Here is a 144,179-nt window from a genome sequence, read left to right as displayed (position 1 = left end):
TACATCTGTTCTTGTTTTTAAGTGATTTCCTGTCTCTTGCTTGGTTCAAATTTATCCCCTTAGCTGTGGCTGAATAATTAGTAACAATGTGGTAACAGACATCTCCTAACACAATAGGGCTGGGCCTTGGATGGCAGGCACAGAAAGAAGCCTGAACCCTTTCCCACGTGATAGGATATGTCAGGGCTTAAGCTCATTTGGCACAGTATTTGGTAGCCTAGGGATACTTCCATCAATTTTATGAGGAAGAACTGGAATGTCATATGCTAACTGTTTAGGTAAAAAGTTAAAAACACATCAAAAAATTATAGAATTTAAGAAGGAGAATGGTCCTCATCCACAATCTAGTCCAACTCATAAACCAAAGGCACCCTCTGAACTACCCAACAAGAAGTCAGTCAGCCTCTGCTCAAAAACCTCCAAGGTGGAAGATCATATAATACCAATGACAACCACAAGGCCTTTTGCTAAAAATCCCAGGGTCAGGTCACACATTGCTTTTGGACAGGAGAGTCAAAGAATGGTGGGACAGTAGCAACGGGGACTAAGGACTCTACCATTGCCTCCTGGAATGGAAATAGGGGTACCTACCAGAGAGGGTGGTGGGAATGTGAAATTTTCAGGGGAAACCCAGGCTTTAGTTAAAGGGAGGAGTTAAAGAGGAATATTGGTTGAAAAGTTGGTAGATTCAGGGGAGATTGTTGAGAATATAAGGACAATGACTCAACGGTTGAAGTGGAATGGACATGACAATGAATGTCTTTGGCTCTGATGGACCTTGGCGAGGGCTGGAGAGGTTCAGATTAAGGAGAGGAGAGTTTTGGACAAGTAACATTTATTTAGAGTAGTAAACTTATTTGGGGAAGCCATAGTGCTTAGATTACTAGGCCTGCTGTCAGGAAGAGTCATCTTCCTGAGTTCAAATCTGGCCTCAGACACTCACTAACTGTGTGACTCTTGAAAAGTCACTTAACTCTGTTTGCCTCAGTTTCCTTAGCTGTAAAAATGAGCTGGAGAAGGAAATGTCAAACCACTCCAGTATCTTTGCTACAAAAACCTGAAATATGGTCACAAAGAGTTGGACATGACTGAAAAATGAACAGAACTGAACAATGGCAGAAACCTGAATAGGGAACCAGCAGAGGAAGCTTCATGGAAAATCTGACACCTGAGAAGAAACTTAAAGGAAGATAGTTTTGAGTGGCCAAGTTCACAGAGCTTTCACAGTGGTGAGAGGTAGAGTGTAGCATTTGGGGAGTGGATGATAGTTTAGTTTGACTGTAATGTAGGATATACAAATGGATTAATGGGACATGAGCCTGGAAAAGTAGGTTAGATCCTCTCAGGGAGCAGGTTGAGCAGCCTAGGGGCAGTAGGGGAGTCACTGAAAATTGGGAGAGCCAGGAGCTGACATGGTCAGAAATATGCCTTAAGGAGATACTTTGGAGTAGCTGTGTGCAAAGTGAATTTAAGAGGAAGGAAGGCTCTTAGAGATTCTAAGAGGTTCAGGGCAGATGTGATAAGGGCATGTATTAAAGTGACAGCAGTATTAGTAGAGAGAGGGAATGGATGTTTGTGATCTTGAGAAGGCTGAATCCTTGGCACTTGATGTGATGGGCGTGCTGAGGAAGAGGGAGAAGAATCACCAATGACTTCTGGAGTTTGCTGCAGCCTTGGGCTATTATCAGATCCCATTTACTTATGGGTGACCATTATGCTCCATCCCCCTTGTCCTGACTCTCCTTCTTGCTCCTCAGCTCTCTGCTTTGGCATGCTCTGGGCCCTCTCTCCATGCTTTTTGTCTATTTTTTCCATTTATTATTTAGATACTTCATATTGCTTATTCTGCTCAGAAACTCAGGGAATGAAACATGGTGTCATGGAAAGAATACTGGCTCTCAAGAGAGAGACCCCGGGTTCAAATGCTGCTTTGGACAATTATTACTAGCTTGACCTTGGCCAAATCACTTAACCCTACTGTGCCTCCGTTTCTCCATCTATAAATTGAAGGGGTTTCATGTGACAACCTCTAAGTTCTTTTCTACTTCTGAATCTATGATGCTGTGATCTTCACTAATGCCTTCTTAAATCTTCCAGGAAGCCCTTGTGAAATGATATAAAGTGACATAAATGATCATAGGGTCATATTTTGAGCTGGAAGGGACATTGGGGGTCATATAGTCTAACCTCCTCATTCTATTGTTTTGGGAGTTGAAGCCCACAGAGGTTGTAACTTGAACAAAGGGATTCAGGTAGTAAAATGTCATAGGGGATTGGAACCCAGGTTCTGTGCCTCCAAATCTTGCTCTCTCCACCGTCATAAATCACCTCAAAGGGTAATGGTTTTCTCCCTTGACATTGGAGGTGGTATGGGGAATATCAGTCTGGCCATCTGAACATGGCTTTCATTGGCTGTTATAGCTATTCCAGTCCTTAGCCCCATATCCCTTTGGCTCTCCACCCTTATCCCTTTCTGCCTCAGACTTATATTTACTTCTTGCTCACTCAGCCCTGAGCTGCACTTGTAATGGGTCCAGGATATGCTCCTGCCTTTCTCCCTCTGGCTGACAGGTAAAGAGGAAACATCATCTCCTGACCAAGCTTGGTTGGGACTCCAGTAGAGAAAGCTTTCTCTACCTTCTGTCATGTATGTGTATATATGTGTGTGTGTGTGTACATACACATACACGTATGTAGTATATGTATATATAGTGTACATATACATATAAATATGTATGTAGATATGTATGTGTATATATGTATATACACACATACAACACATATATACATATGTGAGAAACAGATACATATATGTGTATATGTCTATATCTATACATTTGTATATGTGTATGTATATATATATACATATACACATGCATACACATACGTGACTACACACATGTACATTCAGGACTGAGAGTAGAGGGGGTAACTTAGAGAGGAGGAAAGAAGCTAGGGTAAGTCTCCCTGGAACAGCAGGTTGTGAGATGATCCAGATATCAGTTTGGTTTGAATCTCAACAAAACCATTATCAGGCAGCCATTTTCTTCAGCTATATTACTTTTCTCTTAAGTTCTCTTTTAAGAAGGAGTGTAGAATAGTGTTGAGTTGGGTCAGGAAGACCTAGGTTCAAACCTTGTCTCAGACAAGTGATGGCTATGCCACCTTGGACTGGTCACTTAATCTCTCTCAGTCTCAGCTTCCTCGTCTCTCAAAAGAACAGATGGGATTCCATGGCCTCTAAGTTCCTAGTTTCTTTATTTTTAAAAGGGGCTTGAACAAAATGTTAGCCACTCTTTTATCTCTGGATGTCTATGATTTCATTGCATGCCATGGGTGTACAACAGCCTCAACTTACAATGCACTTAGAAATCCTTTTGAAGCAAATAGGTGCTTTCCTTGTCTCAGCTGGTCCTCAGAATTCTGCACCTGTTTCCTTTGCTGTTTATAGAGGAGGTTTACATGTTGGGTGATGAGCCTGTGCAGGTTACTTGTTACTTCCTTTAATCTCAATCATTAAGATAACTAGCCCCTCCTTCTCTAAGTTTGTCTAGACAACACCATATATTTCAGTGAGAACAGACTATATATTTCTCTCTGGATATTCTGCAGTGGTTAAAAATAGAGAGGAATATAGTGTCTGTCTAGCTTCCTTATCCTGTGAAAGATGACTGCTCTGGGAGTAAAGAAAGAATGAAATCTGAGGTTCTTTGTTTCTGATACTGGTTGTCCTTGGGGTATCTTTTGTAGCTCATCTCCCCAGTTTCCTCCCCCTCCTTGCCCCCATCCCCCATCCCTCAGACTCAGCAGACAAAGGAACAGTGACCAGCAGCTATCTTTCTTGAACTGAAGATGTTTCTTAAAGGAGATGCGTAGAAATAACATGACTCATATTTAAGATATAATTTAAAGTTTGCCTTTCTCCCTCTTGTGAAAGAGGGAGTACAAGTGATGTTTATCCCCCTTTTACAGACAAAGAAACTGAGGTTTTGGGGCTTTAAGTAACTTGCTAATGGCCACCTAGATTGAGAGTGTCAGAGATGAAATTCAAATTCTTTTGAATCTATATCTGGGCCTTTTAGCACTAACCCCAAAGATGTATGTAAACATTATCACTTTCATTCCTGGGAATGAAGAGTCTTCATTTATTCCTAATGTGAATTTAGTTTTTTTATCCCACTTTAGAGCCAGAAGAGACCTGATGAGGGCCAGATAAAGTAAGTGATTTATTAAGCTATCAACTCCAGGAGGTTCAGAGGCTAAGTTCTACTCATCTTTGTATAGCACTCAGTTTCTGGCACATAGTAGGCACTCACTTCAATGATTAGGAAATTGAATTGATGGTTCACTTCTCAGTTACATAATCACAAACCCAGGGCTATTCTCAGGGTCTTTTGACTCTCCGAGAGCTCTTCATTACATCATACCATCATACTCTACACAGTTAAATAACCATCATTTTCTTTACAATCAACTACTTGAAGGAAGAACAAGTTACCATTTCCTGATTCTAGCTTTTAATCCATGCAGCAGAAGTATAAAGAGAGAATTCATGTAATTGGATTGCCACACCAAATGTAAAACAATAGTATTATTTTTCTCCCATAGTAGTTTACCTTTTGGGTGAGTCTTACACTCCTTTCCCTGGCTTTCTAACTTTGCATTTAGGGAATGCTATAGTATTTTATTGCCTTCCCCCTCTCTTGGGTGAGCTTGATAAAGGATGGGCATTATAAGGAGAAGAGGGGAGGAAAGGGAGACAAGATGAAAGAGCTGCAAATAATCTTCATTGATTCAATATAACTACAACTACAAAATTATTTTTGTAGAAATAAAGGAAGACAAATAATTGGAGAGAAATTAATTGTTCATGGTTGGGCCATGTCAGTATAATTTAAAAATGATGATATTACCTAATTTAATTGCCAATTCAGTGCCATGCCAATCAAATTACCAAGGAAATACTTTTTAAGACTAGATAAAAAAATAGCATTAGGATTAATCAACAACTCCTTATTCTCAGGAATAAAAGTGACTTAATGTTTACATAAAGGCAGCTGGGTGGTACAGTGGATAGAGTCCCAGCCCTGGAGTCAGGCAGACTCATGTTCCTCAGTCCATATCTGACTTCAGACAGTAGCTAGCTGTGTGACCTTGGGCAAGTCACTTAACCATGTTTGCCTCAGTTTACTCATCTGTAAAATGAGCTGGAGAAGGAAATGGTAAACTACAGCATATTTGCCAAGAAAACCCTAAATGAGGTCACCAAGAGTCAAACAGAACTGCAACAACAACAACAAATGTTTACATACATTTTGGGGATTTCAGTTTTGTTTTCCTGTTTCAATCATTTTTGTAATGTTGTAAACAGTGTGCTTGTAAATGGAAAGGGGTTCAGTCCGTGTCTTTGTGGGTGAGAGTAGACCATGCCTAAATTATCCCATGCTTCTAAGGTGAGTGATATGAAAGATGAGAGTGAGGAAATCTCCCCAACTATATCTGAGCCTTCATGCCAATAATTTCCTCAGCAGTCTCAAAGGTTTATAATTTGACTCCATAAGATACACCATCAGCAACTGATTTCTGAAAACCTTTTTTTCCCACATAGAACATTGTGTTTTGACCAGACATTGAGACAGAATACTTGAGGTTGTTGACAGAGATTTAAAGTGGTTCCTGGCACTTATTAAAGATAGATTCTGTTTCATAACTTGTACAATCTCCTGTTACATATAGGATCTATGTTCATAATTTATTACTTCCTAGGCTTTGACAAGGGCCATGTGATACAGACCCTTTAATGAAGCCTTGGTCATGCATCTTCTGTTCCTAGATCTTCTTTCATTGGCTTTTTATTTACTTATTTCTCTATTTTGTTCCTGGATGAATATCAATGCAAAAAAATCACACATGAACACAAGCTATGTTGTATTATATTTTAATTTATTTTGTTAAATATTTCCCAATTACATTTCAATTTAGTTGACAGCACTGGGGAGTTTTGCAGGCTTCAAAGAACCAAGAATTTTACATGTCTGGTATAGTGGATAGAGAACCAGCCTTGAATCCAGTTCAAATCCTGCCTCTGGTGTATACTGCCTATGTGACCCTGGGCAAGTGACTTAAACTTTCAGTCATCTGGAGAATGGAGACTAGATGTTGCAGAGAGTATCATTTGGGAGTATCCATAAAATCTTAAGTCCACTTCTTTTTTCAATATTCATGTTTGCTCAAATCCTCCAGTGAATCTTTTACAACACTAATATGAGTCCTCTTTCCAAAGATGCGGATCATGACCCACCCCTTCCTGTCCATTCTGGGCAACTCTTTTCCATGTACTCCTTTGACATGGAGTATGAAGATGATAATTTGTAGTTATTTTCATAATTTGATGCCTCCTCTGTAGTGTCAATATGGTGCCTTGATACAATGTGGAGTTGGCCTTATGTTTTTGGAAGCTGTGTCAATGGGGAATAAACTCTTGTCAGATTCTACCAAGATGAGCCCAGTGACTGATAACTCGTTCTAAGATGAGCCCAGCTTGCAGCATGTTTCTTTGATAAAGGTTGCTCGCTCTCTCACTCTCTCGCTGTCTCGCTCTCTCGCTCTCTCGCCTCTCTTGCCTCTCTTGCCTCTCTCGCTCTCTCGCCTCTCTCGCTCTCTCGCCTCTCTCTCTGTCTCTCTGTCTCTCTCTCTGTCTCTGTCAAATATGTATATAATTTAAATATGCCATATAAGGTATATTACATATTTATAGCATATATAATAGTTACATATATAATCATGTTTTAATATATTATTCTAATTTATAGGAATAAGGGTCACTCCACCAATTGGTAGATGATCTAAGGATATGCGTAGGCAGTTTAAGAGAAGTAAACCAAGCTATCTTTAGCCACATTAAAAATTATTCATATCACCACTTATTATAGAAATCTCAATGAAAGCAATGCTGAGATTATACCTCACACCCACAAGACTGGCCAAGATGAACATAAAAAGTAAAATGATAAATATTGAAGGGACTATGGGGGGCACATTGTTGGAACTATTCTTTGATAAGCCATTCCAGAAAAAAATGTAATTACATATGCAAAGTTACACAGTGGTACATACCCTCTGACCCAGATATAATGCTTTTAGGACTATATTGAAAAGTAATCAGCCCATATGTGCAAAAATATTTATAGCATCTCTTTTGTAGTGGCAAAACTGTAAACTAAAGGGATATCCATCAATTAGGAAGTGAGTGAACAAAATATTGTGTATTAATGGTGGAATATCGTGCTTTAGGAAAAGAGGAAATAGTTGATTTCAAGGAGACATGGAAATACTTGTATGAACTGATGCAGAGTGAAGTGGGTAACATCAGAACAATTAATGCTACAAAATTAAAATATAAAATGAACAAATTTAAAGACTTTTACAAACTGATGAAGAATGAAATAAGTAGAACAAGGAGAATATTTTATGTAATAATAGTAACATTGTGGAGACAAACCACTTTGATAACTGCAAGAACTGTGATCAATCCAATGATCATTCATGATTCCAGAGGACCAATGATGAGCAATGCTATCTGTCTCCTGACGGAGACATGGTAATAGATTTGGGGTATGAAATGAAACATGTATGTCCATGTATCTATGTATCTATCGATCCATCTATGTATCTGTCTGTATCTATGTATGTATCTATGTATCTATCCATCTGTGTATCTATCTGTATGTATCCGTCTATCTGTATCTATGTATGTATCTATGTATCTGTATCTATGTGTCTATCCATCTATGTATCTATATGTATCTATGTATCTGTCTATCTGTATCTATGTATCTAAATATCTATGTAGCTATCTACCTACTTGTCTTCATTTATTCATCTATCTTTCCATTAGTTCCCTTATTTTTTCTGGAAAATGAGAGAATTTGCTTTGCTTGACCATCCATATTTGTTACCTTTAATTATCTACCCCCTAACCCAATGGACTAAGGTTAGAGTTTGAAAAAATATATTCCTGTTAATTAAAAAATAAAACCTTATTTTTAAAGGGGACAAAAAAGAATGAATCTTACTCATGTGGGAGAGGTTCATCACCAGCCTGGTCACAGGAAAATGCCTTTTTTTGCCACAGAAATTCTTAAGTTAGAGAGGTTTAATGCCAGCTTAGCTATATGCTGCCTGGGTGATCTTGAGCATATTATATAAGCTATCTTGGCCTTATTTTCTACAGTTATAGAATTAAGGGGTGGGGCTGGATGACTACTAGCATTCCTTCTAGTTCAAAAGCTGTGATCTCTTTTAATATAAAATAATGGGGATAACTGGGATAAGTTTACAGAGGTAAAAATCTATCACTTTGAACATCCCTTACTACCTACATAGTCTTGGGTCAGTCAATCAAACCTCACTGGGTCTTAATTGTCTCATCCGTAAAATGAAGAAATCAACACAGATGGCCCTGAATTGAACTCCAAGTCTGTGTTCCGTTTGTTTCTGAGTATTAACAACTTTTTGAGGGGGTGACTTGTTTTGGAGGAAAAGGGTCCCACATTAAGGAAGTCTAAGATCCTTGAATTCTTGATATTTAGGCACATTTTGAGATAAAGCCTGGAGGAGGCAGGATCAGGAAGATGTGGAAAAGAGAAAGAGGAATGATTTCTATCTTAGACATCCATCTTAATTCTTACAAATCAATTAAACCTATGGGGATCATTGGCAAGAAAATATCCTTTCAATCCATACTGTTCCAACTCTTTCAATGCTGAGTCACTCTGAGGATGCAAAATATTAAGCAAACACTAAATTAATAATTAAAATATGATGATATATAAGAACACTTTGAATACTGGAATCCAAGAGAAATCATTTATTTAAAAATTTTTTGAATCCTTTGACATCATTCATATTCTCTATAATCATCAGCTGGATCTAATGAGATGGCAATATTCATATTATTTGGCTGCATGAATCTTGCAAATGTTTTTAGTTCATGTCCATATCTTTCAGATGTGATGTCTAAAGAGCAGTGCAGGGTATCAGGAAAAAAAAATCTTTAGGGATCATCTAGTCCAATCTATTAATTGTATATTTGAGGAAACAGAGGCCGGAGATATGAAGTTATTTATCCCGGGTTACAAAAACAGATTATGTTTTGAAACACCAGGATTGACAAAGATCTCTTCTCCTCTCAGCAGGTCATCCACTGGTTTTGCGTCCACATCCTGGACTACTTTGTCATGAAATGACATTTGTTTCTAGCCATGAAGATTTTGGGGACCAAAGGCCTGATTTAAGTCCATTTGAATTATTTTTCCAATGATAACATTTCTGGGGGGGGGTCACATGGAGTTGAGCCACAAGATTAACTTCCAAGAGTGTTTTTGTCTTTTGAAATTTGGATGGCGACTGATTCAAATGGAGATTCAAACTAGGTCATTTATAGGGGGGTAAACTGAGGGAGGCTGGGACTTCCGGAGTTACCAGGGTCAAACTGAGGAGCCAATGCTCTGATGGCCTTGTTCAGGGTCAGCAGAGGTTACTGAGCACTGCAAAGCCAGAATGTATACCTTTGATGGCCCTTTTGACTTTGACCCAGCAGTTACCTTCCCCCACCCTTTTCTTCTGTCTGTGCATTGAAGTGACTAATTTTTGATAATACTTAACATGTATATAGCACTTTAAGGTTTCCAAAGCATTTTGCACGTATACCCTTTGGTTTTTATAACAGCCCTTTGAAGTGGATGCGATTTTTAGCCTCATTTGACAGATGAGAAAACTGAGTTTGAGAGAGGAAACTGATTTGCTCAGGGTCACACCCTAGAGAAATGTCTGAGGAACGAAATCTTCCTCACCCCAAGCCTGCAATTGCTCAGGAATAAAAAGAAGGCATAGTCAAAACAAACAGAAACAGATTTTATAATTTTATTAATAAAGCATGATGTTTATATTTATGTCTTTTTTTACTTTGCAAATGGGGCAGGCACAGGTTCTCATAATCACTTCCAGTCAATTTTCATTTATTGAAGTATCTATATGGTTCATTTGATAGTGCTCTGGACTCAGAGTCAAGGAAACCTAAGTTCAAATGCAGCCTAAGATTGTTCCTAACTGGCTGAACTTAGGCAGGTCGCTTAAACTTTGCCTCAGTTTCCCCTAGTGTAAAATGGCACTAATAATATTACATGCCTCCTCACAGGGCTGTTGTGAGCAGGAAATGGGGTGATATTTATCTTGTGTTTAGTACAGTGCTTGGCAGTAGGCTCTATATGAGGTTTTCTTAAATGTAATGAGCAACGCAAAAAAAAATAGAAAAAAAACAATAGAATGGACAAGACAAGAGATCGCTTCAAGAAAATTAGAGATATCAAGAGAATGTTTCACGCAAAAGTTAGCATAATAGAAGATAAAAATGGTAGGGACTTCACAGGAATAAAAGAGATTAAGAAGTGGCAAGAATACACAAAAGAACTGTCCAAGAAAAATCTTAATATCACTGATAACCATGGCAGTGTAGTAACTGATCTAGAGTCAGACATCCTGGAGGATGAAGTCAAATGAGCCTTAGGAGTCATTGCTAACCATAAGTCTAGTGGAGATAATGGGATTCAAGTTGTGGTATTTAAAATTCTAAAATACAATGCTGTTAAAGTACTGTACTCAATATGCCAGCAAATTTAGAAAAGTTAACAGGGGCCAGTGGATTAGAAAAGATCAGTTTACATCCCAATCCTAAAGAAGGGCAGGGGTCAGAAATGTTTAAATGACTGAACAATTAATTGCATTTATTTCACATATCAGCAAGTTTATGCTTAAGATTCTGCAAGCTAGGCTTCAACAACCTGGGAAACAAGAATTGCCAGAAGCATAGGCTGGCTTTTGAAGAGTCACAGGAACTAGAAACCAAATTGCCAACATCTGTTGGATTATGGAGAAAGCAAATTCCAGTTGACCTTGCTAAAGTCTTTGTGTGGATCATGACAAAATATAGCACGTCCTCAAAGAGATGGGAGTGCTGGATCATCTTACTTGTCTCCCTAAGAATCTGTATGTGGGCAAAGAAGGAATAGTTAGAACCAAATATGGAACAACTGATTAGCTTAATATTGGAAAAGGAGTATGACAAGGCTGTATATTGTCACCTTATTTATTTAATTTATATACAAAGTACATAATGTGAGATGCTAGGCTGGATGAATCAAAAGGCAGAATTCAGGTTGCATGGAGAAATATCAGCAATCTCAGGTATGCGGATGATACCACTATGGTTGCACAAAGTGAAAAGGAATTAAGAAGCCTATTAATGAAGGTGAAAGAGGAGATTGTAAACGTATTTGAAACCTACTATTAAAACAACCAAACAAACAAACAAGTTCTTGGCAACTGGTCCTATCACTTCTTGGCAAACAGAGGGAGAAGAAATGGAAGCAGTGTCAGATTTTATATTCTTGTTCTCTAAGATCACTGTAGACAGTAACTGTAGCCATGAAATTAAAAGACATTTCTTCTTTGGAAAGAAAACTATGGCAAATCTGGACAGTATATTAAAAAGCAGAGACATCACCTTGCTGACAAAGGTCTGTATAGCCAACAATATTTTTTTTCAGTAGCAATGTATGGTTGTGAGGGTAGGTCTATAAGGAAAGCTGAGTGCCACGGAATTGACACTTTGGAATTGTGGTGCTGGAAAAGACTTTTGAGAGTCCCTTGGACAGCAAGGAGATCAAATTAGTCAATACTTAAAGAAATTAATTCAGCTTATTCACCGGAAGGTCAAATACCATATAATGAGAAGATGAGATTCATTGGAAAAGACCCTGATGTTGGCAAAGAATGAAGGCAAAAGGAAAAGGGGAGGGCAGAGGATGAGGTGGAGAGATGATATCATTTAAACAATAAACATGAACTTGGACAGACTTGTAGAGATAGTGGAGGATAAAATGGTGTGGCATACTTGGCATGCTATGGTCCACAGGGTCATACAGATTTGTACGTGACTGGAAACTGAACCACAACAATAAATGTAAATGCTATCTCCAATTACAGCAGCCCTAACAACAATAAGCTGGTTATCAGATGAACTTAGAGAACTTGCCATCCCATTTTAGAGAACAGAATGAAAATAAATTGCACTCTTTACAATGTATCAAAACATTTCAGCTCTATCTGAATAGAGGCTGTTTAATACATTTTAGGAAGAAACTATGTTGCTCAGTGGATAGAACAGTGGTCCTGGAGTCAGGAAAACCTGAGTTCCAATCTAGCCTCAGACCCTTACTAGCTGTGTGACCCTGGCCAAGTCACTTAACCCCTGTTTGCCTTAATCCACCGGAGAAGGAAATGGCAAACCATTCTATTATCTTTGCTAAGAAAATACTGTGTACAATATGGTCCACAGGGTCAAGAAAAGGTGGACATGACTGACGAACACCAAAGTAATCACTAACACAGACCCTGAAAAGATCTAGGAAGGCCTTTGGAAGTCAACTGATCAAACTCCATTTTTTTTTAAATTTCAAGTGAGGTAACTGAGATGCCAACAGGTGGGGTGACACCCAAAGAGAACCAGGTAGTAATGGCTGTGCTAGGATTCCAACCCAGAACTCTTGGCTCTTAATTTGCTGTTCAGTCCATTACCTTCAGTGTTAGGAGCAGAAGCCTTGGACAAAAGAGCATATTTCAATGTCATTGTAGATAACATAGACTGGCCGAACATCCACATGAAAGAATTGGCTCTGGCCAGTTCTATGTCTGACCAGTTCTGCTACATTCCCAATGATTGTCCTGGAAACATCTACCACAATATTAAATTTGTCTTAAGAGGTTAACACACCCCTTCCTGCCTACGTTTATACACTCACACATGCACTTTTCTACCCATCCCTAGAAGAGATGTGATAGTAGCAATGTGTAAAACTTTCCAACCTCTGAAACAAAAGTTCGCCTTAACATTAATTCCACGAAGTCCTCCCTGGGACTTCATTGTTCATTTATTTTTATTTAAGAACCATTTATTTTCTCTTCCTCTTATTCCTTCCCCACCCTGTTTCCACTACTCTCCTCCAGAAATAAAAGAGGGAAAGAACTATTATAACAAACATTGAGAGTAAAAACAAATTGCCATTGATCATGTCAAAAAATCTTTGTCTCATCCTGTTTAATGAGCCATCACTTCTCTGTCACGAAGCGGGCGATGACCTTTTTTATTATGGCAAAGATCTACATACTGAGGGGGAGGTCATCACCTGGGGAATGGCTAAACAAATGATGGCACATGAATATGATAGAATACCATGGTGTCATAAGGAATGATAAAAAGGATGCTTTCCAAGAAACCTGGGAAGACTTGTATGAACTGATAAAGGGTGAAGTGAACAGATTCTGGAGGACAATTTATATAATACAACATTGTAAAGTCAGACAGCTTTGACAGACTTAAGACCTTTGATCGTGGACCAATTGTGGAGTAGTTTTTCTACATGGTAGCCAATTCAGGATCATGTCTCCTCCCTCTTTCATTGGCTGCCTTCTAGTTTAGGTGTACTTCCAAGAGAAAAAAGGAAAGGAAAAATGTTAGAACTTTTTTTTTCAAAGACACATAGCCCGCTTCTGTATAGGCACCCAATAAAGTCTAACATATCTTAGAGGGCTTGTCTCCCTCAGAAGGAGGCAACACGAGGCCCTTCCACATGGATGCAGTTGATGTCCAAAGATGTCATCTACAAAACTGAAGGTGAGGTTATGATAATGTTTTGATAGTAGCTTGTGCCTGCCCCACCCACTTCAATATCCTTCGCTCTTAGACACAGATGGCAAAATTGATTCCAAGCAGATTTAATTTAAAAGTGTGTTGTAGGTACATCACTACCCTCACTTCCCATGGAAGTTTTTGATCAGCTGGTGAACATCCAGAGGACAGCCAGGATGTGGAATAGGCTTGAGAGGGCTTAGCTGCATTAAGTTCTTACATTAATTTCTCATAATTTTTAATGTTTGATTTAACAAATCAAATAATAGACAGTTATTAAGAAGCTATTGTATATTATACACCAGGGAGGTAGACAAAAATGAAACAGTCTCTTCCCCCCAGAGCTGAAATTCCTATTGAGTCTTTTACCTCCTTTAATTCAGCATGTCTGCTATCCACCTGAGGGACTCTTGGGATGCCTTGATTTCTTTCTGATATAACTTCTTGTGTGATTTCAGGATGCTTTGCTCCTGGTGTTTCAACCCCTGGCCTCTCAGACTTCTTTTTTTTATGGTTGATCAGGGTAGAGAGGAATGCTTTCCTTAGCTTTGCTCAACTTCATGCTCAGCCCCACACTGTGACTGACAAGTGAGATATAGCCTTCCATATTTCATCTGGTATGTGCTTTTTGCCCAGCAAATGTTAATGCATTTCTAAAAATGCCACACCAGACAGTTTTGACTTCACAGCTACTGAGCTTTAAGTTTTATTTTCTCTCAGGGAGGACACAATATGGAAATTGTTCACCTAAGTGTCTTAATCGCAGACAGATGAACCTAGCCTTGTGGGTGTTGAGGGAATGCTTATTGGCAGATTTCAGGTTTTTTTTTTTATTTTCCGGGGAATATCAAGAACCTGGCAGTTCATTTCCCTCCAACAACAGTAAGATAATAGTCTTCTCAGTGAGGAAAGCCTAGAGCTTACTGTTCTTGCTACAGTGATGAGCAAAGCCCTGTGGAAAGAACCCCAGGCCGCTGGATGGGGGGAGGGAGGGTCAGATGACCCTCTTGGCTTGTTTTAATTTGCATTGCTCTTTGAATGAGTGATTTGCAACATGTTTTCATAGAGTTATTTGTATTTTATATTTCTTTTGCAAAATGTTTCTATCTTTTGATGGATTATTATTTGAAGAATGAATCTAATAATTTGCGAATGCTAGCTTTTTACTATAGGTGTTTGATACATGTCTCTTTTTATTCTAGATATATTATTTTTATTCATGTAATCATTTTAATATTTTATAAACAAAATAATCTGTCTTTTATAATAATTTCTTTTACCACTTTTCTGATTATTAATTTTTCCCCTAAGCACAGTTGTGAATGAATGAATCAGTGAATGAAAAAGCATCTATTAGGCACTCATGAATACCAAACACTGTGTTGAATTAGTGATATAAATAAAAAAATTGACAGATGGATGCTTTCGGGAAATTTCAAATATCCTTTAATTATTCCCAAAGTTCTCCTAGGAACAAAGGCCATCTTTTTTCCATGCCAATATTCAATTCACATCATTGTCTGACTGTGGATCACAAAACACAGGAATCTCAGAAGAAGTAAAAATTGATATCATATATAGGGCAATGGAGAGGTACAGATATATATATATAATAACATATGAGAAACATAGCACTATATGCAGATTAATTTAGTTAGTAATAGTGCATGCCACAAACATGAATATTAGTTATTCTCCAGTCATTTAGATCTTCTTTTTTTTTTCTCTTTTAAATGTTGTATCATAGTTGTATTTATACAACAATGATTTATTTGGATTTAGATTATGTCTTGCAAATTCGCTGAAACTATTAACTGTCTTCATTTGTTTTCTTTGCTTACTCTCTAGAGTTTTCTAAGGAAATCCTATCATCTGCAAATGTGAATTATCTTCTTTACCTCTTTGCCCTTATTTTAATTTCTGCTTGTTTTCTTAGCACTGTTAAATATCCTTTCTAGGCTTTTTGAAAGAACAGAAGGGTCATCCTTGCTCCATGAAATGGTGTCAGGAAAGCTTACAGTGTTTCCCTGTTAGAATTAAGACTGGCTTTAGTTTTAGTAAATGATTATTATATTTTTGAAGAAAAACCATCCCATTTCTATGATTTAAAAATATATATAAATTAGTGCAATATTCTGTAAAAGACTTTTTGTATATAACCATAATCATGTTGGGTTTTTGTCCTTGTTATTTAAATAATTATCTGTATTTTGCAAGTTCAGAAGCTTTTTTATTTTACAATACTAGTATAATCAAACTTTGTCCTAATAAATATTTTCAGATGTATTGATATAGACTTATCTCTAAATTCATTTTGCATTTGTTTTGCAACATCCATTCAGATGAGGAAGCAGCATAGTATCATGGGTAATAGGCTAGTTTTTGACTCTTGCAGAGCTAGGTTCAGTCTCTGTCCATACCATTTACTAGCTCAGTGACCCGGGCGAGTTACTTAATCTCTATGTGCCTTGGACAATTTCCTAGAATTTGACTCGTCACGGAGGCTTCCTCTATGCAATTTGAATAGATGGAGGGAATTTCTAAATTGGTATTTCCTTGCTCTGATGAAATTGTAAATCCATTCATCAAATAAAATCACTGGGTCATAGATTTCCAGCTGCAAGACTCTTTGGAGGTCATGTAATTCTACCCCCTCATTTCATACAAGAGGCAAAAGAGGCTCAAGTGAATAAGTGATTTGCCTGGGGTCACACAGGTAGCAAAAAGCAAATTCAGGGTTTGAACTCAGGTCTCTTGACACTAGATCCAAAACTGTTTAGTGATAGTGGTCCTTCTCTTCTTAATCCTACCCAGGCTGGTATATCTATCAGAATCTTATATATCTCATGGAGAGAAATGGGCCTAGTAGAACACCTTCTTTGTCTGTATTTGAAAACAATTTGCATAGCATAGGAATTAATTAGGCTTTAAATGTTTCATAGAATTTACTCATAAATTCATCTGACCCAGAACTACTTCTCTCCCCCCTCCCCTGAAAGTTCATTTATGGTTTGTTTGCTTCTCTTTATGATATAGAGTTCTTTTGGATTTCCTTGTTATTTTTGTTGGCCTGAATATTTTATAATTTTTGATGTATTTCAAAGATCCATTTACTTTACAATCTATTTCCTAGAAGCTAATTGAGAACAGTCATTGATCTATATTTTTAGAGGCAGTTTCCTCATTGGGAGTTTGCCACACTAGTGACATCACAGGTCTCAACACAATTATGTACTCTGGTTTCTGATGATTGTGAATTAACCATTATCAGTACTGATTCTGCCAACTTTGTCTTTCTCTTTCATTTTGAATCAAATCAGCTAATGGGTTATCGATCTATTTTTCAGTATAGCTGTGGCTCCTTCCTCTTATAATTATGATGTTGATATCCTAAAAACTAAAATGGGGGACTTTACATTCATTCCTTTGGAACTTCATATTATCAGCTTTGGCCAATCATTCTATTCTCTTCTGATCATTTTGGATTCTTCTGCTGTTTAAATTAATACCATCTATAATTTCCCAAGAAGGCCATTTCTATGTGGTAATTAACATCATCAGCAACAGCAATAAACATTCTAGTACGGTAGACAGAAAAATGGCCTCCAGTTCTTGAACCCAGGTCCTGCCTCTGACACATCCTGGCCATGTGACCCTGGACAAATTATTTAATCTCTCTGTGTCCCTGAGAGTTCACTAAGCCTTTGTTGGAAAGAAGGTGCCAAACCACATTGGTGGAGGTATTTTCCTTACCTGGAAATTCTCTATACCAATGAAATCTCAGGTTTGATCCCTTTTACCCCTCCTAATGATGCTAACCAACATTTGTGTAACACTTGAGGTGTTATCCTAACTAAAACTGAAAAGTATGCAGTACAACTATCACTATCTCTATCTTGTAAGTAAGAACTTTGAGTTCTAGAAGTGTGACATTTCCTGACGTAGGATCACAAGCTAATCTATGTCTGAGGTGATGTTCCAAGTATAATGAATGTGACAAGCCATGCAGAACTCATACATGCATGAAAATGCAGGAATATTAAATGTTCTTTGCCTACAATAAAAGTATGGTACAGTGGTTAAAGTGTATTAGCCCTGGAATCAGAGGACCTAAGTTCAAATCTTGCCTCTGATGCATATTACCTGTGTGACCTTAGGTAAGTGAACTTCCTAGTCCCGGGTTTTTCTCCTATAAATTGAGGATTTGGACTAGAATATCTCTGAAGTTCCTTCCAACTCTAGATTTATGATTCAATAATATGAAAAAAATGAACCAAAGGCACTTAAGTGGAAAATAATGATATTCCAATAAGAATTACATCAAACAGCATAGCACAGAGACAATAAATAACTATTGAAGAAGGTAGCAGCATGGAGAAAGCAAGCCGAATTATCCAAATCATTGATAAAATATTGAATAGTACATGGTTAAAAGCAGAGTCTTGGGGGAATTCTCCTAAGGACCTTCCAATACATTGATCACTACTTTCTGAGTCCAGTTATTTATTGAAATCTCCATTTGTCTTAATGTACTATTACTTAACTTTCATCTTTCCTTCTTATTTGTAAGGATACCATGAAAGTTTCTGTCAAATGTTGTGCTGAAATCTAGGTATTCCCTTGATTAGCCAGTATAGTAATAACATCAAAAAGGTTTTTAAATCAAATACAACTTAGAGATTTTTTTTAAGGTAAAAGCCCAGTCCAGCACAACTTGTTCTCCCTAAGCCCCTATGTGCTCATGGTAATCACTTTTGCCCCTTCTAAATGAACATAAACCACCCTTTGAATATTTTGCTCCAGAATTTTACTAGGAATAGAAGTGTGGCTAATTGATTTATAGTCTGCAGAAACTACTCTGTTTTGGGAAAATTGGGAGAATATTTATCCATTTCCATTTACTAGAACCCTATCTTTGTTGCTGCTGTTACTTTTGTTGTTTCTTGCCTTTCCAGGAAGAAAGAAGATATTGGGTAGCAAAAGTAACTCACTCTCTTACTTGATTTTTCCCCTTTTTACATGTGCTTTAACCTTGTAAAGTTTACTCTATGCATTTACCTATACTCTCTGATCAATTCCATTACTTAATTTTGCTTTGGGGTGTATCTCCATTGTCTCGGCTTACTGACCTTTCTTGGCAGTGATACATAGGAAATGATTTTCTAGTTCTATCCCTTGCCTTGTGGCATGTCAACACCTCAACCATCCCAGAGACCCAAGAGAACTTTAATTTTAGACCTCTTCTGATGATACAAGGAAAATGAAATAAACCACAGGATTTTGAAGACTCACCAGAGCCCTGAGGGATCAATGCAATTTGCATGTTGCAGAATCCAGGCTTCCACAGACCTTTCTAAAATAGTCCCACACAAGGTCTGCCAGAGTAAGCAAACATTAGAGGAAACACTTGATTTTTAAATATACTTTTACGTTCTCAAGTTTATGAGACACTTTCCCAATTCCCTAACAATATTTGGAAAACAGTCTCTTTCTGCCAGGAAAGACTGTATCATTGCTTTATAGAAATGGGCAGAAGCAGTGGGCAGAAGTTGCAAAGGGCCCAATGTAGACTCAATGTCAGGAAAAATGTCTGAGCCGTTCTAGTTGTCTTAGAGTCAGATGGGCCACTCCAAGGTGAGAGAGCTATGACCTCTGGAAACAACCCATTTGACTTTTTGAAAATTCTAATAGCCAGAAAGTAGAGGTTATGAATTTCCCTTCCTTGGAGATTTTTAAGCAGAGACTGAATAACTTCTTGTTTAGAATGTCACAGTGGGTTTTTTCTGTGTATGGCATGGCCTAGATGGACTCTGAGCTTGTTTCTCCTTCTATTTCTCAAATTCTTGACTCTAGGGTTCCGCTGTGGGGCCAGAGGCAAATTACTTCACTGATATTGGCCTCAGTTTCCTCATCTATAAAATGATGGGATTGGACTCAGTGGCCTTTAAAGTCCTATCCAGCTGTAAATCTATGATAATAATGCCATTTGAAATCTTTTGATGTTAGGGAAAGATCATTATTTAATCCTCAGGGAGCTTGTGTGGCTCTTTCCTGGTGAATTACCAGTTACTCTGTGAGGAAGCTATGATTTAACATGGTGAGAAAAAGGCTTTATTGCTGAGATCATGGAGGTATTCAGGCCTTCTGATATGGGGGGGCAGTGGAATCAATTATCTTGTGATACTCTGTCTCTCTGTCTCTATCTCTCTGTCTCTCTGTGTCACTGTATCTGTGTTTCTCTGTCTCTCTCTCTCTATATATATGTATATATATATATATATACATGTGTGTGTATATATATGTATGCATACACACACACACACACACACACACACACACACACACACACACACACACTGTGGCGGGGGGGGGAGAGAAATTGAGATTTATTCTCCAACCCAAGGCTGTCAAACTCAAATAGAAATGGGGCCCACTAAACCATACACATAGATCTCCGCAGGCCAAGTAGTAACTTGGTTTTAAAATGTAATATTATCTGTGTTTTGTTGTATGTTTGTTTATCTTGTTAAATATTTTCCTATTACATTTTAATTTGATTTGAGCTGAACTCAGAAGTGTTGTGGGCTTTATGTAATCCTCTGGCTGTGTAACTGATACCTATGCTATAGAGAACCAAGGAGAGGAGGTTCAGTAAAAAGAACACTGACTCTGGAGTCAGAGTATCTGGCTTCCAATCTAACTTTTGATTCTTCATACCTGCATCATCTTTAGCAAGTTGCTTACCATTCCTGGGCCTCAGTTTCCTCATTTACAAATTGGAGGGATTGGCCTCTGAGATCCTTCCTAGTCTTAAATCTATGATCCTTTGAAGGGGATCTTGACATTTGTGGCGAGGCTCTGAAAATGCATTTGTGCATACCCTTGAGTAGACAATCAGGGAGATGCTGAGCTTCAATAAGACAGCATCCCTGCTCTCACAGATCTTCCATTCCATTAGATCGTCTATTGCAGTTGTTGCACTAGACTGAAGGAAGGGGGTCACAATGGAAAGAGACATCATCCCAACTTAGCTGGTTGATAGAACCGATGCATTTAGGGTGTGTACTTTGAGGACAATGGAGTGCTTCTCTTTTGACTATTCCATAGCCTTGATTTGACCTTGAGAAAACTCTCTGTGATTGTTTCCCTATCAGTAAAATCTATTTGAGAACATTTAGTAATGGCTTGGGAGTTCCCAAGTACTTAGACAAGGGCCTTGCCTAGAGTAGGCAATCAATAGATATCTCTTGATTTGATTTGCCTTAAACAGGTAATTCACAAATATATTCACAGTAAAGCTATCAAATGCTTGGATGAGTTTGCTCTTCAGAACCATCTGGAACCCAGAGTCATTTACTCTTAGAGCCTCCTGTGACATTCAAGGAATATACGTGCAAATTTATCCTCTTATGCTAGACACAGTCCTTTGCAATGGTCTATTCACTTTTTTTCTTTTCTTTTGTTTCTTGCCTTGCCTATTATTTTTAACAGAGGCAACTACTAGAGAAGAACTTCCTCAATGAATGCACACCTTTGCTTTCTCTAAATTTACCATTTTTGAGACTTGCCTAGGGATATAGAGAGGTTTTCATTTTCTGTGCTGAAGGCAGGATTCTTGCTGATGTCTTCCTGATTCTGGGGCCACCTCCCTAGTCACTATGAGAGTGGTATTTAGTCATTTTAATTGTTTTTTTTTAATTGGGGGAAGTAAGTTGACCTGGTCTATGGAAGTAGAGAATGAGAGACACAACTCTCATATTCTTCTAGATGTGTTGCTTATATCACTTTGTTTAGAGGTAGTTTGAGATACTGGGTAGACATAGATGTTGGAGCCAGGAAGATCTGGGTTCAAATGCCATCTAAGACATTTACTGGCTGTATGATCTTAGGTCATTTAAGCACTCAGTCCCTAAGGTTTCTCATCTATAAGAGGTGACTGATAGTCAAAGTCCAGTAGAAATGTTGGAAAGTTCAAAAGAGCTAAGAGAAATAAAACAATTTGTACAACTTAGAAGCCCTTTGTGAATGTCACCCATTTCTATGATTCTTCCTTTACTAAGTGGATGTTCACTACGAGCCAGTCTTGGCTCCCAATCTTAGTGTGTTTATTGCTATCAGTGGAGGAATTCAAAACTTCTCTGAAATGTTTTGTGAATTAATTTTCCTTTGATGGAGTTCACGTGAGTTCCACTTGCCCTAAACACAGAGATGAAATAAAGGGCTTTAGAAACAAACTGCTGCATCTTCCAGACTTCCACCAGACTCACTGGAGATGAGCTGTTGAGTATGACTCAAATTCAGGAAGGTGCCATTGGTCCATGACAACAGATTTTTAGCTCCAGAATCCCAGGACATGATAACACAAGGGACAATGATTGAGAAAATCTGAGAAGGGGATGGGGAGAAAGGGCTAAAGCCAGACACTGGCTCTTACAAAAGGGCTTTGATTGTCATAAGAAGATGAACAAGCCTTAGGTGGTCTCAGGTGCATTCTATCAGTTAGGTGGTGTGGTAGATTGAGTAGCAGGCCTGGAGTGAGGAAGACCTGCATTGAAATCTGGCCTCGGACATTTACTAGCTGTGTGACTCCAGGCAAGTCACTTAACTTCTGTTTGCCTTAGTTTCCTCATCTGTAAAATGAGGATAGTAACATAGGATAATAGGATGATAACATGAGGATAATAGCTTGCCTCCCAGGGTTGTGAAGATCAAACGAGATAGCTGTAAAGTACCTAGCACAGCATCTGGCACACAGTAAATGCCACAGAAATGTTCACTATTATTACTACTATTACAGTTTATATCGGCAATTAAGAAATCTGCTCTTGAGTGACTATAGAGAAGATACGATGGGATTTAAGATACACAGAGGACAAGGATACGCTTTCAGGGTTTCAAAGTCGGTGTGAAACAGTAGAAAGAATATAGTCTTATATCAAGGAGGAAAGCTCCATTTTTAAGACTGATGCTAGCTGTGTGATTGTAGGTAAGTACCTTAACTTCCCTGAACTTCATTTTCCTCATCTCTAACATTGAGCTAATATACCTTGCATTATGAATCTCGCATGACTGTCAAGAAAAATGCACTTTTACAAGGTTTAAAGTACCATAGAAATGATCTAAAATTTTGTAAATATAAACTGACATCCCAGAAAGAACCAATGAATACAGCTGCCAAACCACTGTAAGTGATCTTTGAAAGAACCTGGAGAAATGACCAAGCCCAGCAATGCTGCAGAAGGGGACAGAGGTCCTGATTTTTAAGGGTATATTGCTGGAAACTGTAGGCCACAGAACTTGACTTTTATTCCTTGAGAAAATTCAAGATTGTGTCCAATCATCTCAATGATTATATCTTAAATACTTACTAATATATGGGGTTAGATGCTGATGATATTGACAGGAATGAAGCTGTAAAAGCCTCACCTCCCTCAAAGAGCTTGCATTCTACTGGGGTTAGGTATAGAGACTTAATTAAAGGGATAGTTCATTAAAACAATTGAAACTGAATTCTGCAAAATAATGTCGACCAAATGTGGCCCCAAGGAAAAGACATGAGAAGGCGCCTTATCTTATTTCATTGATGAGCTGAGAAACTGCAGGTGTTGAACATTCCACGTTACATCAGATGTTTTGGACAGATATGTTGGTTAAGTGATGTTGCTTCATCTTGCTAGACTTTCCCCACCTCTCCGATCCTTTTTTTATTCTTTGTAAGTAAGGGACAACTCTTTGGGAGGGATAAATGTGATGGATACATTGCAAAATCTAAATGATGTAAAAACAAAAGAGGCCAATTTTTTAAAAATAAAGAGTCAGCTAGTGGGCATCCAGAAAAGGAATCGGAGATTACAAAGAACCATCAGGGCTTCAACAAATTTTACCAAGGTTACCTGCTTTCCTTTCTTCACAGGAACACCAGGTGGCTAGATCAAGGGAAATATATACATGTACATATATGCATATATATACATACATACACACATACGTATACATACATACATATACACACACATATATATGCTGATATTTTTTAAAAATGATTAAAATAGGTTTCATGTTATTTTGTGAACAATATGGAAAACTGCTCACAGTCAAGCTTAGATGGTAAAGATGTTGATTCACGGTTCAATGTCAACTTGGAAAATCTCTACAAGAATACCACAGGGATTTGTGCTTGGTTAGCTTTGTGCTAGTTAACATTTTATCAATGACAAAGCAAATAGGTAGACAGTATCCTTATGAAATTTGCAGGTGACATAAAACTAGATCCTATGCTTGTCACAGTGGATAAAAGAATTATGATTATTTAAAAGAGTTGAATGAAATACATTTGTGTTCAAAACATTTCACAAAAAATCATATAATTTACAAGTATAGGATGGAGTAGAAATGGTTAGACACTTTTCTCCAAAAAAGAAAACAGATTGGAAGTTTTGCATGGACCAAAAGCTAAATATGATTCAGCATTTTGTTGTGGCAGTCAAAAAAAAAAGTTAATGCAAGCTTGGCCTGAATTGAAAGGCATAACATCCAGGACTAGGGAGGCAATTGCCCTTCTTTATTATGCCCTGCTCAGACCACATCTGTAGTATTGTGTTTAGTTTTAGAAAGGACAATGGTAATTAAGATGGTGCTTAAGGGAGGTCAACCAGAAGGATGAAAGGCTTTGAGATGCAGTATGAGTATCAGAAAAATGCTATGGTTAAGTAGTACAGAGAAGAGAAGATTTAGAGTACATGTGCCAACTGTTTTCACATATTTGAAGGACTGACCCACAGAGTTCAGATTTGATCTCTTGACCACAGAGGTTAAAATTATCTTAAATGACTGAATGAAGAGATGCCTTTATGTTTGATGTAAGGAAACATTTCTTACTAGTTTGAGCTGTTTCAAAATGGAATGGGCTCCATTAGGAGGTGGTAGGTGGCCATCATGTTGGGATTCTTTGGAGAATGGGAGATCCCTTGTCACTTTAGACAAAATGGCTACTGAAGTCTCTTCCAACCCTGAGATTTGGGGAGTTTCCATCACTGTCACTATAATAACTTTGTATTTGTTTGGATTACAGGGTTAAAGAAGAAATTACCATTTTGGATTAGGAAAATAGCAAAAATTAGGTAAGTAGAGGAGCTACAGTGGTGCCACATTAATTCAGCATGTGTTTGGGGGCACAATGAGCCCATTTTCCTATAATGATGACCCATTAAAAAAATAATGATGACCCGTTATAGTGCAGTATAAAGACTGATAAAGTTACAGGATCCAAATTAGAACACCAGCTGTTCCATGTTCTATCTGTGTTGCCTTTGGGAAGCAATTTTTCCTTCTCTTGGCTTCAGTGCCCTCATATGTAAATTGAAGAAGTTGTACTGGGTGACCTCTGAGGTTTCCTTCAGCTCAAAATCCTGTCACCTACCTTGGGCCCCTTTGGCCTTTAATAATTCCCTTGTGCTATTGCCACCTGATGGTGGTTTTCAAATTCAATTCATTAAATATATATATATATATATATATATATATATATATATATATACATATATATGTATATGTATATGTATATGTATATGTGTGTGTGTGTGTGTGTGTGTGTGTGTGTGTGTGTATCTCCCACCCTCTAGCTTCTTAAGCTAGAATCCATCATTTTTTAAAATTGCTAATTGTATTTGAATATAATCAAGTTTTTTTTTAACCATCTGCTTTTTATTTTATTTCTTGAAAAAGTTATTCTGGGAAGGGGTCTCTAGACTTCACAAGGACACCAAAGGAATCCAGGATATAAGATTGTCCTTGTGTGTAGAGAAACCCATTGGAAAAGCAGGATGCTTTTATGTACTTTCCTACTTAAATACATGTAACACTTCTGATTTTTCTGTCTTCATCTACTTTCTAACATTTTTAAACGGGCATTTGTCTTCTCACCCTACTTACTTACCACAGGTAGAAAAATGGCAGCCAGTGGACAGGCTCCCTTGAAGTCTGAAGGGGTTCCACGGAGTAGGTCTGAAGGAAACTTGCTGGATGAACAAAACTCCTTCACACACTATGATGCAGAAGGTAAAATTTCTTAAATATTTTTTTTCTAATGTGAGAGATTAAATTAATGAACCGACAAATATTTATTGATGGCTTACAAAGTGTAACTAAAGTTATTTAGGGGAAAATATAATAGGTGACACTGATATAGCATTCAAGATCCACAAGTTCAAATGCATTAACTCATTTGATACAACAACACTGTGAGTTAAACACTAGGAATTTTGGTACCCATCATATAGTTAAAGAAACTGAAGGCATGAATGGTGACATGACTTTCTCTGGGCCAGCACAATGGAATTGTCTATGGCAGAATCTGATTGAAGACCTTGGCAGACTTTTCTTGGTCCAACTGGTCTACCATTTGATCTTCTCTTTAATTTTAAATGATTTTTAAAATTTATTTTGTTAAATATTTCCCACTTATATGTAAAAACAAAAAGTAACATTAATTTTAAAAAGAATTTTGAGTTCCAAATTTTTTCCCTCATTCTCTTACTCCACCCCTTGGGAAGGTAAGAAATATGATATTGATTATACAGGTGAAGACATTTATTATTGTTTACCTAATTTATTCCACTGATATATATATTGTTTACCTAATTTATTATTTACTATTGTTTACCTAATTTATTCCACTGATATACCATTCTATTTATTAGCTGGTACCAGATCATTTTCATGATTACCATTTTGTAATATAGTTGGAAATCTGGTACTGCTTGGTGACCTTCCTTCACATTTTTTTTCATTGATTCCTTTAATATTTTTGACATTTTGTTTTTCCAGATAATTTTTTTTGTAGCTGTTTAAAATAATTCTTTGGTAGTTTGACTGGTATGGTGCTTAATAAAATTAGTTAGGTAGAGTTCTCATTTTTATTATATTGCCTTGGCGTACTCACGAGCAATTAATATCTCTCTCATTATTTCGATCTGTCTTCACATAAAAAAGGTGTTTTGTAATTGTGCTCCTATTGTTCCTAGGTTTGTCTTACCAGGTGGACTCCCAAGTATTTCATATTGTTTGCAGCTATTTAAATGGAATTTCTCTTTCTGTTTCTTCCTTCCTGGTTTTGTTGGTAGTATATAGACATTTGGATGATTTATATGAAATTATTTTATATTTGCAAGGCATTTTATACTTTGCAATATTGCTAAAGCTATTGTTTCAACAAGTTTTCTAGTTGATTCTTTAGGGGTCTCTAAGTATATAATCATGTCATATGCAGAGACTGGTAGTTTGCTTTCTTCATTGCCTGTTTTTACTCCTCCAATTACTTTTTCTTGTTTTACTGCTATAGCTATCATTTTTTTTTATTTTTTTGTTTTAGATAAATACTAAAACTTAAATACATAATAAGAAAAGAAAAATAAACATTATAAACATAAATATAGAATAAGAAAAGAAAAAAAAGCTTGTGATGTGCACATAGGAAAAGATTCAAAATTTGTAACAATAACATCATTTCAAGAAAGCCTATATATTAAAATACTGTGTGTTAAGTTGAAAGCTGTTCATCTTTTGTTTGCTTCCTTGTAGGTTTTCTTTTGTTCTCTACTGTACTCTTTTTACTTTGTTCTTTTTCCCCCTTCCCTTACCCCTACCCATCATCCCAAGGCTACAATCTTTTAGCTGTTTTTGAATGGTTTTACCTTTTCTCTTTTAAATTTATTTATTTTTAGTTTACAACCTTCAGTTCCACAAGTCTTCAAGTTTCAAATTTTCTCCCCCCTCCCTCTCCTCCCCTCTCCCCAACCAAGAAAGTATGCAATCTGATATAGCTTCTACATATACCTTCACACTAAATATAATTTCATACTAGTCAAGTTGCAAAGATGAACTGTAACCTATGGAATGAACCACAAGAAAGAAGAAACAAAAGAGAAACAGAGAGGTGGGGAGAGAGAGTGAGAGAGAGAGAGAGAGAGAGAGAGAGAGAGAGAGCACGTGAGAGAGAGAGAGAGAGCGAGCGAGCACAAATAGTTTGCTTCAACCTGCATTCAGATTTTGTAATTCTTTCTCCAGATGTGGATCACTTTTTCTATCATGAGTCTTTTGGAGTCATCAAACCTTGTATTGCTGAGAAGAGCAAAGTCTATCAAAGTTAGTCATCACAGATACAATGTGTCTGTAATTGTGTATGATGTTCTCCTGATTCTGCTCCCCTCACTCAGCATCAGTTCATATAAGTCTTTTCAGGTTATTAGGAAGACTGTCTGCTCCTCATTTCTTATAGCATGATAGTATTCCATTACATTCATATAGTACAACTTCTTTAGCCATTCTCCAATTGATGGGCATCCCCTTGATTTCCAAGTCTTTGCCACCACAAAAAGAGCTGCAATAAATGTTTTTATACATATGGGTCCTTTTCCCACTTGTATAATCTCTTTGGGATACAGCCCTAAAAGTGGTATTGCTGGGTCAAAGGGTATGCACATTTTTATGGACCTTTGGATGTAGTTCCAAGTTGCTTTTCAAAATGGTTGGATCAGTTCACAACTCCACCAAAAATACATTATTGTTCCAATTTTCCCATATCCTGTCCTGCATTTATAATTTTTCTGCTTTGTCATGTTAGCCAATCTGACAGGTGAGATGTGGTACCTAAGATTTGTTTTGATGTGCATTTCTCTAATCAATAGTGATTTAGAGCATTTTTTTAATATGACTATAGATATCTTTAATTTCTTCCTCTGAAAACTGCCTGTTCATATCCTTTGACCACTTATCAGTTGGGAAATGACTTGTATTCTTATAAATTTGACTCAGTTGTCTATATATTTTAGAAATGAGGCCTTTTTCAGAAACACAGGTTGTAAAAATTCTTTCTACTTCCCTCCTAATCTTGGTTGTATTGGCTTTGTTTGTACAAAAAACTTTTCTATTTAATGTAATCAAAATTATCCATTTTTTCATTTCATAATGCTCCCTATCTCTTGTTTATTCATAAATTGTTCCCTTCTCAATAAATCTTATAGATAAACTATTCCTTGCTCTCCCAGATTGCTTATAATCTCAACCTTTATCTCTAAATCATGACCCCATTTTGACTTTATTTTGGTGTATGGTCTATTCCCAGTTTCCGTCATACGATTTTCCAGTTTTCCCAGCCAGTTTTTGTCAAATAGTGAGTTCTTATCCCAGAAGCTGGAGTTTGGTGTTAATCAAACAGTAGATTACTAGTTATTGACTACTGTGTCTTGTGTACCTAACCACTATATTTCTTAGCCAGTACCAAGTAGTTTTGAGGACTGCTGCTTTATAACACAGTTTAAGATCTAGTATGGCTAGCCCACCTTCCCTAGCATTTCTTTTCATTAATTCCCTTGATATTCTGGACCTTTTGTTCTTCCAGATAAATTTTGTTATTATTTTTCTAGCCCTATAAAATATTTTTTGGTAGTTTAATTGGTGTGTCACTAAATAAGTAAATTAATTTAGGTAAAATTGTCATTTTTATTATATTAGCTCAGCCTAACCATGAGCAACTGATTTTTTTTCCAGTTATTTAGATTTGACTTTATTTGTGTGAACATTGTTTTGTAATTGTGTTCATATAGTTCATGGGTTTGTTTTGGCAGGTAGTCTCCCAAATATTTTATAATGTGTACAGTAACTTTAAATGGAATTTCTCTTTCTATCTCTTGCTGTTGAGCTTTGTTAGTAATGTGTAGGAATGCCGAGGATTTATGTGGGTTTATTTTATATCCTGCAACTTTACTAAAATTATTTATTATTTCTGGTAGTCTTTTACTTGATTTTCTAGGATTCTCTAAGTGTATCATCATATCATCTGCAAAGAGTACTTACTTAGTTTCTTCTTTGCCTATTCAAATTCCTTCAGTTTCTTTTTCTTCTCTTATTGGTAAAGCTAAAATTTCTAGTGCCATATTGAACAGTGGTGATAATGGACATCCTTGTTTCACCCCCAGTCTTATTGGAAATGAAACTAGCTCATCCCCATTACAGATAATGCTTGCTGGTGGTTTTAGGTAGATGCTACTTATCATTTTTAGGAAGGCTCCATTTATTCCTATGCTTTCTAGTATTTTTAATAGGAATGAGTGTTGTACTTTGTCAAAAGCTCTTTTCTGCATCTATTGAGATAATCGTATTGTTTCTACCAATTTTATTGTTGATATGATCAATTATGCTGATTATTTTCCTAATATCGAACCAGCCTTGTATTTCTGGAATAAATCCTAGCTGGTCATTGTGTTGTGTGTTATTCTCAAGATAAGTAAAACCTTCCAGGCCTGTCCTGGGCTGGAAATCCACCACAATTTGTCTCCCAGTGGATTCTACCACCACAAAATTTGTTCAAATTCACTTCTTAGAGGTACCCCAAGGAATTTATGGGAGAGCTCTGGTGAGTAGCTGCTTTTTAAAAGTCGTATCATCTTTAAGTCTACCCCAATGTTTCTTATACACTACCTAATTACTATTAACAATCTTAGACATAGGTTTTACATTTTCCATACATAAAAGATAAACATTCTATCCTTATTGAGTCCTTTGTAATTGATCATTGGTATGTATCTTATATTTCTCTTGATTCTTGTGTGTCAAATCTTCTATTGGGTTCAGGGTTTTTTTTAACAGAGTTGTGAAAGTCTGACAGTTGATCAAATGTCCATTTTTTTCCACTCAAAATTATGATTAGCTTTTCTGGGTATGATATGTTTGGCCAGAAGCTCAGTTTTTTTTCCTCTTCAATATGTAGTGTGTTTCGTGACCTGCAATCCTTTAGTGCTGCCAGTTCTAGGTCTTGGGTGATTCTAATTGTGGTACCATCATAAGTAATTTTTTTCTTGTTGCTTATAATATTTTGACCTTGATTTAAGGGTTCCAGAATTTAACTATAATATTCCTGTAAATTTTCTTTGTACGATTTCTTTCAGGTGGGTTTTTTTTTTTCATTTTTATTTTCCCTTCTTGTTCTAATGTTTCAGGGAAATTCTCTTTAATTATTTCTTATTGTATCAAGATTTTTTCTTTTGATTAGAAGTTTCAGGTAGTCTGGTTATTCTTATATTTTCTTGACTTAATCTGTTCTCTAGATTTGTTGTTTTTCTTATGACATATTTCACATTGTCTTCTATGTTTTTTTTTCATTCTTTACATATTTTTTAAAAAATTTCTTCATCTCTTATAACTTTGCTAGCTTCCCCTTGCCAATTCAATTCTGATTTTCAAGGAGTGAGTTTTCTTCCTTAAGATTCTGGATTTCCTTTCTAATTTTTTGATCTTCTTGTCATACTCTTTTTGTTTTTCTTGTATTATTCTTATTTTTCTTTTTATTTTTTTTCTTAATCTTATTTGATTTTCAATGTCTTTTTAAAGTTATGCAATGAATTCTTTTTGGACAGATTACCATTTGACTTTACTCTTTGGAGTAGAAGAGGGTTTCTTTGTTTCAGTATCTTCCTCTGAAGAAGAACTGTGGTCTTCTCTATTCCCATAGTATCTCTCTATAGTTAGATTCTTTCTCCTTTACCTGTGCATTTTTTCTTTTAATAATAATTTAGTTTTTATAATCACCTCTAGTACTGGGGTATGTAGGATGGTGCTTCTGATCCTCTTCAATTCCCCCCTCTGACCTTGAACTCAAACCAAGACCTCCAGCCTCCTGTAAATGCCCACAGCCAGCAGTGCACCTGCCCCACTGCTTCTGCACTCAGTGGACACATGCTGGTTCCTTCTTGCCCCCCCCCCCCCAACACTGTAGCACAGCTGGGTCTAGTAGGGTTCCTTTTCTGCAGAGGTTCCCTGGATCTTCCCCAGGTCAGAAGCCCAACCTAGTTAACCCTAGGGCTTGCCACTCCTTAAAGCAGACCCTAGCCTGGAGGTGTTTACTCTTCACAAGAAGGAAATCTAGTCCTGGGATTTTTCTTCAGGTCTTCTCAGATTGTCCAAAGATTGTCTCTGTTCTCCCCCTACTCTTTTTTGTTTTCACTGCTCTATGCTTGCCCAGAGGTGCTACTTTATCTCTTTTGTGGAGGAAAACCTTGAGAGCTTAAAAGTTTCTGATTTATTCCACCATCTTTCCAGAATTCCCTCCTATAACTAGCATTTCTAGTACAATATTGAATAGCAATGGTGAAAATAGACACCCCTACTTCATCCTATCTTATTGGGAGGACTTCAAGTTTATCCCCATTACAGATAATGCTTGTTTTGTTTTTAGATAGAAGCTACGTATAATTTTAAGAACAGCTTCATTGATTACTATACTTTCTAGTGGGTTTAATAGGAATGGATCTTGTATTTTGTCAAAGGCTTTTTCAGCATCTAGTCATACAAGAATATTATTTTTTGTTTTTTCTGTAGTCAATTATGCAGATAATTTTCCCAATATTGAACCAGCCCTGCATTCCTGTAATAAATTTTGCCTGGTCATAGTGTACGATCTTTGCAATGTATTGATGCAATCTCTTTCCTAGTATTTCATTTACATTTTTTGCATCAATATTCACTGAGGAAATTAGTAAATATTTTTCTTTCTCTGTTTTTGCTCTCCCTGGCTTAAGATTTCACAAACATATTTATGTCAAAAAATGAATTTGGTAGAAATCCTTCTTTACCATTTTAAAAAATAGTTTATATAGCATTGAAATAAATTGTTCTTTAAAAATTTGGTATAATTCACTTGTAAATCCATCTGGTCCTGCATTTTTTTTCCTTAGGAAGCTCATTGATGGGTTATTCAATTTCTTTTTTCTAAGGTAGGGTTATTTGATGATTCTATTTCCTCATTTGTTCATCTTGGCAATTTACATTTTTGTAGATATTCAACCTTTTCACTTAGATTCGCAATTTTACTGGTAGTTCTATTGGTCAAAATAACTCCTAAAAATGCTTTAATTTCTTCTTCATGGGTGGCACATTTGATTTTCTCCTTTCTTTGTTTTTATATCAAATTAACCAATGGATTATCTATTTTTATGACAGGCTCTTAGTTTTATTTGTTAGTAAAATAGTTTTTTTAACTTTCAATTTTATTAATCTCACCTTTGATAATCAAGATTTGGCATTTAATTGGGAATTTTTAATTTGTTCTTTTCTATTTTTTGTTTGCATTCTCAATTCATCAATCTACTTTTCCTCTCTTTTATTGATGTACCCCATTAGAGATATAAAATTTCCCCTGATTAATAGTTTGGCTGCATCCCACAAACTTTGTTATTTTCTTTCATTGTCATTCTCTTTACTAAAATGCTTGTTTCTTTGATTATTCTATGACCTACTCATTCTTTAGGATTAAATCATTTTGTTTCTAATTGATTTTTAATCTATGCTAACATGGCCCTTTTTTCAAATGTATTTTTATTGCATTATGTTCAGAAAAGGGTGCATTTAACATTTCTGGTTTGGGGGTTTTGTACCCTCATATATGATCTGTTTTTGTAAAAGTGCCATGTATAGCTGATGGGAAAAAAAATGTATGTTCCTTTCTATTCCTATTCAATTTTCTTTAGAGGTCTATGTCTGACTTTTATGAGATTCTATTTATCTCTCAACTTTTTTCTTATTTATTTTGTGGTTAGATTTATCTAGCTCTGAGAGGGGAAAATTGAGGCCTCCAACTTCTATAGATTAATTATCTATTTCCTTCTGTAATTCATTTGATTTTTCCTTTAAGAATTTGGATGCTATGTCATTTTGTACATATATGCTTAGGATTGATATTACTTCATTGACTATAGCACATTTTTAGCAAGATGTGCTTTAGCTGCTTGTCTCTTTTGGTTAGGTCTATTTTTGCTTTTGCTTTGTCTCAGATCCTAATTATTGTCCCTGCCTTTTTTTTAACCTCAGCTGAGGCCTTATAGATCCTGCTTCAGATCCTTATTTTAACTCTATTTGTCTCTCTATTTCAGGTGTATTTCTTGTAAACAAAATGCTGTTGGATTCTGGTTTCTAATCCATTCTACTATCTGCTTCCATTTTATGGATGAGTTCGTCCCATTCACCCTGTGCATTTCCCTCCATTTATTTTCTTCTGTTTATCCTTCTCTCTTTTCTCTATCCTTTTTATCTTTTGTCTCTTCTCTAAAGTTTGTTTTGCTTCTCAGCACTGCCTTCTTTTATCCATCTTCTGTTTTAGCACCCCCCCTTTTCTTTATCCACTTTACCTTCTACTTCCCTGTTGGGTGATAGATCTCTATAACCAATTGCATGTTTATATGTATGTGTGCTCACACATGCATGCATACATATACATATATGTAGATATGCACACACATACATATGTGTGTGTGTGTGTGTATTCCCTCTTTGAAGCAATTTAAATGCCAGTCAGGTCCAAGCACTTCTCCCACACAATTTCTTGCTTTTTAATGTAAAAATTCTTCCTTGCATGCCTCCTTTATATGAAATAATTTTTCCGCATTCTACCTCTACTTTTCCCTTTCACCAGGGCAACCTTCTTTCTCATAAATTTGTTTTTTTTTACATTATGCCAATATAATCAACTCACTTCTGCACCCTCTCTCTATGTAGAGTCCTGCCAACTGTTCTGGTAATGATTAAATTTTTAGAATTTACATGTATCATTTTCCCATATAGAAATGTAAACAGTTTTACTTTATTGAGTCCCTTATGATTGCTCTTTAATATTTGCCTTTTTATGCTTCTCTTGAGTTTTGTATTTTAAAATCATATTTTCTATTCAGCCCTAGTGTATTCATCAACAACACTTGAAAGTCCTCTATGACAGTAAATATTTATTTTTCCCTCAAAGAATTATACTTTCTTTGCTGTATATTTTATTCTTGGTTATAATCCCAGCTCTTTTTGCCTTCTGGAATATTATATTCAAAACTCTTTACTCTTTTAATGTAGTATCTGTATGACTCTACAATATTTGCATAGTTTCTTTCTGGTTGCTTGAACTATTTTTTTCTTTGATCCAGGAGCTCTAGAATTTAGCTATAATATTCCTGGGAATTTTCATTTTGGGATCTTTCTCATGTGGTGATTGGGAATTTTTTTCAAATTTTTTATTTTTCTGGTCTTTTTCTTTGATCATGGCTTTCAGGTAGTTCAATAATTCTAAAAAAATGGTTAATTCATGGAATAAAACAAACCTTTTCATAACATAGTATGACAAAAAAGTTGATTGTACATGAAACTGCAAATCTATTATGCAGAACTTGCTCTTCCTTTCAAAGATACCACAAAACTTTCATGTAAATTGTTCTTTTCTTCCTTCACCCCTACCCTAGAGATGGCACAAACAGGTTTATATGTATACATGCACACACAAAATTATTTTATACATACTTCTGTTTATCAATTTTTTCTCTGAATGCACAATAATTCTTAAAATCTTCCTCCTCAATCTATTTTCCTTGTCACTTATTTTTCTGATGAGATGTTTCACATTTTCTTTTTTTTTCATTTTTGACTTTGTTTTATCATTTCTTGATGTCTTCCGGAATCATTAGCTTTTACCTGCCCAATTCTAATTTTTAAGATAGGCTCTTCTTCAATGAACTTTTATACTTCTTTTTCCCTTTGGCAAATTTTATTATTTTAAGGAGTTATTTTCATCAGTGAGGTTTTGTACTTTTTTTTCCTTTTGGTCAATTCATTTTTTCCCTCTTTTTACCAAGCTGTTAATTGTTTTTTTTTTCATAATTTTCTTCTGCTGCTTTCATTTCTTTACCTAAATTTTTCTCTACCACTCTCATTTGATTTTGATTTTTTAAAAAAATCTCTTCTAGGAATTCTTGTTGGGCTTGTATCCAATTCATTTTTCTTTGAGGCTTTGCTTGTAAATGCTTTGGGTTGTCTTCTGAATTTTTTTTATCTTTCTTGTCACTATAGTTCCTTCTTATGTATGGTTGAGTTCTTTTTTTGGTTTGGTCATTTTTCCTATCCCATTTCTTGATTTTAATTTTATATTAAAGTGAGACACTTTTTTGGCATGGTGGTAGGAAAGCAGTGTGATTGTCTCAATCTTCAGGCTTTTTTCACACTGCTATTTTAAGAGCTAGTTTTAGGTGTTTGGAAATTTGGGCTGCTTTCAAAGCAGTGCAATATGTTCAGAGTTATTGTCATGGCCCTCCTGGTCTGCTTTCTTGTCCTGACCAAAGAAAGGATCCTGATCCCTTGGGATTTCAATTTATACTTCTCCTTAGGGTCCCTTCACCTTTGTTGTTGGAAGTATACTGCTCTTCGGGGTCCCTGCTCCTCTTTGACTGAAAGACTCTCATCTTCTGACCTAGAAGTAAGTATAGGCAATGGAGTTGCCAAACAGTATCTGTTTCTACATCCAATGCTAGCACAGAGGTCCTCTTTAATCTCTTTCTGACCAGTTTCAATGTCTCCTTACTGTCTCTGGCTTGAGAGCACCCAAAGCTGCTGCTGCTGCTTCTGAACCACTACCTGGTCCCACCACTGGCATTGCATCCACATGCATTCTAGGCTGGCCCCCACCCCAGCATCACGGATCCTTCATTGCTATCTCCTAAATTGTCATGGGTTGGAAAAAATGTGTTATGCTGACCTTTTGTGGCTCTGTCTTTCCAAATTTCAATTTGTGGCATTATTTTGAAGCTTTTTGGAGGGGAATATTGGGAGAGCTCAGCTAAGTGTTTTGTCGACTCTGCCATCTTGGCTCCACCCAGGTCTTCTCTTTTATGTCATTATATCTCCCACCTATAAAGTACTCCTTTCTCACTGCTGCTTCTTAGAATTCCTAGCTTCCTTCACAGCACAGATCAGATGCTGTCTCTACATAGGAAACTTCCTGGTCCCCTCACTTGATAGCAGCCTCTCTCCCTTCTTAAGCCGTTTTAGATAGCTTTATCATATTTTAAGAGAAGCATGTGTTTCAACAATCTAGCTAGCAGCTTTTGTGGGGATGAAAGACTAACACAAGCCTAACAACAAGAATGCTGCCAAAGCCCAGGTTCTTTTGATCTGCTTTACTAAGGAAAGCAACATTAAGGGGTTAACAATCTTACTTTAATTCAGCATACAAATACCATTCACTTAGTTCAGGGGAAAAAGCCAGCACCCTCAACTTCAGAGCAAAATACAAATTACAAACATCAATGGAAAGACCAAAAACAATTCATAGTTACCAACATCTAGGTTCAGCCCGGGAGCTCATAACAAGGGCTGGCCCAGAGTCACGCGCACCACCATGACTGTGGATAAGATCTCTGAAAAAGAGAAAGTCGACCCCTGATTTTATCTTTTTCAGGGTCAAGGGTGAGTCACACATGCGACTCACCCACGTGACCTAAAATTGTCACAAAGAGGTGACTTAAACCCATGTGGTCTAAAAGCCTCTGATGTCCCAAACATGTCACTCAAACCCATGTAAACTAGGCCCTCCCCTGAGACAAGGAGGTCACCAAGGACTCCCAATCTAATCAAGGAAACAAAGGCCAAACTCTTCAAGGGCACTTGGTTGAACTGAGTGCTAAGAGCTCATTTTGATTGCCAACAGAGCAAGTCATAGATTTCAAGCAATAAGGAATCTCAGAACCCATCTCGTCCAATTCCCTCATTTTGCAAATGAGGAAACTGTGGCCCAGAACAGCAAGAGCCTTGCCTCAGGTAACACAGCCAGAAAGCATCCAAGGTAGAATTTGGCCTGGCTATGCTCGATTGCATGTTGGATCCTCTCTCCTCCTCCAGTAAATATAAGCTCTTTGAGAACAAACAGTCTTTCATTTTGTCTGCATATCTTCTTCATTTACCATAGTGCCTGGCACATTACTTAATAAATGCTTAATAAATTCAAGTGAAAGACTATCAAAAGAAAGTACTCAAATGAGTCATAAAGAATAATTTAAAACTCTTCTAAAATGTCTAGACAGAAAAGGTTATGAGCATAGAATGGGTTAATATGCTTGAGAATAAGAGTAGTCTGAGGAAGCTGCCTTGAGGAGAAGGCAACTAAAGGATCAGTGGAATCTGGATGTACCAAAGTATAAGGGAAGGAAGGCATGACCATACAGCTCAGAGAAGGAGAGGTGCTGCTCTTGTTCTGAAACTTTCCATAATGCATATTTTGATTTCTTAACATGTCATTAGAACTAAGGTGGGAGTTAAGTCCATGTCAATGGCATTTCAATGGTCTGCTGGATTACTAGATACTTCCCTGGTAACCTATCTAGTTATTCCATTAGCTAATCAATCCATGGCCTTTTCCCTTACCTCCTGAGTGGTAACAACTTTAAATCTATTTGAAGGCTGAATTACTGCATTTATTAAGCTCTGACTGTATACACGATACCTAGTACCTCTGAATTCGGCTTGTGTCAAGTAGACTAGTATTATGAATCTATAGACGTATACATTATTCAGCCTCTACTCAAAGCTATCCTCCAGAGTTTCATGACTGTGGGGTAACCCTGTCTTCTCAAAGGTTATAGCAGAGAAGAACAAAGTCTGGGGACTCTACCAAGCTAGAAGCATATGGTGTTTAGGGCTCTGAAAAACAAAAGAAAAGATTAGTTGGTATTCATCCACTGTTTTAAGGTTTACAATGTTCTTTACAACCTTCATCTCATTCTATCCTAAAAACAGTACCATTCATGAAAAAAAAAATGACATAATGCCCAAACATACAGATTTTTGGAAACAGCTGGCCACTAAACACATCTATGGGTTTTAATGAAGAAGATTACTGGCATATGAGAACAGCCTAAATAATATAAATTTAATAGTAAATTGGGATAGGGCCTGGCTGTGTGGTTTCATTGGTATTGGGGACTCCCTCTAAAAAGGCATGCTGTCACTTTTGCTGAAACTAAAATTCTTCTAGGGTTTCCTAGGCACTGACAAGTTAAGTGATTTATTCAGGATCACAAAGCTAGTATGTGTCAAAGGCAAACTCAAGCCCTGCCTTTTCCTAGCTCTTAGGCCAGTTCTGTATTCACCCTACCATGCTGCCTCTAAAAATCAATTAAATTAAATAAAATTCTGATTATTCCATTGATCAACAGGAAACAGGTTAAATCTTTTCCTCTTTAAACTAAAAACAATTCCTTCTTTTATATAAATGATACTTTGTTAGATTCAGAAATGAGAATCTTAATGGGATTTTAAGACTGTGACATTATCCATTATATCAGAAATCACTGGAAGAATGTTTTTCCCCTTCTTTCCTGAAGACTTCAAAATTGACCAGACCTAAAACTGCTTTTGAAATTCATAGTCTGATCCTGGAGGGTAAATAGCAAACTTTAAAAAAAATAAACTCTCATTGTTGAGATACGATAATGATTGGATCATAGATTGATCTGAGAATGTTGACTCACCTTTATTTTTGGGGTTTTCAAAACCAGATTGCCAAGACAATGAAGTGCTTCCTGATTGGCCTGATGTTAGCCCCCAGCATGGCAGTCCCGTTTCCAAGACAACAAATCCATTCTGGAATGAACTCTCTGCTTCTAACCCATTCTTGGATGACATAACTCGGTTACGAAATACTGGGAAAAGTACAAACATGTCGATTTTAAAAGAAGACCCTTTTCTCTTCTTTCGAGAAGTGGAAGAAGATAGTTCTTCTGGTGATGAATTAAATGTCCATCAATTTCTCAGGAAGTCTTCCTCAAGGAAATATGGGAAATCCAAGAGTGTGTCAGAACTTTTGGACATTATCGATGGGACACTAAATACAGAGATGTCTGACCAGATTTTACCACAGGACATGGAATGGCTTCAACATGACCGGGAAGCTTATAAAATGGCCTGGTTAAGTCAACGTCAGCTGGCTCGATCATGCCTGGATTTGAACACAATGAGTCACAGTCCAGGTTGGGCTCAGACACAAGTGGCAGACACTGTTATAGTTTGTAAATTGGACCACAAAGGAGGCTCAGTGCAACTCCCAGGATCACATATCACTGTGCATGTGCCTCAGGGCCATGTAAGGACTGGAGAGTTCCAAGAAGTTACCATGAGGGCTTTCCTAGACCCTCCAGAAACACTGAATCATGATCTGTCATGCACTGTGAGCCCATTGTTGGAAATTAGGTTAAGCAATCTTGATACAATGGAAGCCATTTTGTTAGAAATGAAAATCTCAGCGGAAGTGAGGCAGGACCCTTTTAGCCAAGTCATGGGGAAGCTGACTTGTTTGCATGGCTCTCATAGAGGGGGGCCCTTCAAGGAACTCAGTACCTGCTACATTTACAATGACACAATCCAAGTGAAATTATTAGAACTAAGTCCTGTGATGTACATAGTGGTCACAGCTCAAGCCAAAACCATTCAGGCACCAGCCACAAGTGTGTGGGATTATATCCACAAAACTATTTATGTTGGAATTTATGGACCCAAATACATTCATCCCAGTTTCACTGCCATCTTTACTTTATGGGGTCATAGTTACATGCCAAGCAAACTCACCATTAGTGATATTAACAGGAGTGGGAAAAACGTGTCTCCAGTTGTATTTCAGCTCTGGGGGAAACATTCCTTTGTGCTTGACCAGCCCTATGACCTACACATTTCAGTATTCTCAGATGATCTTGATTTTGAAGTGAAAGAAGATGACCAAAGGAAAGAAATTAAACAAGAGCAGCTGAAAGCTGGAGAAGTCATCCACCAACAATTTCTGTTTTCTGCAGTGGACAGCAAGACCTTGCATGCATTTGTATTCCTGGTCCAGATACATATTCCCAATGAGAACCCCATAGCACAGTTTTATGTAAGGACACCTGACCTGGCTCCCAACTTCAGTAGGATTCCCAGTCAATCAAATGCCTTGAAAATGGAAGAGATCAAATCCTATCCTTTGACCCCAGCACTAGCTGCTACATATCCCAAGTTTCAAGATAAAACACTGCACTTTACCAATTATGGTGTAACTTTGAAAACAGTGTTAAGGCAGAATAAAATTGATTACCTCCTAGAATATTTCAAAGGGGACACCATTGCCCTTCTTGGAGGAGGCAAGGTGAAAGCTGTTGGTCAGACCAAAGTCAAGGAATGGTACATAGGAGTCCTCCGGGGAAAGCTTGGTCTTGTGCATTGCAAAAATGTCAAAGTGATTTCTAGGGAACAAGTAATTGACATGTCAGAGAATGCATTTACAACTCAGAAACTTCTAGAACAGGCTGCCCTGCCCTTTAAGAAGATGACCTACATCTATTCAACTGTGCTGACCTTGGTATCTGAAAAAATTTTGGACTGGAAAGCTTTAGCTGATGCACTGGGCTATTCACAGCTGGTGGCAGAGGATTTTGCTCAAATCCAAGTTGACAAAGAAACAGAAAGAGTGTCTTATGTTGTCAAGAAGTTGAAGGAAGACTGTCATGCTGACAGAAATAGGAGGAGCTTTCTTTATGAACTTGTAGTCGTAAGTATTGCTTGGGTACTTTGTTTTTAAAACAAAGACTTCATAACATAATGTATTAGCACTCCCTTCAAAATAATGATAAAGAATATGTGAATTTACTTCCAGTAGTTAGCAAATTATATCACTAAATGGCACTAGGGCCTGGTTACAAGGGTATTCCTTAAATTTAATATTCAGTTGGATTCTTCTCAGAAAGATCCCCCTTCCCCAAGCATCCTATTCTTCTTTTGAAGAAAGAATAAAGATTCTGTGTGTGGTAGGACATAACACTTAAGAGATTTGATCTTCTCTTTTCTCAAATATTTGGACAGCCTCTATTACCTCAAAGTAAATCCATTTCATAAAGGTAAATAACAGCAGGGTCATAGAAAGCACAATTTAACCATTTAACCTTTTAATTCATTGGAGATGCATTCTCTCTCTCTCTCTCTCTGTGTATGTATGTGTGTGTGTGTGTGTGTGTGTGAGAGAGAGAGAGAGAGAGAGAGAGAGAGAGAGAGAGAGAGAGACAGAGACAGAGACAGTGTGTGCGTCTACCAGTGCCCTTTGATTTTGGATTTCAAAATACATTGAATCTTGGATTTGTAGTTAGAAATAACTGGGATCGAAGCCTTAGATCCTTACTAGTTGTGGGACGCTGAGGAAGTAATTTGACCTCTCTGTTCTTCACTTTCCTGATTTGTAAAATAAAGGGGTCAGCCATGATGGATTCTAAAGTCCCTCCCTAAACCTCTGATCCTATGATTTGACAAATTAAAATCCTTATGGTCCATGCATAAGAGAAAATGAGTGGCAGCTAGAAGGGTGGCCTTGGAATTTTATGGGCTTAAGTTACAGTTCCACCTCTGACACATACTGTCGGTGTGACCACATAATTTCTCTAGTTTCTAAGATTAGAAGTTACAAGTGAGATATTGAGCAGCATTGTGGATGGAGAGTTAGGAGCCTTGGGAGTTGTTCACAGCAATTAAATCACAGAATGGGACCCCAAACCACAAGAGAGTTCCATGGACTTCTTCTGTCAAAGTGCTACTGTCCGTCAATTCCCCATCTTGGCACAGAGGGCATCCTGTGTTCTCAAAATTCTTGCCAGTAAAAAGATATGTTGTAATAGTTTCCACCAAGATGAAAAAGCTTTAAGGACCATATATACTTGTTCTATACATGTCATCTTAGGATCAGTCTAGCTACTTTTGGATAGGCTCAATACCAGATTGTTCTAGAGGGTCACTTTTTAGGCAGAGCAATCCAAGACAACTTTCTCTTAAATCATCAGTGGGGAGAGTATTCCAATCAAAGAAACCATGGATGGATAGAGCCGTAAATCAACAAAGATTTATGCCTACATATGCCTACCATATGTCCTCTCACTGTGCTAGGTGCTGAGAATACTAAGATAAAAATAAGATGGCCCCTGCCCTTAAAGGGCTTACTCTATATCAGGGGAATTCTCAACTCAAGATAATAAATCAACCCTCTTAAGAGGTCACATTATTCAGAATCACACTGTAGTTTCTATTGGGGTTTTCTTGGCAGAGAAACTGAAGTGGGTTGCTATTTCCTTTGCTAGCTCATTTTACAGATAAGGAAACTGAGGCAAAGTTAAGTTACTCAGCCAGGGTAACATATCTAGTAAGTGTCTGAGGCTGGACTTGAATTTAGACAGAGGAGACTTCCTGAATCCAGGCCTGGTGCTCTCTCTGTTATGTTACCTAGCTGCCCTCTGACCATATTTTACAAAATTCTAAGTTTGAAAGGTATGAATTCAGGTATGTTTGATCATTGTATTAGATTTATTTTAGCATTCATTGAGATCTAACTATACATACGTAGGAATCTAAAAATAGATAATAGACAATTTTTAAGGGGATTGAACAAGGAACTTGGGAAATCAGAGGACATATGCCAAAGTGGTGGTTGAGTTTAGTCTTGAAGCATGATGAAATTGGAATATTGAGGGAGTGCATTCCAGAGATGAGCAACAACCAGTGTAAAGGCATGCCAATGAAGCTAGGATTTATACAGTGTCTAAGGCTTGCAAGGCCCTTTGCCTATGTAGATTCATTTAATCCTCACAACAACCCTATGAAGTAATAAGTTCATGATTTTCCAGATGAGGAAACTGAGGCTTTAATGACTTGCCTGAGGTCACAAAGCTAGTGAGTATTTGAAGAAGGATTCAGACTTCAATCAGTCCTCACTCTAAGTCCCATCCTCTATGCACTGGACCACCTAATGTCAGCAACATGGTGGATCGAGGGTCTTGTGTGAGGAATGGTTGGCATTGGAGGATCCTTGAACACTCCAAGAAAATGAAGTTTTCTGTGAACACATGAGACCTCAACTTAGTTTAATCTATATTCTCTAAGTAGGACTCTCCAAGTTAAAATTCCCTATTGAGTAAAGTCTCAAGGATGTGCAGCAGACTGTTGGAGCATGGCTTAGAGTCAGGCCCAAGTGAAGTAGGAGATCCTTGCTCCATCCTCAGAAAAGGGATTCAAAACTAATATAAGAGAAAAAAAAATCGCAAGAACGTGAGGACTAACAATATACATATATGGAATTCTGTGCTTATATGACCTGGGTTCCTATTAGCATGAGTGCTCCCTACAGATGCAGATCTCTATTCCTCTCTGGCTTAGAATAAGGTCTTTTAGAGTTGTTCCCACTGGAAAGTTCAAAGCCAAGCTGGCTGTAGAAAACCTGGTATGAAATCCCTCCTAACATAGCCAGCCTGGTTCAAACCTGTACCCATTTTGGTAAACCTCCCAGCTTGGTTGTGCCTTTCGGAGCTCAACTGGCAATGGCATCAAGAAACCAAGTCACCTCCATGTTGTTCAAAGTCTGCAGAGGAGGATTTTAGTCTGTAAATGCATACAAAGAATCATCCTGATATCTACTTCCAGTTCAAACTTGGCCAAGTCACCCAACCTCTCCAGGCCTCAGTTTCCTCACTTTCAAAGGGAAGGATTTGGACAATCTGAACTCTAAGGTCCCTTTCAACTCAAAATCCAGGGCCCTATCGATTTTAGTGCGGTCTATGTATATCATATATGTCATTGCCTCTGAATGTGATACATAGATTAAATATGGGTGCCTATTTGTGTGTTTTCTTTCCTAGTAGACGGTGAGCTCCAGGAGAACAGAGGAAATATTTTGATCCTTCTTTGAACCCCTAGGTCCAAACAGTGCTGGACAGACAGAAAGTGCTTACTAATTGCTAGTTGACTGACTATGTAAACGCTAGGCTCTAAGAGACAGAAAATGATATAAATGAGGAAAAGAATCAAAGAGGAGATGACAAAAGCAGTGGGTGTGACCTCAGTCACAAAGCCTGAGTGGCTATAGCAGGCAAACAGTAGCTGCAGGCACTAGCTCTAAGGCCTGGCAGCCCCTTTTCCTCCTGATTCTCTATATCTAAGAAGAGATCAACCATGTGTAAGCTAGGCTTTGTACAATTTCTTTGGTGCCCAGTGGTCAAACAAATGGATTCATTTGTCCACATCTCTCATTTGCCATCTGCAGAAAGTCTGACCAGGCTGTTCAACCTCATTGAGGGGACGTTATCCTGGTACTGGCAGACTGTGGTATGATAGAAGTCTTTACCTCTGTCACAGACATGTCCCAAGGGAAAGACAACTGCTTCAGGAAGGCAGGCTGCAACAGTGGAGCTTTTGAAAACTCAGAGTTCTAATAATCTACCACCAAACTCCTTAGTTTTTTTTTTTAGGTAGGAATCCCCCAGCAGTTGTGTATGTGGACATGGATGCATAACACTTAACTGAAGAAATATGCAAAAGGAAAACTCCTCCAGAAGCCTTCTTTGGACCTGGAGTACACAAGCAGGGTACATAGATAGAGACTAGAGAAATACCTTGGAGTCCCAAGTGGTCGTGGGCAGGGCTAACATCCTTCCCCATTCTGCTCACTGTCTCCAAATCTCTCTGCAGTATCCAAGTAAGGGGTCTGGTCCTCATAATGTATCAGTACTCCTTCTTCCCTTAATATACCCAGAAATTACTTCCTCCCTGTTTCGTTGGCGTAGAAATATTGGTGAGCTTCTGAAAGGATAAACTGAGCTCTTCCCCTGTGCCCATCCGTGCCCATTGCTTGCTACATTACCTGGCTATTGCTAACTCGACAGAACTTACCATGAGAAAGGTATTTGGCCAACAAAGTAAACAAGATAAAAATTTCAACATCACAGAAACAAACTCTGTTCTCCTTTCAGCTCTCCCGACATGTGTTGAGTCAATATTTTGAGCTCTGCTACACAAGTGTATTCTCTGCTCATTTTAAAATGGACGCCTATTGCTTAATGTCATGGCAAAGATAGTTAAAGTAGAAGCTGTTTTGGGAAACACAAAGAAGAAATTACTACAACCAGATGAGTATCAGCACTGGTGCAAGGCATTGGTCTGCCCTAGGCAAGGTTTGAAAATTGTATATTCTCTTGAGTTTGGAAATTATATCCTGTGTGTTTTACTGTTGATGAGAGGTTTTCAGCCGACACTCAAATCCATGTACTTTGAATTATTCCAGAAACTAAGTATCTGTGGGCAATGGAGGGTGAAACTGTTTGGCATCAAAATTATGTATTTATCCAAAGTAATATGAAAAGTGCCTCTCATGGAATCCAACCTCTAGCCCTAGCCCTGCCTACACCACTCTACCTCCAGCTCTGATAAGGATGATCTGCTAGTTTCAGAAGGATTTTGACTAGACTATGCCTCATCAGAGAAGAAGCAAATGCACATCTGAGCTACAGAAGACAGAATAATGAGCATTGAATTACATGGTGGAAATCATAACTACATGTGGAATAACTCATTAGCTTTGCTGCACCTCACAATGCTTCCATTGAAGGCTGAATTGTACATTTGTCTCACTTCTTTTGTTGGCCTAAAAATGTTTACATGAACACAACTGCCATGTCTCTGGATTTTGCCTTAATAACTATAATATATTGCATTTGTGTAATTACTGCAGGAGTTTGGCTTCAGGGCTTTTTGTTCAATTGTTCAGTCATGTCTGACACTTTGTGACCCCATTTGGGGTTCTCTTGGCAAAGATACTGGGGTGGTTTGCCATTTCCTTCTCCAACCCATTTCTTTTTACAGTGAAGACATTGAGGCAAGTAGGGTTAAGTGACTTGCCCAGGGTCATACAGTTAGTAAGTGCTGAGATCAGATTTGAACTCAAAAAGTCTAGTCTTTCCGACTCCAGGCCAGGCACCCTATCCACAGACTTTGGGATGTGAACATGTCAGTACTTGAGAAGTACAGGGTAGGTTGAACACCTAAAGAAGTACATTCATGCTGTAAGTTCAGGTTCCTGAGATTTAACATTGGTGTACCCACTGCAGAACTCAGCCACATGAATATGGGCTCTGAGTTTGGGAGGAATGGGTTCAAAGGGCTGTGAGGGTGATTCTGCACTAAACAGGGCCAAGGAGATAACACAGGGGGAAACAGGGAGCCTTCGATAATTGCCTAAGACCAAGAACTACTTGCTGACAGCAGTAGCTTACAACAGTAGCCTTTAAGCCACAAACTCCTTCCCTTCTACATCCCATCCATACCCCTACACTCCACTGAAGAAGACTGGGTACAAAACAGCAGGCTTTGTTTGTGTGAGGGTTCAAAGTTCATTGTGGCTTTCTTTTCTTAATAAAATTAAAAAATGGTATCTTTTGTTTTTCCATCCAGATATATTCCTCCCACCCCTTGTAACTAACTAACTAACCAACCAAGCAACCAACCAAATAAATGAGATGAAAACAAATAAACAAAAACGTCATTCAGCAAATCTACCCCATACATCGCTCTCAGTCTGATAGTGTTCTGAAGCCCCTCACCTAAGCAAAGAAGGAAGGAAGGTACATTCTCTCCTTTCTTCTTCTAGGGCCAGGCTGGGTCTTCATAAGGTCATAGTGCCCATCTCTTTTCAGTATGATTGCCACATGTTAATAAGCTAAGCTTATAGGTGCTGGCTTGTACTAATGGGCTCTTGTGGTTGCAAGTGTGTGTGTGCATGTGCCTGCATGCATGTGTGTGCACATATGTATATTTAACTATATGTTGAATACTGACTACAGTATTTTACTGTATGTTTCTGAGTATAGAGGGGTGTCTGGTGATTTTTTCTTAATACAGCAGGATTGGGTGACTTTATTTTTGTGTTTTATAATTGAAGCCGTTGATAAACATAGAGATTTTAGGAGTTTTTGAAGGAATCTACACAGGGAAGAAAGGATTGGGTAACAAAGCAAAGCAAAAAGTAGGGGGAGTAAGGGTAAGAAACATTTATTCGTTTCGTAAGACAATGTTGCATGTCTTAAATCTATACCTGTTTAACTTCAGAAATATTATTATTATTATTATTATATTTCCTAGAAAGTAATAGATGTGTCTAGCTTTATGTAGCAGATAGATCTTTGAAAAGTTATTCATGCATAAAATTTTGGCCAAAATCTGAGTAGCAGAAAAGCAACAACCACACCACTAAGGAAGGTTCCTATTAGAAAAACTGCATGGCTAGTTCATTGAAAAATGTTGGGCCTTTCTTGGTAAAGTGATTAATTGTGCCCCAATTTTGGGGACATATCAGATGTTTTGTCTGTGATGAAGACCATAATCAATGGGGAAGCATTTATTAAGCACTTCATATGTGGTTGGCACTGTGTTAAGCATCCTATAAGAAGAACAGTGAAAGATCAATACCAAGTGATATATCGCTGCTTCCAAGGTGGCCATGCTCTTTATGTTGTCAGTGAGTTCACCAGTAATTAACAAGCATTTGCTGTCAGATGCTGGATGTACAAAAGAAAGGAAAAGTAGGCCTGACCTCAGGGAGCTCAAATTCTAATGGTATAGACAATGTATAAACAATTACATATGTGTGTGTGTGTATGAATGATACTTACAGGGTAGATACAGAATAACCTCAGAGGAGAAGGCATGAGCAACACGAGGAATTGGGAAATATCTTTGATAAAAGGTGGTATTTGGGTTGAATCTTGAAAGAAGCCAGGAAACCAAGAGGCAGAGGTGAGAGAGAAGAACATTTGAGGCATGGAGGACAACAGATACAAAGGCGTGGAGAGGGGAACTTAGTATCATGAGTGAGAAAGAGCAAGAAGGCAAGCAGTGTTGCATCATGGAGAATATGGAAGAGAGTAAAGTCTAAGACTAGAAAGGCATGAAAGGGCTTGGTTTTGAAGGACTTTAAAAGACAAAAGATGTATTTGATCCTAGTGGTAATAATAGCTGAGTGAAGGATAGAGTGGAGTAGGGAGAACTGAGACAGACATACCCATTAGACTGCTATAGCAAGAATCTAGGTGAAGCAATGAGGGGCTGAACAAGGGTGGGTGTTCTATGAATGAAGGCAAAGGCAGGTTGTGAAGGTCGAAATGACAAGACAGCAACAGATGGGATGCATGGGTGCATGAGGATGACACTGAGGTCATGAGCCTGGGAGATTGGGAGGACTCTGTTATCCTCAAGCCTGATAGGAAAGTTCAGAGGTGAGGGGAAGATAATGATTCTAATTTGGACATGTTGAGTGTGATATGCCTACAAGAATCCAGTTCAAGATGTCTAGATCTATTCATTAATAGTGCCAAATGTAGCAGAGAGGCTAAGAGGATGAGAATTGAGAAAAGATCATTACCAATGAAAAAGGCATTGGTAACTTTTCAGAGGAGGATCCATCATCTGCTCAGCTCTCCAACTGATTTTAACCATGTCACCTGCCAATCAGTAAACTCCAAGCAGCTCCTATTTCTTCCAGGCTCAAATACAGCATCCTCTGTTTTTTTAAAATGTTTCATACCTGCTCCTTTCCAGTCTTCTTACACCTAACTCCCCTCCATTTATTCCATTAGCCAGATACACCGGCCTTTTTGCTCTTCTTCATACTCTAAATTCTTATCTCATAATTGCAAGCATTTTCACCGGTGAAAGCCATACCTGGATCTCTTCCGTCTCCTCTCTATGTCCTAGCTTCCTTCTAGTCCCAGCTAAAATCCTACCATCTGCAAGAAGCCTTTCTCAGTCCTCCTTAATTTTAGTGCCTTCCCTCTGAGATTATCTCGAATTTATCCTGTATGTTGTTTGTTGGTGCATAGTTGTTTGTATGTTGTGCCCTCCATTAGATTGGGAGGTCTTGAGAGCCCACACTGGCATTCTTTGCCTCCCTAGCACTTAGCACAGGGCCAGACACATTATAGGCACTCAGTAAATGCTAGCCAATTAATTAGCTGACAGTTTTAATTAAATGAGGAGGTTAAGAGCTTGACTGTATGTGGTCAAGAACAGAGGAGACCAAGTGGAAGTGCCAATTGTAGATGGTCTTCTCCAGGAGTTTAGTCACAAGAAAGAGGAGAATGATATCATATTTGATTCTGACAATAACAGAGGAGGTATGAGATCAGGTATTACTTCTTCTACTTTACTGATGAAGAAGTTGAGGCACAGAGCGCAGTCCAGGGCCACACTGTAAGGTAGTGTCGGAGGCAGGATTGTAGCCCAGGACTCTCTTGATTGTAGATTCAACATTCTTCTCATCCACTGTGTCACTTCTGATGCAGCCCCTCCCTCTCATTTTATCCTGCTCAGAGAAGGGATGTGACTTGATCAAAGTCACACAGTTAAGAGGAAAGCCAAGATGCAACCTCAGCTACCTCCCTCTCCTCCCAACACGGCCTTTTCTGCCTTATCATCTTGGCATGTTTTAATATGTACAGTTTTCTTAGAGCACAGTATACATGCATTGCTCACCTCTTATGGTGGGAAAAAAACCTTAAATGCTGCTCAGCCACAGTAACATTTGGTGGAAAGTAAGGAACATTTCCTTGGAGATGTGCTGGTTATTTTCCATTTATAAGATCAGGCACTGATGACTTGTTTTTAATGATGACAGCATTCTCACCATGTAACTTTTGCTGTAGGGGCTGCTGAAGATAGACTGCCATGGGTTGGTTGTTCATCTTATCCGGGAGACTGTGATTCTGACTTCAGCTGTCAAACTAGGGAAAGGCTGGAGGGAGCTGGCGGAAAAATCAGTGCGACTCACAAAACAACAAATTGAGGCGTATGAGATCCCTCACCGAGGAAGAGCTGGAGAAGTTGCCATGGAGGTAAAATAAATAATCTACTTGAATTTTTTTAAGCTTTGAGATTTCACTAGGCAAGTGCTGCCCAAGGTACCCAAAGCATGAAGATGCAAAGGGCTGACCTTATGCATAGGATGAGTAGGAGGTGACTCCACAAATATTCTATGCTCTCCTACTGTCGGTTCTAAAATGCCCTTGTCACTTACTCCTGACTGGATAAAAGTGTTGAAAGACATTTTTTATAATGGGAGAGCCAACTGGAAGGCTGATGAATTGTTCATGCTTGGCATCTTTCAAAGAGAATGGAAGAGAGACATACACAGAGATAGACAGAGAAATAGAGACATATACAGAGAAATGTTTTATTGATGCCTTTCCCTAATTATTGCCAGTTACCCTGGGGCGAATGATAACACTCACCTCCTAGTATCACGGTGGGGATTGTATTTCATAATTTTTTTAATCAGTTAGCATAGTGCCACATAGTAGGTGCTTGCTAAGTTCTTTTTTCATTCCTCCTTCCAAGTGGAATGCCCCTGTATAACAAAAAAGTCACATAGTCAGGTAGGCATACAATGGCTAGAACATTGGAATCAGAATCAGGAAAATCTAAGTTTAAATCCTGCTTTCCACATTAGGTATGTGACCCTGGGCAAGTCACTTAACCTCTCTTTGCTCATCTATAAAAATGGGAGTTATTACATCACCTATCTCCCAGCACTGTTGTGATGGATTAATGAGATGGTATTTATGAAGTGTTAGGTGGCATCATTATTAGCTAAGCAAAACGAACCAATCCAACGGCCACACCTCATTCTGCATCAATGCGCATCTGATCCTCTCCCAAGAAGAGGGCAGTATGTTTGAGCATGAGTCATGTGAAGTCAAGGCTGATCATTGCGATGAGCAGCATTTTGCTGTTGTTGATTTCCTGTATGTCTTCATGACCACTGGGCAGATTATTCTGACCATGATTCCTTCCATCTGTATCAGTTCAAAAAGGTCTTTCCAGTTTTCTCACAATTATTTGCTTTACTCCTTCTTTAAAGAGAGGCTACAGGAAAAACCCTGGCTTTGGTATGAGAGGACCTGGGTCCATTCTCCACCCCTGACCCTTTCTAGCTTTGTTACCTTAGGCAAATATCTTCAGCTGTGCAGATCTCAGTGACCTCCTCATAAAAGGAAGGTGTTGGATCAGACAACAAGGAAGTCTCTTCCATCTCTACATCTATTACTATTTATTCAGTGTGTCTTATGGAACACTATTATTGTATTTCCTGACTCTGCAGGGCTGTGACCTTGATCAAATAACTTAAATATCCCTATGCCTCAGTTTCCTAATCTATAAAATGAGAAGGCTGGAATAGGTAGCAACTGAAGTTAGCTCTAGAAATAGGTTCTTATGATCTTTTATCTTCAGAATCTGAGATTTATTCGATACCTACTTTGTTTCTACTCGTTTGCTTTTGTTTACTTTTATTAGAACAAAAAAGGTGCTACAAATTATTCTCTATATGCATGTGTGTATGTGTATATATATGCATATATACGTGCATATCTCTATCCATCTATCTTTCTTTTTTTAATTAAGATTTTTTATTTTAGTTTACAACACTCAGTTCCATGTGATTTTGATTTCCAGATTTTCTTCCCACCCCCTCCCTAAGATGGCATTGAATCTGATATGTCTTCTACATGTAACTTCACATTAAAATTATTTACACAATAGTCAAGTTGTAAAGAAGAATTATGACCAATGGAATGAATCATGAGAGAGAAGAAACAAAAAAAAAAAAGAAAACAAAAACAAAAGAAAAAAAAAGAAGAGCAGTTTGCCTCAATCTGCATTCAGACTCCATAGTTCTTTCTCTGGATGTAGATAGCTCTCTCCCTCATGAGTCTTTGGAGTTGTCTTTGCACCTTGTGTTGCTGAGAAGAGCAAAGTCTATCAGGGTTAGTCATCACAGAATCCATATATCTGTGGTTGTGTATAATGTTCTCCTAGTTCTGCTCCACTCACTCAGCATTATATCATGCAGGTTTTTCCAGGTTATTATGAAGTTCATATCTTCCCCATTTCTTATAGCACAATAGTATTCCATTACATTCATATACCATAACTTGTTCAGCCCTTCCCCAATCAATTGGAACCCCCTTGATTTCCAATTCTTTGCTACTATAAAAAGAGTTGCTATAAATATTTTTGTACATGTGGGTCCTTTTCCCTCTTGTGTGATCTCTTTGGGTTACAACCCTAGAAGTGGTATTGCTGGGTTAAAGGGTATGAACATTTTTATAGCCCTTTGGGCATACTTCCAAATTGCTCTTCAGGATGGCTGGATCAGTTCACAATTCCACTAGCAATGTAACACTGTTGCAACTTTCCCACATCCTCTCCAGCATTTATCATTTTCCTGTTTTGTCATTTTGGTACCTAAGAGTTGTTTTGATTTGCATTTCTCTAATCAGTAGTGATTTCGAGCATTTTTCATGTGCCTACCGATATCTTTAAATTCTTCCTCTGAAAACTGCCTGTTCATATCCTGTGACCATTTCTCAATTGGGAAAATGAGTTGTATTCCTATAAATTTGGCTCAGTTCCCTGTATATTTTAGAGATGAGGCCTTTATCAGAGACACTAGTTATAAAGATTTTATCCCACTTTTCTGCTTCCCTCCTAATCTTTGTTGCCTTGGCTTTTTTAATATAAAAACTTTTCATTTTAACATAATTAAAATTATCCACTTTGTATTTTGTAATTCTCTCTGTCTCTTGTTGTGTCATGAATTCCTTGCTTTCCCATAAATCTGATAGGTAATGTATTCCTTGCTCTCCCAAATTGCTTATAGTATTAGCCTTTATTCCTAAATCATGGACCCATTTTGACTTTATTTTGGCATATGGTGTAAGATGTTGGTCTTTGCCCAGTTTCTGCCCTACCATTTTCCAATTTTCCCAGAAGTTTCTGTGAAATAGTGAATTCTTAGCTGAGAAGATGGATTCTTTGGTTTTATCAAAGAGTAGAATGCTATATTCATTGACTACTGTGTCTTGTGTACCTATCATATTCCACTGATCCACGACTCTGTTTCTTAGCCAATACCAGGTAGTTTTGATGACTGCTGCTTTATAGTATAGTTTAATATCTGGTATGGTTAAGCCACCTTCCCTAGCATTTTTTCATTAATTCCCTAGATATTCTAGACCTTTTGTTCTTCCAGATGAATTTTGTTATTATTTTATCTAGCTCTGTAAAATAATTTTTTCGTAGTTCAATGGGTATGGTGCTTAATAAACAAATTAATTTAGGTAAAATTGTCATTTTTATTATATTTGCTTGGCCTAACCATGAGCAACTGATATCTTTCCATTTATATAGATCTGACTTTATTTGTGTGAAAAGTTTTTCATAATTATGTTCATATAGGCCCTGGGTTTGTCTTGGCAGATAGACTCCCAAATATTTTATACTGTCTACAGTAACTTTAAATGGAATTTCTATTTCTATCTCTTGCTGTTGGGCTTTGTTAATCATGTGTAGGAATGCCGAGGATTTATGTGGGTTTGTTTTATATTCTGCAACTTTGCTAAAGTTGATTATTATTTCAAGTAGTTTTTTACTTGATTCTCTAGGATTCTCTAAGTAAATCATCATATCATCTGCAAAAAGTGATAATTTAGTTTCCTCTTTGCCTATTCTAATTCCTTCAATTTCTTTTTCGTCTCTCATTGCTACAGCTAACATTTCTAGTACCAGATTGAATAATAGGGTTGATAATGGACATCCTTGCTATACCCCTGATCTTATTGGGAATGTATCTAGCTTATCTCCATTACAAATAATGCTTGTTGATGGTTTTAGGTAGATGCTATTTGTAATTTTAAGGAAGGATCCATTTATTCTTATGCTTTCTAGTGTTTTTAATAGGAATGGGTGTTATATTTTGTCAAAGGCTATTTCTGCATCTATTGAGATAATCATATGGTTTCTGCTAGTTTTGTTCTTGATATGATCAATTATGCTTATAGTTTTCCTAGTATTGAACCAACCTTTCATTCCTTGAATAAATCCTACCTTGCTGTAGTGTATTATTCTTGTGATAAGTTGCTGCAATCTTTTTGCTAATATTTTATTTAAAATTTTTATATCAGTATTCAGTAGGGAAATTGGTCTATAATTTTCTTTCTCTGTTTTGACTCTTCCTGGTTTGGGTATTAGTACCATATTTGTGTCATAAAAAGAATTTGGTAGGACTCCTTCTTCACCTGTTTTCCCAAATAGTCTACAAAGTATAGGAATTAATTGTTCTTTAAATTTTTGATAAAATTCACATGTAAAACCATTTGACCCTAGAGATTTTTTCCTAGGGAGTTCATTGATGGCTTGCTCAATTTCTTTTTCTGAGATGGCGTTATTTAGGAATTTTATTTCCTCTTCTGTTAAGCTGGACAATATATATTTTTGTAGATATTCATCCATATCCCTAAGGTTGTGAAATTTATGGGCATACAATTGGGCAAAATAATTCCTGATTATTATTTTAATTTCCTCTTCAGTGGAGGTAAGTTCACCCTTTTCATTTTTGATACTGCTAATTTGATTTTCTTCTTTTTTAATCAAATTGACTAAAGGTTTATCATTTTTATTAGTTTTTTTTCATAAAAACAGCTCTTGGTTTTACTTATTAATTTGATAGTTTTCTTGATTTCAATTTTATTCATCTGTCCTTTGATTTTCAGTATTTATAATTTGGTATTTAATTGGGGATTTTCAATTTGTTCTTTTTCTAGCTTTTTCAGTTGCATGCCCAATTCATTGATATCCTTTTTCTCTATTTTATTCATGTAAGCATTTGAAGATATAGAACTTCCCCAAAGAACTGCTTTTGCTGTATCCCATAAGTTTTGATATGTTGTCTCATTATTGTCATTCTCTTGAATGAAATTATTCATTGTTTCTATGATTTTTTTCTTTGGCCTACTCGTTCTTTAGAATGAGATTATTTGGTTTCCAATTAATTTTTCATTTATTTTTCCATGGTTCTTTATTTCAAATTATTGCATCATGATCTGAAAAGGATTCTTTGACTACTTCTGCCTTTCTGCACTGTATTGTGAGGTTTTTATGCCCTAGTACGTGGTCAGTTTTTGAGTATATGCCATGTACCACTGAGAGAAAAAAGTGTATTCCTTTTTATCCTCATTCACTTTTCTTCAGAGGTCTATCATATCTGCCTTTTCTAAATTTCTATTCACCTCCTTAACTTCTTTCTTGTTTATTTTGAGGTTAGATTTATCAAGTTCAGAGAGGGGGAGGTTGAGATGCCCCACTGGTATGTTTTTGCTGTCTCTTTCTTTCTGTAACTCCCTTAACTTCTCTAAGAATCTGCATGCTATGCCACTTGGTGCATATATTTTAAATAATGATATTGCTTCACTGTTTATGGTGCCTTTCAGCAGGATGTAGTGTCCTTCCTTATCTCTTTTAATTAGATATATCTCTGCTTTTGCTTTGTCTTAGATTAGGATTGCTACCCCTGCTTTTTTTACTTTAGCTGAAGCACAATATTTTCTGGTGCAGCCTTTTACATTTAGCCTGTGTGTGTCCCCCTGTTTCAAATGTGTTTCTTGTAAACAGCATACTGTAGGATTATGGTTTTTAATCCATTCTGCTATCCACTTCCATTTTATGTGAAAATTCATCCCATTCACATTCATAGTTATGGTTACCATCTGTGTCTTACTCTCCATACTATTTTCCCCCTGTTTATGCTTTTGTTTCTCCCTTTTCCCTTCCACTCCTCAACAGAGTTTTTCTTTTGACCACAACCTTCCTTAGTTTACCCTCCCTCTTGATTGCCCTCCATTATCTTAACATTTTCCCCTTGCTACTTTTTCCCTCCCTTCTGACCACCCCTCTCCCTTTTTTTCACCTTTCCCCTCTTACTGCCTATAGGATAAGTTATATTTCTATACTCATCAGGGTATGTTATTTCTTTCTTGAACCAAATCTGATGACAGTAAAGCTCAAATACTGCTCTTCTCCCTCCCTTCTTTCCCTCTACTACAATATGTTTTTGCACCTTTTCATGTGATGTAATTGACCTTTTTCTACTACCTCCTTACCTCTTCTTCCAGAACCATTCCTTTATATCTCTTAATCATATTTTTATCATTATATTGGTTATTTTATACTGATACCTACAGTCTACGAATATCCTTTCCAATTGTCATAATAAGTATACTATTCTCAAGATTGTCACATATATATATATATATATATATATATATATGATATACGCATATATAAAACAAAATAATCCTATATAATAAGGTAACTAATTAGGCTTATTGATTATCTGTTGTGCTTTTTTACCCCATTTACCTTTTCTATGTCTCTCTTAAGTTTTGTATTTGGAGATCAAATTTTCCATTGAGCCTGGCCTTTTCATCAGGAAGGTCTGGAATTCCCTTATTTCATTGAATGTCCATCTCCTTGACTGGAAAATTAGGCTCAATTTTGCTGCGTAGTTGATCTTGGTTGTAGTCCAAGCTCCTTTGCCTTTCAGAATGTCACATTCCAATTTCTCTTGTCATTCAAAGTAGAAACTGAAAGATCCTGTGTGATCCTGACTGTAGTTCCATGATATTCGAATTGTTTCTGTCTAGCTGCTTGCAGTATTTTCTCCTTGACATGGTAGTTCTGGAATTTGGCTATGATATTTCTTGGAGTTTTCAATTTGGGATCTTTTTCAGGGGGTGATCAATGGATTCTTTCTTTTTTTTTGATTTTTTTTTAAATTTAAATTTATTTATTTAACATATTTGGTTTTCAGCATTGATTTTCACAGCAGTTTGAATTACAAATTTTCTCCCCATTTCTACCATACCCCCCACTCCAAGATAGCTTATATTCTGGTTGCCCTGTTCCCCAGTCAGCCCTCCCCTCTATCACCCCCCTCCCCTCTCATCTCCTTTTCCCTTCCTTTCTTGTAGGGCAAGATAAATTTCTACGCCCCATTGCCTGTGTATCTTATTTTATAGTTCCATACAAAAACTTTTTTGTTTTTGAACATCTGATTTTAAAACTTTAAGTTCCAAATTCTCTCCCCTCTTCCCTTCCCACCTACCCTCCCTAAGAAGCCGAGCAATTCAACCTAGGCCACACATGTATTATTATGTATAACCCTTCCACAATACTCATGTTGTGAAAGGCTAACTACATTTTGCTCCTTCCCAACCCATCCCGCTTTATTGAATTTTCTCCCTTGACCCTGTCCCCTTTCCAAAGTGTTTGTTTTGATTACCTCCACCCCCATCTGCCCTCCCCTCCATCATCCCCCCCTTTTATTTTTTTTTTATCTTCCTCCCTCTTCTTTCCTGTGGGGTAAGATACCCAACTGAGTATGTATGGTATTCCCCCTCAGGCCAAATCTGATGAGAGCAAGGTTCACTCATTCCCCCCTCACCTGCCCTTTCCCCTCCTCCCATAGAACTGCTTCCTCTTGCCACCTTTATGCGAGATAATCCACCCCATTCTATATCTCCCTATCTCCCTCTCTCAGTATGTTACTCTCTCATCCCTTAATTTCATTTTATTTCTTTTAGATATCTTCCCTTCATCTTGAACTCACCCTGTGTCTGCTCTCTCTCTTTTACATATATATATACACGCACACACACACACACACACACATATATATATACACACATATATAAACATATATATACACATACATACATATACACATAGATATATACATACATACATATTCACCTATATTTATATATACATAAACATATATATACATATATATACATATACATATATACATACATATACATACATACATATATATGTGTGTGTGTGTGTATATATATATATATATATATATATATATATATATATATATATATATATATATATATATATATACTACCCTAATACTGAGGTCTCATGAATCATACACATCATCTTTCCATGTAGGAATGTAAACAAAACAGTTCAACTTTAGTAAGTCCCTTGCAATTTCTGTTTCTTGATTACCTTTTCATGCTTCTCTTGATTCTTGTGTTTGAAAGTCAAATTTTCTATTCAGTTCTGGTCTTTTCACTGAGAAAGCTTGAAAGTCCTCTATTGTATTGAAAATCCATATTTTGCCTTGTAACATGACACTCAGTTTTGCTGGGTAGGTGATTCTAGGTTTTAATCCTAGCTCCATTGACCTCCGGAATATCGCATTCCAAGCCCTTCAATCTCTTAATGTAGAAGCTGCCAGATCTTGGGTTATTCTGATTGGGTTTCCACAATACTCAAATTGTTTCTTTCTGGCTGCTTGCAGTATTTTCTCCTTGATCTGGGAGTTCTGGAATTTGGCAACAATATTCCTAGGAGATTTCTTTTTGGGATCTGTTTGAGGAGGCGATCGATGGATTCTTTCAATTTCTATTTTGCCCTGTGGCTCTAGAATATCAGGGCAGTTCTCCTGGATAATTTCTTGAAAGATGGTATCTAGGCTCTTTTTTTGATCATGGCTTTCAGGTAGTCCAATAATTTTTAAATTATCTCTCCTGGATCTATTTTCCAGGTCAGTGGTTTTTCCAAGGAGATATTTCACATTGTCTTCCATTTTTTTATTCCTTTGGTTCTGTTTTATAATATCCTGATTTCTCATAAAGTCACTAGCTTTCACTTGCTCCAATCCAATTTTTAAAGTAGTATTTTCTTCAGTGGTCTTTTGGACCTCCTTTTCCATTTGGCTAATTCTGCCTTTCAAAGCATTCTTCTCCTCATTGGCTTTTTGGAGCTCTTTTGCCATTTGAGTTAGTCTGTTTTTTAATGTGTTGTTTTCTTCAGTGTATTTTTCAGTTTTTTTTTGGGTCTCCTTTAGCAAGTCATTGACTTGTTTTTCATGGTTTTCTCGCATCCTTCTCATTTCTCTTCCCAATTTTTCCTCTACTTCTCTAACTTGCTTTTCCAAATCCTTTTTGAGCTCTTCTATGGCCTGGGGCCAGTTCATGTTTTTCTTGGAGGCTTTTGTTGTAGCCTCTATGACTTTGTTGTCTTCTTTAGGCTATATGTTTTGGTCTTCTTTGTCACCAAAGAAAGAATCCAAAGTCTGAGACTGAATCTGGGCACGTTTTCGCTGCCTGGCCATATTCCCAACCAACTAACTTGACCCTTGAGTTTTTCAGTGGGGTATGACTGCTTGTAGACTAACGAGTTCTATGTTCCACGTTTAGGGGGGAGGTGCCAGCTCTGTCAGACCTGCACTCCTCCTTCTCCAAGAACCCCCAGTCTAGACTGGGCTTAGATCCTCAGCAGGCTGTTGCACTCCTGCTCTGATCTGCCACTTAATTCCTCCCACCAGGTGGGCCTGGAGCCGGAAGTAACAACAGCTGTAGCTGCCCCACCTCCGCTGCCCCCGGGGCTGGAAGCCGAACCGTGAACTCCTTCCACTCCCGCAGCTTTTCCCACTAACCTTCTCTGCAGTCTTTGGTGTTTGTGGGTCGAGGGGTCTGGTAACTGCCGCAGCTCACATATTCAGGGTGCTAGGGCCCCCTCCGCCCAGCTTCTGGTCTGGATGGTCCACGTCGCTCAGGCTGGGTTCTGCTCCACTCCGTTCCCAGCTCCCAGCTCCCAGCTCCGTGTGGAATAGACCTCACCCAGAGTCCATCCAGGCTGTCCTGGGCTGGAGCCCTGCTTCCCTCTGCTGTTCTGTGGGTTCTGCTGTTCTAGAATTGGTTCAGAGCCATTTTTTATAGGTTTTTGGAGGGACTCGGGTACGGAGCTCACTCTAGTTCCTGCTTACCAGCCGCCATCTTCAATGGATTCTTTCAATGATAATTTTACCCTCTGGTTCTAGGACCTCTGGGCAGTTTTCCTTAAGGATTTCATGGAAGTTGCTGTCTCAGCTCTTTTTTTCAACATAGCTTTCAGGTGGACAAATAATTCTTAGATTGTCTCTCCTGGATCTATTTTACAGGTCATTTGTTTTTCTAATCAGATATTTCATGTTTTCTTCTATTTTGTCATTCTTTAGATTTTGTTTGACTGATTCTTGATGTCTCATAGAGTCATTAGTTTCTACTTGCCCAATTCTAATTTTTAATGTTTTGTTTTCTTCCTTTATCTTCTCTATCTCCTTTTCCATTTGGTTAATTTTACTTTTCAATGAGACATTTTCTCCATGTATATTCTGCTTCTCCTTAACCAATTCACTGATTTCACTTTTGAAAGATTTGTTTTCCTCCTTGAATTTTTTTTTCCATTTTTTCTTTTACTTCCCTAATTTGGTTTTTAAAGCCCTCCTTGAGTTGTTCCATGAATGCTTTTTGGTCTGGAGACCAGTTCACTTTCCCTTTTTGAGGTTGCAGATGTGGGTGTAGTGTCCATGCTGTTCTCTTCTGAATTGGTATTTTGATCTTCCCTGTCACCATAATATGAATCAATTGTCTTTGAAAGCTTCTTACTATTCTTTTGCATGGTGTTTTTTTTTTCCTCCTGGTTTCTGAAGTGGATCTCTGCTTCTGGGGCTCAGGGGGCTCTGTCCCAAGTTTCTTGTGTTGGGATCTAGCTTTATGTGTTATGGACTCTGTTTTGTGAAGTGTGGGGGTGAGGTGCTCTGGCTGCTGGGAGTCTCATCTTCTCCAGGACTGTTCTACAGCACAGATGGTCTCAGGTCTTGTCTGTGTTAGTGTCTGCCACTTCCCCTGGCTGTGAAAAGCCACATCTGGGTTCTGGCATTGACGTTAGTTAGCTCCACCCTCTGGGGCTCAGTTACTCTCATTCTGTTGAGGTGAGGCTCCTGGGACAACTCTCTTCTTGCACTAGTCTCCTTCTTCCAGCACCAAAAGGGGCCTCTCCCCTACTTCTCTCACTACTGAAGCCCCCCTTCTGGCTCCTCTATTTCTCCTGAGGTAGTATTCTCTGGGTTTATTCAAGGGAGGGATGTGAACCATTTTACCTGCACATCATGGCTCCTGGAAGTTCAAGACGGTGAGTTTCAAACCTTTAGACTGTGGGTTGGAGGCCTTCAGGCTAGCTGCTCCTTTGGTCACCGGCTCTGTTCCCCCGACAGACTCCCATCCTGGACTGAGAGGCCTGGGGCTCAATCTTGGCTGTAGCCCATACTTCTGCCCTGGGTCTGTTCCTGCTCTGGCATTTTGCTCACCCAGCACTCTTCTAGACTGGCATGCTGGCTGAATTCCTCTGCTGTTCCTGGTTGGTTTGGTCTGGTGCTGTTCTGCATACCCAGTGCTCCTACCCCTCTCAGTCTACTAGTGGCTTCTATCTCTCTCAAATCTGCTCAGATTCACTTTGTTAGACATATCTGACAGAATTTGTGAGATAACTCAGGTAGTCCCTTCCTTTCACAGTGCCATCTTGGCTCCGCCCGCCTCCATTTATCTTTCTAATCTTTCCTCTCTTTAATAGTGCCATCTTTTAATGAAAATGATACAACCTACCAAATGCCATGTGACTTTTCTAATATCTTTCCACATTATTATCCAGAATGACTGGGACAATTCAGAGCTGTACAAATGTTGCATTCATGTGCTTCTCCAACATTTGCCATTTTTATCTTTTGACACCTTTGCCAATATTATCGTTATGCAATTAAGCATCAGAATTGTCAATATATATATTTCTCTCATGGTGAGTAATTTGGAGCATCCTTTCACATGGACATTGATAGTTTTCATTTTGCCATTTTTTTTTGTTTTTTATTTTTATTTATTTTTTTATTTTTTTTTAAATTTATTTAATATATTTAGTTTTCAGCATTGATTTTCACAAAAGTTTGAATTACAAATTTTTTCCCCATTTCTACCCTCCCCCCACTCCAAGATGGTGTATATTCTGGTTGCCCCATTCCCCAGTCAGCCCTCCCATCTGTCACCCCACTCGCCTCCCATCCCCTTTTCCCTTCTTCTCTTGTAGGGCAAGATAAATTTCTATGCCCCATTGCCTGTGTATCTTATTTCCTAGTTGCATGAAAAAACTTTTTTGTTGTTGTTGTTTTTGAACGTCTGTTTTTAAAACTTTAAGTTCCAAATTCTCTCCGCTCTTCCCTCCCCACCCACCCTCCCTAAGAAGGCAAGCAATTCAACATAGGCCACATGCGTATCATTCTGTACAATCCTTCCACAATACTCATGTTGTGAAAGATTAACTATATTTTGCTCCTTCCTAACCTCTCCCCCTTTATTGAATTTTCTTCCTTGATCCTGTCCCTTTTTGAAAATGTTTGGTTTTTTATTACCTCCTCCCCCTGTCTGCCCTCCCTTCTATCATCCCCCCTTTTTTATCTTCTTCCTCCTTCTTTCCTGTGGGGTAAGATACCCAATGTAGTATGCATGGTATTCCCTCCTCAGGTCAAATCTGATGAGAGCAAGATTTACTCATTCCCCCTCACCTGCACCCTCTTCCCTTCCTACAGAACCACTTTTTCTTGCCACTTTTATGTGAGATAATTTACCCCATTCTATCTCTCCCTTTCTCCCTTTCTCAATATATCCCTCTCTTATCTCTTAAATTGATTTTATTTTTTTAGATATCATCCCTTCATATTCAACTCACCCTGTGGCCTTTGTGTGTATATATACATATATATATATATATATATATATATACCTACATATATACACACAGACACACATATGTATGTATATTTTTACACACACACACACACACACACACACACACACTATATATATACATATATATATATATATATATATATATATATATATATATGCATATTCCTTTCAGCTACTATGATATTGAGGTCTCATGAATCATACACATCATCTTTCTATGTAGGAATGTAAACAAAACAGTTCAACTTTAGTAAGTCCCTTATGATTTCTCTTTCTTGTTTACCTTTTCATGCTTCTCTTGATTCTTGTGTTTGAAAGTCAAATTTTCTATTCAGCTCTGGTCTTTTCATTGAGAAAGCTTGAAAGTCCTCTATTTTATTGAAAATCCACATTTTGCCTTGGAGCATGATACTCATTTTTGCTGGGTAGGTGATTTTTGGCTTTAATCCTAGCTCCATTGACCTCCGGAATATCATATTCCAAGCCCTTCGGTCCCTTAATGTGGAAGCTGCCAGATCCTGTGTTATCCTGATTGTTTTTCCACAATATTCAAATTGTTTCTTTCTGGCTGCTTGCAGTATTTTCTCCTTGACCTGGGAGCTCTAGAATTTGGCAACAATGTTCCTTGGAGTTTTCTTTTAGGGATCTATTTGATGAGGTGATCTTTGGATTCTTTCAATTTCTATTTTACCCTCTTGCTCTAGAATATCAGGGCAATTCTCCTTGATAATTTCTTGAAAGATGATATCTAGGCTCTTTTTTTGATCATGGCTTTCAGGTAGTCCAATAATTTTTAAATTATCTCTCCTGGATCTATTTTCCAGGTCAGTGGTTTTTCCAATGAGATATTTGACATTGTCTTCCATTTTTTTATTCCTTTGGTTCTGTTTTATAATATCTTGATTTCTCATAAAGTCACTAGCTTCCACTTGCTCCAGTCTCATTTTTAAGGTAGTATTTTCTTCAGTGGTCTTTTGGACCTCCTTTTCCATTTGGCTAGTTCTGCCTTTCAAGGCATTCTTCTCATTGGCTTTTTGGAGTTCTTTTGCCATTTGAGTTAGTCTATTTTTTAAAGTGTTGTTTTCTTCAATATTTTTTTTCAGTATTTTTTGGGTCTCCTTTAGCAAGTCATTGACTTGTTTTTCATGGTTTTCTTGCATCATTCTATACAGCCAACTCTGCCACCCCAGCACTCCTCCTTCCTCAAGAACCACCAACCCGGACCTGATGCAAATCTTCAGCAGGCTCTGCACTCCTGCTCTGATCCGCCACTTAATTCCTCCCACCTCGTGGGCCTGGGGCCGGAAGTAACTGCAGCTGTAGTTCTGTAGCTGCACCTCCCCCACTTCCCCTGGGGCAGTGGCCAAACCTCGAACTCTGTCCCCTGCAGCTTTTCCCACTAACCTTCTCTGTTGTCTTTGGTGTTTGTGGGTTGAGAAGTCTGGTAACTGCCACAGCTCAATGATTCAGGGTGTTGGGCCTGCCCTGCCCGGCTTCTGGTCTGGTTGGTCCTGCTGCCTCCCATGTTGAGCTCTGCTCCCCTCCGCTCCATGCATGATAGACCTCATCCATCGACCATCCAGGATGTCCTGGGCTGGATCCCTGCTTCCCTCTGCTATTTTGTGGGCTCTGCAGTTCTAGAATTTGTTCTGAGCCATTTTTATAGGTTTTTGGAGGGACGTGGTAGGGAGCTCACGCAAGTCCCTGCTTTCCAGCCGCCATCTTGGCTCCACCCCTGGAAGTCCCCCATTTTGCAATTTGAAAGCAGTCAATTTATTTCCCTTGATTATTTTTATATTGAGAAAGAAATGCCTTTGTTCATTTATATTCGCCTCAATTGCCTATGCCTCTTGAAGATTGGAAATCCATACAAATGTTTTTAAAAAAAACAGAATATAGTGTAACCTATAACGTATAATTATCAAAGTTTGTCCCAGAGAAAAGTTGAGAAAATACATCTTTGTCACTTCATTGAAGAAGTGGGGGACTGAGTTCAAATATTGCATAGACTGTCAGAATCACAGGAACCCACAAACAGATACAGAAAACATACACAGCAGTCAAATAGCCCATCATCCTTTCCTTCTGCCCCCACATCTTGGCAAAGTAACTGAACTCGAGGTTGCCATCAGGTCAATATCTTGACATTCAGTTCCTAGGTGTGTCTTGGAAGCTTTACTATTCTCTTTTAAAATGATCAATCTAGTGTCTCTCTAAAAAGAACAACAAAAATTCAAATCATGAGAAGAAATTTTTGGGAAAAATAATTTGTAAAATGAAGACTTATGAATTGTTGTTGTTAATTTGTTTTTCAGTCATATATAACTCTTTTTAGCCCCATTTGGGGTTTTCTTGGCAAAGATACTGGAGCGGTTTGCCAATTCCTTCTCCAGCTCATTTTACTAATGAAGAAACTGAGGCGAACTGGGTCACACAACTAGTCAGTGTCTGAGGCTAGATCTGAACTCAGGAAGATGAGTCTTCCTAACTCCAAGCCCAGCATTCTATCTCCTATACCACCTAGGTGCCCTTTCTTTAATTACAATAATTAAGTAATGTATTCTTGAATACAAATCTATGGACCTGTGATTTAATGCATGTAGGTCACTCCTCTAGCAGGGCAGAACAAAATGCATCAATCTCTGCACATCTTGTCTGGCTCCCATCTACAGCACTCCATAAATCCCCCAAAGGGCATCCAACAAATGTACCAAGAGCCTTATTCTGAATCTCTTGACACTACATTGATGTCAGTTTAGCATGTGGGTTACCCTTTGTTAATCTCAACATAACCTGACCTTTTTTTTCTTTTCTGGTCATGTTTTCAGTTTCCTTATATACAATAATACCTGTGGCCCCCAAATTCCATGGCTATTCAGTGCACTGTGTCTGAGTTCCATCTAGGTTGATTTATTAATATTTAACTTATTTATTTTCACTTTTCAACATTCATTTCCATAAGTGTTCCATTTTCCCCCTCCCTTTCCAATATGATATGTACTCTACCATACACTCCTATTAAACATGTAGCTTGCTTTATTTTGATGCTCATTGTTACTGTGGCAATTATTCACTACTAATGATGCAAACTTTTTGTCCTATGATGAACATCTACCTTCCACAGTCATCTGAGAGATCTTTTCCTCAACACTGAGTATCAGCAAAGAGTTGTTTGCTCATTTTCATCCTTCTACACAACAGAAGAGATGCAGTGTTACTTAGTAAATAGAAAAGTCCTAGGTTTGGAGCAGACATATGAGTTAAAATCTTGCCTCTGATATTGAAGAGTTGTAAGACCTAAGTAAGCTCCCTGAGCCACAGGTAGGACCCTAGTGCTTAATTACTAGGTCATAGATGGGCTGTGATTGGTGTTGGTAAAGGGAATTCCCATTCCAGAGGTTGTCCTTGCTAATGAAATCATGGTTCTTTCTCATGTACGAGGGCACCAAATGAAAACCATAAAGATCTCCACTCAGTGAGAAAGATGATGGTGAAGGTCAACACCTGCTATATATTTTGAAGGAATTTTAGGTCCATCTTGGGCCACAGTATTTGAGATTGGAACATAATGAAGTCTAAGGGAAAATTCTTCTTTTGGCTGAGTGGGTCTAAGGCTCCCAACTCCCGTGTCCTTTTGACACTCTCCATTTCTCTTTTATTTTTGAGTCCCAGGTCTTGTGAGGAGAGTGATAAGACTGCACATATTGATCACAGTGAATTGAAAGTTCTGATCATTGTACCCTTGGAACACATGGAATTACAACAGACCTAGCCTTTACATTTCAAGGGCAATCTTGATGGCTGTGCTGACAAAATGCTGAACTGGTGCTCACCTCACTCATGCCAACACTCACTTTTTAGAAAACAATATGAATAGTGAGTAACAGCCAGCTTTTGTTCTCATACTTCTGGTAATGCAATGCTCTGCACCTCTCTCTCCCCCACCTTGCCCTGAGTCATTCTTGCTTCTTCCTTCCCGTTGTTCCCCACACCCAATCATTTGTCATATTCTCTTGATCTTAGCTCTGCAATACCCTTCAAATCCATTCCTTCTTTCCGCTCAGACAAATACCAATCAAGTACAGGCCCTCATTAGTTCTCACCTAGAGTATTGAAATTACCTCCTAATTAGTGGTTAATAATACCCTTTAATCCCTTCCATATGTCATTCACTTAAAAATAAATCTTCCCAAGGCACAGATGTGCCCATATCATTCTCCTATTCAAAAACCTTCATTGGCTCCCTATTACCTGTGGGATAAAATGGAAAGTCTCTGAATTGGCATTTAAAACTTAGTCCAATCTACCTTTTTAAACTTATTACAGGTTGCCCTTCTTCAAGCTTACCACATCCCAGCCAATTCAAATGATCCTAAGCTTGCCCTTGTTGAACTATGTGTAGTTTTTACAAGTCATTCACCACTCCTGGAATGCCCTCCCTCCTCATCCTTTAAGGATCCTTCTGGATCCTTCTCTTCCTCTGAGGTTCAGATCACATACCACTTCCACTCTGAGAACTCCATCCATCCTCTCCTCATACTCCTCCACCCCAGCTAAAATGATCTGCTTCCTTCCTCCTCAACCTTTCCTCGAACATTTAGAATTTGGGCCCTTATCATGCCTACTTTGGATTGCTCAATGAGGTATTAAGTGTTATCATCCCTACTTCACAAATTAGAAAAGGAAGACCTAGACATTAACTTACTCATTTTCACTTAGCTAGTAAGGTTTGGAGCTAGGGAAGACCCTGCACTTTCTCTCTTCTCATCAAGGTTGTAGCCAAGGGGAACTTTGTCACCCTTCACCATAGGCAGCAACGGTTCACATCATTTTTCTTGTGCCACATTTCTGGCTGGCCTGAAGCCTATCGGCAGCTCAGCCAGCCCATTTTCTGTCAGCACAAAGGAAGCCTGGAGGACTCTGGGTCTACCTATTTCTTCTCCTTCCCCTTTGCTGAGTTGACACCAGATGGAGTCCCCAGACTAAGGCTCTTCTCGTGCTTTGCAAGAGCTGACCCAGCAACAAACACTGCCAAATCCTCCAGCTGCTCCCTTGCTACCTGGTAAAGAGTTGAGCGAGGAGGTGACTTTACTCAGAGGCCTCATTTTCTTTCAAATGGCTAATGCAGTTCTGGCTGTCCCCCTGACCTCAGCTTTTATGCCCCTCTTTTCTCACCCTTCCTTCTTTTCTGTCTCGTCTCTGTCCATCTCACTCCCCCAATGCCAATAGATGAACAGGGGCTGGGGCACGTGGCTATGGTTAGGGAAGGGGGGTGGGGGGAGAAATGACAAGTTCCTTATCCCCATCTCAATCATTATTCCTGAATCAGTATTTCTTTCACTGTCTATGTGCCTCAAGTCCATCATAGTGTCAAATACATTAGTTGGCAAATATATTAATGACAGTGTGGCAGCTCAGTGGAGAGAGTGCCAGGCCCAGAGTCACAAAGACCTGCATTCAAATATAGCCTTAGACACTAACTCTGTGGCCCTGGGCAAGTCACTTCATCACTTCCTCAGTTCCTTCATCTATAAAATGGATACAAAAATCAAACGAGATAATAATTGTGAGGCTCAATTGAGATAACAACTGGAAGTGTTAAACAATGTCTGGCACGTAGTAAGTACTATACAATGTTAGTTATGATTATCCTTATCATCATCATTATTAATGTTGTACCTGTTATAACATTTTTTGGCTGATGTTGGTCCTTTCTATTTCATGGGTGACTTTACATTTGTTGGGGCTAGGTTTGGGGTTGGCCAAAACCTGAAGGTTCATAGAGCCATTGTACTGACCTCATTGTTGGATGCCTGTGAAAACTGGACAGTAAAACAGTGCCATGCCAGGAAACCTAATCGTTTCCATTTGAATTGTCTTAGGAAGATTCAGAAGGATAGTGAAATAAGGTAGCCGACAATGAAGTTCTTTCTCCAGCTGAACTGCCGAGCATTCAAACGCTTCTGCAGAGAGTGCAATCACAATGGGCTGGCCACATTATTTGAATGCCAAATGTACATTTGATTAAAAGATTATTTTATGGAGAAGTCACACAAGGCAGTTGTTCACACAGAGGTCAGAAGAAGCAAAGCAGAATTGCAGTAGCTCAAAAGAAATGTGAGATACACAAATGTAGAGCCATCTCCACCCCAGATGTTCATATGGACTATTTTCGCCCAACCTGTGGTAACGCCTCGTGAGCTCGTATTGGTCTCTTCAGCCACAGGGAGACCCACTGTACCTTGATGTTTCAACAATTTGGCTAACAGCTGCTGTGGGGGTGAAAAACCAATGCAAGCCCAACAACAAGAATGCTGCAAGCCCAGGTTCTTTTGATCTGCTTTACTAATGAAAGCAACATTAAGGGGTTAATAATCTTACTTTAATCCGACATATAAATATCATTCACTCAGCTCAGGGGGAAAAGTCAGCTTCAGAGCAAATACGAACAGAGCAAATAAACATGAATCAACAATCAGATTTCTGTCTGACAAAATCACAATATACAGTTACCAGAGAAGCATCAACCTCAAAGCTGGGGAGCTAATGACAATGGCTGGCCTAGAGTCATGCACCACTCCTGCTGTGGTTCAGAGCTCTGAAAGAGAAAGCCAACCTCTGCATTTATATATCTTGTTCAGGGTCAAAGGTGAGTCACACATGCGACTCACCCACGTGACCTAAAATCGTCTCAAAAATACAGCTTAAACCCACGTGGTCTAAAAGCCTCTGGTGTCACAAACATGTCACTCAAACCCATATGAACTAGGCTTTCCCTTGGGGCAAGGAGGTCATCAAGGACTCCTAATTTAATTAACGAAACAAAGGCCAGACTCTTCAAGGGCACTGGGTTGAGTAAGTGCTAAGAGCCTATCTTGATTCCCAATACACTTGACCCCAACATAGTGTTGTGATTTTGGTCCTCTTTGAGAATAAAGGATGACGACCAACCGACATTCATATATGCATGTGTCTGTGTGTATAATTGTGTGTGTGTGTGTGTGTGTGTGTGTGTGTGTGTGTATATGTATATATATGTATAAATATATGCACATACATACACACAACATATCCAAATATGAAATAAATAGTACGTGATACATATAATAGATTTGTGTATTTAGACATATATATACATATTTGTGTGTATACACATATACATATGTGTGTTCATATGTACACATAATAAACGCATTTTACAATTTGTCCTCGGGGAGCACAGATGAGGAAGTGAGGTGGTGGGTCATAAAGAATCAGCCTGTACCTCAGGATCACCCATGCTTCATCAAGTGCTCCCTCTGAGCCATACTAGCTGATTGACCGCTGTCAAATCCCTGAGTCTCATACTTCTGGAGTGGAAGAGACCTCAGAGGCCAGTTAGTCACCTTTTCATTTTTGAAATGAGGAAATTGAAGCCTCAGGCACTTACTTGACTTGCCTAAATCACAGAAGCAATAAGCTTCAGAGGCAGGATTTGAACCCGTGTTGTCTGACTCCAGACCCATTGCTCTTTCCACTGGGATCACTAGGCCTCCTCCCAAATTCTCTGGGGGAGCTTGATGGTGCTTGGCCTATGAAAGTCACAGGCCAGAACACAGGACCTTGCATGGAGTCCAGGCCTGTGGCCTTAATGAGAAAGAGGTGCTTCTTCCTCTTCTCAGCCCTAAGATTTTAGATTCTTCATGAATTTGATTCCTGCGCCTGCTGAAAGCACACTGTTCTCTCTGGGACAGTTTGACCAACTAGATGGCCTCCCTGGCCTTTGGGTTACTTGGGGACAGGCCCTTACCCCAGCTGCCACTAGCTCCCAAAAGGATCTTGAATGGTTTTTCTCATTTCTGTTAGTCATTTCCTTTGACCTTCTGAGCAGAGATTCTCCTTTTCCTCTCTGCCCCACGATATATACTGTCACGGAAATCTAGGATGGGGAGCAAAATATTTTAGTATCTCAAGTCACCCATTAGCACAAACATATCAGTAAGACCACAAACTGAAGGAAAGGGAGAGATATTTCAAAGACAGCAGCTGCCTAGCATTGATGAGAGAGACAGAGAAAAAGAGATAGAAAAGGAGTAAGGGAAGGAGAGAGGGAGAGGGAAAGAGAGAAGGAGGGAGGGAGGAAGGGAGAGAGAGAGAGAGATAGAGATGTAGTGAGGGAAGGAGAGACAGAGATGCAGAAGGAGAGGGAGGAAGTGGGGGGGGGAAGAGAGACAGAGAAAGGGAGAGGGAGAGAGAGACAGAGAGATTGAGATTGAGATTTTAGAGTAACTGGGGTCCAAAAGGTATAAATGGATAAATGTGTGTATTCCTGCCTACTTCCTTTAGCTCATCACTGGATTTTGCAATTAGTTTCCTCCTTGCCCCAGAGCCTGTTAGAATCTCATCTACTCTGTTCCCCAAGGCTCTGCTCTCATTTCCCTTCTGGTACAAGCACACTTGGGAAGGGAGCTCAGAGAATTTCTTCTTTTCCAATTACCTTGTAACTGCTCCCATAAGACCACACCCCAAACTACAGATGCTAATATTTTTTGCCTCTTCTATGTTCCCTATGCAGATCAGAGGTCTGAGATTGATTGATTTTCTGTAAGCTCTGGTAGGGGGCAGGCCCTCAGTGTCTATGGTCAGACAAAAGTAGGTGTTTCTGGGCAAAGATGGTTTTTCTCTAAATTTAAATCTTCTGATATTTGAAGGAGCCTTGTGCTTCCTGGACACCTGAAATCTATCCTGGAAAGGATTACCTGGGTAACAACACAGCTTATATCAAGTTATTTAATGCAATTCAACAAGGAAGGAATCTTCTTGGTGGGAGACTACATTATATGGTGGATTTACATCAGGAGATGCGGTTGCAGACTCTGGCTGTGATAGTTGTGGGATCGTGGGCACGTTATGTCTCTTTGCTGTGCCTCACATTCTGCATCCATAGAATGGGGGAAGGGGGAGGGATGGTATAATACAGTGGCTAGCATTTTTATCATGATTTAAGGTTGCAAAGCACCACTGGTATGTGTTTGTATGTGTGTATGGTGCGTGTATGTATATATGTGTATGTATATATATGTATAATAAGCACACACATATGAAATTTGATTCTCACAAACCTCTGAGGTAAGATTTTTTTTTAATTAACCACATTTTGCAGATGAGAATACTAGGAGTTAGAAAGCTTAAGTGATTTTTCTCAAGATCATACAGATAATATAAGTGTCTGAGGTGGGATTTGAACTCAGGTCTTCCTGACTCCCAATCCAATGCTCTTTCCTATTTACATAGCTATCTCTGTAATATCCATCATGCCTAACTCCCTGAGTACGATTTAATTCAACCAACATTTATTAAGCACTTAACTGATGAAGGCTCCTTTTGAGTAGGGATTGTTTCTTTCTTTGTTCTTGTATCCCCAGTATCTAGCCCACTGGCTGGCACATCGTAGGCACTTAATCAGTACTCATTGATTTATTCTTCCTGGTTCTGAGTTGTTATAAATGGGTAATTACTTTAGAATATGAACTGCTCCAGTCAGTTTCCTTTTGTGATGGTTTCTTGTCCTCCAGCTTGACCATCACCACTGACAAAGCCTCAGCTTAGTTGTAGGAATCTGTGGCCCTGAAACACACCCTATTGATTCTCATGGGAAAGGCCAAGCCTTGAGCAGCTTCTCTTCTGAGGACACTGGGCCATCTGAGGTGTCGGACCTGACCTACAGAAAGTGGAGGCATCTCTTACTGAAGCCTTTCAGTCAGTCTAACTTTTTTATGAAGACTGCTTTCAAGGTCTTGGCTGTGTAGTGTTTCTTGATCAGAATGGCTAGAATACCTGTTCCCCATATTTCCCCAAAGAACTTACAGTTCACAGTCACAGAACTGTAATTTTGCTTGTGTAGGTACTCAATCCACTCACTAATGCAGATCCAAGATCTCTGTGACTCATTGAGATATATTGAGAATTACTATGGCCAAAAACTCCTGACCCTTGGTCAGCCTGGTAACAATTATCCCTAAATGTTATTAGACTGGTCCTCAGACAACACACCTGCAAGCCATGATCAGTCAGCACCAGTACTTGTACTTCATTAACATTGCTTTGGAGGAGCCAGGGTCATAACCACAATATAAAGAAGGATTGGAGCAGGATTCTATGGAAACATTTGCCTTAGAAATCTAGGAGGCTGGATACGATGTGCTCTATGAAATTGTACCCTCAACAAAATCCAAGTTCAGACCGTGACTCAAAAACAAATGTGTTCTTGTCCAATCAGCCGTTCTACAACCAACTCTGCTGAGATCATCTATCCATCCTGTCAACAAATGGGGTCACATTTTTACCTCTGTTCTACTCTTTTGCCCCGTTCACTACCCCTGGTTATCCCAGAGTCCATCATTCATGGCTAGGTGAGAAGACTCACCCTTATCGTGCCCTGCCTCTTTCCCTTCCTCCTTTGACCCTTCCCAATGGGGGCTACCCAGAACACACCCAGGTTTCTTCACAGTTCACACAGCTTGGAAAATAAGGGAGCCACCCTCTCTATTTCTTCTGGCTAGATGGAGGAGTAGTCCTGCATCCTCCATCCCTTATCATTTGCTTCTTCTATGACTTACAGGCTTCCTCTACTAATATGTGGTTGATTAAAATAGACTAAGGACCCACAAAATTTGCTATTGTACACCCTTTAGACTTCTGGGCCCCATTTCTGCTCTGTATCTGAACTTTCTTTTGTGTGTTTTTGACTTACAGTCATGCTTCATTAGCTGACCTTGCTTGGGATCATAGAATCATAGACCTAGACATGGAAGGGACCTTGTAATTCACTCCTACATTTTATGAAGAAACTGAGGCCCACAGATGTGGACTTGCTCAAATTGCTCTGACTCCAAGTATAGGTCTTTCTAATGATCCACGCTTCTTCCTGTAACATTCTATTCATGATTTTCAAAAATCTAAAATGGATGCTGATTTTCCTGTATGCACATTGAGCTCTTTGAGATTAATCCTAATTGAGATGTTTTACTTTGTGCCTCCAGAACTTAAATATTAAAGTGTTTCCTAAACTAAAAAGCAGTTTGGCAGAAACTAAGACATAGACTAACATCTCATACCACATATCAAGGTCAAAATGGGTACATGATCTAGACATAAAGGGTAATACCATTAGCAAATTAGAGGAGCATGGGAAATTTTATCTGTTACATCTATGGATAAGAGAAGAGTTTATGATCAAACAGGAGGTAGAAAAGATAATAGGAAATATAATGTATATTTTTAATTATGAGAAATTAAAGGTTTTGCACAAACAAAATCAATGTAGCTAAAGTCAGAAGGAAATTGGATAACTGGAAAAAAGTTTTACAGCAAATTTCTCTGATAAAAGACGGCTTCATTTCTCAAATATATAGGGAACTGAAATTTATAAAAAAAGAACTATTCTCCAATTGACAAATGGTCAGATGATATGAATAGGTAATTCTGAGGAGAAGAAATCAAAGCTATTTATAGTCATGTTAAAAATGTTCTAAATCAAGGGGATGCCCATCAATTGGGGAACGGCTGAACAAGTTGTGGTATATGAAGGTAATGGAATACTATTGTGCTATATGAAATGGGGAAGATATGGACTTCATAATAACCTGGAAAAACCTACATGATATAATGCTGAGTGAGTGGAGCAGAACTAGGAGAACATTATACACAACCACAGATATATGGATTCTGTGACAACTAACCCTGACAGACTTTGTTCTTTTCAGCAACACAAGGTGCAAAGACAACTCCAAAGGACTCACGATGGAGAATGCTATCTACATCCAGAGAAAGAACTATGGAGTCTGAATGCAGATTGAGGCACACTTTTTGCTTGCCTTTTTTTTCCTCTTTTTTTCTCTCTTGTTTTTGTTTTTTGGGGTTGTTTTTTTTTGGTTCTGTTTCCTCTTTCTCATGATTCATTCCATTGGTCATAATTCTTCACAACTTGACTAGTGTGTTATACGTAGAAGATATATTGGATTCATGTCATCTTAGGGAGGGAGGTGCAGGGGCAGGGCGGGGGGAAGAAAACCTGGAACTCAAAATTATGTGGAACCGAGGGTTGTAAGCTAAAAATAAAAACTCTCAAAAAATGTAACTGGGAAATATTTAACCAAATACATAAAATTAAAATAAAACATAGACAACATTATGTTTTAAAAAATGCTCTAAATCACTATTGATTAGAAAAATACAAATTAATACAATTCTGAGGTATCACATTACACCGTTAAAATTGATTAACAAGACAGAAAAGCAAACTGATGAATGCTGAAGGAGACGTGGAGAAATAGAGTCTTTAATATACTGTTGGTGTAGTTGTAAACCATTCCAACCATTCTGAAGAACAATTTGGAACTATGGCCAAAGGGCTATAAAACTGTGCATACCCTTGTTACAGCAATACCAGTACTAGACCTGTATCACAAGGAGACTAAAGATGGGAGGAAAGGAGTTATTTGTACAAAAATATTTATAGCAGATCTCTTTGTAGTTGCAAAGAATCGGAAATATTAGGGGATGCTCATCAGTGGGGAAATGGCTGAACAACTTGTGGTGCATGATTGTAATGGAATATCTCTGTGCTATAAAAAATGATGAACAGGTGGATTTCAGAAACACTTGTAAAGACTTATGTGAACTAATGCAAAGTGATGTGAACAGAACCAGTTGAACCTTATACACATTAACACCAATACTGTAGACTGACTAACTGTGGATGACTTTATTTTTATTGCTTTTTTTTTGCAACATGGCTAATATGGAAATGTTTTGCATAATTTCACAGATGTAATTGCTGTCATATTGCTTGCCTTCTCAACAGGTGTGAGAGAGTCTGCAAGAAGGGAGAGAATTTGGAACTCAAATTCTTAAGAACTTAAGAATAACTAAATATTTTTGAAAAGGGTTTCCTCTCCTTTTGGGAATAATTTCTTCTGTAAAATTTTAGGCCATGGTTCCCTATCTCTCCTTTATCAGAACACTTTGAAATCTATTGTCCTCAAATTTAAGATGTGTTTCCTATTATTCCCAGACTTCCTCTCTCAATCACAAATTCTAAGACGGGATATTTAGCCCTGCTCCCATTTCCCAAGCTAGCATTTCCATCCAAATAAGCATTTCTTCCTTGTTGTGGAAAATAGGTCCACATTATGTGTTCTTTTCAATGGGTTCCTCTACTTTTTGAAAGATGAAATTACTGTTAAGGGAAATCATGAAGATATTAATCAAGAAACTGGGGAGAGTGAGAAAGCAAGTATGTCCAATTGTGTGCACATTTACTCATTAGCATGTCTATTCAAAGGAATGATTGCTTCTGTCTTGTGATTAAAGACAAAAGCTCTATAAGCCTTGCCAATGACCTGCGTGCTCTAATATAGGGTTAGAAACAGACTCCCGTGGGCCACATATTGACTTAGCAACCACAGATTAACATTATCTATTTTGTATTGTATTTTTATTAATTTTGTAAACCTTTCGCATATACATTTTAATTTGGTTCAGGCCCCACTCATTCAGGGAGGCATATGGCCTGCAGGCCATGAGTTTGATATTTCTGGTTTAGGGAAAGGGTCTCTACCCTGGGAAAACAGGACACCTGAGTTCAAATCCTGCCTCCAGCTTTTAGTGATCCCTAGAATTCATATTACTTACCATCAGTTCTATCATTTGCATTATAGGATAGTTCTTTTTTCACCATGGGCTTAGTGAGGCAGCAGCAGCAGCAGTAGCAGAAGAAGAAGACAAAGGAGGAGGAGGAGGCAGCAGTAACAGTAATAATAGTAACAACAGCAGTGGTAGGGGCAGCAGGAGAAGAAGTAGAGGCAGCAGCAGCAGGAGCAGTACTAGATCTAGAGGAAGGCAGCTGGGATGATGTGGAGCCTGGAGACCATGCCTCATAACAACCAATAGGAGGAACTGGAGATCTTATAGAAAGATTTGTGGGGGAGAGGTTTCCGGGGGGTTATTGCGAGCAAGCCACTGGGTCGACTATAATTTGCTATGCAAATATGAGCTCTTGCTGTAATAATAAAATCCTTTGTCTTCTTAATATTATAACTAAGGAAACAAAAAATATAAGACTTTATTCATTGTGTTTATTGTATGAGGAATTTAGGTAGGTTGATCTCTGAATATCTCAAAATGTATTTATTTAAAGGAAGTTAAAACCAACTACATTCTCTCTACTTTTATTTTAAAAGCAAAAAAAATCAGGGGAACGGTGTTTAAACTTAAATCTCCTTTATTCACTGTGTTCTTCATTATCTGGTGCATTATCTAATGATTCTGTACTGAGTTGAAACAGAGAATTCTAAACTGGGAAATCTTTAGCATCTCTTTTGTTGTATCTTGCTTTGATCTTAATTGCATGCAGGCAGTTACTGGATGGTCTAATCCTGGTTTTTCACCATATTGATTACTCTTAAATGACACCTAAAATCTTTTATTTGTCCTCAGCTGCCTACAACCCAAGCCAAAGAGGCAACATAGTCTTTGGCAAATGTGGGGATTTTAGAAAATCATTTGAACTGCTATACTAGACATTTTAATACTAAACTGAATTTTTAAGTGGAAAGGAGTAAGTGTGTTTTCATAAATAATTCTAGATTGCAGAGTGAAACCAGGGACTTCCTTAAGCTCTCCCCCAAACCCCTCCAGACACCTGCAAAAATGACTCTAAAAAAATTCTAAAGCAGCAGAACCTACCAAATGATAGAGCCCAATATAAATAATTCCAACTGCATGTATATCATATTCATGTGGAATCTGGGTGGAAAGAGTTATGGTACCTGATGCCAGAGAGCTGCTTATGTGTTTATTTAGTTTTTATTTTCTTTTGCTGGGGAAGACCAGAACAAAAAACAGCTAATAGGGAATTGAAACCCATGATGTGTAGGAAGATAATAAGAGAATACCTCATTTCCCTTCATGAGTTCAAGTCATTAGGTCAGGATGATCTGAGATCTAGGATACTAAAAATACCGGCAGATCTGATGACCGAGCTATTGTCAATGATCCCTGAAAGATTTTAGACAGCCGGAGAGATGCTGCTAGAGTAGAGAAGAGCAAATGTCCTATTAAAGTAGGGGAAGGAAGGCATCTCCAAAGTATAATATAATGAGCTTGATCGTGATTCCTGACAAAATGCTTGCTTGTTGTTGAAGCAATGGGTATTGTGTATCCCGAAATGCAAGCAGTGATCAAAATGTCACATTGGGGCATAGCAAGTGAGTCATGGCAGACTGACCTGATTTCCTTCTATAAATTCTATAGGTATTGTTTACGTAGATGCCAGCAAAGATTTTGTCAGTCTCTCATGCTATATGTGTGAACAAGATGGAGAGGTGTAGGCTAGACATGTGAATTTCAAATAGGTTGAATTAACTGAACGCACAGAATAATCATTTATACTTCAACAACCACTTGGAAGCAGGTGTCTAGTGGGTGGCTCAGCAATCAGAGTTTTTCCCTATCCTGTTTGCCATTTAAAGTCATAAGTGACATTTTCCCCCATTTTGTAGCTGACACAAAGCAGGAATGGCTAGCTAACATACTGAATGATTGAGTAGGGTTGCAAAGAGATTTTACCAGGCTAGTATATTGGGATAATTTTAATATGATAGAACTTCTTAAGCTAGGATAAGATGGAGATGTCATGGCTAGGGAATTCTGATCTGGGGTGTGTGTGGATTAATCCTCTGCAAATTCAAAATGAGACATTATAATATAAAAGTAAAAAAAAGTCCAATGCAATCTTCCTCTGCATTAAGAAAGGTACATTGGAGGAATCCGAAGTCTGCCCTAGTCAGACTACATTCAGGTTCACGTTTAAGGCCTGCATTTTGGGAAGTATGTTAATTATCAATAGAGCATCCAGAGGAAGACTACTGTCATCTCAAAAGTCATATGTTGCATGATTGACAGAATTTGGGATATTTGGCCTGGATAAGAGAAGATTTGGGAGTTATTGAATTATAGAATCATAGTCACTGACCAGGAAATTACCTTAGAGGTCATATATTCCAACCCCCTGATTTTATAGATGAGTAAACAAAGATCTAAAGATGTGAAATGCTATTTCCAGGTCACATAGGTTGTAAGTAGCAAATCCAAGATTTCAACTCAGTTTCTTAAGTACAGTCCAGTATACTTTCCACTCTAGCAGGGATCAAAGTATCTGAAGAATAATTATGTTGTTGCTTAGTTGTTTTCACTTCATGAGCCCATTTGGGGTGTTCTTGACAGAGATATTGGAATTGTTTGCCATTTCCTTCTCCCACTCATTTGACACATGAGGAAATGGAGGCATGCAGGGTAAAGTGATTTCCCCCTGGGGTTACACAGCTAGGACATGTCCGAGGAAGAATTATTATATGGACGTGAAATTTGATCTGTTGTGTTTAACTCCAGAAGGCAGAGTTTGAAACAATGTATGGAAATTACAGGGAGATGTATTTAGGCTTAATATAATAATTAATATTAATAATAGCTAGTTTTGAGGTTTGCCTGGCACTTTATATGTGTAAATTCAGTTGATCCATATAAGAATCCTGAGAGCAGAGTGGCATTACTAGTCCCATTTTACAGATGAAGAAACTGAGGCTGAGAAAATTGTGATTAAGTAAGTCAGCAAGCATTTGTTAAGTGCCTGATATGTGTGAGGCACTGTGCTAAATTCTGGGGATATAAAGAAAGACAAAAATATTTCTTCCCTCAAAAAGCACACAATCTAATGGGGCATACTGTTTGCCATACCACCTTGGCTGCATGAGTTGAGAACACAAACATACAAGATCATTAACACAAAACAAGACAAAAACCATGAACAAAAACCAAAAATGCCCCGATTGTGATAGCTGCCTAACAGTAGAATGGAATGTTTTAGTGTTGGTAAATTCTCCAGGAAAGGCTAGATGATCATTGATATATAGGTTTGGAATTTGGAAGGGCTTCAAAGTTTTCCTTCCTCCCTCAGTCATATTGGCACTAGAAGTCCCAAGATACAGTTCTTATGAGTTATAAGTATCATCTTCCCATGTAGAGATATAAACAGTTTAACCTTATTGAATAATTTGTGGGTGTTTTTTTCTTCCCTGTTTACCTTTTCATGCTTCACTTGAGGGTTGTAATTTTCTATTCAACTCTGATTTTTTCATCAGGAATGTTTGCAAGTCCCCAATTTTATTGAATATTCGTATTTCACACTAAAGATTATGCTCAGTTTTGGTGGGCAGTTGATCCTTCCTTGTAATCCAAGCTCCTTTGCCTTCCAGAATATCATGTTGCAAGTTTTCTGATCCTTTAATGTCGAAGCTGCCAATTACTGTCTAATTTTAACTATGACTCCTAGATATTTGAATTGTTTTTTTTTTTTTTTCTGGCAGTTTGCAGTATTTTCTCCTTGACCTGAACATTTTAAAATTTGGCTGTAATATTCAGGAGGTGATTGGTGGATTCTTTCAATTATTATTTTACCCCCTGGTTCTAGGATATCACGGTAGTTTTCCTTGAGAATTTCTTGAAAGATGCTGTCCAGGGTTTTTTTTTTTTATCATGGCTTTCAGGTAGTCCAATAATTGTTAAATCATCTTTCCTGGATTTTTTTTCCAGGTCACTTATTTTTCCCGGGAGTATTTTTTCTCTATTTTTTCATCTTTTTTGATTTTCTTAGACTGATTCTTGATGTCTCATGGAATTATTAACTTCCACTTGCCCAATTCTAGTTTTTTAAGGAATGTTTTCCTACAGTTAGCTTTTATACCTCCTTTTCCATTGGGACGTTCTACTTTTTAAGGAATTGTTCTATTCAGCCACTTTTTTGTGCTTCCTTTACCAAGCTATTGAATCTTTTTTTTTCATGATTTTCTTTTTTCATTCACTTCTATAAAATTTTCAGTTCTAAATTTTCTCCCCTTTTCTCTGTTGCCCCCACACCAATACAACATGCAATCTTATATAGGCTATATGACTTTTGAAATCACAGTAGTCTTCCTCTGGATCCTCTATTGATAACAGAATTTACATTCTATCATATTATAACAATAGATGCAGAAAATGCCTTTGACAAAATACAGCTATGACTGAGTTCAATCATTTTTTTCAGTCTTGTGTGACTCTTCATGACCCCATATGGGGTTTTCTTGGCAGATACTGGAGTGGTTTGCTATTTCCTTCTCCAGATCACTTTACACATGAGGAAACTGAAGCAAACAATGTTGAGTGACATGCTCAGGGTCATACACTTACTATGTATCTTAAGCCAGATTTGAACTCACGTCCAGTGCTCTAATTAATACAAAGAAAATTGGAACCAGTTTAGGAAAAACAACAACAACAACAACAACAAAATACACATAGACCAACATCTTACACCAAAACCAAGATAAGTTCAAAATGGATAAATGATTAGACATAGAGGGTGATATCATAAATAAGTTAAGTGAGTATAAACAATTTTACGTGTCAGATCTATGGATAAGGAAAGTATTTATGACCAAACAAAGGATGCAGAAGAGCACAGGAAGTATAATCAAGAAATTTGATTATATGAAATTAAAAAGGTTCACAAACAAAGCCAATGCAACCAAAATTAGAAGGAAAACAGGAAACTGTGTGTGGGGGGATTTACAGCAAGTTTTTCTGATAAAGGACTCATTTTTCAAATATATTGAGAACTGAATCAAATTTATAAATATAATAGCCATTCCCCAATTGATAAGTAGTCAAAAAATAGAAACAGGTAGTCTCCAGAAGAAATTACAGCTATCAATAGTCACATGAAAAAAATGCCCTAAATGACTACTGATTAGAACCATCCAAATTAAAACAGTTCTGAGATATGACATCACACCTATCAGATTGGCTAACATGGCATAAAAGGAACAATATTGTACTGATGTTCAACTTTGAAAGCGTTAGCTATTATAATCAAATCAATGTTCCAAGTCAATTCCAAAAGAGCTGTGATGAAAATGTTATCCACCTCCAGAGGGAAAACTGATAAACTCTAAATGCAGATGGAAGCATCCTTCTTTTTTAATCTTTTATTTTTTTCTCCATTTTTGGTTCCATTTTCTTTTTTAATACGGCTAATATGAAAATGAAAATAAATAAAGCCCGAGTCCTAGGAACTCCATTTAAGGCTAACAAAAATCAGAAATACTTTTAAAATGAAGGTAGCAAGAAACTTTCCTGTACACAGAAAACATCACGGTGGTTCTTTATTGGAGGACAAAGACCACAAAACCAATCCCCCACCAATTTTCACACACACACACACACACACACACACACACACACACACACACACGGAGGGGAGGGGGTGGGGGAATAGGAGAGAGAGAGAGAGAGAGAGAGAGAGAGAGAGAGAGAGAGAGAGAGAGAGAGATTAAGAGACCGTGCTTTAGAAAGGCTCTAAAAAAAAGTTTCTTTAAAAATTTTCCCTCTCTGCCCACCATATACACACTTCTCTAGCCAAGGGTACGCAGGTATATGTTTAACTACTAGATCTTTGTGGTGGCGAGTACGGGAGAGGGATTTGTACACATGACATGCTTTCCAGCTTATTCTTCAGTATTATTTTCCCCAACACTTTCTTAAGACTAGACAATAAACAAAACAAGAAGTCAAGCTGTGATTTGTCACATTTGCCAATTTCTGAGGTATAAATGCCAATACTAAACACTGAAAAAATAGGTTCTCATGAAACAGTTTGAGCTGGCCCTGGCATATCCCTATCAGCATCCTAGTGGTTTGCCCAGATGCTCATGTATAGAAGGGACGTTAGAGGCCATAGAAATCAGGTCATTCTTTTTACAAAGGGCTTAGATAGCTCTAGTGGCTCTCTCAAAGTGACTCAGGTAGTTGCTGCAACTTCATTTTAAACCTTACATCTTGCTTTTGATCCTTCCTTTCTTGGTAGGAAGGGAAATGGAGAATGTGAACACTGGAAAGGAGCAAAGAACTTATATTTGTCTTAAGCCTCCCTTCCTATCCTCTAATGCTACCATCAGAGACAGTATGTTTCAGTGGAAAGAGCACTGGCCGTTGAATTGAAAGACCTGGATTCAAGTTTTGACTTGGTGATCATCTAATTATATGAGCTTGGGTCACTGAACTTTGCTGAGCCTGTTTCCATACTTGTCAGAGTTCTGATGGTTAGGAGCTTTCTGTTACCTTGCACCAAGTTATAGTCCCACTCACTAGAACTTCCATCCATCACTCATAGTTCTGCCCTCTCAGGTGACAGTCTAATGGTGCACAAGCTTGGAATCTCATTGCCAGTATGGCCCAGCCTCTACATTTCCATCTTCTCTATGAAAATAGAATAAAATACTTCATCCAAAGCACTGCTAAAACCTAGATAAACTCTATGTGCAGCATGGTTTTCATTCACTAGGGGAACAACGATGCCCCTAAGAAAATGAGGTTCGTCTGCCATAACCTGCTCTTGACGAAGCCCAATTGGCTCCTTGTAACCACGGCTTCCATTTTGGGAGGTCCAACAGCCATCATTCTAATGATCCTTTCAAAGATTTTCCCAGGAATCAAAATCAAGCTCTCTGGTCTCTGGTCGATAGACCCTGCTCTTTTCCCTTCTTTGTAAATCAGGATACTACTTTTTCTTCTCCATTCTTGTGGTGATTTTCCTGTTTTCCATGACTTTTCAAATATCACTGATGGTGTCCTGGTGATCACATCTGCCAATTCCTTCAGGACCCAGTCATGTAGCGAATCAGACCTAGGTGAGCTGATTATCAGGGGTGGCCAGGCACGCTCTTCCGAGCTGCTTACTTAGCTTGGCCATGGACTCTCTGTTGATTATTCTGGTTCTGTCCTTCCCAGTGCAAAGGGCTGAGCTTTTGGATGACCATTTCATACTGCTGACTCACACTGAGTGTGAAGATCCTTGAAACTCCCAGATTTCTTCCATGTGAATGTGTCTAATTACACCTTCCTCATTTTTTAAAATAAGGGTAGAATTTTATAATTTTTCTTAAAACCCTGCACAGCACATGAGAGAATCTAGGCTTAGAGACTGGAAGACATATTTTAAACTCTGCCTCTAACATGTAAGACCTGTGGGAGTGTCTCTGGGCAAGTCGCTTCATCTTTGTTTGGCTCAGGTAACTATCTGTGATGTATTTGTTGAACTATGCCTGGGTCATACTCTGAATTGGTGATGGAAATCTAGTCACCCTTGTTTTCCATCATGAACTGTTTCCTCTGAAGAAATCACAACTTTTTCAAGAATTTGCTTAAATTTCATATATTGGATTTATTCCCATTTCTAAGCTTGTCTCAATATTTGGGGATTCCAGTCTTCATCCCATTCAATGGAGAAAGCATGGAGTAATGGAGATAGTCTGAATTTGGGAGTTGAGTTTGAACCCCAGCTCTGTCCACATACCCTCTGCGTGACTTTGGACAAGTCACTTGCCCTCCTTAGGCTTTGATTTCCTAATCTGTGAAGTAAGGGGGTTGGGCCAGATGGATACTGAGATTCCTTCTAGCTCTAAATCTCTGATCCTAGAATAATGTTAGCTCATCCTCCGAGCTCAGTGCCACAGGGAAATTTGATGAGCACTCCATCTATGTCCTCATCTGAGAAACTGAGAAAAAATGCTGAGATAGCCCAAGGCAAAAGACTATAAATAAAATAGTGGTAATGATGATGCTCCCAGTGTCTCAGGATGAAGTACTTTCTAAGTTATGAAACACCATCAGGGTGAGGTGGTAATGACTGCATCTTCAGTGTCAACACTCCTCATTCCTAAACCAGACATGGCTCAAACCATCCCAATTCAGCGCCTAAACTGTGTGTTAGGAATGTTGTCTAAGCAAAAGGAAGCTTGGTGCTTTCCCAGGATTCGTAGAGTTGTTTTACCACCGATGCATCCCCTGCCTGCATGGGGCACTTATCTACACCTCATATTTGGTACTGAAAGAGCTTGTCTTGTATTGTTTCTGTTGACTTCATTTGTATGCATCTTGTCTTCCAAAGGATATTCCAATTCCCCCTTACTGGCTCTGATTCTGACCACAAGGCTAAGAGGAAGCTGGAATCATCATCTGCCTCCCTTGCTCCATTCTCCCAAATCTCCACACCAAGGCCAATGCCTCTGCACAGATTTTCCCTTAGCCGCAGAGCTTAGACCAAACCTAACTCAAATGCAAATGGGGACCACTTACATAAGGATCCCTGCCAGGTCACATATTTGATTTTGGATACCACATAGTAACATTATCTATGTTTTAGTGTATTTTATTTATTTTATTCAGCATTTCCCAATTATATTTTAATCTGCCTCAGGTAGCACTTAGGGCTACCTGTTTGACACCTGGGACTAAGGAGAAGGCTGGACTGGGAGTCAGGAAGTCCTAAGCCTTTTAGAGGCACTCTGAGGCTGTGTGAGATGGGAACCTCTCGTACTCAATTTCCTCCTTCTGGAAAATGAGGTACTAAGGTCTATTTCACAGGGTTGTTGGGAGGATCAAATGAAATAGAGCATTTATGTGTAATTATTTCATACCAGCTACTTTGCCAAGCAAGATAATATATGTACAGTCTGGGGTGTGCCGATAAACAGTTAGCAACCGGGAATTAGGAATACTGTCTTACATCTAGACAAAAAATAGAACAACAAATCAAGCCTGGATCTGAGTGTGAATTCGCAAACTGAAAATTTAACAATCAGCTCTTCCAACCCATTAGAGCTGTCTCTAGCACCCCTCTGTGAAGTGCTATGTAAATGTTGGCTATGATAACAATACAAAATATTATGGAACCGTTGTTAATTATTACCAATAATTAACATTAATAACATTAATGTTGTCACTTATTATTGATAATTAGATAATAATACTTGTGATCACCATCAGTACCACCTCCGAGACTTTGACTCCTCACTAAGCTGCTTCCACTTCTTCCTTCTGTTTCACGTACAAACATGGAGATCTTCTTGGGCGGTAAGCAGAGCCTCCAAGTAAACACTTGGCCCTGCTGAACCAATTTCCCTCCTCCTTTTCCTAACCAGGCTTGTATGATGAGGCATCGCTCCTCGCCGCCTGTTTCCTCCCAACTCTCCCAATATGCGGCCTGGCTTTCGGCCCACTTCTCAAAGGTCGCCGGGGACCTCCAGACTCTTTAACACAATTGTCGTTGTTAGTGTTGTTCAGCCATTTTACAGTCATGTCTGACTATTCCTGACTCCATTTGGGGTTTTCTTGGCAAGGACACTGGACTGGTTTGCCATTTCCTTCTCCAGCTCATTTTCCAGATGAGGAAACTGAGGTAAGAAGGATTAAGTGACTTGCCCAGGGTCACACAGCTAGTCTGAGGGTTGATTTGAACTCATTAACGTGAGTCCTCCTGATTCAAAGCCCAGCACTTTCTTCATTGTGCCACCTAGAATCCCCTTTTAAGCCAATTATTAATCCCTTTCCCTTTTGCTCAGGCTTTTTCCTCTCTGATTTCTCTGAAGCATTGGGAACTGGCTTTCTTCTCTCGTGAAATGCTTTCTTCATTTGGCTTCTGTGTTGACGTACTAGCCTAGGGTTCCTGCTTCTCTACCTCTCCCTTTTGCCTTCTTGGCTAACGATAGGTTGTAAGCTTAAGGTAAGTGAACAGTGTGATATGGCAGCCAAGAGATACAGTGTTATGTATTCGGGATTGGAAGAGTCATAAAGTCCAGGTCTAGGGAAGTGGTAGCCAGTGTACTCTGCCCTGGTGAGGCCATAACCCAGAATACTGGGTTCAGTTCTGTGCCATCTAAGGCACAGATTTTAGCCAGGTGGCTCTGTGGGTAGAGTACAAGGCCTGGAGTCAGGAAGACCTGAATTTAAATATGGCCTCAGATCCTTGCCAGCTATGCAACACTGAATGAGTCACTTAACCTCTGCTTGCCTCAGTTTCCTTCCAGTGCCTACTTGCCAGAGTTGTTGTGAAGATAAACTGTAAAGCACTCAGCACACAGTCCCAGATACATAGTAAGTGCTATATCAATGTTAGCTATAATTATTATCCTTAATAATAATGATGATGAGTAGGAGGGAGTCTGGAAGTGGGCAGCTAGGCTGGTGAGGGCTAATATCATGACCTTTGGGCATCAGGTGAAAGAAGTGGGAATGTTTAGCTTGAAGCCAAGAAGACTTGGGGTTGGAGACATGCTATTTGTGTCCAAGTATTTGAAGAGATGTTACCTGGAGGAGGGATTGGGCTTATTCTGCTTCTATCTAGTGGGGGGATAAGAAGCCAAGGTTGGAAATGACAGTGAAACAGACTTAGGTTTGTGGTAAAGAAAGACTTCCTGATGATGAGAGCAGAAGACATCAGAGTTTTCTTCCAGCTCAAACATAATGAGATTCTGTTAGGATTCTAACTTCAGTGTACATACATTTGGCGTAGTGGTGGGGAGGGGAGGTGATTTCCAGGCTATGCTGTGGCTGAGGTGCTTGCCATTAATGTGATTATGAATAATGATGGCAAGGTTCTTAGGATCAACCAAGGCACTCAGCTGAGGATGGTTCCTTCTCTGAATGCCCCCAAAGTAAACTAGACATTGGGTCCTCCTTGGGGTTCTGACCCCCTCAGAAATTCTACCTGTTTTTCTCATCCATGATTTTGTGGACTTTCAGAGCTGTCCTGGGCTGTGGGTATCAGTCAGACTGGTATCCACATAGCTCTATCACCCATGGAATTGGCCAGATGCCACAATGTTGTGACATTTCCCAGTGGGGTGCTAGGTTGTGTGAGAATTGGAATGGTTTGAGCCATGTCTGGATTAGAAATGATGAATGTTGACACTGAAGATGCAATCATTACCACCTCACCCCAGTGGTGTTGCACAACTTAGAAAATACTTCATCCTGAGACACTGGGAGCACTTGACTTTGTTAGGAATGGTGAGATTGAGAAATGGTCATCCCATCTTCCCCAATCTAGAGTTGCCATCATCTGTATATTTCATGGAAGGACTAGAGGCTCAGGCTGTTGCAGGAGGGAAGGTGCCTCTGGAACTTTCTAGATTGAGCCAATGCTGTAGCGGCAATGAGAAGGATGCCAAGTCCTTCTGCCCAGGAGAAGTCACCTGTAGTCAACTTCTCTGTCTCTGACTTGAAGCAATCTTGGCTACATACTCTAGCAACTAATTGGACAGCAGCAGAGATCTTTCACGTCAGAGGTGATGGGCTATGATAATGAAGCTGCCACCTTGGCACAGTGCTGTGGGCCTGATCTCTACAGTACTCCACTGATCTCAAAATGTCTTTTAGTAGGATGAGGCCCCCAGGGAAGAAAGGCCAAATCTTTCTCTGGAGTAGATTTCTTGCCTTTATCTTAATATAGCACTCAGAAAAAATATATATAATCTGTTTCTACATGACCACCTTTGAAGTCCGACCAGGCCCAATGAGGGTTTTTATGTCACATTGAACATTAGCAATGTTTAATTCAATAAGCCTTGTTAAGTACCCATTGTATACGAGCCACTGAACTCATCACTAAGGATACGAGAAAGAAAACAAAACAGAAATATGATAATACCTGAATTAAAAAAGAACACGTTCCTGTTGTTGCTGGTGGTAGATAGGTGTCACGGTGGTTAAAGCCCTGGAAATGAGTTCAAATCCTTCCTTAGGCATTTCTCACCTGTGTAGCACTAGGCAAGTCACTTCTCTCGACCTTACTTTGCTCATCTGTAAAATGGGAATGGTAAAAATAGTTCCTTCCTTGCTGGGTTGTGAGAGTGAAGTGAGATGAAATTTGTAAAGCTCTTAAGACCATACTATGCTATATAAATGTTACTTCTCCCCTTCTCTCTCTTCCTCTTCCTTCCCCTCTTCTTCCTCCCCATCTTCCTCCTCCTCCTCTTCCTCCTCATCTCAGAGCAGTAGGTATGATTCTTGAGGATGACCAGGGAGTCCCATCCTTAAGTTTGTCTCACTTATTCCTGAACTCTTCCTGTAAGGGGTTTCCAATTTCATCTTCAGGAAATTAGCAGGACAGGTTAGTCACATCGTCTCCCTAGGAGTAACATAACAAACATTACCGCCCCCCCCCCCACAGTGTTCAGCCCCGGGGGAAACTAAACAAACATAATCTTACAACTAAAGACATTGCTTCTTTATTCCCTTTAATTAAGACCATGAATGGAAGTTAGAGAAAGGCTTGACACATGGGCTTGGTGGGAGGAGAATCCCTCTCATGATGAGACCTTCCTAGAAGTGAGTGGGATGGGGTCCTTTGGTGCTCATGGCTCCTCCTCTCCCCTGGAGAGCTTCAACAGCTGCTGTCTGCCTGCTTGTCTTCAGGGTGGTAGAGAGGACTCTTATTAGCTGGGGTTTGACTACAGAAGGGGTTCTTAACTTTCTTGTGTGTTATGGAAACTTTGGCAGTCTTATGTGCCTATGAATTTCTATAGAGAATAATACTTCGAGTTGCATAAAATTAAAAAAATAGGAGTCTTAAGGAAACTCTATCCAAAATATATTTTTAAAAGTTGAAAGACTCCTTGGTTATGAACTACTGGTCCAGACTTATTCCAAGATCCCTCCCAATGGGGAAATATTACAATTCAAAAACCTTAGTTAAGATCTCTCAGTGTCATACGAGAATGACAATGATAATGATTTATATCTGTATATAGTATGGAAGTGTCGTGCAATGGATAGTGACTGGCATCAGAGTCAGGAAGACCTGAGTTCAAATCCTGCTTCTGCTCTGTATTGGTTGTGTTGTCTTGGGTAAGTTACTAAGTTTCTCAGCATTTCCCAGGCATCCAATAGTGGGAGATGCAGTGAAGGGACAGAGAGGCTTCCTTACCAGAAAGATCCAGTAAGAAAGATATACCCTCAGGGAATCACAGGGCCAGCTCTCCCCAATATATGCCAATCTCTTCTCTCTCTTTGACTCTGTCTCTGTCTCTCTTGCTGTCCTTCTATCTCTCTGTGTATCTCTGTCTCTCTATGTATCTGTCTCTGTGTGTACCTCTGCTTCTGAATCTCTCTCTCTTGTCTCTCTCTGCCTCTGTCTCACTTGCTGTGTCTGTCTCTGTGAGTGTCTTTATCTCTGTCTTCCTCTCTGTCTCTCAATCTCTCTCCTCTCTGCCTCTGTCTATTTCTGTCTCAGTGTGGGTCTCTTTCTCTCTGTTTCTCTCTGCATCTATTTTTTTTCTCTCTCAGATTTACAAAATTGCCTTATCTATATAACCTCATTTGGCCTTCACGATAACTCAGCAGTTAAAATGCTACTATTACGCTCTTTTTTACAGATGAGGAAACTGAGGTTCAAAAGGGTTGAACCCAGGATTTCTCCTTACTTCCTGTCATGAAGTTCCCACTATACCATCCCAACAACCCCACCCTAAAATGGGCAAGGGGCACAATTTTATGTGTTACTGACACATTATTATGGAGATAACCCCTCGTACCAGAAATCACTGTACTATCCAATTGTAGGAACCTTCAAAGCTATGTACAGAACATGTGCAGGAACCAAAAACACTAAACTCACAAACATTGTACCCCTCTATTTTCAAGAATATTAAAATTAAAACAATAGCGTGATTGCAGAGTATTGACTCCCTCCACCTCCACCAACTAAGGGTTTGTTTGATTGGTGTTTTTCTTTCGTTTCAAGGTAGTACATCTCTCTTCCAGACCTGTATGCCCAAAATTACCCCCTTTTTGTTTGTATACTTTCCCTGGAGTAGGGGAACTCCATTGGTGTGGAAATTCCACTTAGTAGTACAGTTTAGCAACCCATCAACAATTTGTCTACCCATCCATCAATCAATATTTATTAAGTGCCTACTACGTGCCCAGGCACTGTGCTGAGCTCTGGGGAATGGTGTCTCTCTTCTAAACTATTCCATCAGTTCTTAAGCAGATGGGGGTCAGGGTTAATCAAATTACTCAGGGCTACTTATAGAAAAAAAAAATCTAGAAACAAGAGAGTGTCCCACCTCTTTAAAGACAATGCCTTCGAGTTGGGGAGAGAAAGATTTTCGATTCCTCCTACAGTCAAATGGGGCAAACCAGTAATTAGAAATGGCAAAACCTATAAATGAGACAATACGGCCCAATGTTGGCCCCTGACAAATACACATGATACTTAGCAATCTTATACTTTCTTTATACCTAGACTTTGGTTTAAACCATTGAATTCAATTCATCTAACTAATGAATGATTATATTCACATCCTCTTCTTTTGAAGAGCATGGTTACAACCTGTTTACAAGATGTCTTAGTTAGTGGGATGACTTTTTATTGCTGTCCACTCTTCTCTTCACCTCCTCCAAAGGGCTGTGAGCCAGGCTTCTGGAATCAAGGCTCTCTGTGGAATAGGGACACTGCCATTGAGTTTGGGTGCATCGGCTGTCAGCTCAAGGACCCAGGTCCTGCCATTCACACCAGCAATGTTCCCTTATTTTCTGCCTTTAAACCATGGACACAGCGGGAGAATCTAAGGGACGAAGGGGTTCAGTACTGTTCATGGTTTCCGTCTCTTTTTCCTTTTCTGTTAATGGATCCTCTGCTCTGTGAGGGACACCTCACATTATATTTTGACTTTTATGGTTTTGGAATGTCTGCATTTTCCAAGCAGCACAAATATCTGCAAATTAGATGAGTGACCCCAAAGAAGCATCAGTAATAAAGTTTGCATTCTAATTATTTGGTTTATGGGATCTTTCTGTCCCTCAGCCCTCATCCCCTGAACATGCATTTGGAAATTTTTCTTTTCATATTTTACAATTTGTCTTATTTGGCCCATCTTTGTCTCTATCCTCGCTATAAGTCTGGTTGCCATGGTTACCATGACATCCTCAGTTGGTGTGTGAGGTTCTTCTTTGACGCCATCAGATCACTATGGAAACAGTGATGTCATTGGCCTGGTCAGATGTTGGGTCAGAGCCCTCTGGAGGGAGAGGGGGCTCAAAGCAGGCTTTTGATCCCCCTCTGGGATAACAGGCATCCATCGTTTGTTACTAGGGAATCAGAGAATTGCTTTCATTTGGCAAATCCAACTGAATGTTTACTTTATTTATTGAATTGCATTTGGATAAGATGATGTGAAATACTAAGTATCTTTACACAGCACACTCAAGAGATTTGGTAGGGAAAGAGCAGGGCTCCTAGAGAGTCTAAGACACTACATCACAAAGGCAGTCTATTTCCAAAGCCATTGATTTAATAACACGAAACAAAAGCCACACTTAACATCCATCAAATCTACCCCTGTGAAGTCCTATTACATGTGAACCATGATCACACAAGGTGCACATAATTACTTTTTTTTCTTTTATTCATGGACCTGTGCATCTATCTGTGTGCAGACTTTTCAGTTCTGCAATCTGCAAAGCAGATTTGCAATGTGTCTGTTGTATTCTAGAGAGGTGCCTGACCGTGTCAGTGGGAGGTTAAGTGACTTGCCCAGCCTCACATAGGTGGTGTTTTTCAGAGGAGGACTTGAATCCAGGTCTACTCAAAGAGAATTGCTTAGTTCCTTGAGAAGTAAGGCCACCACCACACAGAGATCATGTGACAGGAGCAAGATGGAGTCCAGGCTGCTCTGACTAGAGGGATCCTATAACACATGGCCACACTCAAATTACAGAATTTCTACTAGCTCTGTATAAGCACAAAGATTTATCAAATAGAAATGGCTTCCATGAGTATGTTAGGCTTTCTTTAAAGCTGTACCTCTAACATCTCTGATGTATCAGGACAGTATTTGCCTCTGAAGCATCCATTTTTTGAAGATAAAGACAGTCCCAGCTGGCTACAATTTTGACTCCATCTCCCAAGTCTCCTAAGAGGCCTTGCTTTCCTCTACTTGCACTTGCCCCTGGGCTTCCATTCAATAAATTCTCCATTTTTTTCTTTGCAGATGATGTGGAAGCCTGCATATGATTTCCTCTATACTTGGGGAGCACATTATGGAGAAAGTTACCGGGACATGATGCAAGATTTGCAACTGACTTTGGACAGAATGAAAAATCCTGTGACCAAGCACTGGAGAGAATTAACTGGGGCCTTGATCTTGGTGAACTGCTTAGAAGTTTTGAGAGAAACATCCTTCCACATCTCAGAGGAAGAATAGTTTTCTTTTGTTTTTGAAACAGGGGATAGAGGAGTAGATGATGTACAAATATTGGATTTACTTTTTCATGTTTTGGGGAAAAGATCTTGTTCTTTTGACAAGGACATGAGAAATAAAAACCATTTTAATTACTTGCTGTCAAATGCATGGATGGTTGTCATTGATAGAAAAGATTTTTCCTTTCAATCCAAATAAGAATCTCTAGGGACCCAGTTTCCTTTCAAAAGAAAACAAAACCCTTTTTAATCTTCCTGCTAACAGTAAGGACCCAGGCTGTGTGGCTGATGGAATGATTAACCTCCATGTTGCATCAAAGGAGGGATATCCTAAATATTCATATCTCTGAACTATAAGCATATTTGTTATTGCATTTTATTTATATGGGAAAATGGCTTTCCAATAAAATGTTGCTTTTCAGCAGTACTTAAAATAACTAAGCAAGGCTTTGTGTGTCTGCTAGCTAACAATTATCAAGTATCTCTATAAAGACAGAGATAGATATACACACCTGAAGTAACTCATATATATGAATCATATATAATTAAATTTATACACATAGATATGTAGTTTATTCATAAGAGGATAACACAATGAATTTTATATGTATATACGTGTATACACCTATGTATGTGTGTAAGGGCAGCTAGCTAGGTGTAGTAGATAGAGTACTGGGCCTGGAGTCAGGAAGACTCAACTTTGTGAGTTCAAATCCAGTCTCAGACACTAGCTGTGTGACCCTGGGCAAGTCACTGAATGATGTTGGCCTCAGTTTCCTCATCTGTCAAATAAGCTAGAGAAGGAAAGGGCGAACTACTTCAGTATCTTTGCCAACAAAATCTCAAGTGGTGTCATGAAGAATTGGACACACCTGAAAAATGACTAGACAATGACAAGATATGGAGATAAAGCGATCCACATGTGTGAGTCGTATGTAATGCATTGTCTACATACATGTCTATAAAAAGTATACACACATGTACATATATTGCATATATATACAACATGTACACATGTGCGTGTACATATGTTACATATATACACAGTATACATATGCATACACACATATATGTATATATGCACATACACACACATATCATCACCCCTCTGGGCCTCAGTTTCTTTAAAGAGTTTACATTCAATGCTCCCAGCTTCCCTTATATATCCAGATCTCCGGTCCACTCATCTTCTTCATCTCCTTCATCCCTCATGGCAGCTTGGTACACAGTAGTTTGTTATGATTTTCACCCTGGAAATTGAGGATTCAAAGGTCAAGTAACTTGCCCAGTTACATTTGTGTATCTAATAAGCATAAGAAGTGAAATTAAAATCTAAATTCTTCTTATTCCAAGGCTAGCATAATTTAACTTAACTATGCATAACTTTCCTTTGCATTCCCTAGTAACACTCATGCTGTTAACCAAGGAAATGAATGTATTCTGGCTTCAGTCATTCTTGATGAATTCCTTTGTGCTCTTTGTGGTCACTGTTTCCTTTTCTAGATATTACTCACCATCATCTTTTTAATAATTGATTACATTTTTCCCACCAAGAATTGATGTCAAGCTCCCTGTCTCAGTGTTAGCATATTCTGTTCTATTCCCTTTTATGAAAATTGGGATCTTTGACCTCCTCTGATCCCATGATACCTTTCCCATTTTCCATGATATTCCAAATACTATTGACAGTGGCTCTTACCACTACACCTCTCAGTGTACCACCTTTAGCACCCATGAAACTTTTCACTTGTAACAAGATGTTGGGTGCAGATGTCCTGTCCTCCAGTGGACATAGATCTCCAATGTTGTCCTGTGACACATACATTGTGCTACTCTTAACATTTGACCATTGCTTCACAACACTCTTTAATCAATTCACAAACATTGATTCAGTGCCTACTATGTACCCGTCCATGTACTAGGCAGTGGGGACACAAAAGCCAAAGCAGAACAGTTATTGAAAGAAGGAAATAAATACTCATGTCAATCCTTCGGAGTCTATGTTGGCTTTTGAATCAGACTTCAGCCCTGTTGCCTTTAAGTGGTGCATTGGTTTAAATCATTGTACTAGTAGGTGTAAAGAAGAGTCATGAGAGACAAATTTAGAAGATAAGATCGAACTTGTTGGTGAAGAGTCTTAAATGCCAAGATCATGTTTAAGATTATCAATTTGATGAATCAGATATTGGTTGGAGGACAGTGGAGGAGGCAGATTTGGTGAGTAACTGAAATAAAAATTCCAAGAAAGAATCATACAACCGTGGAATCCTAAATATTAAAGTTGAAGGGGAGGCAGCACTGTCTGGTCCAGACTATCCATCAAAGCAATCCTTAGGATAACAAATCTAATAAGTGTCCATCTAGCCTCTGACTGAGGACCTCCAAGAGGAAAATGAGCATTTCTGAAGGCAGCAGGTTCTGGTTTTGGACAGCTCTGATGGTTAGGAAGTAGTTCCTGACACCAAATTGCAGATGATGAGGAAAACTGATTATGATGAAATGGGCCACTTTGCAATTTACACACATTTTTTCATGAGTTCCATGTAAATCCTCTGGCACTAAACATAACCAAGTTAATCCTTTCTCCACAGGACAGTTCTTCAAACACTTGAACACAGCTATTACAACTCTGCCCCACGTCCCTAGGCTCTTCTCCAGGAAAAAAAAAAAAAACATGCCCAATTCCTTCAACTGATCTTGCTTATCATGGAAACAAGGCCCTTCTCCACCCCAGTTGCCCTCCTCTGGACACTTTCCAGCTTATCAATGTCCTTCTTAGACACCGGTGCCCAGAACTTGACAATCCTCCAGACAAGGTCTGGTGATGGTGCAGTATGTGGGGCTGCACTCTCCCTATCCCTGGGAGTTCTGACACTCAATGCAGCTCAAGTTCACGTTAGGTTTTTTGGCAGCCATTTCATACTGCTAAGTCACATAGAGCTTCAAATCCCCTTGGACCCTTTTCAGAACTACTGCTGTCTACCCATGCCTCCCTCCATCTTGTATCTGTGAAGTTGGTTTTTAATACCCAAATAAAATCTCCATTGAATTTCACTTATTAGATTCAGCCCAATGCTCAGGCCTATCAGATTGCTTTGGGATCCTGACATTGTCCCCCACCATGTTAACTGTCTCTCCTTTCTTGCTGTCACATGTCAATTCAATACCATATATGTCTTTATCTAAGTCATTGATAATGTTAAAGGGCAGATACCTGGGATCCTTCATTGGATACCTGTCAGGCTGACATTGTTGATGTTGACCCATTAACAACTGCTCTTTGAATTCAGCCATAAACCCAGGTCTGCATCCATCTGACTTATTAATATCTAATCCAGGGCTCCCATCTTTTCCATAAGAACAGCTTCAGTTACTTTATCAAAAGTTGCTAAAATATAGATAAACCATACCCACAGAATTCTCTTCTACCAGGTTAATAAACCTGTCAGAAAAGGAAACATTCCTTTGGTATGACTTGCTCTTGAAGAAGCCAGGGAAGCCAACTCTTTGGGAATTGCCACATTCTATCCACACTGTTCCCTATCTATCCCTTTAATTATCACTTCTAGAACTTCCCTAGGAATTGAAGGCAGACTCACTGGCCTGTACTTTGCAGACTGTTCTCTGCCCTTTCTGGAAATAGGCGCACCATTTGCCTTTCTCCAATCTTGGAGCACTTCTCCCATTTCCCAAGACTTTCAAATATCACTTCCAGTGACTGAGCAGTTACATCTTCCATCTCTTTCAGGAGTTGAGTACGTACTTCATCTGGGCGAGGAGCCCTGACTTCCTCAAGGGGGGTGCAAGCTGTCTTACTATCTCCTTCCTTATCTTGGGAATCAAATCCCTGTTGGTACTTTTGTTCTTTCATTTCTAAAGCAAAAGTCATTCTCCTTTGCAGAGAAAACAGAAATGCACTAAGAAATGAGCAGCTTCCTTGCCTGGTGATTGCCTTCCTCACCTCAGTTTCATGATAGAACCCAGTCATGTTCTACTTCATTTATGACTAGGCTCTCAGGGCTCCTTTTCTTCCTCCTTATCTGCTGCCTTGAGTCCACTCCAGAACCCTGCCCATACCCTTACTCCTCTCTTTCCAGCTCCCTTTTTATCATCTTCCCCTTTGGAATATGTTTATTCATTATAGGGGTCATCTTGCTTGCTTATATTTGTACATGCAGTGCTTACTATAATGCCTAGAACAGAGTAAATAATATATGTTCTACCAGTACTACCATCTGTCTTCCTTCCTTCCTTCCTCCCTCCCTCCCTCCCTCCTTCCTCCCTCCTTCCTTCCTCCCTTCCTCCTTCCTTCCTTCCTTCCTCCCTCCCTTCCTTTCTTCCTCCCTTCCTTCCTCCCTTCCTTACTTATTTCCTTCCTTCCTTCCTTCCTTCCTTCCTTCCTTCCTTCCTCCCTTCCTCTCTCCCTCCCTCCCTTCCTTCCTCCTTCCTTCCTTCCTTCCTTCCTTCTCTCATCTTTCTATATGCCCATCTACTTATCTGTCTGTCTGTCTATCTATCTATCTATCTACCTATGATGTATTGTTATTTCAGCCACTCCCTAAAAAGGCCCTTTGCATTCTTTGATTCTCCTTTTTTTCTTAATATGACTAAGATGGGTGCTTGAACTGAGGTGGAATCCAGGGAAATAGGAAAGAGAAAATGGGTGTCAAAGCTATAACAGAGATAGAATTGACAAGAATTAGTCCCTGAATGGATATACGAGGGAAGGGAATGGGAGTGAGATCTGTGCTGTAGAAGGAGTTCTAAATTTGGAGTGCTAGCCCAGCTCTGACACTTTCTCCCTGTATGACCTTAGGTGATTCGACTTATTCCTCTGGGTCTCATTTTCCTCAGCTGTAAAATGAGAGGTTTGGACTAGGTGACCTTGAACATCCCTTCTGGCTGTAAGTCTGCAATACCAGGAGTCACAGCTGACCTGAGAATCTTAAACCTACATGATACTGCCACCCATAATACCAGGAGGAGGAGCTGAGTTGGAAAGATGATGAGTCCGTTCTGGCTACATTGAACACATAATTTGGGGGATACCTTAAAGAGTCTGGGGATTTCACTAAAGCTGCCTGCTCTCCCCACCCATCTGTGAAATCAGCCCTTCGGGGGCTGAACAGGCAAAGGGTGACTAGATCTGCATGGGAGCCGCTGCTAGTATACCAATCTACCTCTCTGGTGAAGTACAAGGGACAGTCTACGAGCACCAAAGGTCCTAATATCTGTGTAGACACAGTCCAAAGATGAAGAGCTACACAACCACTGTGGAATATGAGTCAAGTAACATTGTAACTACTGAAGCTCATGTGGACAATGGTTACTTAGATATCAGAGCAGAAGGTGGCAAACTAGGCCTGAGGATCAACTCTGTACCACCACCGATTTTGTGTGCCCTGACTGAAGAATGCTTTTTACATCCATTGTAATAAAAAATACAATAAGTGGAGTATCGAACCCATGCTGCCAACATGGCTTATTTCTTGGAGCTAGTGCTAACCCTGCCCATAATCCTCTATCTTAAATCTGACCCACTGTCCCAGGTTAAGTGGCCCAACTGAATACGGGCTTTGTTCTTTGGCTCTGAATAAACCATGTGTGTTGGGCTTAAAAGTATATTTAGGAGCACTTTGGATGCTTTTAAGAAGCTTGTCCTGGGTGGGTGGGAAGTTGGAGAACAAAATACAAGCTAAGGGCTTGACTTATAACTTCCCCTATTTTTATTTGGTGACGAAGGAATATGGCCTGCCTTGGCAATTATACTCATGCTTGAGAACTGAATTCATTTTAGATGAAAGTGTTTTAAGGATGGGGTTCAGGGGAAAATTTGTGAACTTAGAATACAAACAAGTCCTTTCCAGCAGAGATTTTGTTTTCTTTAGAACATTCTTGAAACTTATTAACAATTCAGGAGACGTAGGAAATTCAGGAAGCATAATCCAAATTTACAGGGTGGTGTTTTTGTTTTTTTGTTTTGTTTTTTGTCTTTCTTCCCCCAGGCTTTGGGATGTTAGAAGAAAGGCAATCTTGATAGGTGATTCCACAAAGTTGGATGTTATAACATTCTGTGCTCAGGATGTTTATAGTTATGAGTAGTTTAGAAAAGGAATAAAGCAGGCCTAGGGTGGGGTGGTGCTTAGGGGAGTGTCAGTAGTTCAGCTAAATATTAATCTATGACAAAGATCACTTTTAATCTCATGACAAATCCTTTCAGAGGAATTTTCAACCGTGTTGAAATGAGTGTGTGGATCTTAGGCCTGTGTTTTTACATACACTAACCATTTCTACTCCAGACTTTTAGGCCTTCTTCCACATGGGAGGGATTTTCCTAATCAGAGTGGATTAACTCTGTATTTATGAATTACCTTGAGTGCTTTCGCTGTTTATTCCAAATATAATTCAGAGGAATTAAAATGGCATTTCGACATAGGTCTCAACGTCATCGGTACATAAAACTTTGTGGGCCAAAGCTCCTCTAAGCTCTGTGGGTCTTTCTGGCTCTTCATCGACTGATTTGGGAAACAAAATGGGCTTCTCTTGAAGTATTTCTTTGGAAATTTCATGTTTGGGATGCACAGTCATCAGCTGAAAGTAACTAAGAAGGAGTCTCCCTGGGAACCTTGAGTCACTCCCTAAATGAAAGTTACTGTAAGTACTAGGGCAGATATGCTCACTCTTCAAGGTCACTAGGGTGCTATGGAGGTGTATGGTGTAAGTTACGATCACTAGAACTCACTCCACCCACCCACACACATACTCTGAGATCCAATGCAACCAGCCTCCCTGCAGTCCCACCCACAGGATGATGCCCTAGCTCTCTGCTCTCTGCACTGTCACTGGCTGGCCTCATGCTTGGAATGCTCTCTCTTTCTCTCTTTGGGTCTCCACCAAAGCCTGAAGTTCTGCGGAAGCCCATCTCAGAGCCCCTTCAGCTTGGTGCCTTCCCTCTCTGCCTCATTCCAATTGAGCCTGCCCTTATCTTGTTTGTAGGTAGCTATTTGCATGTTGTCTTCCAAATTGGACTGTGCGTTGCTTGAGAGTAGAGCCTGGCTTTTGTCCTTGTTTGTATCCCAGCACGTAGCACAGTGCCTGGCACATGGCAACAATAAGAAAAATAAATAAGAGCAACTAGTATTTGAGGTTTGCAAAGTGCTTTATGAGTATTATCCGATTTATTTCTCACAGCAATTCTGGCAAGTAAGTGCTTTTAATATCCCCATTTTACAGGTGAGGAAACTGAAGCAAACAGGGGTTAAATGATCTGCCCAGGGTCACACAGCTAGTAAGTGTCTGGGGTCTGATTTGAATTCAGCTTTCCCTGATTCCAAGCCCAGGACTCTAACCACTGCACCATCTAGCACCTGCCTGAACTATGGCAGTGACCTTCTATCTTGTTGCCCTCTCTCCTCTTTCCAATCCACCCTTTGCACTGTGGCCAGAATTATCTTCCTTCTCGTGTCATTCTTCTGCTCCATACCTTTCAATAGCTCCCTAGTGCCAACTGAATAGCATTCCCAGGCCTCAGTTTGGTATTCCAAGCTCTCGCCAACCTGGCACAAAGACACCTTTCTGTCCTGCCCTTGTTAACCCTTCTCCCCCTATGCATCACACTTCCACATGACCTGTGTTTTTCATGGTTTGGTTCCAGACAATCCTTTTCATGGAGCCACTTAAGCTCTCTGCCATTGAAATCCTCCTCGTCCTTCAGAGCCTAACCCAAATATTCTCTCTGATGAGAAGTTGTCTTGGATTTTCCCAAGTTAATAATGACCTTCTCCCTGACAGAGCCTTTTGTCTACACATTCGATCTTCAGCTTGCCATGTCAGAAGGTGTTTGGGAATGTATTGTAAGCTCATAGACTGGCAGTTGGAAAGGACCTTAGAAGCAATGTAGCCTAGGAGTCCTTAAGCAAAGGTCTATGGAACCCAAAGAAGAGATGGATAGATTCTAGGGGGTCTGTCAAGCCAAGTCATATCAATAAGCATTTACTAAGCAGCCCGTGTGCCAGGCATTGTGCTAAGCACTTTGGATACAAGGAAAAGCAAAAAAAAACAATCAAACCCTAGGATGGTTCGTCATCTATGGGAGAGAAAAATGCAAAGAGCTATCATCAAGCAAGTCATAGATAGGCTAAATTGGAGAAGATTAACAGAGGGCAGGTACTAGAATTAGGGGCATTAGGAAAGGCTTCTTGTAGACAGTGGGATTTGACTTGAGATGTGAAGCAAGCCAGAGAAGCCAGGAGGTGAGATGAACTTGGAGGAGAGTCAGAAAAGATGCCAGAGGAGGCGGACAGAGCTTCTGTTGTGAGTCCAATCACTGAAATGTGGAGTACAAGGAGGGGATAAAGGTCTAAGAAGACTGGGAAGGGAAGGAGAGGCTGAGTTATAAAGGGACTGCAGATCCAAAGAGAGCATTCTATGTATTGCTCCTGGAGATGATAGGGAGCCATAGTAATTTATTGGCTAAAGGGACTGGATGTGCTCAGACCTGCCAGTTAGTAAGATCACTGTGACTTCTGAGTAGAGGATGGACTGAAGTGGGGAGACACTCAAGGCAGGCACACGCCCCAGCAGCTATCATAATAATGAGGGCCTGCAAAGAGAGGGGGTGTGGTGTGTGTCAGAGGAGAGAAGGGAGCATATTCCATAGATGCTGCAGAGGTGAAATCAGCAGGCCTGACATGGTATTTTGAACGTAGGAAGCCTTTGAATGTAGGCCACATACCCAGAATATGATCCCTTTCTAAGAACATAGAAATATATGAGTATGTACTCAAAAATTATATCTACTGGAAACTGTACCTAGGTTTTATACAAATTAGATTTGGAAACAAATGTAGTCTATGATGTTAATAACATAATCACATTACAAAGCCCCATCCCAACCCCCACCCTTGAATTCTCACCCCACCCCCACCTTGGCAATGAGGCAGAAGAATTAATTCAATTCTCCAAGCACAGCTGTATACATGAGCCTTGAGGTTTCATAATGGTACATTCCAATGATATATTAGCTTTTGTTCAATTTACAAATTGCAATTTGACTTTTAATTTACAAATTTGTCCTTGTTGTGGTTTTTTGGGAATACCCTCATTTCTAAAGAAACAAAATTATAGGTCATCCAAAGGCCAGCGGAGACAAACTATGGCACATTCCTAATGATCTATTGCTTTCAAGAAGCAACATAAAATATGTTAAAGTGATATATGATTGGGAAAGGGCATGGGCCAACCTTTAAAAAGATATAGGGATCATGCATGGACATGTTTCATTGTGATAATGTTAAGGAACTCAGTAGAAGGTGCCCATCATGTTAGGTGGAACAACTATTGAGGATTTATATAAGAGTATGGACAACAGTCACTCAGATTAGCAGAATTTAGATGGGTTTCCATCTGCCCCACTGAAGGGGAACCATATTGAAGAGATCCCACATCTACTGAAGTGTGTGCACTTCAGCATGATGTAAAGTAAGCGCCACCCCAACCCTTCCTCCCTCCAATTATAATAAGATTAATGACAATCTTTGTTAGAAACCTTCAGTGTTCCAAATTGTGGTTTTGTCATTTTAGGCCTCTGTTATTTTCCGTGTCTTGCTTACAGTTTAGTTGGGAAACATGAGCCATTTTGTCCTCATACAAATTAAAGCTGTGATTCAGTGCCCTTCTGTAAGAGAATGAGGCAGACAGCTTCTCCCAGCTCTGCCTCACTTAAATCCAATTCACACGCAAGTCAAGACCTCACCCTATGATGTCACTGGTCCTCTTCAAAAAGAAAGTATGAATAACAAATCACGGATCTTTAATGCTTTGGGTTGATGAATTCTGTACATCTGTACTTTGAGAACCAATAGCCCTTTATGCACCAGGGATCATTTATGGCCAATCCACTTCAAAAACAACAGAAACAACAATGAATTTTAGTGTCCTGAACACTATTAAAGCTACATAAATTTTGTTTAACCTTTTAGCCCTGGAAAAGTGTAATACTAGAAAGTGTCATGCAGAAAAAAAAAAAAAACTATGTGAATTGAAGTTGAGGAAAACATCAGTGACTTTGTTTCTACCTTACGTTTCTTTTAGTAAGTGAAATATTTCCTGAGGATATTTTCCTACAAAAGAATAAAAAGCTGGCTATAAGCAGAGGAGCAGGACCAAGACTTTGCTCTAGGGCATCAAAAATTAGAGGGTTTAGACATTTAACAATTAATGTATGCACTCCTTCACCATGGAAGACACATTATAGTAATTTTTTTTTCTTTTTGTTCATTGAATATCTTCATTATTTGCTATATGGTTTTTGCATAATGATTTACAAAGTTAATTTGAGAATTTCAAAATAAAGGAGTTGGTTTATAAGATCTCCAAGGTCCTTACCAGGAAGAATTGGGTTCTAATCCTGATTCTGGCATTTCTTAGCTCTGTGACTCTGGGGCCTGGAAATAAAAATCTCTGAACGTCAGTATTGTCCTCTGTGTGTGTCGGAATAAGTGCCCCAGGGTTCCCTCCATCTCTGAATCTTCAATGCTACCAGGTTACTAATGCCCTTTTCTTTTACGTTACCTGAAGCCTGATATATCCCTCTCAATTGAATACTCCTTTGTAAAACAGGTCAGAGAAACAATTGAGGTCAACCAATCAACAGAGTGGCTGCTCCAGATGGGGTGTGTAGTGTTCCACCTTCCCAGCCCCCCACCTCTCTACCGGGGGCCTGGATGCTTTATCATGGGAAGGGTCCAAGATCTATAGCTCCTCACAGGGATCTTGGAGGCCATTTGGCCAATCACCTCACTTTAAAGATGAAGAAAGCCTCCAGGAGGGTTGCCTCAGGTCATACAGGTAGTTGGCAAGGGGAAGGGGGGGAAAAGAAGGGAATATGATTTACAAAGCACCTACTATGCTCCAAGCCCTGTGTGAAGTGGTTTTTGTAATTATTATCTCATTCAATCCTCACCAGGAGGAAGCTGCTGTTATTCCCCCTGTTCTCTAGTTGAGGAAACAGAGGCCAGCAGAAGGTCAGTGAAGGGCCCAGGATCCCGAGCTGGTCAGTGTCTGAGTCCACGTTTGAACTCTGCTCTTGCTGACTCCAGGCCTTGTATGCACCCACTGAACCAAGGTGGAGTTGGCACTCTGGTCCTCTACCTGGAGAATCATTACTGCTAATTACTCTTCTAGCCTGTGGACATTTCGATTAGGAATCTGCTGATCTGTGTCTCCTAATACCCAGCTCATGACTGTGATCAGTGAACTCCCTTTGATCTAGCACTCTCTCACAAGGAGCCTGGGAACTGGGCTGGGCAAGGATGATCAGCCCTGAATTCTGGAGGTGAAGAGAGGCTCGGTGAGCTAGCAGGCAGTGTGGCAGAGGTTTGGCTGGGCTTGACTGCAGGGCTCCTGGCTTTAAAGATAGCACACACTGGCATGGAGAAAGGCCTCCATGGGGAAGGAAAGAGCCTGAATTAAATTTCTGTTTCTGGGGGACCTAAGACAGATCACTGAATCTCCCAGGCCTCAGTTTCCTCATCTGTAAAATGTATGTATGTGTGTGGGGGGGCGGGGTGTGATGGGCCATGAAGAGGCTAAGTGGCTATTGAGCTTTGTGGCCTTCCAGATCATTTTCTGGTGTGTATGTTTGTTTTGTATCGACTATTTTGATGCAGAAGAGCTGGCTATTTTCCATGAGAAAGTATATCTCTTTGGCTGTGTTTTTCTCTCCATCCTAGATATACCAATTTGGGCTACAGAGAAAAAGAGAGGTGTAGGGAATGACATGACCCCATCAGAAGAGACACAGGATTTTAGAAATTGCATTTCTGCAGAAGAGTTTCAGTGATCATTTGGCCAATGTCAAAATTCATTCTCTCTGACTTTTAGAGACACTTTCGTTGACCCCCTTCCACCTTCTATTTTGACTGCAGAGGAGGTGAGCAAATTCTCCTTCTTGGCAGCAGCCAATACTCAGGGAAGTGGGGCTGGCTCGTTAGCACCTGATAATTAAATCTCTTGGCCTTGTGTCCTGCCTGCAGCAATGCCCTAAGTGCCACTTTAATGAGATTCTGGTTCCCATCCCTTAGTGCCCTCCGCCTTCCTCCTTTGACAAGAATTTGTACATTTCTTCATTCCTGAAATTTATGATTTTTGTTCAAATATATTTTCAGCCTTCCAGTGATTTCTGCTAAATTTTTCCTCTGGTAGCTACCATGTAGTCACTTGCTCAGATACTGAGGGAATAGTTTCATATTCTACATTTACTGGTCTGACCCAGAATGTACATAAACTAGCTGGGAGTCTGTCTGAATTCTGTCAATTCTTTTTCTTTTCTTCTCAGGAAAGACATGCCATCAACTGTGCTCATGCTAGCTAATAGAGAGGAGCATTAGATTGGAAAAAACAAAATCAAGGATAATTTCCCTGGGGCTTACTTAATCGCCTGACAGCCTCTAAGCCCCAGGGATGTGTGTGTGTCTGTGTGTGTGTGTGTGTGTGTGTGTGTGTGTGTGTGTGTGAGTATGTGTGTGTGTGTGACAGAGACAGAGACACACATAGAGATGGAGACCATCAGAGATAAACAATGAAGGAAGGAAAGAGCAGAGATACAGAGGGAGGTAGAGACAAAGCTAGAGGTCAGTGAGAAGAGAGGAAAGCAGCTGGAATCTCAGTGTCCATGCAAGCAGGGCATGAACTGGGAAATTTCTGATGGCTGACAATTTATCATTCCTTATACTACTGTAGTGGATGATGGTGAGATGGCTTGGTAAGTGTTTCAACAATGCAGCCAGCAGCTGCTATGGGGGTGTAAAATCAACACCCAGCAGCTCACAGAACACTGCCAAAGCCCAGGTTCTTTTGATCTGCTTTACTAAGGAAAGCAACATTAAGGGGTTGACAAGTTTACTTTAATCCAGCATACAAATACCATTCACTTAGTTCAGGGGAAAAAGCCAGCACCCTGAACTTCAGAGCAAATACAAACAAATTACAAACATCCACAGATAGGCCAAATACAATTCATAATTACCAACATCTAAGTACAGCCCGAGAGCTCATAACAAGTGCTGGCCCAGAGTCATGTGTGCCACCACGGCTGTGGGTCAGAGCTCCTAAAAAGAGAAAGCCAACCCAAGGTTTTATATCTTTTTCAGAGTCAAGGGTGAGTCACACATGCAACTCACCCACATGACCTAGAATCGTCACAAAGAGGTGATTTAAACCCACGTGGTCTAAAAGCCTCTGATGTCCCAAACGTGTCACTCAAACCCATGTAAACTAGGCTTTCCCTTGAGGCAAGGAGGTCATCAAGGACTCCTAATTTAATCAAGGAAATAAAGGCCAAACTCTTCAAGGACACTTGGTTGAACTAAGTGCTGAGAGCCCATTTTGATTGCCAACACAGAAGGGAAGCATCTTGGACTGATGAGAAAAGCAATGGAGAGAAAAGGGACTAGTAGACAGTACATGGCAGAAAAAGCAAATAAAGGCTTTGGGGGTTTCTGGGAAACCTGCCTGAGGAATGTACAATTGCAAATCAGGCGATTGCTTCTGCAAGATCCTTCCATCATATCCTTGCTCCATGGTTTTGCCTGTTTGGGCCAGCCTAGTGAATGTGCTGAGCAGGTTTTTATTAAGTTTGGAGGTACTTGATCACTCAGTCCTTTGAGTTAAGGCATTGAAAGTCATAGTTAAAAATACAACTAGTTTTTGGCAGGGTAACATATTAGACTTATGAGTCACCTTAGCTGAAATTCATTTATCAGATTAATAAACCCTACACCTAGCAAGACCCTGGAATAGAGTACAGGTAAAATTGTTAGTGGGACATGACAGTTTATAAATTAGTGTCATGGATTTCCAGAAATAGGTCATTGGACATTCAGTTGCTGGATATGTCAGGCATTAAAGAAAATAGTTTTTGAACCTCAGAATCTTCATGTGTTCAGCCAGCTAAGTGACATAGTGCATAGATAGAGTACCAGGCCTGGAGTCAGGAAGACTCATCTCCCTGAGTTCAAATCTGGCCTCACACACTTACTAGCTATGTGATCCTGGGCAGGTCACTTCACCCTGTTTGCCTCAGTTTCCTTATCTGTAAAATGAGCTGGAGAAGGAAATGGCAAACCATTCCTGTATCTTTGCCAACAAAATCCCAAATGGAGTCATGAAGAGTCAGACATAATTGAAAAATTACTGAACAACAAAAGCATTTATACAGTGCTTTAAGGCTGACAGAGAACTTTACAAATATTGTCTTATTTGATCTTCACAACAATCATGGGAGGTAGATGCTATTATCTCTATTTTGCATATGAGGAAACTGAGGCAGATAATGGTTTAAATGATTTGCCCAGGGTCACACAGTTAGTGTCTGAAGCTAAATTTGAACTCAGGTCTTCCTGACTCCAAGTCCTATGTTTCAGTCACAAAGGGATGACCATTTGTTAGCTTAAGGCAAATGCTCTGCCTTGATAAGTAAATTATAAAGGGAAAATACTGAAAAGAGAGAAGTAGAATATACTTGATCAAAATATGGTATACTGGAAAGAGCACTGGATGTATTGTCAAGACAGACCTGGGTTCAAATCCCACCTCAGACATTTCAGAGCTGTGTGACCTTGAGTAAGTTATTTAACCTTTCCGAGCTTCTGTTTCCTGATCAGGAAATGAGGTCTAGTAATCGGTGTCATTTATTAGTTGTTAGTAATGAGTTTCCCACTCCTGTATCTTGTCATGGCAGGGAGGCTTACATAGCTCAGTGTAACTATGAGCTATGCCCTGCAGGGCTACCCACAACAGACAGGTCATCGTAGAGGGTTCAGACAAAAGGTCATCCACTGCAGAAGGAAATGGCAACCCACTCCAGTATCTTTGCCCAGAAAGCCACATGGTCCATGGAATCATGGAGAGTCAGACACGATCGAGGACTGACCAACGACAACAACACCATCCATGTCGTACCTGCCTTATTGGGCCATTGGAAGAGTCAAATGAGAAAATGGATATAAAGTGTTTTGTATGTTCCAAAGTACTATACTCATGCCAACTGTGATTAGTACTGATGGCTGTAGGTTGAAAAGGCAGTCTGATAACATGGGACAATGGTCTTAGAGTCAGAAAACTCAGATTTAAGCTACCCACCACCCAGGGCACACTACTCAATGCATCTATGCCTTAGTTTCCGCAATGTGACGGAGCTGAACCAGATGACTTTCTGAGGCCTTTCCAAGCTTGAAATTGATGATCTTCTATGGAGCTGTCCATTTGATTATATCTGCCCTGGAGATCTGGGGAAGATGTGGGATGCTGATAGTCTGAAAATAGGCATGGCTGAGCAAAATACAAATTGTGTTTTTGAGTGTATTTATATGCACAAGTTCTTGTGTTTGGGTGCAACGCTGAGTCCTCTTCCATTTCTTCTGAGTTCATCAGGCATGCCCAGCAGTGACCAGGCATCCAAGCTCACCTCCTGCTGTCCCTCCCCCCACTTTCTTTTTTCCATCCTCTTGCCGTGTCATTAATGCGCCGTCAGCAGGAATGCTCACACTTGCTTTGCACTGTTTGCCTGTTTCAGCTTTGCTGAGGCATTGATGGCTGCTATATTATTTACAAGCACAGTATCCCTTTAAATGGAAAGTTTTCTCAAACTCCTACATAAAGTTCCTTATTAAATATTACAGCCAGATGAGTGACACAGACTCCATTAATGGGCTCCTTGATTTCCTTGGGGGCAAAGGGCGCTCAGAACACAACATTTTAGACTCTGGGTAAATTCAGGAATCTCTTAGTAAGTCCTGACTCAACAGAATCTCCTGAAGTTTCCTGGCAGGCCTCTTACATTAATAAAGTCATTTGTATTTCCAAAACATCCAACATTTCAGAAAGGCCTAGGAAAACTTCAGCTCTGATTCATTTGTGAACCAGGTGTTGTAATCCTTGGCTTCAATTGTTTCCATTGGAAGTGACCTTGAGGGAACACTGTGTATAGAGATGCTTTAATAAGGCCTTACCTCACAGTTATTTCCCACAGCCCCTACCTCCAGATTTAGCCCTCCCTTGTGACAAGAGAATTAAGCAAAAACATCTGATATAGAGACTGTAGCTTACAATGCCTTATAACATTCTGCCCTTATAATCAACTTTTTGTTGTTGGTGAGTCATTTTTCAGTCATGTCCAACTCTTCTAACCCCATTTGGGGTTTTCTTGGCAAGGATGCTGGAGTGGTTTGCCATTTTGTTTTGCAGCTCATTTTATATATCAGGAGCTGAGGCAAACAGGGTTAAGTTACTTGCCCAGGGTCACACAGCCAGTAAGTGTCCGGGGTCAGATCTGAACTCACGAAGAGGAATCTTCCTGATTCCAGACCTGGCACTCTATCCTCTGCACCATGTAGCTGCCCCTTATAGTCAACTACCTCTTTGCTACAAAGGAGGAGTATACTGTGGGCCAAGAGTAATTCACATTGGCTTGGCGTGTCAGGTTTGAAATGGAATAAAATGAGACATTTAGAATATACATCATTTAATGAAAGGTGGTTCACTTAGCTACAGCAGAGGGAGGACAGTCAGTAAGATGCATCCCTAACTCGAAGTCCCCAGGAGAACAAGCGAATCTTGCCTTCTTCTAGGCAATATCAGTGGCATGAGCCTTTGCCTTTTGAGCCATTGAAATCTCAAAGATGACTTCAATACCTTTAAAAATACATTTTATTGACTTTTCACATTATCTAAATTTTTTTTCTTTATTCTCCTTCATTCCCCTTCACATAAAAAAATTCTTTTAAAGAAAAGGAGGAAGAAAAAAAAACAAAATTGATTAATATATTGGAAAAATATCTTAGAAACTCTATGCAATGTTCCATACCCATAACTCTAACCCATAGGTATTCCACCTCTGCATAACCTCTTTCTTCTCTGTAATTTTGCCAAATTTATTTTGGTTGTTTTGCTTTCTTTTTACATTGTTGTCATAGGCACATAAATTGTTTTCTTGGTTCTGCTGACTTTCCTCTGCATCAGTTCATGCAGATCTAACCATTATTTTTTGTGTTCACCATGTGCATCAATCCTTGCAGGAAAATAATATTCCATTACATTCATGTAATACAATTTGTTTAGCCATTCTCCAATGTTCTCCATACCTTTTAAGAAAAACTAGCCTAGCCTTCATGGGAGGTGGTGTTCCTACCACAAGGACGGATGCTTTAGAGCAAGGTCACCTTTAATACTCAGCCATGAATGAATAGCTGGGACAATATAATTCTAAATAAAATCAATAATACTGACAACAATCATTTTTGACCATGACAGCAGTGATGGTAGAGAAGGTAAAAATGATCTGATTCATGGATCCAGTATGATGTATTAGAGAGAACTTTGGAATCAGAAGCACCAGCTTCATAATGGAGTTTTGCTGCTTACTAGTTGCACGACCTTTGGCCACTGGGACTCTTTATTTACTTACAAAATGAGAAAAGAGAGGAAGCGCAGCTGTAGTAGAGAGAGGTGAACCTTGGAGTCAGGTAGACCAACATCCAAGTCCCATCTCTGACCAAGCCTGACTATGTGACCTTGGATAATTCATTGTTCTTTTCTTGCCTCTTTTTCTATCCCCAGTGTTTAGTTAGTACAGTGCTTGGCACATAGGAGGCACTTAATAAATATTTATTGACTGATAACCTCTCAATGCTCTAGGAAACTCTTGAAGAAGATACTATCCAGATGAGTTGCTAGCCTGCAGGAGTGGAGGAGCTTCCATATTTCCATCAATGGAATCATTGTGCCAGACTAAAAAAACCAAACCAAAACCAAACTAACATTTTTAAGTGAGGAAGTTGGACTACACGGCCCACAGTCTCTTCTAGTTCTAAATCCTTGATCCATGGAGCAAGATCATGGTACACACCTTAACCCTTCTATGTCAGGATTATTTGAAAGACATCTTTATAGAATGTTCCATTAAAAAAAAGAACTCAGAACATGGGAGCGGAGTTCATATCATCCCATCCTCACATCTCACAAGTGAGAGAACTGAGGTTCAGGAAAGGGAAATGCTTTGCACAAGATAGTGGCAGAGGCAGGTTTCAAACCTACATCCTTTTACTCCAGCTTCCAGCCTTCCAAGCTTCCCACCATGTTGCCTTCTTATACTGCACTTTGTTGTTGTTTCAGTCATGTCCCACTCTTCGCGACCACATTTGCAGTTTTCTTGGCAAAGGTACTGGAGTGCTTTGCCATTTCCTTCACCAGATCATTTTAAAGTTGAGGAAACTGAGGCAGACAGGGTGAAGTGACTTGCCTGGTATGATACAACTAACAAATGTCTGAGGCCAGATGTGAACTGAGGTCCTTCTGATTCCAGGCCCAGATGCCCTATCTATCACACTACCTAGCTGCTCTTGCACTACATGGCAATAGCCATAAAAGCGTATGTAAGTGAGGTTAGTTTAGCCTTTTATCTGCTCATTGCTGCAATTGCCTGCCCCTCTATTGGGTGGAGTAAGCCAAGCATGAGGAGAAGTCTTCCTAAGGGTTTGAATTCTGAGTGATGCCATGGAAGCAGTAGTCAGCCTGCTAAAGTATGTGGAATGCTTTATATACATTACTCTGATTGTGCTCTCAACTGCCTGAGGAGGGGAGTTCTCCAGGTATGTTTTACCACATCCAACAGATGATGGTGCAAATATTCCACAAAATGAAGTAGTCTGCCGGTGGCCAAACTCCTAGTAATTATCAGAGGGAACCTTTGGGCCTGTGTCTCCAAAGCCAGGGTTAGCCTGTTCCACTAAATCATGTTGATTTTAAGTTAGAAGGATGCTTAGAAATCAGCTTGCCCAATCTTCTTCCCCCTTTTTTACCTATGAGTAAACTGAGGACCAGAGAGAAATGCTGACATGGCAAAGATCTGAGTTTTTATTCCAAGTCTTCTGATTTGGGCCTCCATGTTCACTTGTCTACACCCTACTAATGACTGAGCAAACTTACACACCTCTTAGGTTTTGAAAATCTTGTACTTTACAAATAATATTCTTAGACTAGATGACTTTTTTGACTTAGTACCTGGCTAGGTCAGAGCAAAAACCTTACATTAATCTTTCTCACTTCCATACATTCTTATCAATCTGTAGTATTTCCCTGTGAAATATGTATATATTTTGTAGAGTACAGCAGCCTTGGCCAAGAGACTGAGGCAAAGACAGAGATAAAGAGGGACAGAGAAAGAGATGGAGAGAGTGAGAGAGAGAGAGAGAGAGAGAGAGAGAGAGAGAGAGAGAGAGAAGCAGTCCAGTCATTATCGTTACTCATAGATTCTGATGGTCTACTTGGATTATCCCTAATGTGGGACCAGAAGATAGATATTTGTGCCAAAAGAACACAATGCCTTGAGGAACCCAGGGTCTAAAGTTATGAATAATACAGCACACCCACAGAACAGAACCCTGTCTGTATCCAGCAGCCAAAGTGACTGAGATGACTTTTCCATAGACTTTGTAGGACACTGGGTGAAGGGAGTGCAGAGAGCAAAGCCAGGTAGTGGAGAGAGCAAAGCCAGGCAGTGGAGAGAGCAAAGCTGGGGTGTCGAGAGAGCAAGCCAGGGAGTGGAAACTGGTGGGGAAAGAAAGGGAAGAGTGCAATTTGACATTTCTGGATTGATAGAACCAGGAATTAGAGATGATTTGAGATGATTCTACGAAATGTTGGTAGAAGAAACAAGGATATGAGGATGGTGCAGGAAGAAAAAAGCACATGCACAGAAGGAGTGGGATCAGAAGTCTCTGGGACCTGACAGAGTTATCAATGCTTCTCAAATCTGCATTTCCTATATCAAATTTATTATTTTGCTCTCCTACACTTAAAACTTGATGGGGTTTATCTATGATGTCTTTTTGATAGTAGTTTCCTCCTGGAATTCTCAATGACTTGCCTGTCATTAAATAGAGCCAATGTCACATTTTCTGATGAAGTTTTTGGCCAAAGTAACCCTGGGAATCCGTCTACCAGGGTGGAGACAGGTAGAGGTGTATAGGTGGAGATAGATTTCCCTCAAGTGAATTGTAGCCCCTTGAAATATTCGGGAGTACTGCATCCTGTGTAAAGAAGGGTATATATATCTTGCCCAGGAACACAACTTTTCTCTCTGAGTCTCTAGGAATGTGGTTATTCTTTCTTGAAGTGTATGTTTAAGGCTCATTGGAGTTATTGGGAAGAGTGTGACTGTGTTGGGAAGATTATTGGATTGGGAATCAAAGACTCTGGGCAAGTCACTTCAGCTCTGTGGATCTTACTTTCCTTGTCTGTAAAATGACAGGGACTAAATGATCTCTTAGATCCTTTTAGGACTATAATCCCCAATCTTCTGACTTCCAGAATGTAATGGATTCTATATGAAAAGGCAAAATGGGCAAGCCCCACGCTAACCTCCCTTTTGTTTCCCAGGTTCTCTCCCAAACAGGATTTTGATTCTGGCATTTTCCTTTTCTGTGAATTTCTTTAGGGGGATATTGGGGAAAGAAATAATAAAAAAGAAGATTTTCTCAGCTTCCTCCAATAATAATCACAATAATAAACTTAACAATAGTGGCTGACATTCATATTGTTATTTAAGATTTGCAAAACACTTTACTTTCCTTATCACATTTAGAGGAGGCGGCTAGGTGGCTGAGGGAATAGAGTACTGGGCTTTTAATCAGGAAGACCTGAGTTCAAATCCAGCCTCAGACATTCACTAGCTCTATGACCCTGGGCAAGTCACTTAACTTCTGCTTCAATGCAATGGGGAAGGAAATGGCAAACCATTTCAGTATCTTTGCCAAGAAAATCCCATGGACAATATGGTCCATGGGCTCGTGAAGAGTCAGATGTAATTGAACAACAACAGATCTCATTTAGTCCATTAAGGCTTAGCAGAGGGACCATCTTTACTCCTTCCCCATCAGTGCCTTTTTCCTTCTCAAAGTGTGTATTTCTCCCACCCATTTACTTTTAATATTCTCCAAGTGAATGGAAGCTCCTCAAGAACAGGGACTTGTGTTTTTGCCTTTGTATCCCTCGGACTTATCGTGGTGTCTGCTATATAGCAGGGTAATCCGGAAGGATTCGTTGAATTGAACTGAATTAGATTAAACTTCAGAAGGTATTCAGGGGAACTATATTATTCTTTTAAAAGAAAAAAAGAGCTGTCATTTCCTAGTCTTTCAAAACAGCTGGCATCCATTGAATCATGAACTTAGTATGCACTAGACTAGAAGACTAGGAAAAAAAATCAGTCCTAACATGTGGCAAATACTTAAAATAAGCATGAACTTACTGAACACCTACTGTGTGCCCTTCAGTGGGAACAGTCGATTTTTGAAGGATACCAAAGAGAAACAAGACTGTTCCTTGGTCTCAGAATTAAAATCTTGCTGGGGAGAAGCAACTCCACTGACAATGAAATGAGCAGAAGAATCTTCATTTCCATTGGCATTGCCTTGCTTCGGTTTAGGGTTATACCCTTCATTTTCCCCTTCTCCACAGATTACTGCAATATCTCCTAGCTGTTCCCCCTCTCTCTTTGTTCTCCTCTCTCGAAACCATCCTTCTGGTATCTGACAAATGAGAATTGCTGATGTAAGCCTTCAGAACATGTCACCCCTCTTCTCAAAAACTTTCAATGGGTCCCTAACTCTCAGACGTCAAAACAGCAACTACCTTTACGTAATGCATCCTCCAAGCAAACCAGACTGATAGCTTTTCCTTAATAGGATCATGCACTATCCTGTTGCCAGATATTTATCTTCCTTCTATGCCTCTGCTTATTGAAATGCTCTTTCCTCAAAGTCTAGCTTGGGTGTTACCTCCTTCACAAAGATTTCTCTTATTCTCTCAACTGAAAGGGGTCTCTCCTCATCCTTCCAAATTGTCCGAATTTTTCCTTGGCTTACATCATATCCTACATTTGTATACTAAGTCATGTGCATTGCTTGAGTTTCCTATTTCTATGTAAGCTCACTGAAAGTAGGAGTTAGCTCATTTTTGTTTTATGGTAAACAATTCTAGATTGGGATTCAGAGGACTTGGGTTCAAATCCTTGCTTCACCACTTACAAACTACAAATGGCATTTGTGTCCTTCACTTCCCTTCTCTATAAAATGAGTGTTTGATTAGATGCTATCTAGACTTCTTACTGACTCAAGATCTGTGTTCCTCAGAGCACAGTCCTTGAATGCCATAGGGACCTACAGTATGGAGCAGTAAAAACACAGCTGACTTTGGAACCATTAACAAGATAAAGAAGTGACTGTGCAATCTCAGGTGGTATCATTATGACCAGAACAGAAGAAGTAGATGCCTTGAGGGACTTCAAAGTGACAGGGCAGCCTTCTGGCCTGAACTGATTAATTTAATTAGAACTGGTTTTGGGAGAAAGCTTCAAGGATTCTAGTCCTAATGCCATGGATTGGCATTTGTCAGCAGTGTTTGTTTGTGTGCATGTGTGTGTGAGTGTGGGTGGTGTGGGTGTTTGTGTTGGGTGTGGGTGTGTGTAGAACTCAGTCTTAGAATTCCTTTCCAGACTGATAATGCCCCCAACCCCCTCTCCAAGCCCCAGTGCAAAGCCCATAGTATGAGCAGGTTGGCCTCATATCCAATTATTTCAGTGCCTCAGATGGTCCTAGAGCTCAGAATAAGGCTTCCGGCTCTCTTTCTCTCATCACCTCATAGCAGGGCTTATTAGAAAAGGCACCAGTGACGTTTGTCTGCATTAAATCAGGCTGCAGTATAACGAGACACTTTCCTGAATCTATTCAAAGTCTCCCAGGCATGACCTGGAAGCTGTTGTCACTGTGTCCCCAATTATTTTAGAAAGAGGATGTTTTAAGAAGAAGGTGGGGAATGAATGCTTATGCTATGACCTGCTTTTCCATAACAGAAAATGCACCTGTATGGGATGTTTTCATTGTATGGTTTTTTGTCAAACACTTCATTAAGGTGATTGACTTGGTATTTGTTTCTGCTACAGAAAGAAGCCATTGGCAAGGGTTTACATTATAGAAACTCAGTGTATAGAAGCTGTGGAGAAAGGGAAAATGGAAAGTATAAAGGAGATATTCAGATAAAATCCAAGGGTGAATTTCATGATTCTTCATGACTTGGTAATAAACTGAGAATCAGATGTTTCCATTTACACAGACTGCCTTTGAGAACCCCCATGATTAGGAGAACAGAGTCATCACTCATTCTCCCAAGGAAATTTTTGGTTAATGGGCAGGAGAAAAGCAATCCTCCATCATAGAGAAAGTTTCCTCTGTTTCTTGTGTCATTTAATAGAATCCATTCTGTGGAGTCTTACAGAAACATACATTAATGAAAAAAAATGTCCCTTTCTCTAAGGTTACTTGGAGCCCTACTTAGTGAGCAACATGTCTTTCTGGCACTGGCATTTCCTTCAATCCGAGGAATGATCAAGCATCTTCAATAGAACTCGGACCCCTGCCTACTCAGAGACTTGTTGTGAATCACTCTTGAATGATTTTTGTGGCCAATTTCCTCACAGTTTCAGTCCTTAAAGGGCCCTCCATAATAAAAAGTTGATATTTAAGAGGTTACAGATAGTTCCTTACCATAGCACTGAGATCATCTCTCTCTCTCTCTCTCTCTCTCTCTCTCTCTCTCTCTCTCTCTCTCTCTCTCCACACATGCACATACACACACACATATTCTTTTTCATTTTTCTTTTTATTTCTTGATGACTCCCCCTCCAACCCTTTCTTGTCATACAGGAATTCGTTAAGACAAAACAAATCAACACTGTGACCACATTTTAATTAACTACTGATTTTTACTGCTGTATATTTTGATTTTTAAAACAGTACAGTTTTGAGGATCACTCAGTCCTTTATAATAAAGGTAAACATTTAGAACTGCTACGTGACTATCTTTTCTACTTTCCCCCCCTCCCTTTCATTATTTAACACGATATCTTAGACCTTTTGTTGCTCTAAATGAGTGTTGTTTTACTTTTACCTAAAGTTGTCCTTTTGGAGTCTGATTGTTAGAGCACTAAACGTGTATATGGATGTCGGTAACATGATCATTTTTTATTATATTACCATGGCCTAAGCATTAGAAATGAATATCATGTCAACTCCTCATTTTATTTCACTTTTATAAAAATAATTTTAGAATTGTATTTATGTCTTAAGATCATCTAGTTGAGTCATATAGTTTATTCATGTTGCAGTTATTTTCAATGAGATTTCACTTCACTTGCCGTTTTGTATAAAACTATCTATCTGTCATTATATCTCAGAGCAACAAGAAAAGCATTTTTCCTTGCTATAAGTTTAGAGTTAAATTCATCCTATTTCTAAAATTATTTTACCTCTGTCTCTATTGTTAGAGAAACTACTATTTTCTGTTCTTTCCATCTTTTTAAGGAAAATCAATATTATAAATTAAATATTATAAATTAAATCTACCTTAGGCATTGGCTATATCATTGGATATATCATTCCTATCCTCTTGCTTGACTTCAAGACCTGAACTTCTAATTCTATTTTTATCTGGATCTTCTCCAAGCACACGAAACTCAGCCTGACCCAAGTGAAAAGCCTATACACTTTTCCTCCCTCAAGCCATATGTCCTTATGACTTTCGAATTCATTTTATTGGTACCATCCTTCCTTCATCATTCCAGGTATAAACATTTTCAATTCTCCTTGTACTCTGTGACTCTTTTCTCTCTCCTTCCCATTCTAACTCATTTATACTTGTGAGTGGCATGTCATAGTGAGGAGAAATTTATGTAGAAGTCAGGTCACTATTCACTGACTCATTAAATTCTAATTAAGTTCCTACTATGTGCAATACACTTGGCTAAGTGCAGGGGAAGTGCTGTAATTCAAGTATCTATGATTTTGTTTGGTTCTGGCAATGCAAATCACAATTCTTTGGTATAAGGTTTTAAGAGAAGTTTTGACAAAAAAACAAAACATAATCAACCCCCTGAACAATTTGGAGAGTTGGCTATGACACCTTTGCTTAGAACTTTGCCAGTATTGTAGGGCTGTTCACAGTGTGTATCCCACTAGCAGTTCCTTTGAGAACTCATGTTTCTTTCCACCATGATGACTCAGAACATCAGGGCAAGTAAAGGTACGAGGATAAATAAGACAAGGTCTATGACCTTGGTTAGGAGCCTGTCTGCACATCCATACGTGTCAATGTTGCAAGATGTCTACTGGCACCATGCTTACTTTTATATGTTATGCATGGGATTGTGGTGGCATGGAATTGTAGATTCCTTTCACTCATCTCCAGCAAGAAAAAGAAAATGCACACAAACACGAGTCACGTCCCTGGACTGAGGAATTAACCTTCTATTTATTAACAGGATATGTTCTACTTAATTTAAAAGTGATTTTTCAGATTTGGCAACTCTTAGAGTGCAGGAAATGAGATGCTGACCCAAATAATCAAGAGAAAAGATCTGAGCAGAACTGAAAACTCTAACATATGAATCAATTAAAAGAGTAGGAGGAGGAGCTTCACACACAAACTTTCTGAATCTTTTCTTCTTCTTTTTGGTTGGACAGGCTCAGCTATTATCTTTCTAATATCTAGTAGATAGTAGAGCCAAAGGTTCTCTTTGCTTGGTTGAGCAAAAGAATAACCGATCTCTATTTCTGTCTCTATGTCTCTGTGTCTCTGTCTCTGCCTCTGTTTCTGTCTCTTCTCTCTCTCTCTCTCTCTCTCTCTCTCTCTCTCTCTCTCTCTCTCTCTCACTGTCTTTTTCTCAACCTCCTCAGAAGTCAGAAAGTCTGTCAAGGTAGACACAACTGAGACCAGGAGAAACCATTCATTGCCCTACTTTTAGGACGTTGCATACATTTAATATCCTTGTTTTGCATGGTTTTATTGCTTAGGAGTGATTTGATTGCTCGATTAATTGTGTTTATCACTCCTTATCAAATCTTTCTCAAGTTCGATGGTTCACTTACTCATTAGGATTCAGCCTACCCAAAGCACTGAGGCACCTTTCAAAAACAAATCTTTTGGTGGATAAAGCACTGTAACATCTCTTGACAGTGTTTGGTGGAAGAACATTGGCAAGAATCTTTCTTCCATTATCTTTGAGATATTCTTGCTGAAAAAGAGCATAGTACCTCTGAAAGTACTAAGGTTGTGTTTCAAATACATCAAACCCTAAATTTGTGCTCAAGTGCTTTAAGGTTGATTACTGCTTTAAGAGTGGAGTGTTCCCCTCCTTCAATATGTTATAAAGAACTAAATGGTCTCATCAAGAGAAGGAGCTTAGATAATTGAGCATCATATGAATAAATTGTGTCAACAGTTGCCAATAATTAACACATAGGAGTGAGAGAGAGGGAGAGAGTTCTGCCCCATTAGAGCAGATAGGTTCAGTGATGATTTTGCGAGTCAGAGATAGAAGGTAATAGAATAAACTGGATAAATGTTCTTTACAAGAGCACTCTCAATCTGAGTGAAGAGGAAGTGAAATATCTGTTTTATTGAGGTGGGGTGAAATGAGATCCTATGCAGAAGGTCCAGAGATCAATGCTTTTGTTGGGGAGAAGACTATGGGCATTAATTAGTTAATCTGGCCAGATTTCTCCCTGATTATTATTTTAAGTTGATCTGGAGAACTCCCTCAAATGTGTACAGAGGTATATTATCACGTAAAATTTGTAGAGGTATTTCTTTTCTGGCAATCTTTGTATTTCTTAATTTTCAACACATTCTAATATCATTCCTTAGGGCTCCTTATTAAACTTAAAACACCTATTTCTACCATAGGTGAATAAATATAGCATGTATGTATCCATGTGATGATCCACTCATGATAACAGCCAATGGTTGTGGGATCAAACATGGCACCTGAACCTTTCTTCTCTCTCTCTAGCATGGCTCACTTAGCCCAGCTTGTAGACACATTGGCAGACCTAGAGCTTTTTCCTGAGGGGAGGGTATAACCATGGGTTAGATTTGCTGCTACTAAACTACCTTCAGGGTTTCTTTTCTTTGGCGGGGGCGTAACTCTACTCTGTAAGGCCATACATTTCTATTAGTCATCACTTTAGTCTTTGAGCCTCAAATGGTTTGCTTCCCATTTACACAAAACAGTCAAAATGACCACATTAACTATTTTGAAAATGCATTTTAATATCTTTTGTTTTAATATTGCATAAATTAGCAAAATCCATCAATATATTAAAAAAAACTGACAGTACATGTCATATTCTGCACTATTATCCACTCCACCCCAACTCTGCAAAGGGTGGGGGCAGGTAAGATGCCTTCTCATTATTTTCCTTTGGAGCTAGTTTGCTACTTTAGGGTTTTTTTCCAACATTTGTTTTAACTTGTTTTTGTGACTGTTCTTTTCATTTGCCTTGTTGTAGTCATTGTGCATATTGTTTGCTTGGCTTAGTTAATAGCCTAAGTATATATAAATCGTTCCCCACTTCTCTGTACTCATTGTATTCCATTATATTCATGGACCACAATTTATTAAGCCATGACACCATTCATTCTTAAATATGAAATATGTATTAAATACTAGCACAAAAGCTTGAATGACCATAATCCTTACCTAATAAAAGACAAAAGAAGAAAAAATAACATATGTCAATCCTCCTATAAACCTGGATTACACTCTCCTACCAACTCAAGCATCATCCAAGAGGAACAGTAGGTACATGTTCAGAGAGACTGAGCGGTGAAGCACTCAGGTAGACAAAGCCACCTCTTCAGTGTTGCTCATGCCTCTAGATTAGAGGCCTGGATCCTGGTGATCTTTTATAGGGAGCAGGACTAAAGATACACTATATCCTGCCCTTCTGAGCCTCTCTACTCTGCTCAACAAAGCATTTTCCTTGCTCCTAAAGCAGCGCTAAACTTTTTACTAAGTTATCAGCGTAATCCCTTTGGTGACACAGCAGCATGAAGCATGTGATCTGAAGCTTTTCTGGTACGCTCCCTTGGCTGCCAAAGAAATGCCAGATTATTCCAATGACAAGTAGTTCTTGCAACCCAGAAAACAAAAAAATATTCTCAATTCTGTTTTTGTGGCTCTAAAGAATTTCTTCATTTCAATACAGAGGACAGTAGAGGACAATGAAGTCAAGTCCTTGAAGGTTTTCCTTTCTCTCAATCTTTAGAAGGCACAGGAAAGGTAAGAAGCCCAGCCAGCCTTTCATGTAACAGCAGGATTCTGCTTTCCTCCAAAAAGCTCCTAGAACACTTACACGCAGCTTTCTTGCCCCCAGTGAGCTCTTAAACACTAGATGGTGCTAATGAGCAACAAACCCAGCCAGCTCATCATTTACCAGCAGGCATCTGCTTCCTTCAGTGAACTTCCAGCAGCTTCAGAGCCTGCTGGGCTTCATTTGGCTCTCTCAACTGCTTCAGCCCAAAATAGCTGCTCTATCTTCCGATCTTCCTCTAATCTGCTTCCTTCAAGCAGCAGGGGTCAGTTTCCACTGCCCATTTTCTCTTTAGGAGTCTTCTGAGCTCTCACTTCACATCTTTTTCATGTCCTAGAGCTCCTCATCTGTCTTCTAATGCTTCCTACCAGGGCAATCTATAACTCAGGTTGATAAACTCGAAGTCCATGGTTGTGTCATTTATAATACAAACAAACATATACAATTTCCCCACAGTCCTCCAGCAGTTTTTGATGTATAGTAGCTCAAGCATTTCCTTCAGAAATTTGAAGACAGTCAGAAATAAATGAACTGTTGTACAACTATGATTTGTAGTCATAGCCTGCTTTAGGTTACTACTTGTGCTCTCATCCCATTGATCTGAGGAATTATATTTTCTCAGTTCCTCAAAACTCTATCAAGCTTATTTTCTTATAAAAATGTCTCTTTTCCTGCCCAATTTTCACATATGACATGAAAGGAGCAGGATCTTATATGAAACGATGATATTGACTTTGTTCATTCTGATAAGTTCAACAAAATCTCAGTGATTTCAGTGGGAAAATATTAGAGAAAAAGTGGAGAGCAACCTTAGAACAGGGTCTCCTCAGTAGTAACAGACACGGTCCTTCCAGAAGGAATTATCATGGACCAGTGATGGGATAGTGAACACTACTGAGAACTAGACCAAACTCAGAATGGGTTACATTGGAAAAGTGAAAACTGTGAATTACATTTGGGTCTTTTGAACACAGTAGATTATGGAAGGTAGGGAGAGAGGAGGCATCCTCATAAAATGCTTTACTTAAGAAAGCATTGAAAACAGCCTGCCAAGATTAAATGTAGGATAAGGAGGTTGGGGGAGAGGCAAGATGGAGCCAGCTAGAGCCAGGTTTGGAATCAGGAAGACTTCATCCTGACTCATCTTCCTGAGTGTAAATCTGGCCTCAGACATTTACTAGCTGTGTGATCCCGGGCTATTCTCTTAACCCTGTTTGCCTTAGTTTTCTCATCTGCAAAATGAGCTGGAAAAGGAAATGGCAAACCACTTCAGTATCTGCCAACAATTCCCCAAATGGAGTTACAAAGAGTTGGGCAGGATTAAAAAATGACTGACCAATGAGGAGGTGGGAATGCTGAATGAGAACTCAGCTTTTGGTATCATCTCTGGGTCCTTGGGACCAATAAATGAAGATTGTGTTCTGGACACACTCTGAAAAATAGGACTACTTCGATTTCCTCTTTTATACATGTCACTTTTATGTAGTATGTTAAGGTCACTTTTGATCCTCAGAAGGTCCAGGTGAGGCAAGTGCTAAGATTGTTTCTGTCTTACAGAGAAGAAACTGGGGCTACGAAAGTGTAAGTGACTTGCCCAGTTTCTCTCAGCATATAGAGTATAGGTTAAATTACTATTAAGGGCTTCTTGATTCCCTTCTGTGAAAGCACCTCTCTGTTCTTCTCACTTTTGAGAGCATCCCAAAGTAAAGAGGACTTCATACCCACTCACTCTTTGCAACAAGTAGCCCAATATTATAAGATAGCTGATTGTTCTAAGTTTACTTCAGTGAAATAAATTGGGATTCCACTATGTTAGGCATCAGGATTTGGTGGATAAAGTTCTAGACCTGGAGTAAAATCCTGCCTCTGCCATTTACTAACTCTGTGATCAAGACAAGACAATTATTCTTCCTGAGCCTGAGTTTATTGCTTTGTAAAGTGAGGGTGTTGGACAAGATGTCTATCATAGTCGTGTTCAGCTTGAAATCTCTGACCCCATGAACTTTCATTTCTCTGGTGACAGTTCTTTATTACCATTTTACACATGAGGAGACTGAGGCATGGAGAGATGATGTGCCTTGGCCAAGGTCACAAGTATCTAGAACTTGAATCACACAATGAATAGTTCCCTCAGGTATGACAGAGCTAATTTTCTTCTTTTCTCAAGTTTTCAGTATTCTTCTGTCTTTTTGAGCTCTATGTCTTTTGTCAGTGTCGTTGCCCTGGAGAATGCTGATAATACTAACTCGCTAGGTGGATCAGTGCATAGAGCACAGGACTTGAAGTCAAGAAGACCTGAATTCAAATCCAACCTCAGATATTTAGTAGTGGTGTGACCCTGGGCAAATCACTTAATGTCTTCCTCATCTGTAAAGTGGGGATAATAATGGCACCTACCACTCAGGGCTATTGTGAGGACAAAATTATATGATATTGCTCATTCACTTTGCAAATGCTAAAATTCTATATAAATTATATTGTTTATTGTTGCTGTTATTACCTAACATTTATAGGGTACTCTGAAGCCCCAGAGCCTTTACGTATATTCTCTTATTTGAGCAAACAACAAAACAATGAAATGGGAACTGTAAGCACTAATGACATCCAACAAAGTGCCTAAAATGTAGTAATACCTCAAGAAACAATCTATCCAACTGCCTCTCCTCTCCTCTCTTTTCTTCTCTTCTCCTCCCTTCAATTTACAAATAAAGAAATAAGCTGAGTGGTAAAGTAACTTACCCAAGGTCATGCAGGTAGAAAATGGCAAAGTTGGGATTTGAATCCAGGTTTTCTGACTTCAGAAACAGCACTCTTCCCCATATATGCTGATTCACCAAATAAGCCAGTTGAGCACAAAGACAAAGCTCTTGGCAGAACAAAGCAAATATTCGTTCATCTGGAAATATTGCTTTGCATTAGCTGAAAACAGAATGGTCTGCTGTGAGCAGAGCTGCTCCAAATGATGGAATGGAACGGAAGTGCAGGGAATCTTGACTCCCTCAAGATGGCACAGAGGCCAAATCAAAATGGAAATGCAAAGTATATGAAGAAAGGAGAGAAAGCAAAGATACCACATATCACTGAAATGCATGAAGAGTGCATTGGCTTATGACATTGATATGTCTTTGTTTTTCCCTATCCTTAATGAAGAACAGGCCACACAAATTTCTTTTTGTCCTGTTATCCATTTCATGATAAATTGGGAAACTAGCCATGCAACCAAAAGGCCTGACCAAAACTCAATTTTATTATCCTTCAATGGTTGAATTGTACTGTGCATTGAAATAGATATTCACACAAATCTCTGGCAGATATTAATGAAATATTGGAGATGTGCATCTCAAATCCTGGAGGAGTAGGGGTGGATTCACCTTTTCAATGATTTAATTAAAGCTTTGCTTCATCTCAAAAATAATAACAGTTGCTCAAGCTACTGGCAAGCCTGAGATTCTCAACTGGCAATCTAGGTGTGTGGTTCTCATGATAATTTTTTTCAGGCCAATAAAAATGCAAGATTGAGTTGCTTTTTTTAATAATTAGGGATTCAGATGATCATTGGGTCTTTTATTTAGCACTCAAAGGTGTCTCAGAAGTCATCCAGTTCAAAACCTGATTTGATAAATGGAAACAGGCCTAAAGAGGTCACATGATAAGCACATATAAAATAAGATTAGAGTAGTTCAGTGTAGGGAATAGTGTTGGCAGAGCTTCAACTACAGTGGAGAAATAGAGCTTTGTTCCAGAAAAGTGCCATTCGGATAGTGCTGTCTCAAGGACATTTAAAGTTCTTCCTAACCTGGTGCCTTCTGACCTTTCTAATCTTCTTCCACTTTTTCCCATCCCTAGATTCTCTGATGCTGCCGATCTACATGCTCCATCTCATTTTGCATTCCAGTTCATCCACTACTTTTCATGCTTAGAATGCAATTCCTCCTCTGCTCTGCCCATTTTTTTCAAGATTCTGCTCAAGCACCACCTCCCTCATGATGGCAGTATTTGCTACTCTCTTCTAGTAATGGCCAGTTGGATGAACCAAACTCAATCACTTCAAGTTGAAATTCAATATTTCCACCACTCCCACAAACCTGTGCCTTCTTTGATTAACTTTTTCTGTTAATCCAACCACTACCATTGTTTCATAACCACTTAGGGTCCAAATGTTTGAGTTATCTTTGTATATCTTATTTCTCTTATCCAGCAAGTCATTTTTAATGTTTCTATCCTCTCCTTTCCATCCATATACCTACTTTATTAGTTCATTCCTTTCTTGATTCATCCAAACTATTATTTTATGACTTGATTTTTATACCTCATTCACTTCCTCATAGCTTTACCCATCCATTTGCCTGAAATATGGCTTTACTTTATCTATTTTTTCTGTTTCCATACACACATTATATGACTTCAGTAGAATAGAACGCAAGTCCCTTGAGGGTAGGGGCTGTATTTTTTTTCTTTCTGTCTTTGTATCTGTGACACCTAGGACAGTGTCTGGCATACAGCACTTTGCAAACCTTAAAACGCTATATACGTAAGAGCTATCATCATCATCATCCATAAATATTTGTTAAATTGGATGTCCTCTTTTATAAGGGTCTCTATTCTTGGGTTTACAAAACAAGGACAAAAGTGAGATTTTAGAGCAGAGAAATATGGAAAGATTAGGAATACATTCCTCCCTACAATAGTCATACTCCTTTTTGTTTGTTTATTTGTTTGTTTTAAAAACACCATCTGGCCATTCCATGACCTCCATGTCTTCTTTATCATGCTATCTTGATCAGCTACTTGGATGCTCCTTGATATATTTATTTGTTCTGACCACATGAGTATGTGCGATAGATGAAAATCTTCTCTGAACAAATAAAGGGAAAGTTAGTGGAGTCTCAAAATGCTCCATTTATGAGAAATATGCAGCCTGTCACAGATTTCACACCTTTTCTTTTCTTTTTTTGTTTTAAATCATAGCTACAAAAAAAAAAAAAAACATCTGGAAGTCCCCTTCTCTGTGACTTCATTTTTGGCAAGATGAAAATTTTGATTGTCTTCAATTCTTGAAAATTGTGTGGACTTCAGCTGCACTTCCAGTAAGAACTCCACAAATATAAATGTTTCTTTTTGACCTCACCTTCCTTGTTGGAACACACAGTATGTTCTCAGTGAAAATTAAGATTTTTCTGTTTATTTTAGATAACTTTTACTTAGGCATTCTCTTTGGTTTTATGTGGCTTTACTTTTTTTTCTTTTGTAAAAATCTAATAAAATTAGACAATGTGCCTAAAAGTACTTTGAGCACTCCAAGATGTTCCTCCACATTAGCCATTATTATAGCTGAACATTTTCAAAAGGTTTTAGTGATCTCATCCAATCCTCATGACCAAGTACCCTGCCACAGAAACATGGGACCACAAAACCATGGTGTTTGTCCAGAGTCCAAAATCCCAGCCAGAAAAGGAAGATTCCACTAGGCAAGTTCACCCCTGGGCCTCTGGACAACTTCTCTGCTTTGTATTTCCTTTCCTGAGCAGCTGAGTAGTCTGCTTAAAAGTGAATGTCATCAGTCTTGGAGGTAATGTTGTGAATTTGAGAGATCCAGAGCTCCAGTGTACATTGGATGAAGCTGACTGATGTCAAAGGGAACTTCTTCATAAGGTAAGATAGCCCAGGGGTAGGGACCCTGTGTCCTCAAGGCTGCATATGGCTCTCTATATCCTTAAGTGTGGTGCTTTGACTGAATACAAAATTCACAGAACAAATCCTTTTAATAAAAGAATTTGTTCTGTAAAACTTGGACTCAGTCAAAAAGCTGTATCTAAGGACCTAGAAGGCCACATCTGTCCTTGAGACTAGAGTTTCCCCAAGCCTGAGATAACCAATGTTAAAAGGAATAGTCCCACCACTGTGGTTTCATTCATATGAGGCAGAAAAATGTGCCATTCTAGAATTTGATTTGAGGCATTATTTTATTGCTGTATGGAAAATGTTGGGAGAACTCAATTGAGTGCTTTCTCTCTTCTACCATCTTGAATCTAACTCTGGAAATCTATTTCATTAAATATTTCCCAATGACATGTAAAAAAAAGTCATTTAAAAAAATTAGTCCCAAATTCTCTCCCTCTCTTCTGCCCCTCCCCCACCCTTTGAGAAAGCGAGCTATATGGTATTGATTACACATGCAAAGTCAAGAAAAACATTTCTATATTAGTTATATTGCAAAAATGCAAAGTCACAAAAAAGAAAAACAGAAAATAAAAAAGGTACATTTCAAAATGCACTCCAAATTCATCCATTCTCTCTCTGGAAGTGGCTAACATTTTTCAACATGGATTCTTTGGACCCTCTTATATCATTGTCTTCAATAGAATAGCTAAATAATTTATAGTTGATCATCTTTACACTATTGCTATTACTATGTATAATGTTCTATTGGTTCTGCTTACTTCACTTTGCATCAGTTCATATAAATCTTCCCAGGATTTCCTGAAATGATCCTGCTTGTCATTTCTTATAGCACAATTGTATTCCATCACAATCATATACTACAACTTGTTAAGCCATTCCTCATGAGTATCCCTTCAATTTCTGGTTCTTTGCCATCACAAAAAATAGCTGCTACAAGGCAGTAGTATTAGGTTGTTTTGCTATTTCAATCTACTGATGCATATTGAATATTTCTCTAAGTGGTTCTTTCTATAGAGAAAATATAGGATAGTGGAGTGAGTTTACTTTAGAGCCATGAAGCCCTAGGTTCAAGCCCCACTTCTAATACATGCTAACTGTATGTATTACTTGTATCACTTAACCACTCAAGCTTCTCAGAATCTCCAAATCTATATGTTGGAAAGGGAGGAATTCTTACCTAGGCATCCTTTAAACCAATTAAATCACAATTATCCCCTCCATCTTCCTTTATACATTATTTTATAGCAGTCTTTATGTCCATCCATAGTATGTCCATACTATGTTTCATAGTATAATTCCCAAATAGTTAATGCATCTTGTTGTTTTAAATTACATTCTGCTATGAATTTCTTTGTTTTTATTAGTAAAACAACAAAATTTGGATGTTTGTAGGTTTAGCATAGATCATATAACTTTACTGAAGCTATTTATTATGTTTTCATGTCAATGTTTTTGAGTCTCTAGGATTTTCTACCTAAAGCATCATTTCATTCATGAATAGATATATTTTTTTTTACTAAAGCTTATAATTCAATATCTTTTCCTTGCCTAATTACCATTATCAGAACTATACCAAATGCAAATTGTGAGAATTGAGGACTCTCTTTAAATCTGTTATTATTTAGAAGGTTTCTACGATTCTCCTGGGTAGAGTCCCACATCTACAACCTTCAACCCCAATTACTGTATTTAATGAGAAAACACTTTGATGTCCAATTATAATTCTTGCATTATGAAGATCAAATAAAACCAATACTTACATTATTTTCTGGTCTTTCTTCAAGCTGATTACCCTGGGATATTTCCTGAAAATCTAAACAATATGCTTTTTGTTTTGTTTTGTTGGCATCAATTTTATAGAAAGCCAGAAGTTTATCATTCACAGTCATCACATTGCTTTGAAGTTACCTTGTTAATTTTAAAATAATTTTCCTATCACCTGGCATGCCAAATGTGGGGTTTATCCCCAAATTCTTGAAAAATTACTATTACCTCAAATGAATTTTTATCTTTGGAATTTATACTTATTTTAGACAACTGTTTCAGAATGAAAATATAATTTTCAATATGTAACAGTTCGTATCTTTTGTCAAATCTTCTTGGGTAAAAAATTCTATATCATTTATATTGATTTTTATGACTATCTGATGTTAGTTTTTCCCCTCCTGACTACTTATAAAATAATCACTTTGCCATTTTAGTCATGGAATTTGATGGATATACATCCAGGTGACTTGGATATGAGTTTCATCCTGATTGGCATCCTGTGGATTCCATTAATTGAAAATCTGTTTGTTTACTGCAGTAATTCTGGGAAAATAATCTTTTACTTCCAGATCTCATTTTCATTTCTCACTTTCTGGCTTATTTTCCTCTACTTTTCCCTTCTTGTCCTTTATTTCACAGAATCCAAAATAATGAGTGAGTTGGTAGGTATAGTAAAGAAAGGTACTGTGGTGGGGGGAGATAACCATTCTGGAGTACTGTCCAAACTTCGTCTTTCTTCTTTCATGCTTTAATTCAATGTTAAATTGGTTTCAAATGGTTCATGGAAAATGAGTCATAATGGCCTTATTTTGAAAACATAAATAGGAGACCAATATAAGAGACACACTTATTAAAGAAGAATAGTTGACAAATATACTGCACTTTAAAGTTTTCAAAACACTTTATATACTATATGCTTCTAACTTTCACAGCAACGCTGTGAGGTAGATAGTATTGCCGTTTTACAGATGATTAAACCAAGGATCAGTGAGGGCAAATGACTTGACCACAACAACAAGCTAACAATGTCAGAATGAGTATTTTTACCCAGGTCTTTCTGACCTGAGTAAATAGTGATCTATTCACTTTTAAAATGAAAAAAGATAATAAGGACCAACTAAATCTCCCTCCCATTTTTCACTTATAGTTTTCTCTTCTCTCTTCCTTCTCTAGTAAAAACAAATCTAAATGTATCCTCATAATTCTTTGTTTGCGCAAGCCCTACCCATTATTCACCTTCTCTTTCTCTTTGGTTTTTGAGTCCATATTCCTTAAAGTCCTGGTTTGTCCTTTTGATACTAAAACTTCCCCCCTCACAATAGATGCTTTCTCCTATGCCAGACAATGTGAATTATGGTTTCAGTGACAGCTTTCTTGCCCTTTTCTACTGGCTCCACGTATTACCTCATGGTCCTTTGCTTGATCTAATAGGAAAGATCAAGCAGCAACTATAGAAGTTTCTGATTTCTGAAGGACAAAAGACCCATGCTAGACTAGCCAGGAAGATTCTAATTCTTTATTGAGCCAGAGGAGATTGAATAGTCTGAGTTCTTATGATTTGTTTAGCTTTTTAACAGTCTACATTATGAAAATTAATGCCTCATACAGTTAATTCTCAAAGGAGAGTATCCCAGCATCAATCATAGAATGCCTGAATTGCTAGGGAACTCAGTATCCATCTACCTAAGAAAGGATTACCACAAAACATCTGACACATGCTCCCCCACCCTTTGCTCACAAATCTCCAGCGAATGGGATCACAGTTTCTCCTGAGGAATGTCATTCTGTATTTGGAGAGCTCTGCCTTACAACAAGTCCTATTTCTCTTCAATTTTTCCCCTTGCTCTTGGTTATGACATGTGGGTCCATACAGAAAAAGTCAGGGATCTTTTACTCTGTGACAATCCACTCAAATTCTTGAATACAGATGCATCATGTCTTCCATAAGTCTTCTTCTTTCCAAGGTAAACATCTCCAATTCCTTCATCTTATTCTCATCCACACACAATAGAAAGGTACTGAGAAGTAAAAGTAAATAGCTAATATATAGATAATTCTGTCGATGTTTAGATCTTTCTATACATATCTGCAGATACAGAAATTTAAATATTTCTGTGTACATATCTATGTGTGCATATGTATAATGCACATATGTATGTGTACACACATATATGTGTGTGTACATATATATGTATATATATATGTGTGTGTGTGTATGTGTATATATATGTATATATATATATATATATATATATATATATATATATATATATTCCCATTCACATTTACCTCTTGGAATCCTAATAGGGATATACCAGCATTCCCCAGAGGACCATTCTCTTCATCCTTTCCTGGACATGCCAGTACATATAACCCAAGTTTTATATAAGCTTATGGTGCCTAGAAACTTTAGAAGCACAATTCCAGTATGATCAATTAAGTAGTCTTTCTCAATTCCTCCACACACCCCACATTGTTAGTTATTTTTTCCCTCTTGAAATTGCTTCATTTAATGCTCCATGTATTTATGCAATATGTGCCTGTTGTGTTTCCTCAGTGAAATGTAAGCTTGAGGACATGGGATGTTTTGTTTTTGTCTTTGTATCACCCTCCAAAAATACAGTAACCATTGAGTAAATGGAAGTTGAATTTCACAGATTCAGATATAATGGAATTAAAAATACTTAGACTTATCAACAGAGGGCTGAAGACTGTACTGTTTAAGTTGAATTGATGACACAATCAGTCAATTCACCCAGCCTGTCTGGCTTCCAATGTCTTCATGGTATTTTGGAAATGCTCAAAGATATTACATTAGACAAGAAAATTATTAGCAAAATATTAAGCTCTAAAATTGCAGTCTTTCCCTTTTAACTTGTCAACAACTAAATGAAGTTCTCCAATTCTTAAAGATCAGAGGGAAGTTCTTCTTCATAGCTGTGGTAGGGATCAAAATCTTCATCCTCTAAGGTTATTTTCCTTCTATTCTGTATATATCTTTTATATATCTATTTGTTTACATGTTCTCTCTTGTATTAACTTGTTAGCTCCTTGAGGGCAGAGGCTGTTTCAGCCTTTCTTTTTATCTGTAGTGCTTACTGTAGTGTCCGGCATAGAGCAAATGCTTCATAAATACTTCTTAATTAATTAATTCACTGAATGATCTGGGTCCTCTGACACGTGTATAATGACAAAAAAAGACTCTATAATAATGTGTGTACTATTTTGGGGTTTTAGTCCAACTGTGCAGATTTCTGGCTTCTTTCTGTAGCTTCCTTGAATGACCTGGAACATACTGGCTCAATCAATATTATGGAAATTATTTATTTCTGTTTAGGGAGTAAAAATTCCCTTCCAAATGAAATCTAAAACATGGAGATGATATAAAGCCAACTTCAGCTGGGGAAACCCAAGTTGGCAGCCAGTATGTGACATACAACTTTCATTTGTCTTCTGGAGTAGATATCAACAGATTGGCTCAGTGTCAAATTGCTTTATGTAGAACAGCATATTTTTCTTCTTTTTTCTACATTCTTGATCATTTAGATTTTTTAGTGAAATATTTTGGAATTAATTGGAAGAAACTGTAAAATATTTTTTGCATATAGTCATATCTTGGAAAATGCTGTCCCTTAGGAACTTGACTTCAGTATGGGAACGGTAGAAAGAGGACTAACTTTGATGTCAAAAAACCTTAGTTCTGCTACTTTTGAGCTGTGTGACCTTGACAAGTCACTTCCATATTTAGATTTATGAAACTATGACTTTACGTAATTAATTTCCTCTCTCAGGACCTCAGCTATACTAGAATATTATTGAATTATATTCCCACCAGAAGTATTCTAGACAGTGCAAAAACCAGCTCATGAGAATAGATTATGAAATTTTCAATGTAAGCATTTATACCTTAGAAATCAGCAAAGGCTAAAAATCAAGGCCTGATTTATTATTTTGTTGATTACCCAGATTGAAGAAAGTTATGGAGACCGTATTACAAATGCAGTTGAAACAAAATGCTTTCTGCTTAAATTTTCCTTTTTTTTTTGGAGTTCCAGTTATCAAATATTCCTAACACATTGCTGTATACTACCCTAGGATCCAATGACCAATGGGATCCCAATGACCAAAGACAGGAGAGGTTGTGTTGGGGGTAGTATAAGACAGGACTGGAAAGGTAAGGCATGATATTTGATAGGTTGTCTTCTAGAGATGAAACAGGTGCACATTAACTAATCCCTACCAGGGCTGACATGGTCTTAAAATGCAGAATGAGACATTCATTGTTGGAAATAACCAATGTAAGGATTTATCTGGTTTGAGGATGCATATTTGTTGTGAAGATTTTCTTTTTCCTTTTTTAAAATTGTTCAGTGGGGATGGGGAGAAAGAAGGAGAGAAAAAGAAGGCTTAATAATGGAAAAAATACTAAATCAATTTGAAAAGCAGAAACAAATGAGATTGAAGAGTAGCATTTATATAACACTTGGAGATTGAAAGTAATTTTTCAAATTATTATCTTACTTGATCCTCATAACAACCAGAGAAAAAGGTGCTATTATTAGGAAATTGAAGCAGAGAGAGTTCTCCATGTTCAAATGCCCAAAGTAAGGCAGAATTTGAACTGACATGTTCCTGCCTCCAGGTCCAACTTTCTATCCCTGTTCTGAACACCTTTGCTGCTTCAGACTATGAAAAATCCACAAATGCCAAGAATAAGGAGTTTACCTTTGACAAACACCAGCAAGCTATTGAAAAACTTTGAGGAGGGACAGAACCTTTAAGAGGAATTATTGCTCAATAGATTGGATTTTAGACTCAAAGCACAAAACACATGGCTGTAAATCCCACCTTTCTAACCACAGCCAAGGCATTTCCCCTTTCTGACGCTCAGCCTCCTTATCTGCAAAATTAGGATAAAATTGGTCTAATAGTAACTCCACTAAAAATGCTTTAGTTTACCTGGTAGAGTGCTTACTTGGAGTGAGGAAAACAGGCATTCAAGGCCCTCCCCTGTTATGTGGCATTGGTTGTGTGACCTTGGAAGAGTCACTGAACCTCTCAGTGTCCTTAGAATCTGCTACTTTCTAACTGTGTGACCTTGTACCCTCTAAGTTAAGAGAAGAGGCTGAGCTGTATTGGAAGGAGTTTCCTCAGTCAGAGTTCCTCAAACCAGTGAAATCACAGAACTACTTCTATATTTTAAAAGTTTTTCTCCCTTATTTTATTTTTTCTCAATTATATGTAAAAATTAATTTTTTTCCAAGTTTGGAGTTCCAATTTTTCTCCTTCCCTTCCTCCTCCCCTCCCCCCAAGAAAGCAATCAATTTCATATAGTTTATACATGTGAAGTCATATGAAATATATTTCCATATTAGCCATCTTGCCAAAAAGAGACTAGAACAAACAAATAAGAAAAATGCATCAAGAACAAAAGCGTACTTTAACCTGTATTTAGACTCTATCAATTCTTTCTCTGGAGGTGGGTAACATTTTTAATCATAAGTCTTTAAGGCTTATAACAGATCATTATATTGCTTGGAATAACCACATCATTCACAATTGTTCATTGTATGATCGTGCTGTTAATGTGTACAATGTTCTCTTTATTCTCCTCACTTCACTTTGCATAAGTTTATATATCTGCCCAGGTTTTTTTGAAACCATCCTGATCAGCATTTTTATTGCACAATACATCCCTTCAATTTCCAATTCTTTGCCACCAAAAAAGGAATTTCTATTAATATTTTTGTTTATATAGGTCCTTTCCCTTAAAAAAGTCTTTGAGCTACACACCTAGTAGTGGTATTGCTGGGTCAAAGAGAATGCAGTTTTATAGCCCTTAGGGCATAGTTGCCAATTTTCCTCCAGAATGGTTGTATCAGTTCAGCACTCCAGTAACAGTGCTTTAGTATACCTATTTTCCCACATCCTCTCCAGCATTTATTATTTTCCTTTTCTGACATACTAGCCAATCATGTAAGCTGGTACATCAGAGTTGTTCTAGTTTGAATTTCTCTTATCAATAGTGATTTAGACTTGACTATTGTGTAAATAAGTTCAATGCTAAGTTATATGTGGAAGATACATCAGATTCCATGCCGTCTTGGATAAAGATTTTTAAAATAAATAAATATTTGTTTTCCAGTTTTTATCATGCTAAATCTTTTAGTTTCTCTAAATCTGTCCATTTCTTCTCAAAAAGCTCAAACAATTTTCTGGTTATAGATAATGACAGAAAGTCCCTAGTCCCCAATACGTTCCCCAAGATTGAGTTGATCATGTCATAGTCAATGTTGTTTTGAATGTAATGATGGGTTTAGATTTTACTTTTAGGTATTATCTATATAAAAGATACTTGTCTTTGACTTAGAGAGAATATAGAAAGTTCTTCCCCAGATAATATATATAATAATAATTATATAATAATATAATAATAACCCTGTGTAGAAAACCTGAAAAAATAGTTATTTCAGCTTGCAGACTTGAGGAACTCCAAGGATGAGGAATTCTCTGCCTCCACAGGCAGCCTTTTCCAATTAGGGGAAAGCTCAAGTTAGGAACATTTTATTGCCAACAAGCCAAAATCTGAACCCCTACATTCATATTGTAGAACTGAGTGTAAGCTGTTGCCAATATTCTCATGTCTGAGGCCTAGATAGGTCCTTTAGACTGGTGGCAAGAATCCAATTTCCTCACCAATTTCTTTAAGATAGGGTTATTAAGTAATCTACTTCCTGTTCTGTTAATATGACCAAGATAGGTAGATAAATAGGTATGGTGATAGATGTATTTGTAAATGTTTATCTATTTCATTTAGATTGTCAATGTTGTCACATCGCTGGTGCAAACATTTTCTAATTTCTTTTATATCTTTTTTAATGATTCCTCTTTTTCACTTTTTTAATATGAGCAATTCAGTTTTCTTGATTAGGCTAGCTAATGACATTTCTTTTATCGGTTTTTCAAAAAATATTTGCTAGTTTTATTAATTCAATTTTTGCCTTCAGTTTTGTTAATCTCTGATATTCCGAATTTTTATTTTGTGGACTTTTTTAATTTATTGGTTTTCTAGGGTTTTTTATTTGTATAGACAATTCTTTGATCTGATATTTCTCTATTATTGATGAAAATGTTTAGAAATAGAAATTTTATGCTAAGTATTGTTTTGGCTGTATTTCAAAAATTTCTGTATGCCATTTCATTATTGCCATTACCATTATTAAAATCATTGATTGTTTAAAAAAGTGATTTAGAGTATTTTTTTCATATGACTACTGACAGCTTTGGTTTCTTCTTCTGAAAACAGCCTGTTCATATCCTTTGACCATTTATCAAGTAACGGATGACTCATATTCTTGTAAACTTGACTCATTTCTCTATATATTTGAGAAATGAGGCCTTTATCACAGCACCTTGCTATAAAATCCCCCCCCCCATGTTTCCTGCCTTCCCTCTAATCTTGGCTGCATTATTTTTGTTTGTGCAAACCCTTTTTAATTTAATGTAATCAAAATTAATCACTTTACATCCTGTAATTCTCTTTCTCTTGTTTGGTCATAAATCCTTCCCTTATCCATAGATCTAACAGGTAAAATTTTTCATGCTCCCCTAATCACCTTTTATGGCTAAATCATTTACTCATTTTGATCTTATGTTAATATGTGGTATCCTGGTGTAAGATATAGGTCTATGCCCAGTTTCTGCCAAACTTATTTCCATTTTTCCCAGCAATTTTTGTTAATGTGGGTTTATCAAACATTAGATTACTATGGTCATTGACTACTATGTATTGTGTACCTAATATATTCCACTAATCCACCACTTTATTTCTTAGCCAGTGCCAGATTGTTTTGATGATTATCACTTTGTAAAACAGTTTGAGATCTGGAACAGATGGGGCACATTCCTTCCTATTTAAATATATATATATATATATATATATATATATATATATTGCTTTGATATTCTCTTGCTCTTCCAGAATAATTTTGCTATTTTTTCTGTCTATAAACTAGTTTTGGTAGCTTGTTATGGTAGTTTGAAAAATGAATCAATTTAGGTGGAAAGAACTATTATAAAAAATGTTATATTTGCCCTTTGTTTTTAAAGAGGACCATGGCATCAGGGTAATGATGACATGACTTGCAGTAGACTTTGATTTGAGTGAGGGAGAGCGGTTCAAGGTTAACAGCCTCACTTTATCCTCCAGAGCCATCTGGATCCATATTCATCAGGATGACTGGAGATGGCCAAGGGTGCAATGGGAGACCCTGGCTCTTTTAGACTAAAACCTTTTCAGTTACTCAGAGTGAGTGAAAAAAAATCAACTACTTCCTAAAGCAATTGTTAGTCTCAAATGAGAAAATAACTATAAAGTGTTTTGAAAAAAAACTTTAAAAAGTATATAAAATTTTCAGTTTTTGTTTTGATGAAGGTTATTTTGGGGTAGATTATTTAACATTGCTTTATTTCACAGATTGGAGTGGGGGATCAGATTGAAAGCCAGGAGAGCAGCAGCCCAAGCATGAGGAAATAATGGTCCAAAATTCAGGATACAGTAGTAGAAACAAAGTAAGGGACATGTAGGAGATATCCTTCATGAAAAAATAGATAGCAATCATAGGATCAGAAGGGTAGGATTAACTGGACCTTCAGAAGACAACTACCATATTTCCCTATGTATAAGACACACTTTAATTTTGGGGCCTGAAATTCGAAAACAAAATGTATTACATAAAGTTGTTGAACTCAAGTTTTATTCATCTGCTCATAACTTTCAGGTATCTTTTGGGAAAGTCTGGTGCATGTACACATGCTTAGTCCATTCCGCTTCATGAACCTGAAGCACCAATTGTTTCCTCCTTTGAAATCAGTAACTTCTTTTTCATCAGCAATTCTTCTTGCCTCCTGCTGAACCATCTTTGTGGGCACAGGAATTCCAATTGCCCTTTGCTCTTCAATCCATATCTTCAATTGCCTCTCTAAATCAGGCCATTTTGCTGATTTGCTCCTCATGGCCTTCTTCTGCTGTGCCATTTTCGGGAGGGTTTCTTCTTCCCATAGCCAGTCTCAGATTGTTTTCTCAGTTGGAAGAGGACCAAACTTATGTTCGGCAGCATGATTTCCATTCACTTTTGCAAACTGGATCACTTTTAATTTGAATTCAGCACTGTACAAAATCTTTTCTGAGCCATTTCTGGGCAGAATGTGGCAAAATGTAACCTAATATACCAGTAACAAACGTGAAACAATGAGTGCAAAGACAGCAAGTGCAAAAATGCAGGAAATGCAAGTAAAAACATCTACAACCACTGTATAAGATGCACCCAGTTTTTAGACCCCAAATTTTTTGAAAAAGGGTGTGTCATACATGGGGAAATACAGTAGTTCTTTCATTTTCAGATGAGAAAACAGGTGTAGGAAAGTCAAATGTGTTGACCAAGGTTCCATGGGAACAGGAGCAAGTTTCTAAGTAGTCTACATCTTTAAATTCAGCAATCTTTTCATTTGGTCACTGACTAAACAGAATTCAAACATTCAGAATTAATTTTCCTATTGTGGGAAATTGAAAATTATTTTTACAGAAGTAAATTTTTAGGTAACAGCTTCCAAAGATATTGCCCTGAGTGGGTGCATCAGCAGAAGCATAAGACACTCCCCCACATACCAACTTTTCCTTTCCAACACTTATCTCACCATTTGGACTTTGGGAAGGGAACTATTATAAAATTGTCTTTCTGTTTGAGTGTTGTTAGAAGATAGTCTTCAACCTCATTCTCATAGGAGGTCAGTTATTTTGCACTCTAGACCAGCCCTGAAATATGGTATTTATCAAATTATAACAATTAGAACCTGGGAAAGGTATTTTGGGAAAACATTGTGGCTCCTATTTAATATGAATTGATTTTTTTAATCTGTGAAAGTAGCATTGAGGGTCATAAATTGTTTTGTACAGGAGCATCTCAGTTGGGACAAGTTAGTCTACGTAGAAGTGAATCCAAGGCTACCAGAAAAAAAAAATATATATATATATATATATATATATATATATGAGCTATGTAGTGATTTACATTTCAAGCAGATAATATTTAAGAATATTGATAAAGATTTTTAAAATAAATATGTATTTTCCAGTTTTTAGCATGCTAAATCTTTTAGCTTCTCTAAATCTGTCCATTTCTTTGCAAAACACTCAAACAACTTTCTGGTTATAGATAATGACAGAAAATCCCTAGTCCCCAATACTTTCCCCAGTGTTGAGTTGATCATGTCATAGTCAATGTTGTTTTGAATGTAATGATGGGTTTAGATTATACTTTTACGTATTATCTATGTAAAAGATACTTGTCTTTGACTTAGAGAGAATTTAGAAAGTTCTTCCCCAGATCTGTTAAAAGGCACATATCACACTGAGACAAGTGTTGAAAGTAAAATAATTTTATAGTTACAATGAGCCTCATCAGCTATCTAGCCTAATCTAAGAGGAAGAACAAATTCCCTGTGTAGAAAACCTGAAAAAATAGTTATTTAGACTTGCAGACTTGAGGAACTCCAAGGATGAGGAATTCTCTGCCTCCCCAGGCAGCCTTTTCCAATTAGGGCAAAGCTCAAGTTAGGAACATTTTACTGCCAACAAGTCAAAATCTGAACACCTACAATTTCGTAATTCTGTCATGTGGGGCCAAGTGGAACAAGCTGACCATCCTTCCTCCCTGATGCTTTAAATACAATTGTTGCATAGGGGGTGGGGTGAGGAACCGTGAAGAGTTGATAATAGCATTGTAGAAATGAGCTTGGGGAACTGTGACCATGGTGGTACCCTGGACAGCAATAGGAAAGTGAGGAAGAAGGGAGGCTTTGGGAATAAAAATAGTGAGTTCAGTTTTGGACTTGAATTTAAAATGCCCAGTTAGAATATCCAGTTCTATATGTCTAGTTAGTAATTGGAGAAATCTAATTGGAGATCATATGGAAGATTAGGTCTGCATGAGTAGATTGAAGAATCATCAACACAAAGATGATAATTAAATACATGGAGCTGACGAGGCCATCAACTGAAATGGGATAGAGAGAGAAGGAGTCTAAGGAAAGAACCTCGGGTGATACCTGTAGATAACAGGCAAGACCTGAATGAAGTTGTCACGAAGAAGACTGAGAAGGTGTCATCAGGAGAATAGTAGGAAAATCATGAGCGAACACTGTTGTGAAAAATTAGAGAGAAGCAAATATCAAAAAGAACAGACTTTCACAGATTTCAGAGAGGTCAAGAAGGGTAAGGTCATTAGATTTGGCCAATAGATAATTGGTAACTCTGTAGAGAATGAGTCCAGTTCAATGATGAGATTAAAAGCTAGACTGTGGTAGGGGAATGGATGTAAGGGATCTGAGATGGGAAAGAGGGGAACAGAGGGAGCTCTCAGGGAACGATCTCTGTGAGGCAAGGCTCAACTTAAAGGGTTGGGGTCAGAGGAGATAAGGGACATTTAAGGAGGGATAAAAGCATTGGAAAAGATGTTGTGGTGAGTGGGATTGCAAGTTAATTAGGGAGGTATACAACAACTTCCTTGCTGCAACGAAGGCCCATTTGAAATTATGAAACATAAATTTGTAATGGACTTATTCAACCCAGTTTTATGAATTTTTTTCCTAGCTCTGTGCAGCTGCATGAGAATCAGAGTGATGGCAACAGATGGTGGGAGGAACCCAGGGCTGAAGCTTGGCAGGGCATGATTCACAAGAAAAAAAAAGAATCAAAGGATTGAACAATCAAGAATAGTGTAGAATTGAACCGATTCACCAAGGGATCAGCTTGGAAGAGAGAGATCAATGAGGGCAGGGCTGAAATGATAGTGTGAGAAAGAATTGAAGGGAGAAGGGGTTGGAGGCCATGGGGAGGATCAAGAACAGGGGCAAGTTTATAAGGCAGAGGGAAAGATGACTCCGGGAATGCTACAGAGGCCAGAGGACTAGAACAATCTAATAAGACTCTCAATAGACAAGGGAAGATCCAGGACAAAAACAGAGAACAGACAGGGGCATAGGAAGGCTGAAAGAGGACTAGAGAAGGCCCAGGACAAAAACATAGGCTTACAGAGACTTGGACCCTGAGCTGATGCAAAACAGCCAGTGAAGAGTCAATCGAGGAGACCCCAGGCCTGGTGCAGCCAGATGTGCTGATTATAACTTTATCTAACTAGCAAGTGTATTTAGAATAATGACTTTACCTCCTTCCTTGCTGTCCTGATTCTTTAGAAATGAATAATTTATTGTGCAGTTTTGCAGGAGTGGGGAACCTGTGGCCTCAAGGCCACGTGTGGCCTTCTAGGTCCTCAGGTGCAGCCTTTTGACTGGGTCCAAGATTTACTGAACAAATCATTTGATTAAGGGGATTTGCTCTGTGAAGTTTGGATTCAGTAAAGGGGCTGCACCTGAGGACCTAGAAGGCCACAGGTTCCCCACCCCTGGATAGTACATTGAAAAGGACATTAGACTGAAAGTCAGGAGTCCTAGGTCCCAGCACCGATTGTGCTCCTCGTTCCTTTTGTGCTCTTGGACCCACTATTTCCCTTCTCTCAGGCTGAGTTTTCTCACCTGTTAAATAAGAACAGCTTGCCCATGCAAGGTTTTTCTTTTCTTTTCTTTCTTTCCACAGTGGGAAAGAGAAGCACAAAAGAGAAAAAAATCAAAAAAAAATCCAAGCTTATTAGTTGAAAAAACAAAATCTAAGCACATCTAAATAATCCTAGCTTACATTTCTATTTTAAGGTCTTTGGAGTACTTTTCCTGCTTTATTTCATTTGAGCTTCACTACCGCCCTGTGAGATTATTCTGTCCATTTTATAGATGAGGAAACTGAGCCCAAGAGAGGTTAAGTGACTTTCCCAAGGTCAGAGGATTAGAATTCAGGTTTTCCTGACCCCAGTCTACTATCTACTGCACTACCCAGCAGTCATAGGTATTAAATGAGAGCATTAAACAAGATGATTTTCAAGGTCTCTTTCGTGAAAAATCCCATGATTGTGGCCGACATATTTTGGATACTTCAGATAACAAACTTGTTTTTTGAATTGTGGATTTAGTTCAGAGACCTTTGCTTTCCTTTTTATTCCATAAAAGAGGCCATTTCAGGAGACCTGGAAGCCCCTGCCTCTGTGACAATGGATAATAATACTAACATTCTATCGCACTCATTATGTGCCAGGCACCGTGCCAAATGTGTTGCAATTATTGTCTCATTTGGTCCTCACAACAGCCCTGGGAGTTAGGTATTATTATTATTCTCATTTTCAAGATGAGAAACTGAGGCAGACAGATGTTAAGTGACTTGCCCAAGGTTACTCATTTAGTAAGTGTCTGGGAATGGATTTGAACTCATTCACCCTTCTGATCCTCCATTGCACTTGATGGCCTCTAAGGTCTCCTTCAGATCTCCATCTCTCACCCTATGATAGATGGCTCTTATAGCTAGTATCTGAGTGACTTGGAGCAAGCCATTTAACTTTTCTGCTTCAGATTTCTCACCTAGAAAATGGTGGTCTTTGGAGAGTAGATTATTTGAACTCGGTAACCTCCAAGAGTCCCTCTACAGTATCATGGATCTAGGGCTACCTCGGAAGCCATCTAGTCTGTCCCTCCCATATTATAGGTAATGGACACTGAGGTCTATAAAGATTAAATGATTGCCCAAATGTCAAGCAAGTAGTAAGTATCAAAGTCAGGACTTAAATGCAAGTCCCACAAGCCCATTTTTTCCCACTGAACCTTACTGCTGTCCTCCAGATCTAAGACTCTGATCCATGAAAGAACAGATCAGGGGGTCAGGAGCCATAATTACTGCCCTGGTCCTCCTAATAAGTATCTTCATGACCTTAGGTGAGTCATTTGAACTCTGTCTTGAGTTCTCTCATCTTTCAGCTGAAGACCTAGGCACATATGATCTTATGTCATCTGGGATAATGTATAGATAGCACTCTGCCCATCTGAAAATACTCTGTCAATGTAAGCTCTTGTTATTATGTCTCTTAAAGGTTATGATTCAATATTAAGCTAGATAATAGACTTTCAATACAAGGCTTTCTCTATGGGAGTATGGTTGGTTCTCTGAAACCAATGTAGCCATTCTGCTCCTAGAGGCTTTTGTGAATCTATATCAAATATAGATGTACTCCAATGAATATTTAATACAATAGTCCAGGGGAGAATGGGAGGTCACTGTATTATACCCTTTTTACTGGCATAATTTAATTCTACTTGGCCTGTTGCAGAGCATTGCCTCTGTTGCTGGAAGCAATTACATTGAAGAGAACAAGACTTGGCAAAGGGAATTCCAAATCTCAAAGCAAAACAAAGATGAAAAACACCATAGGACTGGGTACAATTGGTCTTCTTTAGGCAAGCTTTGTCCAAAGTATTTCTCAGACTTTGTAGTTTTGGTCAACTCATTCACATCATCACATAAATGGTTTTGCACCATCCTTTTATGAACATACTTTCCATGGGCAGGAGAGGAGGGTTTCAGGAGCCCCTCACCTTAACCAGACTTACAGGTTAGAAGATGGGATCACAGCCCCCAGGAAAACACTGGGTCCCCCTGCTATTTGATTCTATTTTGCCCTTTGGGACTGTAATGGCAATCAGGACAGAATTTTTTTGCCATTCTTCTCAAGTGCCATTTATGAGTCTGGCCTTCGTTTGAATGGGGAAGGTAAAGTGAGATCTTTTTTGCCTCAGAGTGTTTCTTAGCACTAAGGCAGTTGAGAGTCATTGATATTTATGTGATGTGGTGCTTTCCCACACCCCTCAGGGTCCTAAACAGGGTATATGTACTGGAAGGTTAGCATTTCACTTTTGGAGCTATACTAACTGAAAGGGTGATAAGATTCTGGGCAAGCCATTGAAATACCTACCCCCCACCCCTGTGGCTTTGAAAGATAACCCGGATGTTGGTGCTTCTCTGGTTAACTATGTGTTGCTATGGATAGACTGGTTTGTGTTATTTGATCTGTTTATATAATGTATGTGCTTTGTAATTTCTGTTGGTAGTTTACCAGAAGTTCAGGGGTTGATTTTTTTTCCTATGAACTAAGTGAATGATATATGTATGTTTAACTAAACTGAGATTGTTAACCCCTTAAAGTAGCTTTCCTTAGAAAAGCAGATGAAAAAAACCTGTGCTGGCAGCCCTTCTGTGTGCTCTTGTGTTGGTCCTACACAGCCACAGTAGCTGCTAGCAACATTGTTGTTACAGGGACTTGTCTCTGTGGTTACAAAGACAGTACATTATAAGAGGGGGTGTGAAGGAACTCAGCATAGCTTTAGTTCTATCCAATTGTACAATTATCTTTTTTTATACTTTTCTCCTTGGTTTCTTTATATTTCCCGTCATAGGAAAATGTACATGAGGTGGATTCATGGGTGAATCTTGATGAGCTTTTAGAAATAGACATTTTTATTCCATATTGACATGACTCTAGAGGCCTTCTCTAGGTGATGGGTTCTTTTTTAATTTTCAAAGCCAATAGCCTTCATCATAGTCCTGTTCCTTGACTGAACCTCTGAGCACCTGGTAC

General features: G+C 38.8%; 1 protein-coding gene across 1 annotated transcript; it reads left to right on the top strand.

Moving 5' to 3' along the window:
* Positions 1-24,832: 24,832 nt before the first annotated feature.
* MACC1 (MET transcriptional regulator MACC1) lies at positions 24,833-92,960 on the top strand. The gene is made up of 5 exons (XM_036761775.1): positions 24,833-24,867; positions 25,688-25,804; positions 39,100-41,117; positions 50,071-50,259; positions 92,748-92,960. The coding sequence occupies exons 2-5, from the start codon at positions 25,696-25,698 to the stop codon at positions 92,958-92,960; spliced, it is 2,529 nt and encodes an 842-aa protein (XP_036617670.1). The 5' UTR covers positions 24,833-24,867; positions 25,688-25,695.
* The last annotated feature ends 51,219 nt before the right edge of the window (positions 92,961-144,179 follow it).

The sequence above is a fragment of the Trichosurus vulpecula genome, chromosome 5 (assembly GCF_011100635.1).
Source record: "Trichosurus vulpecula isolate mTriVul1 chromosome 5, mTriVul1.pri, whole genome shotgun sequence".
NCBI lineage: Eukaryota > Metazoa > Chordata > Mammalia > Diprotodontia > Phalangeridae > Trichosurus > Trichosurus vulpecula.
Note: the sequence above shows the minus strand (reverse complement) of the source record. Positions and strands in the feature narration are given on the sequence as shown.

Coding starts and splice junctions, on each gene's coding strand:
- MACC1 (XM_036761775.1), top strand. CDS start 25,696: ATGGCAGCCAGTGGACAGGCTCCCTTGAAGTCTGAAGGGGTTCCACGG. Junction 41,118..50,070: donor TTCTTTATGAACTTGTAGTC/GTAAGTATTGCT, acceptor CTTTTGCTGTAG/GGGCTGCTGAAGATAGACTG. Junction 50,260..92,747: donor CTGGAGAAGTTGCCATGGAG/GTAAAATAAATA, acceptor TTTTCTTTGCAG/ATGATGTGGAAGCCTGCATA.